The 144,179-nt window shown below is 38.3% G+C and overlaps 1 protein-coding gene and 1 long non-coding RNA gene across 3 annotated transcripts; one reads left to right on the top strand and one right to left on the bottom strand.

Moving 5' to 3' along the window:
• Positions 1 to 28,341: 28,341 nt before the first annotated feature.
• On the bottom strand, positions 28,342 to 85,410 carry BCHE (butyrylcholinesterase). Of its 2 annotated transcripts, none has more exons than XM_087740631.1 (4): positions 85,329 to 85,410; positions 59,460 to 60,981; positions 37,633 to 37,799; positions 28,342 to 30,833 (listed from the first exon to the last, which is right to left on the bottom strand). In XM_087740631.1, exons 2-4 carry the CDS (start codon positions 60,974 to 60,976, stop codon positions 30,706 to 30,708), a joined length of 1,812 nt encoding a protein of 603 aa, XP_087596757.1. In that variant the 5' UTR covers positions 60,977 to 60,981; positions 85,329 to 85,410; the 3' UTR covers positions 28,342 to 30,705. The 2 variants fall into 2 exon arrangements, with proteins under 2 accessions (XP_087596757.1, XP_009473893.1); XM_009475618.2 differs by lacking the exon at positions 85,329 to 85,410 and adding an exon at positions 64,161 to 64,300.
• A 1,216-nt stretch (positions 85,411 to 86,626) lies between these two features.
• On the top strand, positions 86,627 to 115,848 carry LOC148050773 (uncharacterized). The gene is made up of 5 exons (XR_015700495.1): positions 86,627 to 86,923; positions 91,381 to 91,473; positions 99,390 to 99,511; positions 102,128 to 102,201; positions 108,204 to 115,848. It is a non-coding gene; the product is annotated as an uncharacterized LOC148050773 (long non-coding RNA).
• Positions 115,849 to 144,179: the final 28,331 nt, after the last annotated feature.

Below are 144,179 nucleotides of genomic sequence, written 5' to 3'. Positions count from 1 at the left end.
GAGATATTTCATGTATTAAAATTCTCAAAAGGAGGAGTAAATATCTCATTATCTTGCTCCAAAAAAAAAGCCTGAAAACAAACAAAAAATAAACAAAATAACCAGCTGGATCCATAGAGATACCTGAAGGAAGGGAGCAGTAATAGAAAAATGGAGATGCCCAGTGTGATAAATAATATTCTGTATTGTCCATGTTGTTCTCCATGCACACATCACTTAGACTGCATTTTGACTTTGATGTTTTGTTACAGATGTTTGTTTGTTATTATCGCCAGTTTCTCAGTAAATTCCACTGTCTGTACACTTGGTCTTTATGTGATGTTGCTGGCTTAGGTCATTTACTGTCCTCAATTCAGAAAACAGTCACACACAGCGCTGAATGGAAGTATATAGCCCTGAGACAGAAGTCTGGCAGAACTGAAAAGTAGCTTGTTAGGGTTTTTTTCCAAAATAGACGTGTCTGACCTATTGCAGATTACAAAGGGAGCCTTAATGGAAGCTGGTTGCTGTGTTTACTTGAGGAATACTTCTGATAATGTTGTGATTATAAAAATAGATATTTTACTTTAGTTGGCCAGTCCTAATTTAGTTATTTTACTTTCCAGAGCCTTTCCTATGCAGCCAGGCATCCGTAGCAATCAATGTCAAGGCAGGCAGCTATAGCTCTCCTGATGGCCTCCCCTGGCACTAAATGTGCCTCCAGGTCAAAGTGACCTCTGTGCCTCCATCCATGCCTGCAGCCAAGGATGTGCAGGCAGGAGGGGAGAGTCTGGGGTGCTCTGCTGTGCGCCTCATAGCTGTCCCCAGGACAGGGGATGTGCCAGGGCTGCCCCTGCTCCATGCACTGCTGAAAATTGTCTGTATAAGCGGCAGGTTGAACTATAACTTCTTGCTTTTGTGCAAGCTTGGGGCATGCCTGGGCTGAAGCTTGTTTGGAGGAGAGCTGGAAATGATGGGAGGGATGGACAGGGCCAGCTTTGCTGGGTGCTTTGCCCTACATGGAGCTCTGCATCAGCCTGGTTGCATGAGCAAGAGCCAGCATCAGCAGGCCCTCGATAAGTGCTGACACCCAAACACACCCAGAACTGGGGCGAATCAACACCTGAGTCCCCTCCTGCCCCGGGACTAAAACTCAGCTTCTCTCTTACCACCTGCAAATGCTTGTTAAATAGAGATGATCGTTATTGGTGGCAAAATTTATTTGCACGGTCTTCCTATTTGCAAGGTAAAGGTGGCCCTTAAGAGAATGAGACCCCAGGAAATTTGGACCTTTTTTTTTTCTTTGATTTAAAGCTTATGTTATTTTGCATGAGGTCTTAGTGGCATCCCAACATTCTTAATCTACTGACTGCAGGTCCTTTAAAACTGAGGGGCTTAAATCTAGTAATTCAATTTAGTCCAAATTTGAAAGTTTTTGTATGATCTCCTTTTAATTAATTTTTAATTCCTTTATACATTTTTAATTACATTATTAGAGTGCTTGTGTTGAAATTCACCTAGAGTGCTGCACAGAGATAATTAGTTAATGTATAATGAGAAAGCCTTTTGTATTTGGAACAGTTGAGAATTACCGGAATTCAAAATATTCTGGCTTTTTAACTTTAAGATTGTACACTAATACGGTCCAAATGAAAATTTGCATACACAATATTAACCTGGCAAATGTGAATGGGAAAGAACAAAAAGGCAAGCAAACACCCACTTTCCCTGGTAGTCATATAATGCTTGTTATTAGACCTGAACCAGTAATGACACTGTATCTGAATCTTGATTAAAAAATTAATTGCTGGCTAACTATAAAAAAAGAAGGAAAGAATAAAGCAAACAAGAAAAGGGGCTTTTACAGAGATGGAATTAATTGTAACACAATGAATTCACAAATCCAGCAGTGTAGTACATATTCTAACAGCCTGAACAAACTGTCATTTCCCACTCCAACTCCAGAGTACAGGACAATAAACTCTGGTAATGGCAACAATACCAGGCACATTCCTATTTCAAACAGTAAATGCTAATTTGTTCTTTATTTACCTATGCAATTGAAAACGATAATGTTACATTTATGCTGTGGAACTGTAAATGTTAGCTTTACTGGTTTGTCTCTCCGAGTTTTCAGGCGTCTCTTATTGAGCAGTAGAAGACAAGTTTGGCTTCTTCTGCTTCAGCCAAGAAAAATTTGTTGCTTGGAAAAGCTCAGTTCATTTTTAATTCAATGCTATCCTGATGGCCATGCCTCATAACTGCATTTGAGATCATGGTCCTGTTATGCTGGGAATTGTGCAGGCACACTGCAGATACATTGAAGAGCTGGAAGTCAAAATAGGCAAAGTAGAGAAAGAATAGAAGGGGATGTGGGCAAAGGGGTGGTGTAACCTGCTCAGTGGCAGAACTAGAAAATAAAAGCCAGATCCAATCAGTATTAGCTCAGAGCACTGTTCAGGAGAGAGGAGTAAAGTACAAATCATATTATAGAATGGGCTTCAGAGAAAGGCTGGAGATTATCTTGCTGAAAGGTGATATTGTGCCCAGTTAGAAACTTTAATACAACTTTGCTTCCCTGGGAAAGCAATTGATTTCACCGCAGTCCGGAGCACGTGCTGCTCCAAACCTGGGAGGATGAAACTGTGCTCAATTCATGGTTAGTTGTGTATATGATAAATTCAAGAAGGTGTTTCTTTGTCAGAAACTCCCCTGACAGCCTGGTCTCTTAAAATAAAAAGAAAAAAAAAAAGAAAAGAAAAAGAAGATAATTGTATTTGACTGTGTTCTGTACAAAAGTCCTCAAATGCTGCAGGGAGGATAGAATTTCCCTTTGGGAGCAAAACAACAGTACCTGAAATGCAAGATATGAAAATTTTGAAATCCCGTGTAGCTTGTTACTTATTTATACCATAAGACACTTTCACAAAATTAAAAGAAGGTGAAATCCAAACAGGATCAGAAGAGATTTTTGGAAAAGAGGATATGGAAATTTGAACTTTTCACAAAAATATAGAAACCTGACATTTCGTAATGAGAATCTAAACACTGTGGTTTAAGGATGCAGAAACACTGCTTCAGAATTACAGTTCAAGCATTCGTTGGTCCCTGCATCTTCAGTGAGGCTTCAGTGTAGACCTCATTTTTGGTACAGTATTAGTGATGAGGTGTGTATGAGGCAACTCATCAACAGAGTGTCTCAGAATTGAATACAAAGTCCTAATTTTCCACTGAAAAAGCTGCTTTGCTCATAAGTTTGAGACTGCCCATTCCCTTCCTAAATATATTTCCCTTGAACCGGGGTTTCTTGTCTACTGATTTCATTATCTAGCCAGGTAAAACGGTTCTGGTGGAGAACTTAAGCGAAAAATACTCCTTCTCTCTGGTACCATGCACTTGCCAAAGATAAAGATCAAATCTGACAGAGGAGGAAACTCCTCTTCAGAGGATGTGGCTAGCTGTACCCTACACAAGGATCTTGAAACCAAATCCTCCTTTGGACAGTAAGATATCAAGGTGTCCTCAGAGAATGCCTTTATTCAAGATTCAGTATTTGTTTTATGTAACAGTCAAAAAAAGGCCAAAGGTCCACCTTGAGACAAGCAGTACTCCAAGCCACTATGATTAAAGCCCAGCAGTTTATAAATCAAAAGCATATTAGGAAATTATGTGAGTAACATCAAATCTCTTTGTCTTTTGATCACACTGCCCATGGAACTCTTAATCCCATATATTTTTACATCAAGTGAAGATTTCATTCAGCCCATGGCTGCAACATGGAATTCACAGCAAGAAACTTAAAAGGTACCTTCACAGTTCCTCCTGCGTGGGGAGCTTGACTGGTCTTCATTTTCCAGGCTCTCCGCTGGACCGCCTAGCTATGACTCCAACCACTGTGATGGACTTGCACGAGGAAAAGAAAATTAAGCCACTTTTTCGTTCTTCATTTTTCCTTGAGGTAGTTTGCTTCAGCTGTACAGTAAAATGTCTTTTACAAGGACATTACATATTTGCAGAACAGAAAAAACCTCTCCTTTGGGGGAATGAAGGAACACATCTGAGATGGGGGGAAATCTCCAATTCCTGAAGGAGCCTATTAGTTTCTAATAGCCTTGTCTTTCTGAAGGGAGGGAATAGATGGTGCTGCTTCTGTGTCAGCTGAGAAATTTCAGGGACATTTTTCAGTCTGTACATGACAAATGCTGAAAGACAGTAAAACCAAGATGTATTTGTTGTTGATGCAGTGATAATTACTAGTAAATTTGCAAACTGTAATTTTGAATTGCTGACTTGGCCCTGATTCAGAACCTTTTAATGCCTTTACAAGACTTGCTTTTACAGATAGCTGGAAAAGGGGATTGCTTTTCTTTTCTGCATATGTTCTTTTTGAACATGCTGGTTTTAGTTTTTATATTTGTGGTGAACTGAAATTTCAGAAAGTCTCCATCAGACAGGTCATCAATAAGTTATAACGATCTAACATGCTCATGGGTATGCTTGTAAAAACTTCTAACCCAAACAACTCGTGCACATTGCGTGCTTAAAATATTTTAATCCTTTGGTAGTAAGTGAAAATAATTTCTGTAAAAATGTGATTATAGCTGAAGCCTTTAACCAGTCTTTCCTGAAAAGACCTGTGTAAATGAATCTTGTCTATGTATTTCTACATGATCAGTCCACTCCTTTTATTTTGCATGCTGATATTCCATTTAAAATAATTCCATTCCCATCTCCTTAGCTGAATCCATGCTGCTTTCTCAGATCATTCTTCACCTTATTTTGACACTGACCTGCCTGGAGCACTGCTCTTACCTCATATTAGATGTCCCTGCCATGTCCGCATGGATCAGCTACAGAGCATTACAGCTTCCCGAGCCTCGGCTCCTAACTTCAAACAACAGCTCAAACTTCCAACTCAGAAGTTTGTCGTTTTGGGTGCTGGCCAAAAACGATGCTGTCAAGCTGATATAAACCATCTGCTATTGTATTTACTATTTTTTTGGCTCTATATTACTCTCTGGTTTGGAGGCAAGTCCTTCAGCATAGTCCTTGAATACCAGGTCTTTGATGGAAGGGACAATATGGTCATAAGCCATCAATTTAACTGAGCTCAGGAAAAGTGCCATTAAAATAACAAAATATCTCCACAGCCACCCGTGAGATCATGGGCCTGTTACAGACAGAGAAGGCGGCTGCACAGTCTTGGTTACTGGGAAGGGAAATTGTTTGTGTGATGACAACAAAGACACAAGCATGGATTTAGAGCTCTATCTTTTCCTTATTGAAATTTACATCAAAGCTTCCTTAACCAGATAAAAATGTTTCAAATGTTTATCCATTTGGTTGAAAGCTATTTCCTCTGCTGGAGGATTTAATCAGAATGCTAACACTTCCACCAAAGAGAAGATAGGAAAAAGTTTTATCATAGTATTTTGGCATGATTGTTTCTCTTTTCAGGTGGAATCAGAAAGGACAAATACAAGCAAAATGCAATAATGATGCTACTTGCAAGACTAGCTTTCTCAAAGGGGGTCTTTCTCTGCCCAGGTATGCAGGTTTTCAAAAAATGTCTGTGGATAAATGGATTGTCATATCTGACCTGCCTCTAAAAGGGAAAAAAACATTAGTTTGCAACAGCTAATTATTTTTTTTTATATCCAGGATGACTTGATAAAGAGTAGGAGTCAAGCCATGTTGCAATTTCATTCAGTTTGTGAAAATACAGCAAGAAATAATCTCTCCATTGTGTTGCTATGCAGCGGTCGCAGAACAGTGTCAGTGACCCACAGGCATGACCCAAACTCCTCCGTTTTCATAAGCATGAAGTTGGAGTGAAATGGTAGCCTAGGAAATGGAAAACTTATTTTATTCAGGCAAGTCACCTGGCTATCAGTTTTTGCCAGAGTTGACAGAAGGGAAGGGACAGCAGACGCAAGATGATGATTCTGGAAAATCCAAATAATAATAAAAATCCACTAGAAGTAATAGTGGTTTAAGTAATCTACTTCACCAGACTTTAGAGCATGCCACTCTATAATCTCCACAAAAATAAAACATCAGTATTTATCTGTCAACACTGCTTAATATATAGTCAGCAAAATCAGAAATAGGCCTACGTAAAATAAAATCTGGCAAAAGCACAGAGACTGTTTTCCATCCGGCACTTTTCAAAATGTCACTGAATGACATATTATTGTATTTTGCAGCAGAAACCACTGCTGTCCAAGTTCTGAGATTTAAACAGACATATTTATGTGGTATTCCTGGTCTTGCCCATCAGCTAATTAATTTTTCTTTTTTTAAAAGCATGTTACAAAACTTTGGAGAATAATGATGAATTTGTCATGGTGATTTGTCCTGGTTTTGGCTGGGATAGAGTTAATTTTCTCCCTAGTAGCTGGTACAGTGCTGTGTTTTAGATTTAGGATGAGAATAATGTTGATAACACCCTGATGTTTTAGTTGTTGCTAAGTAGTGCTTACACCAGTCAAGGACTTTTCAGCTTCCCGTGCTCTGCCTGGTGCACAAGCAGCTGGGAGGGGGCACAGCCAGGACAGCTGACCCAGGCTGGCCAAAGGGCTATTCCATACCGTATGGTGTTATGCCCAGTATAGAAACTGGGGGGAGTTGGCCAGGGGGCAGTGATTGCTGCTTGGGGGCGGGCTGGGCATCAGTCAGTGGGTGGTGAGCAATTGTATTGTGTATCACTTGCTTTGTATACTCTTTTGTCACCATTATTATTATTACTATTATTATTATTATTATTTCCTCTTCCTCTGCTGTCCTATTAAACTGTCTTTATCTCAACCCACGGGTTTTACTTTTTTTTGCCCGATTCTCTCCCCATCCCACTTGGGAGGGGTGCATGAGCGAGCGGCTGTGTGGTGCTTAGTTGCTGACTGGGGTTAAACCACAACATGATTTTATCCATGGACTCTACTATGCTTTAAGGAATCTTTTGGCTAAATAAAATTTCTGGCCTGTAATAAAAGCGATGAAAGAGAATACAGGCTTTTGAACTCCCAATCCTCTCCATGTCATGAGATTATGCATGAAGCACAGAAATTATTTCAAAACCAAACATCGTCTCTGTGTGTAATAGATGCAAAGACAGAGCCCTTTGGCATCTATAGCACTCATCAGCATCATGGCCAGAGACTGCAAATCCTTCCACAAAATTCTGACAAACCTGATTACTAAAGCACTGTCAAATCTTTCCATGTCATGTGCAACCCAGCAATCGAATACAAGCCTACAAGAAGTTATCTGATAACTCCTATTTCTCAACTTTATTACCAAAGGGTAAACTGCTAAAACAATATCCACCCATTTTTTTTTTAAATATTGCTCTGAGTTTTTAGAATATGCAGTTTATCTATATTTATCTGAAAAGAAATCATAAGTGTGACTGGGGAGAAAAAGGGAAAAGAGCCATTTTAAATATGAGGTTTAAAGAAACTACTCAGCAATCAAAAAACAATCCCTCAGAACTGGCTAAGTATAAAGTTCTGTGTCTCTGCTTTTTCCACCTTAGGTCTCTTCCTTCTTCTATCTTTTCAGCCCCATCTGTGTCTCTTCTTGAATCTGTGGATTTGATTAAGGGCCCATGCTTGAACTAAAGCTTCAACATCATTTAGTATCATTAAATCACGCATGTAATAATGATGAGTCACGGCAGTGTCATGGAACCAAGACCCTTGAAAACAGTGTTAAATGAATGGCAAATATTCTGCTAAGTGTTGTATTTAAATAGGCTTGCTTTGGTATTGCTTATGCCTCAGGACTCATCTTTTAAGACTGAGGCGACTGGTGTTTGAGTAATGTTTTACTAAGACAAATGTCCATGGAAACAATTTTGAAATTATCGGTGTTTAGGAAACCTGTTTGTAGACAAGAAGAGTGATTGTCCAGGGACTAGAAGTATTTGTATACTCAGGCTAATCAGGGAGAAGGATATAGCTGCTAGAGAAAGGCAGAGATAAAGGTAAACAAACTCAAATAACAATTTTATTCAGGATCTTCCTTATAAACTGTCCTAGCTAAATTATTAAAGTTATTATGAGAAATACTGCATTTTTGTATAGTAAAGACACATGATACAGTTGCACTATTTCTAACTGCTAATCATCCATTAATGTTTCTACCGAAGCTGAATCTTTGTCTGTTCCTTGCACGCAGAGCCTCTTTCTCGCTTTGTGAAAGAAGGTAAAGGACAATGCTGAAAATTGCATCTCAGGAAAACATTTTCCATTCTCTAATCATGCTAGTTTTATCCCCAAACAGTGAGCTGTATGCATGAATTGGTAAATCACATTCATTGCTTACCCAAGGCACAATATATTCACCACACTGCGTTCAATAGATCAACATTACAGTGATTGTTTTATTAACATTAATATCATATTATTAATGTACAATATCAGCAGCTTCTTTATGCTAATAATGATTAATTGTGCTTCTATTTTGGAAAACAGCCTACATCCAGTGATGTATTAGAATAACATTTGGTGCCAGCATATCTTCTGCAAAGCTTACAAATAATTTGATATAACAGATAAGTATATGACAAAGTCAATCAGTCTTATTAATCTCTTAGCAGATTTTATGAGACCATTCACTTATAGAAGTCAATCATTATACATTTTTTTGCTGTTTTTCACTGAACAATCTCTCCAATGTCACCACTTAAAATTTGAGCATGCTAAATCAGGAGCTCTCCTAGGTCTACCTCATTAACTCCACTGGAGTTGCACCATGTTTTATTTAATCCAAACATTTCTGAAGTTCTGAATTTCTGTGACGACATCTTGTTTAATGGAAAAAGTGTGCGGAAATTTGTTCTAAAAATAATATGTCAAATATGGAAATACTTTTAATAGAAATTTAATAGTACATAATTAAGCAGGTTTCAGCCCTAGAAGAAACTCAAACACCAGAAATTTAGTTTGGATTCTGTGAGATATGCAGAGAGAGTCAAAATAAGAATTATTAAATGCTCATCATAGAATTGGTCCATGAAATGGTGGGGAAAGGTTTGTAAAAACTCTTCCTATTCTCAGAAGAACACTTCCATATTAATTTTATTTCCAAAATAGGTCACTCTTTGTTATTAAATAACTATTGCTCACTTGATTTCTTTTTTTAGAGGAGAACTACAAGGCTGACATGAAACTTGGGAGGTATTTTTGACTGGAATGTACTTTTAAATGAGACCTACTTCTACTCCTCCTAGTTCTTTTCTACATCTTGTACTAGTTCCTCTTGTTGAACATTCAAATTCAGGATGAGATTATGCCCTAATTTATTTCCTCTTGCTCGGGGTTGGTTGCAGAGCCTTTTTTTTCCCACTCTTTTCACTCTCATCACTTTTTCAAAAGGAGGTGGGATGAAAGGGGTATATTTATGGCAGTGCTTTGTGATTTATTTTCTATTTTTTAAAATGTGTTGCATACTGGACCAGATCCATGGGTGCACACCTACAGAAAAATTCAGGAACAGGAGAAGTGAAACAATGTTGGCATGTGGACAACACTGCATTTTATAGCATCTTGAGGGCAGGGGTTATTTTTTACCTAGTATATTCACAAGCGATATAATAAAGATGAAAGAAATATTCAAAACATTGAGTAGAATGCAATGAAACCTAAAAAAATCACTGAGTTTATATGTGAAAACCTCAAAAAAGACTCAGATGGAGATTATCCAGATTGTGGAAAGAGTAGAGTCAATTCCTCGCTAAGGGACCTGCGTGAGATGCCCATTGGTCCATATGCAGTCCCCACACTGCAGCTGCCCAAATGGCTATGAGCACTGTGACCCACCAGCAGTGTCCCTTCATCACCTTTGCACCCCCACAGATGGAGATGTGCCTGCTCCATCACGGGTGCTTGGAGACAGGCAGCCTCTCATGAAGTTTCCTGATGAGGAGGGAATTTATTACCATGGGCAGCTTCTTCCTTCTTCTGCTTGCCACAGCACGAGAGCATCCACTGTAAAGATGGCAACCATGGTAACTGTAGCTATATAGTTATATAGCTCACATTTCTGACAAATTGGCGGCAAAGTGCTTCCCATATCTCTTTTAAAAGTAGCAATTATGGTATCTCCTGCATTTTATCTTGCAATAAAACACCTGATTTTAGAAGTCTTTAGGAAATATCAATACATAGTAGTTGCCACTTGGTGTTTCTTGGCCCCATAAACCCTGTTATTATTCATTTTGTTTTGCGTAACTGCATGCCAATTAATTTTCTGTTAAACAAACTTATCTATGCAGGAACACACAATCCCCAACTGAGTAATACTTGTTCACTTCCCCTTCTCATTTTCTTCCCCAAATGAGCTGCAGGCATTTTAGATACCCGCTATTACTGTAAACCTCCAAAGCTGTCTGGGAGAGGTGGTCTGTAGATAGGAGGATGCAATCCAAAATTTCACCTAAATGCACTGGGATTGAGGCATGAAGATGAATTCTTGCAAAGCACTCGTGTTTGAAAAGGAAGCTCAACTATATTGCCTTTAATGTACCTAGTTTAATCCTCCAGGTTTTGTATTATTTCCTAGTGTTGTCAGGTCAACTTTAGAAATAGGTGACGTATCAAGATATGAACAAGGACCTGTTTTCTTAGACCTCTACCAGCTAGAGGTGATTGCAGGGAATACATATGGTAGCTCTTCTGTGCTTGGTATAGCCTATACCCGGACCAAAGACTTTATTGTATGCAGTATCTTAGGAAGTATATGGCCCTTGAGACAACTGAACTGGCGTTACTGCCAGAATAAGTTATGTTACAGCTAAATAGCGTTACAACCAAAAGATCATTGTGCCACAGGAAGAGGTGGGAAAAGGTTGAAAGGGAACTTTTCTTTCCCAAAGGCTCTATGTTTCTTCACCTTCCATCCTTACAATGTAAAAATGTTATCTCTATTATCTCAACAATCTTTTTTTAAGACTTCACAGGTTATTTCTGTGTGCATGTACCTTTCGGTGGCTTTTTGCCTCTTTGCTCTCTTTTATGTGTGTGAAAAATGCATAAAAGCTAGGCTATAAAATAAAAGATATTTCATTAATAAAACCTTTTCAGATCTTTACTTTATTAACCACTAGTACCACTAGTCAGGGAAAAAAATAATCCTTCACAGTCAGAATTCCCAAGTGGATTCTCTTAGACAGCAAAAAAGGGTAAAAACCAGCTGCATTAAAAAAATACGGAAAGTACCAATCTACTGCCTTCATTGCCTCATGATTATGTTACTTACATTTATCTGATGAAAACAAATACTTGCTATAAATGTAAAAGAACATGATCTGAAGCAAAAGTACTGGTAGCCTGGCACACAATTGAACCATTTGCATCAAATAGATTGCAGTTATTGCTAACATACCCTGTTTTCCCGTCATATTTTGTATCTTTGTGACTAACCATGCACTAAAGAACTGTACACAAATGCTTCATTTAGGAACTTCTGATTTGTCATGAATGCTCTACAGCCATCAAGTGAATTGCTGAATATTAAAAACTTTTGCTGTTTCATCTAAGTATGAAAAAGAATGGCATATTTTATAGGATCAAATAATCACGTCCTTCTTCCTATATTCCTCTTTTTGGAATCTAAAAGCCAATCTCACACTAAGAAGTACTCATCCAAGTTTCCTACTCTGCATTTATCAGATAAATTTTTATCATCATCATCATTTACATATACATGATGTTTGGCACTAACACACAGGAAGACAAGAAGCCATCTTTCCACTTGTGATCCCTGCAGTAAACTCTATTTTTGGGCAATTCCTGAGCTCACATGAAGCCCTGTTGACGCTGTGTAGCGCAACATTCTCATACACACTTTGCAACTCTCCTGCAAAATCAGTCTTCTCTTCACACCTGCTAGGGAGCTCTTTAAGGGTATAGGGGGAACTCCTGAAAATATTAATACTCATTACGCTGATACCCAGCCCGTCCCCAAGCAGCAATCACTGCCCCCTGGCCAACTCCCCCCAGTTTCTATACTGGGCATGACACCATATGGTATGGAATAGCCCTTTGGCCAGCCTGGGTCAGCTGTCCTGGCTGTGCCCCCCCCAGCTTCTTGTGCACTGGGCAGAGCACGGGAAGCTGAAAAGTCCTGGACTGGTGTAAGCACTGCTCAGCAAGAACCAAAATCAGTGTGTTATCAACATTATTCTCATCCTAAATCTAAAACACAGCACTGTACCAGCTACTAGGGAGAAAATTAACTCTATCCCAGCCGAAACCAGGATATATTCTTAAAAGGAAGGAAGATCCCAAAGGTTTGGTGGTTCCATGAGCCAACGGATATGTTTCATATGAGATGGTTAAAGTGGCAGGGCGACATCATGTCTATAATTAATCAAATATAGGCATGAATGGCCATGGTATTTTGGGGATACGCTTTCTGAAGAAAATGAGCCCCAAGGTGGCTAGGACTCAGACTTGGACTTCAACTGGTGCTCCGTCCTGGGATGTAGGACTTGATTTTAGATGGACTGGGAGTGTTATGATGACGGTTCTCATCATGGTAGTTGGTAATTTCTATTCTGGTCCAGGCTGGAAGTCCGAAGTGAAGAACCATGGGAAAAATGTCATGAGGAAAAGGTTTTGGTGCTCCAAAAGCGAAGATTATGTTTAGGCACAAAAGGATGAAGAGAAATGTTTGTACCAGAACTGATAAATTAGTCTAAATGCTTCACACATCCCTGTTTTATAAACAGCATTTTTATTGCTGCCATTGCTTTTTCTTTTTCCGCCTTTTATAGTCACAGGTGTCTCTAATATATTTTAGACCAAACTGTTCCACCAGCTAGAATACACTGAGAACTTTTCATAAGAACCAGCTTTAAGAAACAGGAAAATGAGTATACTTGCTGTGTTTCTGTTTCTATCACACATTGTCAACCCACAAGCAAAAAGAAGAAATGCTGTTTCTATTTGTGTTGACGAGCAAAGAGAATAAACTCATTCTTTCCTTGATCTAGCTATCCCTTTGCAGACTATGGATATCTTATATGTAATGTAAAAATGTTATAGAAATTGAAATGTGTGAAGGGTAGACAGAAACAAATCTATTGGGATGCATAGAAACAGGAATTCATCAGGGGAATTGGGCTCAGAACGCACACGGATAATTTATGAATGACGAAGATTCTGCCCATCTGGAAAATTTTATGAAAAGTTCAATTTGATGCATTGTCTGAGAGGCAAAGCCCTCCTTGCTTCTGTTATCCTCTCGCTGCAGCTTGGTAAATATTTACCCTCTTAAAACAACCTTGCATATAGCACAAAGTCAAAAAGAGAGGCTCTGGCTCTTGGTCCCAAACTGTTTATGGTCCTGTTGGAGCCGACGGGAGTGATGCAGGGCTGGTGATAACCGTAGACCACAGAACAAATAACTAAATTAAAAATTCTGAAAACAATCCACCTGTTCTGCACATAATGATGCATCTTAGGGGCTAGCAAAATTGTACTTCTGTATCTGTCTTTGATAAACAGCTTTTTATCTCTTCTGCTTTAGCTTATTCAAAAAAGAACATCATATCAAGAGATTTTCTCCTTTTCTCATGTCATAATTTGGCATACTCCCTGACATTAAACAGACCTTTTTTTCACATACGGATAGCACATTTCTGTTCCCAAAGAGACCCAGATAACCGAGGCCACTGCTGGCGAGAGGCTTATCTGTGGTGTTTCTATCAGAAAATGTGCAGTGTAACACAGGTCAAGTAAGCTGGGGCTCGAGTGAGAGAAAGGGAAAATTAACAGAAAAGCCCATCTTACAACATCTTAAGTAAAGCACTTGTTCATCTTGCTGTTCTCTCCAATTCTAATACTCAGGAGGCTCGGTCTGGCCTGAATCTGCTGTATTCACGCTGTGCATAGGGTACTGCTCCCTGCAGGCATGCTAAATAATATTTTTATATCTTCTGCTCCTTTCTTCTGGGTCAGACTGAAGGAGGGGTAGTGTCAGTGGGGATGGTGTGACAGTTCAAACAGGAACCTCAGGATCCCCAGATTTCCTCCTGCATTTTGAGACGTGCCATTCCTGTGTCTCGGTGTCCCTTGTAAAACATACTGGCGTGGAGGGAGGGCACCGAAGGAGTCCCCAGGAGAGACGGAGCAGAGCAGGAACGCTGCAGCTGCTTTCCACCGGCACGTGGAGCAAGCAGAAACCAGTCCAGAAATGAGGGGTGGAGATAACTGATCTCCAGTTGAAAGGACTTTAAGAAAACATGCAACTGCTCAAGTTACTGGGTGGGTAAGTTATCAGCGGGTGACGGAGAGGAGAGCTGCCCCTCAGCTCTGCGCCCGCACAAGGCAAGCACTCTGGAAAATGTGATGGGCTCTTACCTAGCTACAGGCATTATCAACACCAGGGGTCTTTTCTCAGAAAATGTTTCTTCTCCTCTTTGATGTTTCCTATTGCTTAAGTAAGAGGAAGCATGGAATGAGAGTCGGACCTATACAAACTCCAAGGATGTTTTTGCATTTTACGAGCCCGTTTGCTTATCTCCACTTGCTCTGGAGAACACCTTTCAAACGATCTCTACAAAGTCAAAACCTAACATTGTCATCATGCTCATCCTTTAAAATAATGCAGATTTTTTAGCAAACCTCTAAGCAAAATCTAAAGTCTCTCGTAAATTCTGCATACCCAGAGGGCAGTTACAGAGCAAATAATATGGATCACATTGTGAGTGTCCTAGCTAAACTCCTCCTAATACACAACACAGGTCAGCAGAACAATTCTGCAGTGAATTTAATTACCAGAGTTCTCCTTTCTGCATTTGTTACACACAAACACTTCTTTGTACAAATAACATTATTTTCTTTTTTACCTTTGCTTGTGTTATTCCCAGTGACTATCTTTTTCGTGCCATTTTGCCATTTCTTACAGGTTTCTCTGTAGTGTAATTATGCCAGTCTGCTTTCCAAATATACTTTTTTGGTACTGAAATACAAAGGTTGGGACTGCATGAAGAAGGGTAGAATAATTTTCACAGAATTATTTCAGTTACTTCAGAGACTGCACATAATGTTTTTACAACTTCCCATAGATTTTCCTGCTCCCTATACTTGCACATATTTGGTAGTCACTCAGACAGTAAGACATCCTGACTATCACAGTGTAGGAAAAGAAACTGCTGCACCTATATCTATTATGAGCACATAGTGCAGTCTACATAGATATTTTACATGAGGCAAGTGGTTATTGTCAAAGAGACTGGTAATATCTTGCCTGAACATTTTCAGGCTGGCTCTAGGACTGTGTATGCAATGCTAGCTGTGATGGAGTAGGTACAATATTCCTACAGTAGCATAGTTCCCTGCAGACGTCAGTAGGTTTTATCAGGCTCAGAGGGAATGTCTGACTGTTTATTGCACTGTTGAAGTTCTCCTGCTTTGAAGAGCTCAGACCAGATTAGGCTTTTAAAAAGCACTGACTCCTTAATTTTATATTTTAATGCTTTTGGACTAGGAGTCGGTCTGAACTTTTTGCAAATTTTTATCAGAAACAAACAACCATACAAAATATTTCCCAGAGATTGCTGTACAGTCCATAACCTTGCATAATTTCAGGTTTGAAACATGTAAACAACATGATTAGGCAACATGATAATTGCCATGTAAGATAAAACTGCAAAAACTAAGTTTCTAAAATTCCGAGCAGACTTTGAGATTGGGTGGTAATAGTTAAACATATAAACTCCAGCTCTCTTAAGATAAACAGCAGAAATCCACTGAGGCTGGCTGCATTGAGGTGCTGGATGGATATTCAGAGATATCTGCTTTAAAATATTTGTTCATCAGTATGGGAGGCCAGCTTTCTTGCATTAGCTTGAAACTCTCCCTCCAGCAAGGTTATAGAGTGGCATTATAATTTCATAATAAGATGTAGTGAGGCATAGGATGAGCACAGTCTTCCCAATGATATGTATAAGACTCTTCTGAACTGAAGGCACAAGGAGGTGCCTCACATGAAATGATGGGAAATTACACAGCCCAGTTAAAATATTGACTCAGAACTTTATGCAGCAAAGTGCTTCAGCTTAAGTCCATCCTTTTTCAGCAAAGCACTTATTTTTTGGGTAGCTTTAAGCACCAGCATAAGTCAGTTGATTTTAATAGGGCTTTGCTGCATAGACACAGCTTGTTGAAACTAAAACCAGAAAAACAGTTTAGCAAGGGCCATCCAGTTTTCCTGGCAGAGAAAAGACATCAGCTCTTACATTAGCTCCCCTCTCTTGAGACCCTGAAGCAGAGATGAGATTTTGCTCCCTGCCAGCACAGCACCTTTGCTTTCTCTGAACCCTCGGCTTGTTTGCTGGCTGAGGGACAGGTCTGTCACTGTGCCAGGCTGGGGAGGAGATGCTTCTACCAGAGCAGCTTCACTCTGGTACGTGACCCAGGGCAATGGCATTTCTGCTATTCCCTTCCGTTTCCTGCTCGCATCTACCCCAGCATAACTCTTCTCATCACTCCTCAGAGCACGGCAGAGACAGTAATCAGATATCTGACTCCATTTCCTTCCAGGCACCTGCTTGCTTGAAGACTATCAAGGGCAGCAAGCACGGCGATAGGATTAGAAAGATAACAAGCTAAAACCTTACCCTGCCACATCTGCAAGGCTGGTTATGAAGGAACTAGGGGAATTTAAAGTCCAAAAAGTCTGTACCACATATGATCCAGGATTGCAGTAATCCTGTTGACGGCAATTTACTTACACACGCACACACAAAAAAAGAAGAAAAAATCCATATTCTTAAGTCTACTGTTACACAACTATGATTTACCATCTTAGTATTCATCACAGTGTTGAAGTCATTGCAAAGCAGGTAACCTCCATAGCATCACTGGCTAACACACTGGACTTTGCAGTGCCACACGTCACTATCCATGAGAAGGGAAAAAAACAGAGGAGGGGATGTATCATCCCACGATGAGGTTTGGTACCGTGCCACCGCTCCTAGCACAGGCCCTGCAGGAGCAAGCTGAAGCTGCTGAGATCTCTGGTTTATAAGGCCCTTGCGCAGCAGTTAATCTTGTCTTATAGTATATTATTGATATTTCCCTAAAGGAGGGGGATTCACCCTTTCTAATTATAGGAAGCTGCTAGAAAATAAATGAAACCAATTAATAATAAAAGACAGATCTCAGGAGCGTTGAATCCAGATTATCCATCGCAGATGCAAACGGGAGGCAGCTAATGGGAAAAGACTTTGGTCTCTAACTTCTTAGTTGAAATACTATGGCTGAGTTGGTGGTTGTATTATAACACTATTTACAGACACTGTGTGAAATCACAGGCATAATAAATCCAGAGAAAGTGCTAGCGAAATTGAGAGGGAAATTAACACTTCATTGAATTCAGTGTCAACTTGCATTAAATTCAAAGGGACATGAGAGTCATGGGGTTACTGAGCATCTGTAAACATTTCCAAGCATGTTCCAAGTTACAGGTTTATTTTTCAGTTCATAGAAATTGGCCAGGCAAAGGTACATTTATTTCTTATTATAGAAATAGGAGAGCAAAGAAGAATGAGATGAGGGGCTTGATAAGAGAGGAAAGACGTTTAAAAAATTGATCAAATCTTATGATATTTGAGGTGCTACGTAGTTTGGGAACCCCATTGGTTATGGGGAACCCAATCTAATATGACTTATGCCTTTTTTTTTTTTTTTTAGTGGGTCTTGGCAACACATATTCATTCTAGTGTGGCCTCAAAAGGACTCAGCATCCTCACGTTTCAGATCTGATATCCTTCATGTTGAGGCACTGAACTAATGGACATGTTTCACAGAATCACAGAATGGTTGAGGTTGGAAGGAACCTCCGGAGGTCATCTGGTCCAACCTCCCTGTTCAGGCAGGGCCACCTAGAGCCATTTGCCAAGGACCATGTCCAGATGGTTTTTGAATATCTCCACAGAAGGAGACTCCATAACCTCCCTGGGCAACTGGTTCCAGTGCTTGGTCACCCTCACAGTAAAAAAGTGTTTCCTCATGTTCCTGTGTTTCAGTTTTTGCCCGTTGCCTCTTGCCCTGTCACTGGGCACCACTGGGAAGAGCCTGGCTCCATCCTCTTTTCACCCTCCCTTTAGGTGTTTATATACATTAATAAGATCCCACTTCAGCCTTCTCTTCTCTAGGCTAAACAGTCCCAACTCTGTTTGGAGAATGCTTCCCTCCTAGCTGTCTTCATCAAAAGGCAAAATATCAGCTAATCTCAGGGGCAGCAAGAATAAGAAGGTTGAAAAGATAAAAAAAACCCACTGTGATGAGGTTAAAGAACTCTTATTCAAATAAAGCTTCTTGCTCAAATAGCACAGGAAGAAAAGAGAGGAAGAATATCTAAACATTTCAGTGATAAACAATGTTTAAAGTCTGTGCCCCTCCCAGCAGTAACAGGAGAGGCAATCCTGTATGCTACAAAAGCGAAGCCGGCATCTCACTCTTTTCTAAAGCTTCCTGCGGTGAAGGTAATAGTCAACAAAGCATTGCAATTCTTGGGCATGTGTGACATGATATTACTCATACATTCATCTTAGCTATAAAAACATGCTTAATTGTTTCGGAGTTTTGGTGTGTGTGTGTCAAAGCGTCATCTGTACATTGACTTCTGTTGAAAGAGTTATTGACTTCTGTTGAAAGAGTGGGGGCTGGCTCAGCCCCTAAATTAGGGTTCACTTTAAAGCCTACAAACTTCAACTGAAAGGCTTTCATTGACTTCAGTCACCTTTAGATGAGATTTCTAGTGCAAAATATTGAACCTGTTTGCAGCAAAAAATCTTAGAGAATGAAATCAAAAGATGACTGAAAATAAAATCACAATTTTTTCTTGAAATCTAGGTTTTTAATTGCTACTCAGAGCTAAAAGGGCAAACACAAGAGCTGGGGTAAGCTCTACTAGCCTGAAGCTTTAACAGTTATAAACAACTTGGAATAGTAGGAAAGGCAAAATGATATTTGATAAGAAATGGGCTGCAGCTGAATACTGTGTATACAAACACCATGGCTGGCAACCGTTATGGAAAATCACCTTGTCTTTTTTTTTATCGTAAAGCAAAACAATACAGAGGAATCCTGCAGATTTCTTCAAGTTCCATAGTACTGAATAATAGTCCAGGCAACGCAGAGAGGAAAAGCAAGAAATAGAAAGGAAAGGGGAAAAAATACATAAGTAACTGAAAACGACCTGATGCGATTTGCTAGAGGGATACAAAAGGAAAACAGAGAGATTACTTAGTTATTAGTGAGAGATATTAATTAATGACAAAGGAAAATGACCTGAGTGTTTTCCTTACGTGAATTTGGACTGAAATTGGAGATTAAAAAGTATCACAATCAAGTGAACTCTGGATTCTGCTGTAGAAAAAAATGTATACATTCACATTATGTAGCTTGCTGGATTTCAATAATCTAAATATTGACTGGGATAAGCATTAGACACACACAAAAAAAGAGAGGCTATTTGACTAGAGGAAATGGTACTTCTCTTTGAAGACTTTCTTGATTAATGAGTTTCTTCTTTTGCTACTGTACATTTCAGGTTAGTCACAAATCCAGGTCTGAAGTTCAGTAGCTGTTTAATCTAGCTGTTGGCGATGTTGCTTCTCTGGTTGCAATACTTGATGAGACCAAGTACCACCAAAGGAAGCAGCAAAAGTTTTCCTTCATAATGCAGGTGGTAGTGAAGAAAAACTACATTGTCAGCAGTTCTGTACACCTTTCTGATTATGTTTGGCAAATCTGAGATCTACAATCAATCAATGAACAGAGCTTCTCCATATAATATTGAATTATAGTGTGTCTCAGAAGCAGCTAAGATACCTGGCTAGGGGACTATAAAGTGAAGTCAAGCAGATAAGTCCTGATTCCCAAACAATGAATGAGAAGTTCCATAATTCAAACAGAAATACCCTTGGAGCAGTACAAGTATTTATTGCAAACCACAATTCATTTCTTTACATTTTATTTTACAAATTCTCCATTACTTGCTTCAGTTACAGTGAAATGGCCTACTGTATTTCAAGATATTTCTAGTTGATCTTCTACTTCACTTTTCTATGTCAAGAAGTATTCAGACAATTGAACAATCAGATTACTGAAAAGATGTTAAGTGCCTTGTGATGCAAGGAAGTGTGAGCTATTTAAGGACCAATGTGAAAAATAGCAGCTTACACACTATCGGGTAGGTCTAAAAGGGAAAAAAGGAAGAATAAGTCAATATGATTAGACAGGACTGTATTCAATAAGCACACTTTTGTTTTGAAATTTGGAGAGAAGAATGTTATTTCTTAGGAGATTTTCCTTAGGATTGTAGAAGAAGATTCTTCTACTCTGTAACATGTATTTTGCCCTTGCAATCCCCATAGTTTGTAAGAGTAATCTGATTGAAAAGAATTGGATGCACAAAAATGAGAAAGTTTTTTACACTGGAGAAGCTAAAATGAATCTTCTATATTAAAAATCGCAAAGATTATTTATACAAGAAAAGAGGTGTTCAATCATTTTTAAAGCAGAAACGAGGTCAAAAAGAAAAATGTTACATTAATGATAGCTATTTGGCAACTCTGCAGAGGTTTCTCTGGAATGAGAAGTTGTTGCGTTCATTTGAGTGGACACACCACAAAACCATTACTTTAAACAGCTGGTAACTGGCCAAAGGACTAAGTGAGCATTTGCAACTAAGTGCCACATAAAAACTGAATAAAACTTAGAATGGTAGTCTGTGTTTTGCTGCGCTTTATCGATTGAGATTTCCCGAGCCTTCAGTACTGAACTAAATCTGCTCTCTCTGGGGTTAAAAAGGTAGGTAAATATTAATGGATGAATTCTCACACCACCAGTGGGCAAACTGAGACACAGGAGGTTTAAATAAGCATGTCCTTCTTTTGCACAAACTTCAAAGAGACCCAGCTTGCACTCGGTTTCTTTCTTGTGTGAAGCAGGGAGGCAGAACCACTGCCGTCCGTTCTGAGCTTGCATGCTTTTATCTGCAAGGTTTGCAAAATGGATAATTTAAGTGGGGGGAAAAAAAACAAAGCAACTTTGCTGTAAAGCCACGGCAGTGCCCTGAACAAGGTGTATGTGAGTGAGCAGCTTCTGAACTGACCCATGGCGCATCCCAATGGGAACAGTGGGTCTGGGTCAGCCAGGGGTAGGAGGAAGGACTCTGACATGAGCCCGCGCCTCTTTGCGCCCAGACCCCGGGTTGGCCCAATTGCCTCTCCTGCCCAGAGGGAAGCCATCCACCACTGATTCCCAAAGGGCAGCCAGCAGCAGTGGTTTGTATCCTAAACTGATGTGTGTTGAGTGTAAACCCCTTTTTCACGCTGCCCTACTTTTCCTCACAAGCAGTGCTGCCTGTAACATGGCTGTATAGCTGCCTTTAGTGCAGTGTCAGAGAATGCCTGGTAGAATAAGCAACCGGCTTTAATTCTTATAGGATACCTTGATCACAGTAAATGAATGAAATCTGGCTTTCAAACACCAAGGCTGTATTCCAACAGCCAAACCTTTGCTTCCCAGTCTCAGAAATGCCCCCTTCCCATAGCACCATCATTTCTGCACAGTACAAGTTAACAGCCTGAGTTTATCTTGCTAAAATTCTACCACTCTAAAACATATTTAGGTTGCACTGAAGTCTACATCTGTCTTAGAAGGGACTAGGAACTTGGCAATGTAGAAAATTCAGTAATTCATGAGTCATGTGCTCATAAAGTGAGAAAAGCCTTATCTCAGAAAATACGGTTTTTTATATATTATATATCCAAACCATAGCAGAAACTGTGTTTTTAATAGAGTCTTGGGGATGGAAATGCAACAAACTTTTATTAACGTTTGAAAAAGATCTAAGAATTTATGGTAATTGAAGATGGAGTGCCAAAGAATTTACCAGAGATGACTGCCCATTTCCATCAAAATTTAAGTCAATGACAAACTATTAAGACATTTTCATGAGGTCTAAAGGATTGCAAGGAAAGCGTAAAGATACTTTTAATTATAGCATTTTCTATCAATATATATTTACAGAAGTAGATATGCCCTACAGAAAAATGGCAAATATTTGTAGGAAGAAAGGTGAAGAGGGTCAGAAAAAATGCACATTCTACAGAAAATAGGGAATATGGGTACTGTAATTAATAGATCAAATTGTCAAGGAATTGCAGAAAGGATCAGAGGGTAAAAAGATAATTAGCAGATCAAAGGGTAAGAAGCCAAGTGTTGAAATAAAGTGGTAGTGATACAGACAGTTAGAGAGGAATTATTGACCAATAATTGTATTGCTTTAGGCAATGTATGCTTTGCTAGAACCATTATTAACAAGGTTTTTAATGGACTACTCTATTTTTATAAATGTGGAGTTACAAATGTCAAATGCCATGAATTCATGCAGAGCCACAGTGCACTAACAGTAACCTAGTTTTTAGGAGTTTGTAATACCGAAGGGAAATAGACGGAATTCAGGCCGCAGTGGCTGGTTATGTGGTCAGGGAAGCTTCCTTTGACTACAGAAATAACATAGAGTGTGATATTCAGAGATTTGGCATAAGGCTTGTTCTTATATCAACATAAATTGTATAGTTTATTCTGGAGTGGGTGACATCTTGGGCTAAAGCCTCTGCTAATCCTCTCCATTGCTCTGAGTGAGTTTTATTCCCTCCGTTATTCAAAAGGGTTCAAAAGTCTGCCAGCAGAAGACCATCTGTTTTCAGGCTGCAGCACACCTGCCTCACCAGTAACGAGGCTAGATTGAAGGAGTGAAAAGCTAATGGGGATCCAGGGGTTTCCAATTGTCCCCTGGAGTACTGTTTTGCCAAAAGGGTGAGACCTCTACCTAAGTGGAGATTTCAGTCCTGTTCTCAGCAGCCCACTGGGCTATAGGCGTTGGGTCCTGCTACGGCTGACACCATGGGATGTGGTCAGCCAGAGATTAACTAAGTTGAAAAAGCAGGTAAGACCCTGTTTGTACTCTCTACTTACTGACTTCAGCACAAAGCGTTGTAAGAAACCTCGTACCGGTGCTGTCTTACCACTGTTTGAGGTAGCTAAAGCTGTTAATCTGCCATTTTTGTGCCCAAGGGTAGGGAAGAAAATTCAATGAGATTTTCTTTATTGCTTTACTTGCTCCAAAGCAAGGAATGCAAAATGTCAGATTGCATTGCTCAGACCCAATCCAGCTGTTTCTTGGAGTAAGAGTAGAGACCTGTAGGCTGAGGTTTGACTAAGGTCCCTCTTTGCAGTTCTGGACCCACAGGGGATAGTCACAGGCTTGGGAGCTCCTGTAGCGGTTGGTTGTCAATACCCCTCCCTAGAAAGGAGTTCTTGAATATACTGGTCTTAGTATTTTTAAGAATACATACACTATCTGAGTGTGGATAAGGATGGGAACTGCTACAGTGGATCAGGGTTATGGTACAATTAAACAAATCTGTTGAGAGCCTTGATGAGGGGAGCAGAGGACCCTCAGGAGCTGAAGGCATGCTGCCAGTTTTGCTAGGGATTGGCAGGGGATAATTTTGGTTTCTGCTCCCATTTTTCAGAGTCCATTCCTTAGAAAAATAATAGACACATGTAAAGTAAATGAGTTGATGGCATTTTTAGTTAGCATCTAATGGATTTTCCTCTGCAAAGAGAAGTATGTAAATACAGTTTGTCCACAGCTTTACTCTCCCATTTATCTCGTCATTAAGAGAAATCTGTGAGAAAAGTTGTGTGGATTTTTTTTCTTAAATGGTAAACACCTCACAGATTACTAAGTGATAGAGAAGATGGAAAATGTCAGTCAAAGGAGCTCTTGTGCTTCTGCTGAAGGCAATGACGAAACTTTAATTAACTGAAAGTCACCCAATGGTCTAAAACTGGGAGTGCTGAGGTCATTCCCAAAGGGAGATGGCATATAAAAGTCTTATTGAATGGAGGCAACCGTGTGTACATAAGTATATACTTGCAGTTTTGGTTTGTAATAATCATTCCTGGAACCAGAATAATGCTTGCAGTGAGAGCTACAAGATCCAGCTCTTTTAGAGAGCAGAGATGGAGAAGGCTATAACTATCCAAATCACTACAGCACTGAAAGCAAAACATGAAATGGGATGGATGTCGAGATAAAAAAATATGCTGAAAGATAACAAAGCAATATTTTTCTGCAATTCTAACTCCTAATTAAAAAATTAAATATATTTGCTTTAAGTCAGGAAAAATGAGGCACAGTTAATGTTATTTAGTGACTGATGTAACTTCAGCTAGCAGTATCTATAAAATTTGTGGCTCTGTAATTAGTGAGTGGGAAAAGTTTAATATTTCAGAAGTCTCACTTTGGACATGTAATTCCAACTGGTTCTCACAGTCCTAAATAAGGTCCGCGTGAATTACTTTCCAAACAATTCTTCGTAAATGATCAGTCGCATCTCTTGCTGCTTTTTCTGGGTTAATACCCTAATTGTCTCATATGAGATAATAAAATAAGATCAATCTAAAAACTCCATTGAAATGTATCTATTTTGTAAGAAATGGTGCTGCACAGCCTGTAATAGGGAGAGGATGATGAGGTACCCTGAAGTGATTAGACATGCTGCAAGAGTGAATTTAATTTGGAAGATTGAGAGGTGTGGAGATAACTGCTTTCTGCCTACACACTTTTACCACTACTCAGTATAACTGAGGACTTATAAATACTTTATAAATTAAAGAAATTAACCACAGCACTCCCAAACTGCGAGAACCACCTACACCATTTGTACATTGTTCTATTAATAGTGGCTAAAACATTAGCTCCTGCAACCATGGCATATATTAAAATGGAGCAGAATTGAAAAGATCAGAAGCTGGTGTTCTTTTCCAGGCAAATATGTGGATTTGGAGGGACTAGATACTTTTCAGGTTTAAAACAACAATAGTTTCCTGGCTATCTCCAGATCCCTGACCAGAATGACAGTATTTTTAGGTGACATATATGTAATGACCAGATTCAGTAAATCCCAAAAGACAGACCACCACAGCCTTTGTAAGTGTCCTCAAGCCGCTGTGATGCTATCAGGAAGGGAACTTTTTCATCATTCACTTTTGTGTAGCAGACCCTGTGCTGGAATTAAGCTTCATTTTTTTCCTCCTAATTCTCCCCAAACTAACCAAAATCATTATGCGACTAAACCCCCCCCCTCGATCCCCAGCCCAGCACTTCTGCTTGCATCATGCCTGGAAGCCTTATTTAATCTCACCTGCAATCCAATTAAAAGCCTCTCAAAAATTCACACCTGTGCTAATTGTAGATTCACATCACTGCTTTGTAGTCATTAAGTCTATGAGTTAACATTTTTATGAGTGCAACTAATCTAGTTTATCAACAAAATGCTGGAAGGTTTATGTGCTAAAACAAGATAATCAGTATTCATGCTTCAAGATTTCAGCAGGGGTCAGGAAGGAATTATCTTATGAAGCATTTCAAAATGGCTAATTATGTTTGTTCATAAAATTTGATCCTAAAACAATTGAAATCAGAGTAAAAGCTTTTGAACTTTTAACTGTGAATGAGTAATTTGGCTGAGGTGTTAATTTATATCAGAAAGTCCTGTGATCATTTTATTCTTCGGTAAAGACCAAAAAGATACACTTTGAAAATACAAACTCAATAGCATATAAGCCTCTATCTCCATGTTGCTTGCAAAGGCTGGAAGCATACTGTGGAGAGGCAGTTGCTGATGAACCTGTATTTCTATATATGTGTGCATAGATGCTTATTCTCTAAGAGATACATGGTTTTAAAGCAGTGGTGCTCTCAGCTAGCAGAACCAAATCAAGGCTGTTAAATATTAACTGTGTGCACACTGTTGCCAAATACCTCTTGTAGATCCCAAAGGTACAGTATTCAAATAATCTAAAATTTTCTATTTTGCTAGAGATTTAAAAAAAAAAAGCTTCTTCACCCTCGTACAGCAGCAATCACCTAGCAATGGAAAACCCACCTAGAACCTTAGACAGATGAGGACAAATAAAAACAGAGCAATGAGAAATACTTGTAATTCAGCCAGGATTTTTTTTTTTTCCTAATGGATTCTTGTTCGCAATCCACCCGGAGTAAATCAACAGGCATGTGGCATGTACTACAGATGGATCAGCCACGGTAAACATATACAGCTGCACATATCTGTTACACAGGTGCTTGGTTTTAGACTCGCTGGCTAGCCAAGAGCAGTCAGTTTTTGGCAATGCCCGTAGCTCCACAGATTGGAAGAGAAAAGACAGTGAGAAAGTAGTCAGCTGGCACTAGCACTTTCCATAGCAGCCCCTAAGCCTGAGCCAAACCTGCCGGTCTCATTGCTCACCCCATATTCTGAATCACTGTCAAATTCCTAAACTTATTTTGCAATTCAGTGGGAGGTTTTTTTGGCTGGAGTTATTGGAACAGAGACACTGGGATACTTATACCTCTGTGTACAGTATTAAGCCCTTCAGTTGTTGATCATTCTGGGGCAAAAATTGTTGTGAGGGGTTTTTATGGTCTCTCAGCCCCACCTTGGTGTTGGTTTTGGCTTTTTGGTTTTTTGGTTTTTTTTGGGTTTTTTACCCCCCAACTTGGGGGGAAGGAGGGGCAAGAGCCCTTTGTGGACAAGTTGGCATTTGGCAGTGGCAGCGCAGGCTGCTCTTTACTAGCTGGACACGCTGCAGGTGTAACTGAAGTACGGTGACGTTTATTATGTCCCTCTAAATAGCTGCTGCTGATGTTGCGGAACTGGTGCTGAGCCAGTAGAAATACATGAACCATAATCAAGCCTGAGAAGACAATGTTATGATGTTGACAGAGACAAATATATATCGCTCCACTGTTAATGTTACATTCAGATTAATCTATGTGATATCTACATGTGACAATGGGCCAAATCACTTGGTGATGATCTGTTGTGGTAAGAATGTTAGAGGCCTACAGAGGTCATATTAAGCTTATACATAATGAAATATATACATTTTTCTGACCGTTCCATAAGTTTTTCATAATCTAAGATAACTTTCTCTCCAACACTCTACTTAAGGAATATAAGCCTATTTTATTATTATTTTATGTTGCAAAGATACCTTTCCAACTATGAGCTGATAGAGATTTGCCTCTGCTCGTTGCTATTAAGAGGTGCATGAGTTGTTTATTCATGAAGATCTAAATTGGGCACATATATCTGCATGTTTATAGAGCAGTAATCTCTGCTCTATAACTAGCCTGAGCCTCTAGTGACCAAAGAGGGCCAAAAAACCAGGCTTCCACTTAAACAGAAATTTGGCTTTATCAGTACGATAAACCTAGAGTGATGGCCAGGGCTTAGGAGAGCGAGGCCTGAGCACCCATCTGAAAAATCCAAGCTATGACTGTAAAATCTACAATTGGGAGGAAGCCTGGAAACCCTGGGGGGGGGTGGGGTGGGGTGTGTGTCTTAGTTCTGCTAGAGACAACTTACGGGGTCTGAGGGTCCCTGTTCAAAGCCCGAAAGCTTCAACCTTGGTTGGTCCAGCGATGCAGACCGTCCCTAGACCAGGTACCCTGAACATCCCAACTCCTTCAGTTTTTGATACTCCAGCGGGAGCACAGATGGGATTTCACTCAAATAATGCTTAACTTTACTGAAAGCATATCTAACACAAATTCCTTTAGACAAAACATTTAAAATGCAAAAACTGGTGGTTTTAATTAAACAGAGTTTTGCTGGAAAATTTCTGACTTCCTTCCTCTTATGACTGTCTCTAAAATATGTGTAAAACGTCTGTAATTTAATCAGTGTGCTGTTAGCTTATAAACCTAATGACAACTGGTTTAATGCCAACATTTTTGTTGGCACTGCAGTTCATTTTATTATAATCTTTCAGCAGCTCTGGGACTAAATTCAGAATTCTTGCTTTGAATATCAAGAATGGTAAGAAAGAATCAACACATTTTCTTTGGTTTCACAGAGAAACCTTGGTTTCTTGCCTCTTTTGAGCCAAAAGAAAACATTAATTAACAACATTGCATCTTCAGTGAGGTCTGGGTGAGATATCCCTCTAACATGTAGTCATCATTTTAAGCAATGACACAGTATCCTCAAACAATTTCCAGCATAAGTTTGTTTGACCTTTAGTTTGAAACTACCCGCAATGGGGACTGGTCTCTCTTCACTCTTCATTACCTTAGCCACTTACATCCAAGTACTTAAGACTTTCCTATTTTTGCATTAAGTGTGGAATATGAATATATGACTACATGATATATTGATTTCATATGAATGATAAATGGAGATATTATTTCCCAGCATATGAAAAAATACAAAGCTAGCAATTTATTCACACCAAGAAAATCAGTAAAATCACACTTCAGAAAGTGGTTTAACCTTTATTTTATTCTGCTTTTGTGTCCTCTTTCTTCCATCCTTATTCCTTCTTAAGAGCGTCGCAGGCATGGTATGCATAATGTAGAAAGGATATTAGTCTTCAAATAGACCTTATCCAGCCTAGCTCACAGCCCATACAGATAAAGGACACCTTCCCAGCAAAATATTTCATAAACTGCTTTGCAACCTGCCCTTCCCAAAGGTTATTTGTGCTTTTTAATTAGCTCAGATTTTTTTTTTTTTTGCCATTGATTAGGCTGATTAGACAGATAGGTAGTGAAATATAGCTAAGAGGAGGGTATCAAAAGAGGCAAGTGCTCCTTTTAAATATGCTTAGGTGTTACTGGTGCTGTCAAGGCTCACTGTGGCAGATCAGGACCCAATGCGTCTGTGAAGCACACCACATAAATAAAATGGGGTGTGCCAGAACTGGCTTGATGATGGACAGAAAGTTCATCCTTCTGTGTGGTGGTTTTTTTTTTTAGCAGCTCATCAGTGGCATTAGGAATATCCAATAAATACCCAATACACTGTAGGCTGACACAGCTCTCCATGCAACTATTAATAGCAGTAACTATGCCAATGTATGTAATGAGCTAATTACCTGTGGTATAAACATGAAGTGCTGCATAAAGAGGGCTTTTAAATCCCAGATAATCTCAAGTTTTAATCAGCTTGCTTAAAAATGACCAGGTTTTTTGATTGCCTAGGTTTGATTGTAGTCCTTGGAAATACAGTGCTAAAAGGCGGTTTTCCATAGTTTAGTCGGGAAATAATTGTATTCTCTTGGAAATAACTGAAAAGATGATAAGCCATCATCTGTTGCAGAATTTGGCCTTTCTGCAAAAATAAGTCCTTTCAGTGTAGGGATCCTGCGTGGTCAAACTGACTGCTGGAAAGAGAACACTGTTCATTATCTAGATCTCTTCAGTCTACTCAATTCAAGAAGGAATTTTGCAAGAGCTTGCAATCACTAGAACAGAAAATAGATGCACTGAAATGCTATTACATTTACAGAAAGCTTTAGAATAATTTATTTATGAGTTGTTGCTTTTACGTACTCCTTATGTTTATCAGATTTTTGGCATTTATTCTTCCCAGTTGGGCCAGTGAAAATCAGCTAATTAAGGTGTCATTCAGGCATACAACTTCCAACCCCATCCAGAAGCAGAGAAGTAGGAAGAAGAATTATCCAAGGGTTTTTTTAGAAGCTTTTAATAGATTCAGCTGGAGTAGGGTAGAAAGGGATCCAGGAGATGCCTAGTTGCATGGTAACTGGAGCTCACTTGACCATGTCAAAGAGCTGGGTCCTTCCCACCAAGGTCACACTGTCCCTCTGCAGTGATATCCTTTCCAGCCTTTCCCAAGAGGAGCAAGGGCTTTGCGGCCAGGTCCCATTCTACTGCTGAGAGCTGGCTGGCTGAGCAGGGCTTTCATGGCTGGTTTCTGATGAACCTGCTGACATGAAGATTGATGCTCTTCTGCAGGTATAAAAACTTGTCCATCATGTTCCAGTAAACATGGGCTGTCCGTTAACTGGGAGGCAACTTGGTGGACAAAATATATTGTAATTGGAGCTTGTGTCCATAGCAGAGACTTTTACCAGCTGAAGACAGTGGGTGCCTGAGCAAGGAAAGCTGGGAGTTCATTACTTTGAATCTGTAGGTCTTTATTCCTTGAAAAATGAGGCTAGCAGAAGCGTCAGTTTTTCTGGCTTGTTTCACCATTGTACTTGCACACAGAGTGATGATGATTTAGGCCTTCAATACGTAGTTTGAATACTCTCCTACTATGGCTTTGTCCTATAGATTTGGCCGTAAAGAAGCAATGATTCAGGCTTTAATGGCAGTCTTAAAAATTTTTTGGTCTAACAAGCAAATATCATTTGGTGTGTCCAGCAAAGTTCTTATCTCCTTATGTCAATTAAATTATGTCTGAAGCAAGGTTTAAGTGCAGTAGCATTGCAGTTAAAGATCAAAAACGATTGTGTTTTGCATGGCAATGCTGTAAAACACTGCTATTTCTATTTAAAAAAAAAATCCATTTTTCTGTAACAGATTACATTGTTTCTTTGAAGTGTGAATTTAAGCAGCTAGTGTTTATAATATTATGTACATCATTAATCTTCAGACTTTAATCTCTATAGTCCTATTTAACACAAGCTTCAAAAGGTATGGATGCCTTATATTGTTTGAGATATGAGGTAAAATATAAATGAAAGATCTGGGGAATCAAAATTATACCCATAACCTTTTTTAATCTGCATAACATATTTAATGCTAGATGTGTTAGAAAGCTACCTGTATATTTGCCTGATGAACAGTAATACGGACATACTGGAAAGGGTAAACATATTAATTAGAGCCTGCACATTTCTCCTTCTTGCTAGTGTAATCATTAAATTGATTTTTCCAGTCTGACATGTAATTGTTCCAGCGATGGAATCCTGCTTTCCACTCCCGTTCTGCTTCATCAATATTTCCTGTAAAACATGAAATGGGTTACATTAATCTAAATTTGAATCTCTTTATATGCTAATTGAAAAATAATTTTGATTATCAATGTCATTTGCTCCAAATACATTATAGGATGGTCTTTTGCCTCTTAAACCTGGAATGACTGAAAATTCAGTGATTAACACTTTATCTTTACATCAGGAAGGAAGGACTGCAGAGAGATTATTCTGGCACACTGCAGGATAATAAATATACTTATGTATGGGCTTGTTGCTTTTGGATAATACTTCTGTCCATCAAATTTGTCATTTTAAAGCCACTTTTTTTTTTAATCCTCAAAATATTACTTTGGTTCAGTATACTCTACAGTGAAACCTACATTCCCTAAAGACTACGATATGCAAGCTGAGATAGGTGCTTGTAAAGATACAGTGAAATCACAGCTTTGTTCAAGGCAACAACAGTATTGCCGTTAGTTTCAATGGGTTTCAATGGATGGCCAGGATTTCACCCTACTGTGGAATAAATCCGCAAGTTTAATGTGTAAGGGGCACAAGTTTGGAGAAAGATACTGTAAAATGTGCTCTATGTCAACATGAAACCATCTTCTCTTTTTCTTTTTCATTCTAGCCTATAAAGCATTTGCTGACTAATCCTGTGTTCCAAGGCAGTATTTATTGCCAAATTTGTTATAGGCATCAGAGCAGAGGGTGAGGATGAGAAGAGTAATAAAAATATATAATTTTACAAGGTTCCCGGACTATCTTACAGACAGGGATCACTTCCTCCAGTCCCAAAAGGTAATTAATGCTAGGGAGAAATGCAGTGACCTTGCAGGAACAACCCATACGACAACTAAAGGAAAGATAACGTATGTAGGCTGTATCGTGTACTGTGGCTTATTATTTTGGATCCGTTGTAGACTTTTTCTTAAAGTTTAGAAACTATTTATGATCTATGAATGTCTTTATTCATTCTGGACCTAATTATTTCAGTGTCCCATATTGAAATAGCTTGCTTCCAAAAAAATTTGGCAATTGCGTTCATGAGATAACAGTTCCATGGTTTCTTTATGCGCTTTTGACTTTATGTTCTGCTGCTGCAGTAGAGCATAGGCCCTTTCCCTCCATAAATACACCCTTTTCCCCTTTTTTATGATCTGCCAGCACTGCAAGTTTAACTGGTTATGTGAAAATGAAATACTTTTGTGTTTTACACATCAGTAGAGAAAATATTCTGGAAAGAGTTAAGAGATTCAGAGACTTAGTTTGGAGAAGCATCCAGTAATTTGGTTGCTTATCTGCAGTTTAGCTCAACATTTCCAAACCTTTTTGGTCTGGAAATCCAGATGGCAATTTAATGAGACTTTGAAATGAGATTTACCTTACATCTTGGTTTCAGTGAGACCAGAAATAAAACCAAGATACTTTTTCTTGGGGAGGTTCTGTACTTCTGCTTGTAGTCAAAAGGGAAATTGTGAAGAGCAATATAAGAAAAAATATTTAAAAAAATTAACCACACTCTTCTCCCTCAGTTCAAAGATGTAAATAAGTTTGGTTACATCAGAGATCAAAGAAAAGTTCAGATAATTTTTGAATATTTCTGCAGTCCACAATTGTCATTAACTCAAAGAGGATTTGTAAATGCTGATAACAATAAAACCATGTTTTGATTACTAAGCTATGCAGATATGACTCAGAACTATGGGGAGAAGACATGCACATTTTACTTTCCTGACTCTAAGAACTCGCCTTTGCATGTTTCTTAACTTAAAGATGTAGCCAGGGTCTCAGATAAAGCCAAATTTTCCACCTATGTCAAATGGAGTGGTAATTTAGTGTATGAACCAGTACTAGTATTATTTGGAGAAAAATTCCTCAACTGTATTTCATGTCTTATTCTTGATGATGGGTATCCAGTTTTATTTATCCAGGCAAAGCCTCCACTTATGAATTAAAAAAACTCTGTTCCTTCTTTAATTATTCAGGTTTAGATGTGTTTGAAGTCTGCCCAAACTTGAGAAACTGGAATACCTCTACCATACACACATCTTCAATTAAAAGTCACTGTTGTAGAGTATAAATTATGAGGCATTTCAGTGCTTCTTAAAGATCACAGTGAAGAAGTGAGTCAGCTAGAGAGAGCAGACAACGAGAAATTCAGAGTAGCCACCATTATGAATCTAAACGACAAAAGGGGGAAGGAAAACACTGAAATAAAATCTTGGATTCCCATTTGTTTGCTTTTTTCAGTGATAAGATCCAAATTGAAGTCACAAGTCAATGCATCCCATTATCACCAACATCATCAATCTCTTTGAAGCAACCACCCATGACTTAGATGATCTGACAGCTAGAAGGCAAAAAAAAAATAATAAAGCATTCGACTTGACTGATAGTTACAGCTCAGAGCACTGGGTTGCTACAATGCGCTGCAGTACTACGGAAGTCAGCTAATAATACAGTGAGGTTATTCTGCTATATGCAGTCATTTAGGCAATCCCAAACTTTGCAGTAATACCAGTTAGTCTAATGCAAAGCCCAGTGAAGTTTACAAGGAGAAGAGGGGAGGTTTCAAAAGGCAATGAATCATACCTCAGTGCTCAGAAAGGTCCCGGTTTAACAGACCAAAAAAATGAAAGGTGGTTTGTTTTTTTTTTTTTTGATTCTTCAGCAGTGTCAGTGCAGACAACTGGCATTTCTTTTATTTCCACACAGGCATACAGCCCTTACTTTAATGGCATTATAGCAAAGCTCAATTTATCTCCATACCATCATTTCTTGAACTGCTAGATGTGCCAATAAAGTGCTAATCTTAAATGTATTTCTGTGGTATTAAGATTGGGACAAAGGCCATATAGCTGTTACGATATAGTATAATTAATAAGGGATGACAAGTTAAAATTATTTTTTCTGTCCTGAACAGCTCATAAATGCAGGTACCTGCAAACTTCTTGATTCATTAGTATAAACGCTACGACTTTATCTATGCTGTAGATTCTCATGGTGATAGTTTCTAAACAAATGTTCAGAAAGGAGAAAACAAATAGTATCAATACTTCAGTATCTCTGTTCAATGTTCTTTAATCTCACAGTCTGAATATCAGTGCCTTTTTAACCACAACAGTATATTTGTTTTCATATGTATTTTTAAGGACTTTAGATTTTTTAATTTTTTTTAATCTTCTTCCAAAAGTCAACAGAGCTCTCTGGGAGATGAAATATTGTAAGGGCTGTTATCTCTCCTATGACTTGGGATGCAAGGTATACTGCAGTTAGAATGAAATCAGATAGTTAAGGTACATAGCTTATTGCCCGTAAGCGTGCTGAGTACAATCATACTTTGTTGGCAAGTGCAGTAGTATTGGTGAGGTTACTTTTGACTAGTTCACTTTTCTGCATGCATAACGAGTGCAGCATCTATCTCTGTGAAATCTGACAACTACTTCTGATGGTGAATTTTCTAATTGGTCACATTTTTAATATTCTTACTACCCAGAGTACTTAGCTCTATAGAATCCAGATACTATTTGGAGGATCATAGAAAATACAATTATTTTGGTTATTCACTGGTCAAGAGGTTGAACATCTCTCTGTCTCAACATTCACAATCTTTTTAGGGTTGTTTTAAAATATAATGTATTTATATTAGCTACTTTGATGTTTGATTTCCTCTACGGATGATATATGATGCAGTAATATAAAATAGAAAAATGGGTATTATATGTATTAGGCACACTAAAATAGTAATGGAACACAAATGGAAATCTTGGCTGCCTGCAGCTTTCTATAATCAAGAGGAAACAGGCATATATAAATAGTTAGGGCTCTAGATGCATTAAAGATTGTGTTAAGGAGGTAGAGTCTAACATAGATGCTTTTATAATTAACATATGATTGCTCTAAAAGCTACTTAAGAGTCACTGTTTACTGTCCCTCTGGTGTGTTTCTTTTAGAGCAGTCATCAGAAAAAGTTCTGGTGATTGTCCCAGTGCTCGTACCCTCGAATGAAATATTAAATGCTGAATGCTTCCAGCTTGTCTTAGGGTGAGTGGGAACAGAGGGTATTCTCAGTGCCTTTGCAATAGGGTTGAAATCTGCGTAGAAGTTGTCTCTAATTGGAATTGAGAGCCCACATAAGACATGTCTAGGTCCAGTTTGCCTGGCTAGTGATTATTAAGCGAGACACAAAGCTACATATTTTGACTCATGTCTTCAATTATACTTTTATATAATGAAATTGAAGGGGAAGACTTTGAGAAATATTCCCAAATCATACAAACTACTCTAGAGATATAAAGGCCAGTATTTTATAAATGGCTGTTACTGTTGTGTTAAGTGTGTGAGGCTTTTTTTTTTTTCTTGTTAACTTTCTCATTCCATTACTATGACAATTTTTTTGGAACATATCTGACTTGGTTGCTTGAGGAAAATGGAAAAAATCTAACCATAAAGATAGCAGGGACTAAATATTTTCCCCTCTCATATATTTAACTGCCTCAAGGAACCTGTCTTACCCAGCCTGTTGTGAGAACAGGGTTGCCCAGATGCTGAACACATTTGGAGTTGGCCTGACATGCCAAGAAGACCTCAAGGGGGTAGCAAGGCTTGTGCCAGGAGTAGATCAGTAACTAAACAAGTGGTTTGTTACTAAGCACATCCATGTCGAATTCTGACCACTTGGCACAATGAGAAATCCCCTTGCAATTTCTGCAAAATAAGTCAGTTTGATTGTCCTCTTTAGGTTCTAACAGATGTAATTCCACTTTGTCTATCTGAACCCTGCTTGAAATAATGATAACGTAAAATTTCCTTACTTCTTGTTTTCTGTCATCTTATATGATATTAAAGCAACCTTATTTTTCTAAGAATATTTCCATGGAAGAAGTAATAGAAAAGATAGACCCTCAGAAAATGAGGAAATACATGTATTTATGGCATACACTGTCCTTTGGGCATAAAAGGAGATAGGAAATGCAAAATAATATTTCAGTGAAGAGAATTATTACAATATAAAGTATTATAAAACATTTGTAAGCAGAATCTTAAAGGTTTCTTTGTCAGATTTGTATAAGATTGTATAGGGGAGTATAAATATAAAAACATAGTATTTCTGTTATGATATTTCAAGGATTGATAGATGTAGATACATGACAAAGCAGCACTACTTCTTGACAATATTCTTGTCTCATTTCTATATTAGGACCCAGGCACAATGATTCTTTCCTTTTGCTAAGAATATACTGAGGAATTTCTCTAATTAAATTATGTAAATTTATGTTGTAAATTACTGAATATGGCAAAATGATGTATTTATGTCTCCTGGCAAATCCACAGTGTTGCTTCATCATCCTTCACACCACAGGACCATGCAAAGCAGCTCTGCTGTCCTGCCAAGACGTGCTCTCTTCTGCTCCACCACAGAGCATTTGGTTATGCATAGTCCATTTGTAAGATGCACATTATCAAATAGAGGTTCACAGCCAGGTTAAAGAAATATGTAAAATAGTTCAGTTCTCCTGGCTCGGCATAAAGGGCTTGTCAGAATTTGAGAAAACTCCCTCAAATCCACCCATAATTTGGTATATTGTGATTTTAAAATCACAGAGTATGCTTTATAAATTATTCATTTTACCTCCTGATTTTGCTTCTCTTGATTTAATTGAAAAACATCTATTGAATTGAGAGGGGGTAAAAGTTGAGCCATAATACAGTTATAGGCTCAAATGAGGAAGGAATAAATTATTTCAGAAAGAATCATCTGTGCACCATGAAAGTTTTTTAGACTAACATTCAAACTGAAACTTACAGAAAGCTTGTAAATTACTAATTAACATTTAAAAAATGCATCTTATTTTTGAAATGAGACTTCTTTTTTTTCCTCCCAGTCAAAACTCCAGAATGCAGTTCCAGAGCTGAAAAACCACTTTATAAAATCAATTCCTTTCGAAGTCCAGAAGCACAGAGGCTTGGTCTGTTTGGTGGGCTTTGCAAAAACAGTGGCATTGGGCTTCTAAAGAAAATCAGAGTCCTTTGTACTCAACTAAGCTTAAAGTTTCAAACAGCCTGTTATATTTTTCTGGGTATTGAAATCTCATAAACTTGCTGTATACAGTCAGGCACAAATCAGTTCTATTTTGCATAGGCAAATCGTGAAGTTCCTTGGTTGTCATCAATGACTGACACTCTGGAAATAAACCACAAGGTGGTCTCACGTGAGATGTAGAACAGAGTCCCCTTTTGGCAGCAGCAATACACTTAATGTCCTCTGTGGATTAGCTGCATAATAATATAATCCCACAAAAAAATAGATAATATCCCAACATAACACCCCACAAGGTACCTTAGGTATATGAAGTTTATGCAGAACATCTAAAGCCTCCAGAAAACCCAGTGCAAGCTCCCACTTCAGCAATGTCTTTCCTGCTCTCTCCAGTACCGCAGGAACCCAGAGCCAGGCAGTGCTGACCCTCGCAGTGGGTAGCTTGAGAACAAAGATTTGCAGCACTCTAAAATGTCTCACTTTGTGGCTGCATCTGCACTTTGGGGCACAGAATCTCCACACCGCACAAGTCCTGGGCCTTGGCCTGTCCCCAGGTTTTGTCCTAGTGCATAACAGGGTGCTGAGCCCATGGCCAGGAGCATAGGGCACATTATAGGGTACACCCTCACCACAGCATGGACAGTTTTGTCCAACATCTGAACATCTCATGGAAATTCAGTTACAAATAGGAATGTAAAGATGTAAACTGAAGTATTATGTTAATATCAAGCAAATAATCCTTATATAAAAGTTATGCAAAAACATCTACAAAAGCATTTTTACCTGTCATTTCCAGGACTTTGGGAAAAAAAAAATTCCAGAATCGGCACTGCTGAGCACGTAATTTTGTCAGTATCTCGGAAGTGTCAGTATTTAATGTCAAATATTTTTGTTCAGTGCTGGTGAAGACTGGCCATCTTGTTCCATTAATCAGGGTCCCATTTGGCATTCTAAATGAGAAAAGAAACATTTCATTTGGAATGAGAAATTACCTCAGCACATCAATAAAGCATTATTTGTTTGGGTTTTTTTATTTAACAGTTATTTCAGCTTAAGTATGTTAGTTTGGAATTACTGAAGTATACTTTTGTAAGCAGCAGGGGAAAAAAGGAAGGTAAATCTGATTTAACTTCATTTAGAAAAAAATAAAATTATTTATATTCCCCTTTTGGGGTGTTCTGTGTTCACCTGAGGGGAAAAAAGTTAATAAATGACCATATACAAACTACACTTGTTGAATTTGGAGATTCTCACAGAAGCTGCAAATTATTATGGATGACTTAGGAACAAACTAGCCAACCAGTCTGGGAGGTTGAGTGGTTTATATTTTAGTTTGAAATAACAGATTGGATGAAATAGCTCAGATAAAAATGCAAATAAAGGTACAAATAATGTCTAAACTTTGGATGAGAGCTGTATTAGGAGAGAAAACAATTATTCCTCATTAAGAAGGAACAGTTTCTCCTTGAAGTATGCTGAGCCCCATCAGTGGAGTGCCAAACGGGAGCAATCTTAAATCTTTTGGAAACCAGAAAGAGGTACAGAGCACTTGGCCCTTCATAGAACAGGCTCAGCATGTTAAAGGATCGCAGCTGTTAGCATTAAAATAGTTGTGATAAATATTTATAATACAACAGAATTCATAAGGTTCTAAGGACAGACATTCAGTTTTTCCCCCTCCAAAAAGGACAATATGTAGTATCTATATGACTAGAGAAAAAAATAATTGGTTTAAGTGTGTAGAAAAAGAACAAAATACACAGGGAACAAATAAGACAGAATATGATTTTCAGAAAAAGATGACTTGTGACTGTTTAAAGTATAAATCTATGTTAGCTCAGAAGAAGTTAAGAATACAAACTAAACGTCTTATTGCAGTGCAAGCAGGAGGACTCCTTTTCTAGAAGCTGATATCAAGGAATCTGGAATTTAGGGCAGAAGAACAGTATTTGATGATTCTTGGTGGGATACATTAAGGAGGGCTATTAGCTAAATTAATTTGGTTATCTGTACTTTACTTTTCACCAAGATTCTTCCCAGAAGGCAGCGGTCAGAGAGGAGTTCAGGGTGTGTGGAGCCCCCTTGAGTTCTGCTTGCTAAGAGTGGGAACAAGGTACCAGGTGTAGGTGGGAGCAGTCAGAGCACGAGATTCAGGTGCTGAAATAATATTGATATCTCTTAGTTCATTCAGAATGAATCAAGGTTTCAGCCCATGTTTTAGTATTCTGCATTACTCTGGAGTCTTTAGCACTAGGCATTGGCTGCTTATGGAAATGTGATGTTAGAGTAAGAGATTCAGCACATCATTTCCTGCATTGCTCACTTTACTAATTTTTCTTTACTAATTCAGCTCTGATTAACCTATGGCACCCTTTTTAACTGCACATTTATTTGTGGCTCGTGAGAATGATGACTTAAGCAGAGCTGACTTGCACTTCAGTTCAAGATCAGAACGTTAATGGTGCTGTCAGTATTCATTTAACAGCTTTTATGCTATGAAATAAATCATGACATTCCACATTATAATTTACAGGTGTGTGGGGGATTACACAATGGCTACAGATGTATTTTACTAAAAATGATGGAAAGAACTGTCAGATGAACACAGCATTTTGAAATACGTGAACCTGCTGATTATGACATTCTTTCTGCATTTCTAGGAAGCTTACTGTTCAAAGAAATGTCCAGTAATTTCCTTCTTTGCTCCATTGTTGAAAATTTCCCAAGTTAAAAAGTAGCTCCCAGTTACACCAAAACAGAGAGATCACAGGAGTATAATTTTTAACTGCTAAGAACAAGTTATGATTATAACCTCGTTGTTCTATCGCAATTACTGTTCCTTCCTTCTTGCTAATAACTTCCTGATGAGAACTGCAGTGCCCAGAATATGCTGTAAAATTCCCTGTACTTTGCACCAAGCTCAAAGTTTAATAATAATCCTACAGAAAATTAGAAGTATTGTGAGGCTATCCTTACTGAACAGGAAGGAATCCAACATACTGCACAACCTTGTCTCTGTCCATCTATGATATGGATGGACAATCTTTGCTGATAGATTGTAGGAACTTGCTTCTACTGAAACAAAGCTCCAAATTTGCATGGAAACCTTCATCCAGTCGTCTTTATCAATTCCTCAAACCTCTGCTCTTTCATCTTGTGGTACTACTCAATCATCTCTTCTTCAGTACGTTCCAGTTTCGCCCACCTCAGTGCTGTCAGTGGTGCCTGAAGTTGTGTCCCGAAAGGGCTTGGGCCATGCACCTTCAGGACAAACCTCTATCTTGTGCATCTACCTTGTCAAACACTAGTCAGCTTTCTCAGACCTCTGCCCATATCTATAAGATCTAGTCAGAGAAGACCTTCATTTTGTTTGGAGAAAATGTGAGCTTCTTCACTGAATATTTTAGAAAGAAGCTAGCTTCTTTTCTACACACTCTTTAATGTTTGCAGGAGCAAGTCTTAGGGCAATTAAGAAATACAATTACTTGAATTGCTCCCAGAGAAGAAATACAAGAGGAAAAAAAAGCCTAAAACCCCAAACCACCTGTGTTTAAACTTTGGTGTAAACAGAATTTGTTTCATTATTTCAGCTTTTTTTTTTTTTTGCATATGCCCTGAAGTTATAGGCTGGACTCTCTCTACTCTGATAGTGGTACAGCAGCTCATTTATAGTTAATTATTTTAAGATATGTCTTTAAGGCAGCCAAACTTATTTTCTCTTTAACTTGAAAAACAGAGTACCTTTTTGAGCTCAATCTCTAGTAAAGCTGCTCTCACGTTCTACCTTTATACATATGTGCTCTGAGTGAAGTTCACGAGCCTTTTTTAATCTTGTACTCATAGAAGTTTCTTGATATTACTCACTGTTAGTAAGATCAGGTTCTTCCCCCTTTGGATATTGTATGTCCATAACTGTCAATAACATTTAATTCTCAAGACTTGTTTACAGTAAATATGCTAGATCTGACATAGGAGTGAAGAGGGTTTTAGAGGAGCTTATTCACTGATAATTTCTGTATACTTAATGTTCATCTTCAACAACTTTAGAAAGAGAAAGTTAATTTGGTTCAGATGGAAAATGCAACAACCTGAACACAGTTCTGTTAATCATAGTAAACACACATACATTACCATTCTCATTAATATGATCAATATAGCCTGAAATACAATACTAGCTCACTGCATATTTATTAATTGTTACATAGCATTACTTTGGTGGTTTGTCAAACACACAAACACAAAAATTTAATTCATCATTTAACTTTTTTTTGTAAGCATTCATGATATAAAGTACCCATAAAATATTCACTTTATTTTTGTGAGTGAGCTCTGAATAGTTTTCACTCTGCTGCACTATTACCATTTAATAGAGAGATTCTTTTGTAAAGTTGTTATATTTTGATATAGTCCACAAAGAAAAATTTTCTGTAAGTCTCTTGAAAATGGTTTTAGGCATCATTTACCTTCCTAATGAGTGTTGTAAACACTAACTGTACCGCATGCTAGCTTACATCGTCCCAAGCTTTTGCTGTATTCCTACTTAGCTGCTCTGTTTGTAAATGGATCAGGTTAACACATTGTGTGTTTCTCTAGAAGAAAAGAAAAACAAAGCCCACATCATTTTAGCTGTCTAACACAATGAATTATACCAACCCAACCTCACTAAGAGATTCACAGGCTGAAACACAATTTTACCTCCAGTCCCCAGTAGCTCCTTCCTCCAGACAGCCTGCCTGGAAGGCCCCAGACAGACAAATACTTGTTCTGCGTGGCTGATACTGTTCATAGAGATATTGCTCCCTGAGAGGAAGCAAACACTAATTTCACCTGAGCAGTGTGTTATTGCTCTTAATTGTCTATTCAGTAGCAGCTGGCTTCCCTCTGACCTTCTCTGAGAAGAGCTCAGCAAGCTCGCTTGCCTACAGTTCACCCCGTAGAGGATTTCCCATTCCTCCCCATTGTGTGCAGCAGCGGGAAGGTGGCCTCTCTGCGCACAGCCTCCCTCCCTCCTGCTCTCATCAGGGTTGCAGCAACCCCACCAGTCACAGACACTTAGTAAGGCAATTTCTTTCTTGGTGCCTTGTGCAGGTTATCACCAGACTGACATTCTGCTGGCATGTGTCTCGTTAGCTGAAAGGGTTGCCCACTGAGATTAATGAAAAGTTATGATAATGCTGCTGCACCCTCTGCTTCCCCCATGCAGTATGAATTGAAATCAAATGGAGGCCTGTTCCTCCTAGGTGTGACTTTATTGGCTTCACCTGGGTTGTAACTGCTGATGCTCATTTTCAATTTGGCCCCCTTTTCTTTTAAACAGCTGCTTTAAAGGGAGGAGAGAGTAAATGTGAATCGCATTTATCAGCTTTTATGATTCCTTGTAGCTATCAGGCAGTACTGGCAATCAGCTGGTTTTCATGGGATGGAGTTTTACAGTGTGTTACCATGGGCACAAGATAACAGGGAAGGGGAACAGCCTTAGAGCGAACGCAACAGCAACAATAACCTCATCTCTTGTGCATTTTCTACAGTTGCATTACAAAGCCTTTAAGAATTATGGAAATAGTCAGCTCAGCCTCAAATAAGAAGCATACTGTAAATGTTTCACCCCAGGGGTAGCTCTGGGAATGAGGGATGGTTCTGCACATGTCTATACTGCAATCAAAAGGAGCTGCTGAAGCTTGCGCAGTTGTACCCGCAGTGGCTTCAGAGCAGCCACGCAAAGGCTACCAGCAGCACAGCGTGGTTTCCACCCCTGCAAACACTTGTGCACCACCCCAGTACACGTATAAAGCCTGACAGGAGTGAATATAATTAATAATGTCTTTGTGCTTGTAGAAATACATAATGAACTGCTTTTTCTGTAGCGTTGTAAATTTTGGTTGTGTTGTCTCCTATATACATTTCTGCCAGGTGAAAGGGAATAAGGTAGCACAGGGCAGAGAAAACCAAGGTTCAGGCAAAATGAACAAAAGGATGAGAAGACATCAACTGGGCTATGGTATCAACAGTTGATCTTGGTGAGTAAGGGGCTGGAAGCAGATTATGTGGTTTACAACAGAAGCTAAGATGTCAAACTAAAAACTGGTACCACAGGTTAAGCTGTCGCTGCACCTCAAGTAAATGTGCCTGCTTGCTTTAATGATGCTACAGGTAGATTAAGAAGATGATAGGATGGTAAGGACTCCCAGATAACATCATCATGTGGCGGGTCCCCATCAAAGCTCTGGCCTCCAACTCTTTGCTGCTCTGAGGGACAGGCTATGCCAGTCATTTGTGCTTCTTTCTGCAGTATGGCCAAAGCCTGAGTACCTTTTGCTGGTGCCTCAATTAACGAGTGATCCTGTCGAATTCAGAGGAGTCATAACGGGGATATTGTGCTTTGAGGAAACACCACAAGATTTGTATCTTAAAAATTTATCTGAGTTTTACAATTGCTTTATTAGTGGTTGTGTTGTGTAGAACACCTCCATTAATCATGCTGGCACTAAACAACATACCCAGTCAAACTATCCTTATTTATTTAATCCAAATGGATGAACCTTCCCCCTGCCCTTCCCCAGCCTGGAAGAAAACATTTTGTTGTTTTCCCTCTTTTCCGCTTGGACAGAAGGGCACTCCTAATGACCAGGAGAGCTGATGAGGAGCACCTGACACGTTTCTGCTGCCTCAGCCCTCTGGAGCGCCGCTCCCTGCAGAGGGGTGGGAAGTGTTTGCGGCATTAGTCAGGCAAACATATCCAGATGTCTCGCATAATTTCGAAAGGCCACAATGATAAATGATATTTATACCTATGTTCATTTTCTCCTTGCAACATAACAACTGCCAGGTTAATATCAATTTTGGGCAGTGACGTGGTCCCCAGGGGGATGATGGTGTAGTGACAGTGCATGTTTGTGTAAGGCTTTGTTTGGATGGTATGACTGGGAGCTTAACAGATACTTTCCAGCCCAGTCCTATTAAAAACAAGAGCAGATTTTACTGTTAAATACTGGTTGGATCTTCTCAAACCCTCAAACAATTTGGCTTAATGCCGGTTTCTTTATACCAGACTATTAGTTTCAGATGACTCACTGTGAAGTAGACACCAGAGAGGGCCGTGAGGTTGAAGACTCAAAGTCCTTAACCTGAGGAGCAGTCCTAGCTATTGGAATAAAGAAAATGAACCTGTTCTGGAAATTTCCTTAGAAAAGTTAGCAAGGAAAAGGATGAAGAACTATCTGTAATACCTGTAAAAAAATTTGTTAACTGTAAAAACATCCCTAGAAGCTCTAATTACTGTACAAGATTTCCATTCAGAGACTGAGGCCTGTATAAATCTGAAAGGCTCTCACTGCGTGAATACGTAGATTGTATCTGATGCAATATCACCATCAATTGGGTCTACCTATGTATGATTCAGTATAACTAATTTATTCTTAGATATTTTTTTTTTAATTCAGACAATTATCCAGAACACTTTCCCAAGTCAGCTAACCATCTACCACCTACTAAAATGATTTGATGGACTCCCTGGATAAAATCTTTACATTATGCCAAAATATGTTACATTAAATTGTACACTTTGAGGCTTTTTGTTATTAGAAACTGCAAAAGCAAAGACAAGACGACAGTGGCACTTTGCTGTCCATTATCCAAAGTTTATGAATTGGCCCATTTGGAATAACAAGCAAGGGGAAGCGCCACCCCTAAATAAGTGAACTGGAAAGTCGACATGCTATCACTTCAGAAATACATATATTACTTTTGATGTTACCACTGCCATCAGTTGGTGCTCTTTATACATAATACTGCATAACAAGTTACCTTGCCAGTTTTTATTTGAGACAGCTCTTCAGAGTATTCCTTAATATCAGCTAATCACTAACCATCCTATCTATTGAACTGATGGACCCTCTGTACAAATGTGCTGCCACAATTAATATTTTATTCTAAAATATTCTTTTAAGGTCTTTATCCTCTTAGACTAATGGGAAAGACAGCAGCTATCTAATCTATCAGCTGAAAAGGGTGAGTGGTGCCATTTATAATAACCAAGCTCTAAAAGCTACCATACTGAAAGGTGACAACTCAGACAGGGATACTGTCAGCCTGTTCAATGCTGGGTGATTGGAAAGCATCCATGATTATCTGTTTGATACACTAAGCTTCCTTGCAGCCTTGTGGCATCAGCATTCTCAAGGTATCAGGCCTGTGCTCCTGTGGCACTATGAAGAGCTGGGGAACTTAGAAGAAAAAAAAAAAAAAAGGGTCATGTTTAAAAACGTTGTTTTATTTATTAGAATTTAATTATCGTGAGAAAATAGTAACCAGTTTCTGAAAATCTGTAGTAATTAAACATTTCTCATTTCATCTTTCTTAAAAAGAGGCAAAAATCTTTGGTCCTGGTTCTGTGACATTTGAGCCTTACTCAGATTCCCGCTGTACCGAATGAAAGGACTCATATGATTGAGTACTACAAGTCTGAGAGAGGTTGCAGATTTGAATCCTTCAGAACACTTTTCTTAGGCAGCTGTTTATGGGAAGTTCATTATATTTTGTTCTGCTCAGTTCTCACTCACAGATGACACACACGAGTTCATAATCTAGTGACTATAAAGGGCCCCTGAGCCACAGCAAAAGGAAACTGCTTTGCAAGTTTTATCGTAGGTAAATATTATTTCTTCTGCTGATCCTTGAAGAAACCTGTAGAATCTAGCAGGCATACTTTTTAACTGATGGAAATTGGAGAAGGACCTTTGCAGCTCAGCTTTCTTACACCTTCACAGGCTAAATAAAGCTCAGGATATTCCTTCCAGATTCCAGCTTGGTGACAGTAGTTGTGTGTTTAAATGTCTTAAGCTATAAATTATTGTGGTATGCACTATTACAACTGATATCAGTTTCAGGAAATGAAGCAACAAGCTGTCACTTCTTTTTTTTGTCTTATTGGGTTCTGCTCAAAACAGCCTCGTGAAGGACCCATAAAGTTGAAATCATTCTTGCTTGTGCATGTCTTGGTACTTATATGTAGCAGGAATTCACAAATAAGGGATTGACAAGGTAGGTCTTAAGGTACTGGCCATAAATAATACAGTATTTGAGAAATTTAGATCCAGGATGTTCTGCCTTAGCTCTCTGGGCATGCTTGCAATGCATTTAGGAGCTCATTGCCTCAAATCCCTGGCTCCTGGATTGGAGTCTGCTCTGGTATCAGGAGTAATAACAAGCCAGGTCAGCCGAGCCAGAGCTAATGAGCCCTTCAGACCCTGGCTGTGTGTTTCTAACCTCCTGGGCCCACGCTGGCACTTCTGCACATAGATCTCCTCCACTGTCAAAATGTTCCAGCAAAGCTTGGTGCTATTTCAGGAACCCCTGCCCCAAACTCCACTATCTTTATAGCATGTGATGAGATGTGATTATCATACAAGATCTGGAACAGCAGTCCCACTGCTCTGTCTAAGAGTCACTAGCACTAGAAACTTGAAAGCGAGTTAAAATGTCCTTTCCTGAGCAACTGGTAAAGTTAAACATGACCAGACCTTTCCCTAAATTTAACTCTAATTGATAACAAAGATCCACATTGACTTAAATGAGAACAACATTGTCCCAATATGCTCTGGGTCCCTCTGAGTAAGGACTATCAGACAAGCGTCTCCTGTCCTCTCAGCAAGTCTATACTACAGTCCTAAAGCCCTGAAAGTCAGAGATCCCTCTATCTCAGATGGTACACCCCAAATACATGCATGTTCTGCACAGTTTCAAAGATGAGACCATGCTGAATCTCACGGCTTTCTCATCAGAGAGCATTATTTCTGGCCAAAGAAAAGAAAGCAAGCTCTGAAAATGGAAAGAGCCTGTGACGTTGGAGGCTGCCACAGTGAGAAGGGTGATTGGGAAGAGGAAAAGAAAAAAAGCAACCCAAAACCAGCAAATTATCTTCAACTTCAACCTAATGGTATGACTTCAAGAAGACAAAAGATTTGAAGTTAAATTGAGTTCAGAGAAATGGATGAAATTTTGACATTAATGTGGAGATAATTTTAAACCACCAAAAATGTTTTGTCCTGACTTGTTTTAAGAAATACTTACCACTCAGTGTGATGCTCACAATCACACTAAGCTGAATGTGACGAGTGTCTAATGTAACATACCTACAACATATACTTGTAGTCATTTACACACTTAGGTTATGTATTGGGATAAAGCAGTAAAGAATTTTCAGAAGTATTTTATTCCTTCTGCTTAACATGCCTTGCATCTGATGTGTTATTTTGCATGGTGTTTGAAGACCAATCCAGCACTTTTTGAGGTGAATTGACTTGCTAGTTAGGGGCTGATCCAAATCCAAACAAATGGAACAGATTGATTGACTTCAAAAGTTTTGGTTCAGGTCCCAGCTGAAGAAATACCTGTAGCTGTTTACAAAAGAAGCTTCTCTCCTCCTGGATAGAATTCACAATGATGATTTCACACCTTTTCCAGACGCCAGGTTCTGGTGTGAATATTCACAGCTCGTATTACGTCACTTTTGAATAGACATGAGAGAGGCAACACTATGGTTTAGTCCTTCTTTACTCTAAAGGAACATTTTTGCCTTTTTTTTAAAATGTTCCTCTAAAGTATTTTGTAAGATCCTTATGACCTTTCATATGGTATCAATTTTAGTTTTCAAGGACCACTTTTCAAAGCTGTTATTTTTTTACACTCTTGGCTGCAGCAAGAAATCAACTGAAACTATAGTTTTTAGTCTTACTTGTAGAGGTTGAAGAGGGCTATTTGGAAATGGAAGAAGGTGCTGAACCCTATTGAGACCTTGAAGGAGGAAGTAACTTCCATAGAAGGTAAGTAAAAGTATAAGTAGAGAGGAAGGCACATGGCACTTGCCCTTTTACTCATCCTCTTATCTCCTCTACAACTTCACTTCTCTTTATCATGACCTGGAAAAACATAAACTTACATAGTATCTTAACCAGAATTGCTCCCTGGGACAAACCTAAAGAGAGTGTGTAAAGGGAGAGAAAAATGTTTTTATTGCCATGGTACTATTAATACTGTGTTTTAAATTCACAGTGGCTTTGGTAAAATTTATTAGCCCAGCTGGTTGTGAGAAAGAGTAAATACTGTACTCATATGTATATGATTGCTGTTTCTATCTCTTGCTTTCTCTCCCATTAACAGAGTTCATCCCAGATGCTCAGAAATTGTTAGATAAATGGATTCAATGCTTTCCTTATCTCTAGAGACCATATTTTCAATACAGACTGTGTGGTAGATACTATACTAGGATATAATATTTGAGATTTGTTTTCAATTGTAATTGCCCTAATCACGATTTCTTTTCAAGATGGATGCTCCACATAGCCCTGCACCAAATAAAATAATCTAGATTCATTGTGTCCTGATGGATTTTATCATAGTAGTATTTTTCTTGATATTTTCCACTACTGACACTGTTTTATTTCTGTGAATGGTAGGAAGAGCATGAGTCACAAACTTCAACTACCATGTAATCTAGGCCAAATTGAGCAGTCCTATAAATGAAACCACTAGGTAGCTTTCAGTAGCACGTATATGTGTTATTGCTTCATCTGAAACAGAACCACTGATGCTTCATGATGGGAAATGTAAATAAGAGGCTACAGTGTTCATAAAACCCCAAATAAGATATTTTAAATATTATTATTTCCTACATCTGTTATAAATTCCTTGTAGGTTTGACATCTACAAGTGGAGATCACATATCTTTCTATGATAAACACATTCAAATTATGTCCCAGCATTATAACATCCTGTGAATCTGATTTGAACTAAATTCTGGCGCCAAGAGGGAGAAAACATAAACATTTGGACTAAGAGTCATGAAAGGCATGCTCTCAAGAAGAAATAGTATGTAAAGAGGGGAGGATATCTGAGCCTATTCAAAGTTCTTCTCTTTCAAAGCTGAGGGGGCTTTTGTGGAGATTATAGTATGCGGACTACTTCATAGCTGGGAAAAAACATCTGTTTAAACCTCTAAGCATTTCCAGTTATACAGATGATTCACTTGGAGGCTACTCCTTGAGAACACCACGGTGAATAACATTCATGAGAGGCAGATATTTAAAACTTCATTAGTTAAAATAAAAATCATGGTATTTGAACAGCAGCTCCAATAGAAAAAGGATCTCTCTGGTGTAAATTTGAGGCAACGCTCTTTAGAGTTTGTATTGTATGAAATGAGGAAGTTGTCTTATGTTCCCTCAAGGAAAGGTAGAGAACACAGATGGCGGCCAGAGATGTCTGGGAAAGGAGACGATGGCAGCTTTTAATTTTACAGCTGCTGTAGCATATAATTGTGTAACATCACTAACTGTGAGCATGAAATGCCTGATTTCTACTTATGCAGCTTCTAGGTTTGTGGGGACAGAATCTCACCAATCCTGTGACTAAATTGCTAACTACATTTACCCACAACTGACTTCTCTTGCAGCTGATTGAAAAAAAATGAAACATCATATTGAGCTACCTTCAAAAATACGGTGTTAGGTAACCTCTGCTGCTCCTCATTTCCTCTTTTCTCCCCTTTGCCACTTCCCTGAAACAAGCCAATCTCTTACGTTGGGGAGTAAATTAAAATGTGTACTGAAAGGTTTCCATTCTTCATGTGAAATTTCTCAGTAGGACTTCAGATTAGTGTTCCAGAACCACCTGGAAAAATGGGGTTTGCAGACCTTTTAAACTTCAATTTCTGTCTTTTGATGATGAAACAAGAACTAAGCTGCAGAAAAGCAGCATGGAAGAAGAGTGCCCCTAAAAAGAGGATTAACTGTGGGTGAACACTAATGAGAATTTCACAGTGAATTTTGCAAATATGTTTACATGCCTGCAAAAGTTATGATATAGGGAAAGTAATCCCTAATCCCAGATTATCTCTGTAGTGTATTGCTCTTACATGCGAACTTGCCTAGCACATAACTCATTATGAGTTCAAGCATGCATTTCCTTCATTTCACTGTTCACAGATCCTTTCACCCTCCAAAATGGTTAGCAAGTCTCTCAGACATTTTTCTCTTATCTTTCCATCTCTTTTTGTTCTTTCTCTCTTTATGTCTTTTCTTGTTCACCTAGCCTCTTGCATAAGTTAGCATTTTCCTCTCTTATTTTCCCATGTTCCTTACAGGTGTACTTTCTGTCAAACACTAAATGATTTCCATCCAGGCTTCTTAGTCCCACTCCCAGATTTGAGGTAGCAATCATACCATGATTTTATTTCAACCCTTGGAACAGTTGTATCTCTTCATTCCTCTTCTTTCCCCAAAACACATCCATGTAGGCTCTTTGCCAGGTTCTGGGCACAGCAGGGAACCATGTCCAGTACAGGTTCTTCTGCGTATCTCTGTTGCAAGAATAGGAAAAGCTACATCAAAGATATTTCCCCCTCTTCTTTTACAGGATCAGCCAAAGGCAGCATAGCTTTACAAAAACCCGCCTCAAAGAGATTCACTTTGTCATTTCTTTTCTTGTGCCCATGTGTGCATGTTTGTGTGTCTCTGCCTCTGACTGCAGACCCAGGGAGTTCGCCTTGCTAAGTCCAAGGCCTGTGCCTTCTCACTGGTGGTTTTGATCCTGCAGCCTTTGACAATTGTATTAGAGCTTACCCTTTTCTATAAAACATTGCCAGTGTTATATTCAAGGCAAACCTTTGCATTATAGTTTTAAGTTTTAGTTTTATGTCTCATTCAGTTACTTCTACAATATTTGGACATTTCCGTAATAAATGTTCTCATCTCATGTTTCAAAATAATAGTTTGACTCATCTGTTGTAGAGAATAAAATCTGTATGTACGGAATTGCATTTGCTGCACATATGGAAAGTAACAAGACATCTTCTTGTAATTTTGCAATATTTGTAATAATATTAAACCAATCTAAACAATTTGTATCCCAGACCTATTTTCAAAAGATGACTGAATCAAATACTCCTGTTTTCAATTTTGAAATTCAGTGACAGCTTGTCAGCTTGCAAGCCAGAAACAGAGAGATGACTGCCAAATGTGAGTCTCTAGTTACTAATTTTTTCCATGATGCACTATTTCCAAATAGATTGCTAAAAAGATATTTCCATTACTGCTCTTGACTATAACAATATGTAAGGACCCTGGAAAGATGACGAGTCACTTTGAAGAACTCAAAAACCAAAAGTGAAGGTGGGGAAATAGGAGTAAGTTTCCTAAAATTTTACCTTTGTTTTCTTCATGATGATGATTTCCACCATTTTTTTCATGGCTCAGAAATGATTCCCGTGAAAAAGAGTGAGCGTGAGAATGCATGTGCACATTTGGGTCAAAATGAAAGCTTTGCTTTTCCCTAACATGGGAAAGGAAGACTTTCCATATAATGTTTTGTATTTTTAGAAATCTCTCTCATGCTTTGTTTATACTCCTTCGGTTTTTGTCTCACACCCAGAAATCTTTTGTTCTGTATGCTTGACCTGATCCAGTCAAATCACTAGTTAAGATGACAGATTACTTATTCTAGGTAAACGTGAGATACCAGAAGCAGCAGCCTCAGGGAAAGCCTTCTCTTGGTCCTGCTGAGCTACTCTGAGTGTTTGAAGACCCTGTGAGGACCAGCACCAGGTCGCAGCTGAGTGACTCCAACCCAGGCACCTGCCTCTGTCCCTGTGAACGTGGGCTAATCTCAGGAAGAAACACAACCCACAGTTAATTTCTTGCCATGAAATGGCTTGGTAATACGTAAAACTTCCTAGTTTCTGAAGTAGTAGAAAATTAAAAGTGGTTGGAGTTTTTTATTTTGTTTTTTTCCCCAGTATATTAATTCCTTTCCATACATGGAGTATATAGGTCCCCAGTTCAAGCTGCTGTCTGGACTCACTCTATATGAGGCTGTTGTTTTTGTTCTCACTGTTCTGAAACTACTCTCTATAAACATGTTGTGATAAGTTGGTAACAAAAGCACTGAAATTTATTATATGTCTACCAGTGGAACATCAGGGAAAGGCAATAATAACCAGGCAAAGTGCTTCAGAGCTTTAGTGGGACAATCAAAGCCTCACAAATTCCCCTAAAACATAGGAGGAAATATTTCAAAGGCTTCACTTTATAGAAAAAGCTGCAAAGATTTGTTTCAGCAGTTGTAGAACTGGCAGTGAGACAAGTTTTGCCAGTTTCCTTTTATCCGAAACATTTTTCACAAAGCCTTAAAAATATTATCTTTGTATGTTCCACTACATTCTTATTTGAGTTTTCATCTCATCTGATTTGTCTGTCTCCTTGTCACTTTATGTCACTCATGTCTAAAGAATACAGTTACCAAATCTAATGAATAAAGTAACGCAAAAGGCATAACCTAGCAACCACTGATTTGGGATGCCATATATTTCTTCGTGATAAATAAAGCCTCCTTTTACTAGAGTTAACAGAGCATTCTGCTGCTGATGATTGATTGTACCTGTTAGTGTCACTTGCTCACTTTCAAAAGCTTTCTGAAGAATAACAAAATTGCAGCAGAGAAATGAATTTTAAAAGTGTTTAGAAAGAGAAATTTGAATTCTTTCACCATGGATATCACTTAAAGTGTGCTGGAAAGCATTCGGGAGAAGGCAACTGAAAACTAATATTGTTAAAATGAACTTTACCTATACAGAAGCACAGTCATACTGAGCCTAATCCACTCCCTTCCATATGATAACACACTATCATTTTCTGCTGAATACAATTTGGCTACATCTCTTTACTTGTCTAATTTTGATGATGTCTGGCATTTTATGAAATGATTTTAAGGCTTTAATTGATATTTAACTGCCAATATTCTTAAATACAAGAATCAGCTGAGGAGACCCTAGCTCAGGGTAAATGGAGGAATTTTAAATCAATGTGTAAATCAAGAACATCAGTTTTGGAAACTGTTCTTTCCCATATATTGGAAATATTTTACTATACTTGACACCCTAATATTTTATTATACTTGATTTATTCAGACAGCATCAGTAATAACCCTCTTTCTTCCCGTGCTGGTAGAAAGAGATTTTAGAGATTTTTGAGGTTGTGATTACAATGTTGTTCTTTCAAGGCTCAAGTACATGCAAAAAAAAAAAAAAAAAAAAAGGTATTTAATGAAATTATGCTAATAGGACTAGGAACAGCTCGGATACTTGGTCAACCTTACTTGATACCAAAAAGTTCAGTCATTAAAAATTGTAGTGATAATGAAACAGCCGAAGTGTTCAAGTGACAGAGTTACCACACCTGGAAACTTTTGTCTTCCAATCCCAGGAATTTATTGGCAGATTAGTAATAGCTACCTTTCTCTGCACCTTAACGGACAAGAGTATCCACCCCAAGACTGACTTCACACTGCTAAGCCAGGAGGTTCCTACTTTCTCCCTCAATACATCGAATCCAATTTTAAAGTAAAAAGGTCATTGGAAGATACAAGTGTTCAGCTGCCAGCAGACTTCAGATCCCAGGGTGCTGGGGATCCTCCAGGACTGGAGGGCAGAGGCACCACAGCCGTGCCCCAAAGGGCAGGCACTGGCTGCATGTCTCATAGAATAAAAGACTAATTATTGGAGTGATACTTTTCTAAACACCGTGAATCAGAGCACGGTATTTTTCTCCACATGTAGCACATCCTTGCAAGAGTCTAACAGATAATCTGTATCACTGATTACTTAGGTCTGCTCTTGAAATAAATCGTAAGCATATTTCTGAGGGGAAGAGATGCTGCAAGTGTATAACTGGAGGGTAAGTTACCCACGTTGCCAATCTGCTTAGCCTCAGCTCCATGGTGGGTCCTTACCTGTGTCCTGTGGTCTATCTATGAGCATCAGGGTTAGCATTAGCTAGAAATAATCCAAAGGGCTGATTGTAAACATCACTACCAGTAATCTTATAAGACTCCCAGTCTGTCCTTCAAGCTATTCCATGTTAACTGCTTGAACAGTCAGACCCACGAGGTAATTTGCCTTTTTTTTTTCATTCTTCTCAGACTATGTGATATGATGTAACATTATTTATATGGGCAAATACTGCAGACAGTGATGAGCAGCCTGTCCCTCTGTGTAGTAGCAGAGGTAGTTACGGTATCCATAGTTCCCAGGGGTTCCCAGGCTGCCGAATCCCATTCTGGATAATGAATGCAGGGAATCTCATGACTGAAAAGCAGTGACTTCTTGTCAAAGTAGACTATTTCAGCAGGGTCTTCACAGATCTCACAGACCATGTAAATATATGGCAGATTGCTAAAAATGACACTATTCCCTTGGGTACTGAAGAGATATTGGTGGACAATAACTTCAATCTAACTTCAAGCCTCGCAGGCAAAATGTCTCTTCCCATCTCCTACTGAATCATCTACATTACCCATTCCCCCATTCATATTCAAAAATAGAACATTTTTATCCCTCTTAATTTTCCAGCAAAGATGGCCAGTTATCACTGATATTTATTTTTAGCAAGGATGTGAAATAAGAAGTGCCTAGAGACTTGGAAAATTGCATCAGCTACTGATGGGGATGGTGGTCGAGTTGGAAATCCTTGGGCTGGCTGACAGTCTCCTTTTGTTTACTGAGAAATGTAGAAATCAAGAATTTCACATACGCTCTTGGGATCCTTTGAAGGAGTCACTTCTCTTTTTCTCCCTAACATCTTTTCTATTGTTCTTACATGACATTAGGTATTTCTAAGAAACAGAAAATGCTCCTACAGGGCATACCTTTGACTTTTCATATCACCATTTTTATTCCTAGTGCTTTATGTGAGAATGAAAAACAGAGATCACTAAGGTCAAACTATGGGCTTGAAGACCCCTCATGAGAAACAGTTCGGCATGCAGTGAGTTGAGCAGCCTCTCAGTCCCTCCCAAGCAGAAAGAACCAGGGGAAAAGCGATTTCTTTCAGCTTTTGTTGACCCTACCTTATCTCCTTTCCTCTGCAGGCTGCCCTTCCCTCCCTTGCAACTTTTGTGCTTCTACACATTAGAATATTAGGTCAAACGCCCTCACTAAAAATTGTGCTGTACTATATTTCTGATTTTCATCTTTTGCTTGATTTTCTCCTCATCTACTGGAGACATCAATGGTAAAGTAATTTTCCCCTCAAATGTTTGCCCTTTGATCATGCCAGAGTTTACTATAAACATTATGTCAAATGGGGCTTCCCCAGTTCTTTATAAATGCTTACTGTGTGCTCAAAGGTGCCAGGAAAACAAGGAACATCTATTACTTTTGGAATTCTCAATTTTTATTATTTCCCCACTCGTTGTACACTATGAATAATGTGTTACAGAGCCTAAGGGATCTGTGCTCTGGACGAAGAGGAAAATGTCACATAAAGGGTTATTACTGATCTGATCTTTTACTGGTACATAAATTATATGATTATATTGTCTACCCTAATAGTGAAGTTTTTGATACTTGAGGTGGAAGCAGAGGGAGGGATTATTTGCTATTTGCTGTGGAAACCACTTGAAATTTGATCTGTAGGCTAATCTAATTATAGTGCAAATGATAATCAGACTAGATGATGGGACTGTCTTCTATAAACTTAAACCTGCATGTACCTTGTGTTGTCTAATTTTAGCTAGCTACAGCGACAGGGACAGTGTACTCTATTTTGCACAGCAGGTAACAGAGATTTTATATATGTATCTATATTTATATATAGAGAAATATACAATATATTTTATATATGTTTATATTTTAAATAATATATTATGTCTATAAATATATGAATTTATATTTTATATGTAATTATATTTGATGTAATATGTAATACATTATGTATATCTTTATATACTTGTATGTATAATACATACTTTTAATATATATATATGTAATTGAGTAGAAACCTGTAATTTACAGAAAACTGTAAATATTATTCTGCAAAATCTAATATAGACCTGAATTTCTTTTTTCCTACTAAGGAATAGTTCTGTTTAATGGAAAGATCCATTATCTCTGGTATAAGATCCTGATTGCAAACTCCTGTAGGACAGGTTGTAAAGCTGTAAAGTACGTAATAAGGAGCCTTCACTCAGTTTGCTCTCCACTAAGGGCCTAATGACACCAGTTTGAAAGCAATGTTGTTATAGCATGTCTTAGAATCATAGAATCGTTAAGGTTGGAAAAGACCCTTAAGATCATCAAGTCCAGCTGTTAACCTACCACTGCCAAGTCCACCACTAAACCATGTCCCTAAGCACCACGTCTACCCGGCTTTTAAATACCTCCAGGGATGGGGACTCCACCACTTCCCTGGGCAGCCTGTGCCAGGGCCTGACTACCCTTTCGGTGAAGAAGTTTTTCCTACTATCCAACCTCAACTTCCCCTGGCGCATCTTGAGGCCGTTTCCTCTCGTCCTATCGCTTGTTACTAGGGAGAAGAGACCGACCCCCGCCTCGCTACAGCCTCCTTTCAGGTAGTTGTAGAGAGCGATAAGGTCTCCCCTCAGCCTCCTCTTCTCCAAACTAAACAACCCCAGCTCCCTCAGCCGCTCCTCGTAAGACTTGTGATCTAGACCCTTTACCAACTTCCTTGCCCTTCTTTGGACACACTCCAGCACCTCAATGTCCTTCTTGTAGTGAGGGGCCCAAAACTGAACACAGTACTCGAGGTGCGGCCTCACCAGTGCCAAGTGCAGGGGCACTATCACCTCCCTGGAAGGAGGGAGGATCTTCATGATGCAGGAATTGTTACCAGGCTTTACCTGACCTCGTTGTGCAGACTTCATCCTGAGAATCTATCAGATGCATTTTTGGCATTGATAAATCAGCCACACAGCTCAATTCCAAGACATACACCCCTGCTGAATGCTTTTCTCTTTGCTACAGTCGTTCACACTGAGTTCATATGGAGCGGTGTCATGAGGCTCCGAGTACAGAGGGAAGCAGGAAGAGCTCCTAGATTAAATTTTAGATTAAATGTTACAGGAATAAAAGCTGTATTAAGACATTATGCATTCATGAGTATAGCTATCTGTATAGTCATTTTCTAAGTTTTAATATGCTCTTCACTAAAAAGAAGAAAGGTAAAAAAAAATATTACAGGTAAAAAAAAATATTACAGGCCTCAACGTGTAAAGGGGATAGAACTTGTTAATGTAATAAATAATTCTGCATATCAAGGCAAACAATCCGTCACATCTGCTGATAAGCAAATCTGTTAGAAAAAGGGTGCATCTAACAAATAGCTGTTAGTTCACCTTGGAGTGTAACGTGAAGGGACTGCGCAGGGCTTGGGCAGCAGCCGGGCTGGCCGCAGGTTGGTGCCAGCCACCAAGCGCAGCGTGTTTCAGAGCCGAAGCAGAGCCACTGCAGAAGGGGCAACCGCGGGATCGGGGTGGATCACGGAGCCACTGTACGCAGGCAGGCACACAGCAGCTCCTAGTATAACATCCCAGTCAAGGCAAATAGTACTTCCTTGGATGAGTAAACAGGGGAATATCAGGTTGAACTAGTGGGGATGGATGACACCTGTAATTAGGACTCTTTGGAGATGACTGTGTTTACTGCCAACACGGAAAGTTCCAACAGGGTGTTGATGAATCACAGTTTTAGAGAAGACACACAGTTATTATTTAAGGACTATGAAAAAAATGCATTATAGTGAAAGTCTCAAGAGTATAACCTGTTTTATTTAACCAAAAAAAAGGATTAAGGGTTATTTGAATAGACCCTAGAATTATCTCTGTATGGAACACAAATCATAATGTAAAGCTTAGAGACTGTAAAAGAAAATACAGTACCTGGAAAACGTAAAAGTAGAATGGACAAATTCAGGCCAGACACAAAACTTCCTTTTATAACTGTAACCGTTTTAAGTGGAATTAAGCTTTAGAACAACCAACCAACGTTTGCGCCAGATTTTTCGTCACTGGAAATGTTTAAGTCCTACCTGTGTTTTGTGTTATGTACAAGGTTATATGGACTACATGAGCACAGTGGTCTCTGATTTCTAATCTATTAAGAAAAATAATGAGATCATGTTCCAAAGTTGATTTCAGCCTTTACAAATCTATGTATCCTTCTGTCCTGGTTTCAGCTGGGATAGAGTTAATTTTCTTCTTAGTAGCTGGCATAGTGCTGTGGTTTGGATTTAGGATGAGAATAATGTTGATAACACACTGATGTTTTAGTTGTTGCTAAGTAGTGCTTACACCAGTCAAGGACTTTTCAGCTTCCCATGCTCTGCCAGGTGCACAAGCAGCTGGGGGGGGGGCACAGCCAGGACAGCTGACCCAGGCTGGCCAAAGGGCTATTCCATACCGTGTGGTGTCATGCCCAGTATATAAACTGGGGGAAGAAGGAGGAATGGGGGGACATTCGGAGTGATGGTGTTTGTCCTCCCAAGTAACCGTTACGTGTGATGGAGCCCTGCTGTCCTGAGGATGGCTGAACACCTGCCTGCCGATGGGAAGTAGTGATTGAATTCCTTGCTTCGCTTTGCTTGTGTGCGCGGCTTTTGCTTTACCTGTTACACTGTCTTTATCTCAACCCATGAGTTTTCTCACTTTTACTCTTCCGATTCTCTCCCCCATCCCACTGGAGGGGAGTGAGCGAGCGGCTGTGTGGTGCTTAGTTGCTGGCTGGGGTTAAACCACGACACCTTCACTAATCAAAGGAAAAGTCCACCATGGAAGTAAAATTAATGCAAGATTTTAAAATTTAAGTTAATGAAAAATTTTTAAAGTGTGAATTAAGTGTTTGGTTGTATGTTCTCACAGGTACAGATTTTTATATATACAATTTTATCAGGAGAGAGCACAAATGATGCTTCTGAGAAGGCAAGATACCTCCCCATCCCATCAGGCTTGCAGCCTTGAGACTAAACGTACATGACTGTCGTAGTGGCTGTTTTTCTTACTGCACTGAAATGCTTTCATTTCAAACTGAATATTGCATTGAGAGCTCCACAACCCTGCCGAGCAGAGCAAGGGCTGTCTCGCTTCTCTTGGACGCCAGCTAAATAGACTGAATGAGGGGTTGTATTTAATCCATTTCAAACATCCAAATGAAATATGCTTATTTGCTTCTTATCCAGGCAAGGACATATTTCACTTAAAGATGCGTCTAATGGAAATAGCAAGTGATTTGTCATCGGCTTCAGCGAAACCCAGGATTATACTTACAGTACACATGGGAAGATAGGCTTTCTGAAAAGAACATCCTGCAATCCCAATCACTTCATCATGTGAACATAATATACCTCCATATTATACACCTGAATATTCTGAGCAAATTAAATCTTAAAGGAAATTGGGCTTTTTGCTCCTACTTCTACTGTTGGAAGTCTTTTCCAGAATTTGAAGTATTTTGTTTCTAAAACTTGAAACCATTACCTTCCTTTGTAACAACTGCTGCCATGGCAAAAAAATGTTTTGTATTTGCTTTTATGGGTGGATACACACTGTTTTCTTAAGATCATTCAATACAATGAGCTACGCAACAAAAGTTTGTTTTACTAAGGCGGTGTTTTTATCCAAAGTAAAACAGGAATTCTGGATAGCCAAACAATTAACCCTTCCTCATCATCCTCATCAGGCTTCAAATCACCACCAAAACAGTTAAGCTTTTTCCGCCTGTGAAACAACAAGCATCTGACCAATCAAACAAACTTCCACAGTAAACTTACCCAGTTTTCGCAAAAGTTGCCCAGTATCTCAACATGGACCGGCTTAAGATTTCTTCAGCTTTGGTGTAGTTCACTCTTCGTTCTAGGGGCAATCCAAACACAAACTCAATCTCATAACCATGCATTACTCCCATCCACTCTGGCCAAGGGAGCTTCGAGGACCGATGTTCAAAGAAATAAAAGAACACGTTGTGTCCCAGTTGTGCAAATTTTTTGGTGAATTTCATTACTGGACATATTATATTGTAGTCACCAATAACATCATCCATGGCATCACGGTAATATTCTGGCTGTTGCTCATTTTCCCAGTCTGTGTACTGAAAAATGATCGATTCTATTGCAAGTTGGCTTGCTTCTGGGAAGGACAGAGTTACAGCTGCTTCAAATTGTGTTTTATTGATCAAGCCATCGCTATCCTTGCTGAAGCCAGGGACTCCATATGCTAGAAATGCTGATCCTTCATCTTTATTAACACCGACTAAGATCTGTGTTTGTTTGAAAAGGCCATTCTCAATCAACGTTTCTGGCATGTCTGAGAGAAAATCACCATCCACAGTTGGACAAAAATATACTTGTAAAAGAGAGTCATATGTTACAACAAAATTTTCATTCTCCACTATATCCTTTGGGTCCTTGTCTTGGAGGCAGAGAATTAGCTCTGACTCATTGCTGGTGGGACACTGGAGTTGTTTAGCTAAAGCTACAGTTCTGTTTCTGGCTTCAGATGCTGTTATTGCAGCCCAAGGGGCATTTGCAGATCCACTTTGCATGATGGCTCTTGTGAATAAAGGATGGCTTTTAGGAGAAAGGATATGGTAGCTGACAGAAGCTGAGCCAGCGCTCTCTCCAAATATAGTCACACTTTTTGGATTGCCTCCAAATGCTGCTATATTCTCCTGGACCCACTGAAGTGCCAATCGTTGATCAAATAAACCTGCATTTCCAGGAGCTTCCTGGTTTCCTGGCAAAGCCAAAAATCCTAAGGCACCAGTCCTGTAGTTCATGGAAACTACAATGACTCTTTCTACCCTGGCCAGAAACTTGCCATCATAGACTGGTAGGGAAGTCGACCCAGTCTCAAAGCCACCACCATATATCCATACCATGACAGTTGCGTTCTTGGGTTTGGGAGAGGGAATCCATACATTAAGGTATAAGCAGTCTTCACTTAGTTTAGTTTTTGGATTCCACATCTCTGATCCAGGAAATCCCGGGTAAGTTTTATCTATAAGCTGGTAACAAGAGTTTGCATGTTTTGTGGCATCCCAAACATCTGACCACTTCTCACGAGGTTCTGGTTTTTGAAATCTCAGTCTACCAATGGGTGGCTGTCCATAAGGTATTCCAAGGAAGGCTGTCACAGTTCCCCCCAGTACCTGCAGGTTCATCCCTCTGACTCTGCCTTTCTTGGTTGTAATGATGTTATCTTCAGGCATTACCTTCCTGATGAACATATACAGGAGAAGAAGCCACATAAGAAATCTGATATAGAGACTTGTACCATTTGTCCAAATCATGATGTCTGAAACACAGGAAAAAAGAAATTCAGAATTAGTATTGCAAAGTATTAGTAGCAGAGCCAAAACAGTTTATTCAAAAAGGGTGTAGGTCATCCCAAGAGCGTTGAAAATAAGATGGTGCTGCTGCACAAAGCTCAGCAGGCTTCAATCCTAAGTTCTTGTTAATTAGTTGTGTTGTAACGAGTGTGTTTAGTTTTTAGTATTTGGTACAGTGCTTCAGAAAAACTCTGTTGCTAAAACAACTGTAGGACTGAAGAAGCCAGATCAGGGAAAGTAAAGTCGTATAAGCAGACTCTGACTACTTCAGTTAGCAGATGACTTTACCACTTGCATTTCCACTGGCATGATGAACAGGGCATTTTATGATCTGTGACGGAAAATGCCATGCCCGACTAGCCATTATTCTGTTAGAGGTTACTTTGGCACTTTGTATTCTCAAATCAATAAAGAATGATAACAAACATCACTAGGCACAGATTTTTCCACACATGAACACGCATCCCATGAACGCTGAAAAGGAGCTTGAAGCCAAGTTTTAATCCAAGGATTTGCAGGTCCACATAAATTTTAAACTATATGCTTGTGTCACAGTAGATGTCTGGGCTGAAGCAAACCATTGAAATGGCATTGCTATAAAATCAAAGCAGTGGGTGATTTTACTGTCCTACTCGTATGTCTTAAGATCTGAAGGTGTTTTAACAAGTGAAGTACATGAAGTACTCTGAACTGATTGTCAGTTCATCAGCCCCTGGGGGCAGCTGCATATAGAGGTACACCAAGACCTAAATGAAACATTTCTTTCAAGATCTTTGCTCTCTAAAGCAACTTAACCAAGTTTACAGCCATCATAGTCATGACACGTAGTCATACTTCTACTTCTTAGAGTGAATATTAAAATGCTAAAAAGCCAAGGATTTTTTCATATATATAGGTGGTGCCTAATAATTTAAGTAGGGCCTGGTCTTTGCTTCCTGAGAACTTTTCAAAGTGATAATTAATATTATCTTAAAGCTAAGGATATTGACGCTGATTATGTACCACATTTAAGCATACTAATAGTCCTATTTACCCCAACCTTTTCAAATGCTATAAAAACCCCAGTATCTTCTCTTGAAAGTGAAAAGTCAGAAAAAGACTATTTGCATAAACCCATTTCTATGGCTTACATATTTGAAAACGCTCAACAAAGCTTCCTTCTCTTTTTTGCTTGTTGCTCTGTCGTACATAGCGTACTCTGTCCTGCCACTTTAAACAGGCCATTCTTTGTTAATGAGAAGCACTTGTGTCCTTAAAAGGAATGAGGCTAATTTCTGTGGAAAGTACAGCTGTGGCCTAATCTGAGCTCCTCCTGCTTGTTTGCGTATTCTTGGAAATCAACTAAGAAAATACAGGGGCGGGGGAAAGAAGATTTTGCACAGATTTGAGAAATTTGAGATAGCATCAAAGGAGCAGGGAGGAATCTTCAGAGACAATATTTTTAGCATTCATCTAAACAGATAGAAACTAGATAAATTTTAGAAAACATAAACATTTATGCTCTTGTCTTTTTATTAAAAAAAAAAAAGATAAGGCAGCGAATGGGGGCAATAGACTTCAGAGTTGGTCTAACACTCCACCTAGCCTTCAGCTTTACTTATAGAAACCTGCAAATGGTCCCATGTATGCTAAACTTTAGAGATGTGAGTAGTCAGTCTGGATGACACACGTGGTCCAGCAGCTCCCGGGGAGTTTGGGTAAGCAGAGGCTCACTCCCGCAACCCGCAGGACCCGCACAGGAGGCTCACATTATTTAGTAGCATTTAGCTCCTCTCTCTCTGTGCCAGTCATTTTTTTTTTCCCATTCATTCCTGGAAGAAAATCTTTTAAGAGCTGGGTAAGAAAAGGTATGTAAAGATTAGCTTAGGGCTAAACTCTTTCACCCTGTCTCGCAGTCAACCAAGGTAACTGGGGTGGCTGGGAGAAATATTAATAGTAGGGGTCTAGTTGGGTACACGTGCACCCAATGCACAGCACTGTGAGATGGGAAAAGTAATCTCTGTACGTCTGTTGTTTCATGGACACTGTCTTTTTTCACATACTCACTTCTGACATACCACCCAGGACCAAACCATAACAAGAAGCTGGAAATAAAAAGAGATTTCAAACACTGTCATTATGAAGAAGAGAAAATGACACTAAGAAAACCAAGAGATGCTGAAGTTCCTGAAGTTTTTAATATCTAAATAGTAATTAAAATTAATTCCCCTCTGCACTTTCCTGTTAATTAAAGAGGAACGGGATGGGAGGAAAACACTGTAGCATTGCAAAACACAGAGGCATAACTTTTGACCCTAAGAAGTTTTAGACAAGAATTTTACGAACAAAAAAATCTAACAAAAAATTCAGTTCTGTACCTTTTTAATTAGCTCTGCAAAAGAACAGGTGGCATTTTAAAGAAAAAGTTTGAAACAGATCAAGCTTGAAAAACACAGGAGTTTTGTACTACTGAATGAGAGGACTTGTCTACTCTCAGGTTACCCTGCTAATATTAACAAAAGTAGCAAGTGACAGAGGATGATTATTACACCTTCAACATATGGCAAATATTACTTCCAATAAGGTTTTTAATGCTGCATTAGAACAAACTCAACAACGCAAAGCACACTGAGCAAAACAGACATTACTTGATTATTACTATGAGAGTAAAAGGGTCAGAAGATTGCTTTAGCTCATCAACCTTAACCGAGCAGAGATATATCATATAATGTATTTGCATACTTTAAAAAGCTGCTTCTGTAGTAGTTTCCTCCAGCAAAAGTTAAACAGACTATACTTTTGTATTTTTATTCAGCAAGGGAACACAATTTATTTCAATAACTGTTTCCTCTCCTCGCAAATCTTCACCCAGCCAAAAAATCTATACACAAGACTATATAATCACTATTTAAATAGGAAAGATGGTTGAATTAATAAGCGATTTCTAGCTCAGCTTAATTTACTTCGCCCAGGATCCCTTGAATAATACCAAGGTCTGATACACACGCCTGCTTACTCGTTCCATTTGCAGAGCAGAGTGAGTTTTCCCAAGAGAGCAACAAATGGGCAGAGCGTAACATTTTAAAAGATCCCAATCCCCGTGCAAATCAAGCTGAACTGTAAATTATCCTGGCAGACAGAGATGTGTAAATAGAGAATCACTTACCCCACTTCTATTACAAGAACTACAAAGTTTTTAAGAGTCAGGATCTTTGAATACTTCAGGGAAAATGCAGTATGCAGCTGCTGCTTTAAGCCCGTGAATTGGACAGTACTGACATTATAATCAACTGTTTCTGACACAAAGCTCGCGAGAGTTGGCAGCAGCAACTTGATCTGCAGGCAGCCATTCCTTACGATCTGACATCTGCTCAAAGGCTAATGATATCCTCGTAGAAATGCTACAGAGAGAAACCTGTTTTGGAGAAAATCAGGCATGAGCTTCTACAGGAAAGGGAAGATGCAGTGATGTGTTCTTAGCATAGGGCAACAATTTTATAATCTAGAAAGATAAACAGATTTATAAGTATAATAAAATCCTGCCTCTCTTTCCTTCATCTTGCTTAAAGCACCGATCTCATCTGTACTTTTTTTGCTGTTGTACAGCTCAAGATTAGCACCATTTTAAAGTACTTCAAACTTTTCTTTTCACTGTAAGATAAGTAGTTATTTTTGGTTTTAAGCAACAGTGAGAGATAAAAAAAGGAGTGTCCTCTGCACAGACATGTGAACAGCTGGCAAGCATCAGTTGTATTACTTGACTCCTGGCCATCTGTAGGCTACCATAGAAATCTGCGTTGTCCTCTTCTGATGTTAGGGTTAAAAATGGTACCCATATGGGTGTCACATGCTGTTTTCTCTCTCTTCTTAGGCTTCAAATAGGAAATCACCCATGCTGCTTAGTATATCCAATACTTATATACAATGTACCCCAAACTCCTTTTTCTTGAATGTCTTAAGTATTGTTTCCACCAGAATTCAGCGCTGCAGGTGCAAAACCAGTCTAAACTGCAGGTCAGAGTTGTCAGGGTTGCGGCACAGCTGGGAACGTGTCCCAAGGGTCCACAGCGCTTGTCAGCAGTAAAGCTGCACCTGCAGTCCCCCAGCTGGGACTGGGACCCTGTTTGCTGTGTGCTATGGAGATGTTCACTGAGAGGCTATCATCATCTAAATACCAAATGTTTTGACATACAAATGAAGGTAGAATAGAGAAGAGGAGTGGAGAAGATAAATAAATTACATACGCTCCCATTACTAAACGCCTTGTCAAATCCACATCCCTCAGCCACCACATGAAACCACCTTGCTGGTGGGGCTCCTGGCCCCCAGCAGCATCTGCTCACTAGAGCTGCTCTGAAAAAAAAAAAGTTTCCACAATTTAAGGTTTTCTTCTACTGAGAGCCTTTGCTTCCCCCATTAGAGCTGAAGACAATTATTTTCCCTCTGTTTAATAATCAAACTACAGCTCTGTTTCAATTACACAAAAGCAATATTTGGCAATGCATAGAACAGGAATAAAGCAGAAATAAAAAGTTAAGTATGAAGTTTATAGACCTTAACATGGAGACTACCAATGATTTTTAAAAGCTAGCATGTGAAATAGTGTTTTAATAGAGAAAAGCTCAAGAAAGCATGGTCATTTAGTTTCTCCCAGTAATTTCACAGTCTGCCTTTAGGATCAGACGTTTGAGAGGTACATTGCAGGGACATGTCCATTGAAGAGAATATGTCCCAGTCTAAACCTACACCAGGTTATAAAACCCCAGGCTTTTCGCATGGAAGTGTCTGATATAGTTGCTAGTTGGGAATTCAGAATTCTTAGCCAAGATTGTTATCTCAGTAATGCAAATAGAAGCATTTAATAACAAAATAGGATTAATTCAGAATCAACTCTAGTAGCAACTCTTGCTGATCCAAACTTTTCAAGTGCAGTTTCCTGCAGGAAACGCTAAGTTGCGCTCTTTAAATTAAGGCAGTTTTCAATGTTCTCTGACATGTGCATTCACTGACTTTCCTTAATGCCTCTTCAACCCATTTGGAAACGTGGCCAGGTGACACACATTTGCTTTATTTCCATGACATCAGAGGAATGAATCATAAGCCCCAAATCTTGTTAAAGGCCACTTTTAAATAAAGTATTTCTGATGCTTATGACAAACCATTGTATTCTCAACCCTCATCACTGCCTTCAGCAGTAGAGAAACAGCAGGAGACTCAAAACACTAAAAATGCTCTTTCTGGCTTCATTTATTTTCCAGCATTGGCCTTGTTGTCCTACATCTGCTGTCACCACTGCTCCCTTCTCCTCTCCACGCCCTTCTCTGCTCCCCTTTACAGTGCCCAAGGCACCTGAAACAGCCTCCTGCTCTGAGGCAGACACCGTTACTAAATGCAAAATGTGGAGCATTTCTATGGACTCTGACAAGGTGACCCTGGGATAAGTGAATCAACTGTCTCAGGCTGTTTCTTGGGTGGTAGGAAACACTGAGTTCAGCCTTGGGGTTACCTGGATGTCTTCAGGGAAGGGGGGCATTAGGACAGACTTCTTAGACTGTTATACTTCTCGACTATCATACTTCAGTCTAATGTTAGACTATTATGCTGTACTTTTTAAGAAAACTAAGCCCTCTTCCATAATTTTTTCCTTTAATTAAAAAATTAACATATAAATTAAAGTTTCACAAATGTGTGCTGTGAGAGGAAACACTTATTTTAGTTATTACTTAGCTTACTAAAAATACCTGCACGAAAATTAGAGATTAAATACACTTAATGCCTTTAGTAATTCTGTGTAGAGTGGTCATTTTCTCAGTTTTCCTTTGGGAGATTGACAGTAAAGGAGGTACAAACCAGCAGATAGAATGCTGTATATATATCTGTGGGTGTATATATATAAAAGCTGTTATAAGTACATACATACGTATATATAAGTACATATACTGGTACTTCTAAATATCTCTATCCATCTGCCTACCTGTCTATAATACTGGGGCTTTTTGAGGTCATGCTTATTTTTATTTAAGGCAAGGTTCTTAAAAATCACCACCAAAGATAAAATTGTCTTTTAATCATTTAACGTGTATATATGAAATAGATCTCACACTGCCATAGGAATTTTGATAGGAGAGATGCCCAAGTCTCTTAAGAAATGAAAGCAAAGGGCAGCTCTAGGAAAGACTGACATTTAGTAGTCTAAGAAGCTCAGAGAATTTAAACAATATGTATTATAGAAATATCAAATATTTTTTCCATTATTTAGTTAATTATTAAACTGCCCTTCAGGGTATTACCTAAGCATATGCAGATGTTTACACTTATGAACATCCTAAATTATGCATGTTCTGGGTTCTCTTCAGGACTTACCTAATAGAGCTGAGATATCTACGAGAGACAAAACTGTTTGGAAAAAGATGTATTTCAGATATTTCTGGTGGAAAACACGTGCCTCTCTCCCAAGGTGTCCTCTGAGCTTTCAAGGTCTATTTGCACCTGAAGAGTCCCATTCACTAGATTTGATCCTGCCCTTCCAAGACATCTACAGCCTCGGAAAGAGCACCTGGGCTCCTGTAAAGATAACTGGGCTGAAAAGCTTTGCAAACGTCCCTTCAAAGTAAAGGGTATCACGTGTGAAGTGTGTGCATGTGTGAGGAAATGCTTACATGCTAATAGTATGCAAAAGTAAGAAACATTCTTATTTTTTAATTGCTGAGAGGAAAATGGAGAGGTGAATTACAGCTAAACTATATGAAATGTCACTTGTGTGAAAATGTGGGGAGGTTTTGTTTAAACTCCAGCCTTGATAAGCTCCCTCGGGGGGGCTCGGCTGTCACTGATCCCCGGCTGAGTTTTCACGCTGAGCATCTGTGTGACCTTGGCTCGAACTGCTGAAAAAACTGCTATGTTGTGAGAAAAAGCTGTGAGGAAAACAAGTAAACTGAAGCTGTACAAGATACGACAGGTGAAATTGCAGACAGGGGTAAGATTGCTGAGACGGGGACAGTTAGCAGCTCAAGGACTCCGAGGGAAAAACACCAAAGCTGCAAGCTGTGAAATCTTCAGGTAAAAAACACGGAAGATGGGAGCTCAGCAGCAGCAAGGAGCTACTGATGCTCAGCTTTGGGGCTTGCATTCATGTTATTCTACTGTGCATATTAGGAAATAAATCATTGCCTTTACTTTTAAGTTGAGATGCTCGCAGAGCTTCTTTCCATGCCCAATACAGTGATCCTGCAAGGTTACGCCTGTCTCCTCTTTCTGTATTTCTTTTGCAAATCTCATACTTGGTATAGCTGTGTATACCCATGAATGTAAAACAGGGACGCCGTAAATAAACCTGGAAAGAGCTTAAGTGTTGCTACAGGTGATTGTAGCTGGTGGCAAGACCCATCTGAAATTCTTTTATTATTCTGGTTATTCAAAGAAACCTCACTCCAGAGCAGCTTCCAGGACTAGCAGAAGTTCCCAACAATAGATCCGAAGGGTAATTTGATAATATTAGGAAAGGTGTCTTAGATACATACCAAGAAAACGGATACCAACTTATTAAGTATACAGAAGACACTAACACTCATATAAGCCATTAAACATGATTATATTTTCCTCTTATTGGTTCAATTATGATCCGCTGTACCTTTTTCCTTATTACTCTAATTATAGGTTGGTATCATTTCCTCTTTATTAGCACAATTATGGTCTGTACTTTTATAAAATTCTTGGAGAAATCAGAGCCAATGAGAAAATATAGCCAGTTAAAAGATAAAGATATTATTATTGTTGTTGTTATTATTATTTCTTTTGACTGTTCACTTACTCTTAATTCCTTATGGTACTCTTACATAACTCAGTATTTTGTCTCATATAGGGATCAGATTCAATAAAGAAAATTAAAAAAGAATAATGTATACACAATATGTCTTGCATGACGTTATTATAGCCTGGTGTTTAGCTTGTAAGAAAAAAGGCAAAATTGGAGTGTCAGCAAAGAGCTGAAATCTTGTGTGATCATGATAAAACTAATTAAATTATAAGTTAGGTTTCACAGATTTCTGTAGAAGATCAATTAATTGACAATATAACTGTTTTCTATTTCTCTTTCCTTTTTCTTTCCTGAAGATAGTAAAGCTCTAATTGTTTAAAATTATGTAAACATATCTGAATAACCAAGCTTGGTTGCTGGTAGTCACCTACCGACAGCAGTGTGAGGTTCACAACGATAATATGTCCTCTCATGCCCAAACTCTGTGAATAACAAAGAAGTTTGATGGATAAATGAGCTCATTTGAATCTCTAGAATTTGTATCTGGAAGGTGGGAACTCTTCTCAACTCCCAGTTCTCCCAATTCTCACTCTCTATTTTACACCTTACAACTAATATGATCCTCCATCTTTCAGTTTCTGCATCCACTAGAGAGATACACATCTTTAATGAAAAATGCCATAGAGGTGTTCAAAGGTTTAGCTTAAGCCACTCCAGGTTTCAGATTTCTATTTCATCCAGCATGTTGAAAATAGGAATGAAAGAATTGAGCCTTACATCAGGACCTGCTGGGACCTGCGGGTGGGAAGTTACAAAGGAAACAGGTTCAGCGTGCCCCAGTCCACTCCCCAATAACTGGGTCACAGCACCTGCATGTGTCACAGCTATGAATTTTAGTGGAAATAATTAGGTGTTTGTCATGAGATAAATCTTCAGATCCACCGGTGCCCTGTCGTTGCTCTGAAGCAATGTGGGTCTGAAGCCTGTGGGAGAGGAGGTTTGAGAGCTTACTGCAGCCCACATGCAATGAAGGCAGCTGGGCTGCACCTTTCCAATAGCTTTGCTCAAGTAGGAGGAGGGCGGCATCAATGCTGGTCATCATCAGGTCACATGTTTTATTTTTCCTCGTTATGACTGCATCGGGGCAAAATTAAAAAAAATTCTAGAGCCATTTTTCCTTTATTTTCTATAAATCACAGCTGATTTGATCCCTTTGCCTACGTGTTTCATGAAAGAAATATAACTTTGGGAAAAACAGACGACCCTGGAAGAGGTTGTACTTATTTTGTTACCACTGCGGCACAACACATGCAGGCTCACACTGACCTCTGCCATCGGGTCGTGCCCAGAGACCATTACGCTTATGAAAGCTCAGGCACTGCTGAGCAGTGTTGTAGCAAACTTCTCAGGCTGAGTGACTTTTTAACAGAAGACCCCTTTGTTCTGTGGATGTGCAAGTGTTGTGTAATCATGAAAATCTCATTATAAACATCTGTGCAAATTTTTCAGGAAGATGCTGTGATTGGTGAATATTGGGTAATTCATCACAGTGCCATCTGCTTGAAAAACAGAGTTGTCAGAACAGGTGGCTTAGTGGTAAAGTGTAGTAGGCTCCCTCAGGTCTTGCTATATGTCTATTTATTAATTTCATAACATTAACTTAAAGGTGATATGATGTTCAAAGTACGATGCTCAATATGAAGTTCAAGGATACAACTCAAAATACTAAGGGCATTTAAAAATTGTGTCCTTAAAGCATTAATCATGTATAACTATTAGGAAACTATTTTATAAAAGACTTGGAAGAATTCTTCATCAGTATCCTTCATTAGTTTATTAACAGTACATTCTGCTCATGGTTATTCTGCCCTTGCAGATTCCTGAGGGATTAACCCACCCGACAAACTTCTCTTTTCTTCCTCTCACCTTTGTTTGCACCAAGGAGATCATACAAGCCTGGAACAACACCGACTTTTCCCAGTCCGTTTCCCCCATCATGTAGGAGCATTTTAACACCAAAAACAATCCGTAAGCCTATTTCCCTTAGCAGGGGTTGCAGCAGGTTGAAAGAGGAAAGGAAAACTTCAGTGCACTGAAAGAGAACATGGCACCACGGGCAGACCTTGCGGACCTCAGCTGGGGAGAAGCGGTGTTTTTAGCAGTTGCAGGAACTTTATGATTCTCTGCTCATTTTCTCACTTTTGCCTGAAGGCAGGTTCGGTACTAAATGCACAAAGACAGTCTGCAACCTGAAAGACTTCCTATTTAAGTTATCAGACCAAGGATACTGGGAAATTAAAAGACGTGTCCAAGATCATAAGAAAGACTGAATGCATTCAGGCACCCAGAACTTTAAAACACCATCCTTCTTGGTTTGTTTTAAATCCCCCAGTTTTATAGCTGCAGTGTGATAGGTTTTCTCTCAATATATTACTAAAAACCGAAGATGTTTTTGATGGTAATCTTGAATAAAAGCAGCATTTCCATCCAGTTTCCACAGTAAACAGAAGTCAGCCCTTGGGATTCAGAGGCTGCATTTTCTAAAAGTCACCACAGGCAATAATCAAAAGAAGTTACTGCAGAATACTCCTGGGCTCCTGAGCTGGTAGACATACCATGGGGAAGGAAAGCCACTTCAGAGCAGTCTGCCCAGGAGCTGCCACTGCCTCTTGTTGGAGCCACCACCACAGCTGCGGAGCTTTTGTGCACAATAATTAATCATAATAAAGGTTGTAGTGAGGATTTGGTCTGGAAATGGATTCAGAAGGCACAGACGGAATATCATGGCACAAAACCACGTGCCTTCATTTTTGCCAAAGCAGCGACTTGCTTGCATTGAAGAAAACCCACAGGTAGGCAGGCAGGCGCTGCTAAGTGAGTTTTACATGGTTTGCCTTTCATTGCCTATCCTGCAGGAACACAGCTTTAATGAAATGTCAGTCTATTTCCCAGTGCCGCTGGAGGAATAAAGTGCAATGGCTAAGACTTGTGCAGTGAAAACATTCAAGTGATTTTAATTTTCATGTTCATGCAAAAAAACCCCATCACCAGCTGATGAAAACATCGAAGATTTTGAATGTCGCACAATGAAATGCAAGTGCCTGTGGTGTTGCCTTTCTGATTTAGCACACTTGTACTTATATCAAATATGAACTGTCCTCCCCAGCGAAAGGGCATTTACCAGTGTTTAGGATTTAACCATGTGAAAAGTGAACAGCAATTTGCTAACTCTCCTATGCTGCCTTCCCTCTCCTCCTCATTTTATTCCATGCCCCCCCAATTTTTAGTCAGCTATTCTCAGTGTTGCCAAAAAATGTGCAGCGATGTTCTTACGCGCAGAGTATAAAAAATAGTTTTTCTAATAAATGTTAACAGCAGCCATAAAACAGAAAAATAAAATAACACTAAGAAAACCAATCAATAAAAATATGTACAAGAATTAAGTATTGGTGCATGAAATAGGAAAAGGGGTTGAATCAGAGTGCTTTGTAGAGAAACCTGGAAGCTATTTCAAGAGAAGATGGGCAAGGAGTAAAATTTATCAAATGTTGCTGAGATAACGATACCAGAGCAGACAGGAAACAAGATGTTTGACCAAAGGGAATGCAAGTGAATGGATCCAGCTCTTTTCTGTGCTTCCCAAATCATTATTCTTTGGGGCTTAAGTGATCCCAGTGTGTCACCATGCAAATGGTTTTAAGTTAATGCTGAGACAGATGTTTCAGCGATGGGTGTCTGGACAGTTGGAATTCAGTTAGTGCTAAGCACCTAATGCATAGACAATGGAGATTTAGTCTATGGGATCAGTCTAGAGCTTCTCCAAACTAGGGTGAAAAAAAAAAGACAGAAAGAAATAAGAAGCCCTGCAGTGTGTACACCATCAGATCCTCAGAACTGTCTCTTTTGTTGCTCTCACCAAGCTGCCCTACCTGCTATTGCAGCCACGGTGTGTCCGTGGGCACCTCTGTATCCCAATATGCGCACCCAGATGTGTCCAACTCATCTCTGCAAACAAACCCAAAGACCATCTAGTTGGCAAACAGAAAATGGGACCGTGCACAGCCAGTACCTAACAGCCTTCAGAACTGAGCCAGGGCGAATATAAATAAGCATTTATTTAGAATGATCAAATAAATAGTCAATAGGATCAATATATATAAGCAGCTCCAAGCTCTGGTTACGTTGGCTTTGGTGTCTGTTCTGTGGAGCAAGAGCTTTTTACCCCTGAGCAATGTGGGGTTAAGCACAGGAAGACAGCCCCTGCCTTAAGCAGTTGGAGGGATTTTCAAGCTCTTCCTTTGGTATCTCTGGCATTCTGGATATGGGATTGCTATGGGATGAGCTATCAAAGGGCTGTTCAACAGGTGTGTTACTGTCTGTCTAGTATGCTACACTTGAGCCAAAATATGAGCCAGGAGCCCAAAGGTTTATGGGTATTAAGCAGAGATTTTCCAGCTTAGCCATTTCCATTACATACGCAGATTCAACAGCAGAGGCTACAGAAGTGTTTCCTGTGCCTCAATGGATATTTATCTGATAAAGTGTCTGAAAGACAGACATATTGCCTCCTCCTCCTCACCCAAGGATCCTGAGGGGGGAAAACACAATCTGCTAAAGCCAACAACCTCACTTGAATAATGGGTGTGAGATTCTCTAAGCAAAGTAAAACCCCAAGTATCTGCTGGAGATGGCAGTGACACCGCAGTGAATGCCCAGTCCAGTGATGATGACCAGCATTTGACATAGCAAACATCCAAAGAGCAACTTTCATTTACTGATTTGTGGCACTTCAGAAAGTGTTCCCTCTGCCCCATTGCTGGGCTAAAGATCTTTACCAAGATCTCCTTGAACTTATTGTAGGGAAATTTTATCGTGCATTTATACAGAGGAAGCCTTTCTCTCAGAAAGCTGTACTGGGTCTTCACTCCATGACTGGAGTTTCAGTCATGATCAGGACTTTTTACATAATGGGGTGCACAAGGAGATCAGCTATGAGCAGTCTTAGTGAAAAAAAGCTTTCAATTTAAGATAAGTGGCATCTGGTGGAAGCAGAAAGATGGGGGACACACACTGAAAACCACAAAGCAACATTTGTCAGCACATACAGCATATACTCACATGAATGTAAGGCAATAGAAGGTGACAAAGTTGCGTGGAAATGTTTATGGGAAGCTCCTTCCCATGCACTGAAGAACAGAGTTGTTTGAGAGAGGGTCAGCCAGAAATGAAGTCTGGGGTTTTGGCAGGAAGTGGCATCTCAACAGCAGTGAAAATAAGAGGTAGGTTGAGGGCAGGCTGTGAGTACAAGTCGTTCAGACTTGGAGTGCAAGCATCTGCCTGCTAGCTCCCGTTGTCCCCATGGTGCCTCAAAGTTGCATGAAATAAACCTGATCTTGGCTCACATCATCATTAACTCATTTTCTATAAATCCTTGGCATGGCATACAAGAGAGTGTCAGTAAAAATGGAGCTGTTAACGCATGGATTTTTAGCACTATATACAATATGTCTGGCATTACTGTAGTGCTGTTAGCAGGAAGGACTCTGGTGCCATCATGATGCAATATGCCAGTGCCTACCACCGTTATTAGCCTGTCTACCTTTGATAGGAAGCCTTAAGAGGTTATCCATGGGACAGCTGCTATATTACATCATGTCAGTGCACAGGATAGAGCTATTAATGACTTTTAATGTGATACTCCGTATCCTGACAACGCATGCTATTAGGTGGTCCTTAATCACCGGATCACAGATATTGATATTCCAACCCTAATAGCTCTAAAGATGTATGGTGCCAAAGTGTGCTACCCACGTCTGCAACAGTATATAGTAAAACCATTAGGCAGAGAGTCAAAATGTTATTTAGTTTGAAGGAAAATTATGAAATTTCAAACCTGAACATCCATAGGTCCAGTGCATGCTAAAAGGAATCTGAATTTTCATTTTCCAGGTGTCCACCTATTCTTGGGTTAATGACTGAGTGTTAGAACCAGCTTTTCAAAAATACAACAAAAAAAATATTGCTGCTCATTTTCCTGGCAGACTGCTTGCATCACTTTAATTTAGGAAGCAAACCATTTTACAATAATCACAGACATTCAAATGAGCCAAAAATGGTGTTTATTTTGTTGCTTTCCAAATTTAAGCTGACCTAAATAATTTAATACAAAATTTGTAGCAATGAGAACACAATTTGGTGGACACATATGGGAACACATTGAATTTGTACTACAGAATTGTTACTCCTCTGAGTAAAAGATGATTCACCCTCTAAATGTACTGTAAATGCTGATATGGCATTCTCTTTGGTGGCACAAATGGCACTGTGAGAACAGTACAGAGCCTCTCTATGTTCCCTCCATTTGATGTGGAAAAAGGAGAGCTTTCTCTTACTGAAGCATGAAAACTGGGGACATGCTTATTCTCTGAGTGGGTGTTTGATACTCAGTTGTCAAGACTGGCAGATGTCCCCAAACAGTATATTAAGTTGTTGCTGACAAATTCTTTTTGCTAACATGAAAATATGGAATAGTTTTAGCAAACAGTAGGGGAAGAAAAGTGGAGGACTGATCCCGTCAGCAGTGGTGTGTGTCCATGCTGCCCCAGACACTACACAGCAGTTATGGCAGTAGGGGCTGATGGAGATATGTCAGCTCAACCCAGCTGATTTGAGGTTCTCCATCCAGTAATCAACACTGTCACCTACTTCGTGTTCAAAGCAAAAAGCAATGTCTGAACTGATGGGTTATAATTACTGAGTGATGAAAATAAAACCTATTAAGCAGGTAGACCTGACGTCACTGTGCTCACCAATAATTTTTAGCAAGCTGAAAGATATTCTGGAGTTTCTCCAGTGTGAAGCAGGACGTGTGGGCAGCTGGCACAAAAGCATTTCATCTCAGATGTGTTTCTTTTCTGTTCGTAGTTATGAGTAGCTGTGGCAGAACTGAAGATGTTTCCCGTATCTGCTCCAGTGGGATGCAGGGATGCGGGAACTGCATTGCCTCTCTGTGGTTCAGTGGACTATAGGGAAAGGTTGGGCACAACAGGATTTGGTTTCTGACCATTTTGTCCTCTAATTCAACACTCAAGGAAAAGAAAACCATTATTTCTCTTCTTTCTTTTTTTTTTTCGCCCATTCTACACTTTTCCAAAGCTCTTTGTACAGTTTCTCAAAAATATCTTCACTAGTCTTTGCGGTATTTTGTCCTATTTATGTAACAACAGATTTCCTCTATATAAACTAAAGCAGAATAATAAGCATTTTCATAAATTTCAGCACTCTTTACATTTCACATATATTAAAACACAATAAAATAAGTGAAACTTAAGTGTGAGCTTAAGTGTAAGTTTAAATGTATTAATCATACTTCCACATGGACTAAAGTGCTTTTTTGGACCAAGACTGTAAATCATACTTCAGCCATGAACAGGACTAAAGTACAAATATGAAGCAATGAGAAACCTTAGCATTTACTTGTGGTGACAGTCCTGTAGGAATCTTCACTGCATAAAAATAATGCTCCTTTTTGGCTCAAAGCACTTCAGCCTTTCAGTGCCTTGGTAAGCATCTCTTAAGATACCCTTTCCCTCAGGTCCAAACCCACACAGGCTGAAATCAAAGGTTCTTTCTATCAAGTTAAGCAGGACTGAGGAGTCTGTTTTGGACACAGCCTGAAGATGAAAAAGGCTTGCACAGTCTCAGAACCAGCCCCAGCATTGGACTGGCACCACCTTTCTAGTTACAGCTAGTGGCTTTTGTCCCATTCTATACGATCAGTAAATGAACTGAATATGTAGTTTGCAAGACTTTTGTTCAGCAACCACACCAGTGCCAGCTGCATTGCTAGTAATAACATAGCCTGTTCTTCAGAATCAAGTAAAATAGAAAATGTAATTAATTTCATTTGAAAAATCTGTCTGAGCACATTTGACACCCGCTTCATTTCACTGCCACATCAGAAGATACACTCTGACCAACGTCACATACCCTGAAGACACAGAAGAAAGAGAATAAATATTATTATTGGTGTTTGAATATTCAGTCTATGTAAATGTATTATATACTTTGCTTGGCTTTGTCATAATAGAAAAAGCAAGCAAGACAAAATTGTATTTTTTTCTGCACGCATTTTTCTTTTGGCTTTTTTTTTTTCAAATTTTGCATAGTGCATATTGCAAGCTTTTCTTTTTAGTTATACGCCTCCAGCTATTATCTTGGAACAAAAATTCAGACATATCCAGCACAAAACCACATGAAATGGCTTGTCACAACTGTGCCTCGAGGTTTCAGAACCATAGATGTTGGAAAGGAAGAGACGTATTAATTTATCTTTTTGCATGTGCCCTTGCAGTGTAGTTTTTTCTATTTATTCTGAAAACCTCAGGTAAAATGGTATCTTCAAACAAATTAATGAAAAACAGCTTCAGTTCTGTACAGGCAAGGAGTTGGTTTCTGGGGAAGGGAAAGTCCTGTGTTTTCTTGTGCAGCTACCTGATCTGATGCATTAGAAAACCATAAACCACCAGGTTGTGCTGTTGCCCTTAAGCAATATGCATCACCACAGAGCTATGCTACTGTGCTCATCTGATGGCTATTATTCATTTGGGAAGACCCTAAAATCCTAGAAAACCAGAAAGAAAACAAGTCCCTCAGACTCATTTTCCTCTTGATTATACAGCTCAGTATTTTTCATAGGACCTTGGCTGGCTTTGTAAACCACTGGCAGTGTTTGCCGGCAATGAAATTCAGGTACAAAAAATAAATAATCCATCTGCACAGGCTTAGGATGCAAACACTGCAAAGCTGAACTGAGAATTGATGTTACACTCAGTGCAATTTCCAACAAACCATCCATTAATGTTCATCACTGCAGCTTACTTTCCCTACTGCATTCCCCCCCCTGCATAGACTTTCAGTTTTTCAAAACTATATACTATTTCAAAAATCAGGAGTGTACTGTGGAGAGAGCTCAGAGGACGCCTTGAATAAGTAGAGATTGGTGAAGATGCTGGACGCCATGTCTGTTTGCAGTTGGAACCTCAATGCTGCTTGCACTGGGCAAACCTTTTGAATCTCATGAGAGCCTCTGGCATGCTGGACTAGCCCATAATTTTTTCAGAATATTTTTCAGATTACCCTTTTTGACAGTTTATACCCGAGCTTTTTGTTTTCTTGCTAATTTCTAAATAGGTTTAATTCTTTCAGGGTCCCCATTACACAGTTTCTGAGTAAATCACCACTAAAGTGAGCAGATTTTTTTTCTACAGGACTGATCACCTCAGACAGTGGTGTGGCTCAAAATTACTTTTCCACTATGTATGACTAAAGAAATATGTTAACTGCAGAGAAGTAATAACATCTTCCATTAAATAACAGAAATTTTACACAGGAAGAATATATAAGCATGGCCACACTGAGTCTGACCAAAGGTAAATCAACAAATGCCAGGGAAGTTTGCAAAAGTAAAGTAGAAGAGTGGGCTAAACATGTAATGATACATGTAAAACTTTCCAGCCAGCAAAAAAAATGTCTCAGTAAGAGGTGATGTTTTTCTATCTTATTGCCACCAAGAGGTTTTTCTTGCTTGAATTTGTCCAAGTACTTTTTGCAACCTTGTAAACATTTGGCATCCGGAACATCTGGCGACAAGATCCCTTGCATAAGTGCATGAGCCGTGAAAAACTGTTCCTTTCAGTTTGCTTTTGAACCCACCACCTGCTAGTTGTACATGATATAGTATAAAGAAAACTGGGCTAAAATTCAAGGCTGGATCATGATACTTCCCCTCATAAAACTAAATAATTAGATAAGATCAGTTTTAGGGGTTTGTGACACAAGAGACAAGACCATCCCACAACATAACACCAAAAGCCGGACCCCAAATCTTTAAACCTAGACAAAATAACTCAGGGTCACATTTGGAGATGATTTAGTTTAATTTTAACTTCCATGTCACTAAGCATTTGACTGTGTATTCCCTTCTAAATATTCCCAAACCTTTTAGGATAATTCCCCAGCTACCCTTCAACTTTCTTCTTGGTGCTGGAGTAGCTTTTCCATGCTCTGTGCTTTCCTCCTTCATTGGTGTAACACATACTGTCTTCTATCGTCCCTCAAAGTACTCCAAGAAAAACAGCTTTTAGCTCTGTTTAAAAAGAAGAGGGGAAAAGGCTCCTCTTCTTTCATGCACTTCAGTGGGAATACACCGGATCAGGAATTGCTCTAACACAAGAAACACAACGCAGGTTATGCAGCTCCCAGTGGAGAGCTGGTACCGTCCTGGCTTGTGGATCACACTTTAGTTGCAGATGGCATGCTGCAGAGTTGTTTTCTTCCCCAAAATAACCTCCCAAAGAATACAACCAGATTTTTAGCTACTGAAAATCACAGTAGCGCTCTTACAGCCTGCTGCTGTACATCTATTTAGCTGAGATGTGAATCTGTCCCTTCAGAAAGAAGGTAATTATATGTTGGACATCTTCAGATTTCCTACTGTCTAAATTATTGAGAAGCAACTACCTCTATGTCAAGTCCAGTGTTTCAGATGGGGTCATATACGTGAATATAAAACTCCAGGACATGCAGAAAATCATGAAATAGGGAAAAATCCCCCCTCTTTGGACAGGTTAAAAATCTTGCCCCACAAATCTGTTCAATGCCAGCAAAAAAGTTAACAGAGAATAAAAGCAGACCTAAGGAGATCATTCAGTTGCAGTTTTAGGTGGCTTATGACACAATCCATCACCAAAGCCTATTATGGAAATTTGAATTCTACAGGGTAAAAGGTAAATTTCCGCTATGGATTAAAAACTATTCATGAGATAGAGAAAACAAAGCCGGAGGAAAAAAGATCTAATTCTTGACATACAGAAAGGTTAATATGGAGTGCCCCAAGACTTGCTGCTGGGACTGATTTTTGTCACTTTAAATCCCCGGTATAATGCAAAAAGTACTAGCTTACTCAGCAAATATTCTGCACTTCTCTATTGCAATAAATACTTGTGCTCGCTTGCTTTAGATCAGGCTCCTGAGTCTGTATGCCTTAACTTGTAATAGCACCCACAAGACTATCAGGGCACACAAAGAGGAAGCTTAATCTGGATGTGGTTACACTTCAGTAGAAATGTCCCAAGGGGAGAATCTGTGTTACTTGTGATTGCTCATAAATCAGAACAAAGACGATTTTTTCCTTTAAACCATTCAATGAGTCTGAAGCTCTGCAAGGCAGATAAAACATATTTTTCCCTTGTATATTGAAAAAATGTGGGAACCATGCTGCTACTGTGGAAAACATTTCTATTATGTCTGAATGAATGGCATTCGCATCAAAAAGATTCTTTAAATCCCAAGTAAACTCCGTCTTAAAGGTTTAAGTTATACCATGGATGTATGCAGACATTCAGCATGGAAATAAATGGTATACAACTCATTTTCCAGTAAATGTAGTCAACTGGAAAAATGGTAGATGAAGTTTCATGCAGATGAAGATTCATGAATGTACCAATACAGACACTAATGGATTCAGAGATGGTTGTTAAACTCAAAAAAAAAAAAAAGTTCTGAACAACAACTCAGTAAAAATGTCTGCTTATTCTTCAAAAGCAGCCAAAAATGGTTAATGTGTTACAGGCAACTGCTAGCAAAAAGATAAAGTCCAATTAAAAAGTTTGCTGTTATTTCACATCCTCTTGATTTTGAATTCAGTTTCAATCACATCACAGAAAACATGGAAAACATTCAGAAGAAGCACAACAGAAATGTCTTCTAGGCAACAAGAGCTTTGAAAAGTGTAAAAGCACCTTTACACATGATTCTCCTCCTTTTTTGACCAGCAAAACCAGCAAAAGTCTTTCAACTGTGCGGCATCTCAAAAGCTGAAAAGCTGCTGTGGTCACAATGATTAGAGAAATCACACTCAATTATCCTGTGCACATATATCAAGATAAAAATACTAAGTACAACGAATACTCACGATTCAGAACATAAATTGATTAACAGTCGGTTCAGCCAAAAAGTTGTCTTCATGGTGTATTTCATATTTAGGCATCAAGGCAGGAGGAATTGGCAGAAAACAAAGTTGAACATTTAATTTCCATTGTCAATTAACGAAGCAATGATCTCAGAAAATGAGTTGCCTTATGCCAACGGGTATTGATATATGTGACTATGTAATATTTTCATTTGCATTATGAATAATACTGCCTAGTGTAAGCCACCTAAAATATCTCATTCTTCTAAAAATGTGATTGGAAACCTTCCCAGCTTACACAGTGCATTTGCCCTTTTGAGAATAATGCAGAACTGAAGTCAATAATTGTATTTTATTTCAGGTTGTGTGTAGCACATGGAAAGCATTTGCCTTCTATTCACAATGCAAGATTAGCAGTTGTGAAGTCTTGATGGTCCCTGTAGAGGAACTGATGGAAATCAACAGTTGATCTCCACCTAGACAGGAATTCAGAAAGTATCTCTTTATTGGTATTGGTAAGGATATCTACAAAATTAAAAAAATTATGTTCACAATATTTTTAAAATATGTATTTTCCAGTATCTCCTTTTCCTTTCTCTTGTTCTCAAATACAGGGATTAAGGTAAGGAAACTGGTTTGTTTTGTTAGAAATATAGCATCTCAGTTTCCTTAGATTCCTCAGTGTTACTTAGCTGATAAGAACGAAGTTTAATTAAGCTAGAAGGCCTACTAACCATAATAATCCCCAAATCATCTGTTTGCTGGAGCAGGCTGATAGCTTCTGCCCACTTTTTTTCCTCCTGAACAGGTTGTTTAACAAAAATAAATCTTTTTCACAGCAAAATTCCTTAAGACTTCCTGCTCATCAGGTCCAGACCTCTACTGTTGTAAGAAATCATTATATATTATTTCACTCGTTGCTTGATTAAGCATAATCTTGTAGTTTCTTGCCCACTTTACTCCTAATGGAAGAGCATTTAACAATCTCAATCAGTGGTTATTAGAAATCTTACTCTCATGTCCAGAATAAATGTATACAAAACTATTTTTATTATGAGTGTTACAATTTCCTATTACATTTTCCCCTCCTGGGTATTTCTCTCTGGTTAAGTTTATAAGAAGGAAACACCTGCATCAGCTGCATCATCTTTCTAAGCCAAGTCCAACCTGTTTCAGTCTATCAGGCTTTTTGGGGATAGGAAAGAATGTACTTTCCCCTCATCATCCAAGTAAACCTTGTCCACCCTGTCCCTATTTGAAAGCATCACTCTTGACACAGAGGGATCAAAAATATATGCATCAGTATCGGAAAGTACACCAATATCTTACACTTCATGTCTTATTTCTATGCAGCTATTCCAATGAAACTGTCCTAGATTAACCAGAGCTGCCAAATTCTGTTTGTCCCTGAGTGTGTGACCTGGTTTAATTTGACATTACAAAACCAAATAAGCTTGCATGATAGTTTGAGATGAACAGAAATGCAGGAATACCTGAAAGTCCTCTGAGATGTAAATTCTGCTTTCTGACTACTCTGCCACGTTTCCTTGGCTACTCTGAACCGATACAGGGCTCGCTATCTCAGGTCTAGAAGTCATGAACAACAGCAGGGAGCTGTATGCTGGTAACTATGTTATAGTCTTATTTGAAAAAGAAACTGAATCCACAGTGTTTTCAGTATTGCAGAATGATGTACTTATTTGAAAATGGAATCCATACTTTTTCTTCCCCAGCGTATCACCACTCTAAAACTTCATCTTGTTCTTTGAAGTCAGGTTGGTAGAGAGCAGTCCATCAAAAGTGACAGAGCTTTTTAAATACTTTTTGAAAAGCAATTATTCTACACAGAAATGAAGGACTACTGGACTGTCCAGAGTCATTCCTTCTGCGTTCCTCGTTTGGTTTACAGGAACCCCAGTGCCTGTTCTTCCCTCTGGGCTCATCGACCCAGCCCTGTTTTGGGTGAGAGAAATGAGGGAAGACCATTTCTTGAATCAGAGAAACTCTAGGAACATGGATAAAGAAGCAAAAGAAATAAAAGCAGGGCAGGTGGTGCAAAGTAGGGCTGGGATGACCTGGAATGAGCCCAGAGTATCAAGACCTAATTTGTCCATTATTTGTAAGTGAGGTGGTAATTCAGCACCGTCACTAGATGGTCTACTAACGCAGCCTCTTTGCATGGCACTGAGACAGGAGGAACTAGGTACCCAGACTCTCTTTTTTTCTGATTTCTTTCTCACTGCAGCTTTGCACCAGTATTTCCCTCTGCTAGCTAAGAAGTAACCTGCTTTGGCTCGAGGTGGGAGGCAACCGCATTCCCTGTCCACAACACGCACCCATGTGAACAAATACACACACCTCTCAGTAGAAACATCTTTGGATAATTTTTCTCTTCAGAAAGCTGCTTTGTGTAATTCCATATTGACTGAAAGGATTTTCAGGGGAAAATACAACCAAATTAAAATCAGCCACTTTAAAAACATGGAACGAATATCCTGCCCGAGAAAAATGGGTGTAGAAAGGGAAGAAAAGCTTTTCTAAAGGTTTTACAACTGGAAAAGGCTGGGAAGCTTATTTTTTTCAGAATTCTTAGAAATGCAATGATTTACTGCTATTGCTCACTAAAACAAGTATGCTAGTTATGGTAGAAGTGCAGAGATTGAAAAGATGAGGAGCCCAGGGAGCCTGGGGCAGTCTGACAGACCAGTCTGACTTCTCCAGGGTCCAAAGACCTGAACACAAATGCTGACTGTCCGGAAGCAAATGTATAAAATGAGATTAATCCCAGGAGGAAGAATGCAAAGATTTAGCTAAGCACTACTGCAGGATCACACGTGTTAATCAGCTTAGTTACCTACAGCACTGACCTCACCACTATATCAGCTAAAGATGAACTTCAACGGTGCCACAGCCTGTCTCTTGTTGCTGTAGATGGTCTTGGGGCCAGATGGGAGAGAAAAGGGAGGGGAGAAGGGAAGAAGCTGAGCACAGCTCGTGTGTCATGGGGAAACCAAAGAAGAAGGAATAGCCACTCCTCAGTGCTCGGCTTCAAGCAGCGAGCTGTCAGGCACGTTACATTAATAACTGTAATTTGTAACTGCAAAAGCTCCAGGATATCAGCAGTGCCTTGATGAGCTGTGACCAAGGATTAGCTGCAAACAGCCTCCTCACCCAGGAGGAGCTTCCCCAGCCCAGGAAGCGCACAGCCTCCCCAGCGGAACAGCGCTTTGGAAAGGCACCGTCAAGTGATGGTAAACTTCAGCGTCTGAGTTTTGCTAATCTCATGGCATGACTGCAGTGCAAAGAAAACCACATCTGAAGTATCAACCTTATTGCCAACAGCTATGTGCCAGTGGAGTAGCAGGAAATCAGCTGAGAAGTGTTTGCTCTATTTCTTCTGTTTATAACATGCTTTGCACAAAAGACATCTGACAGCGTTATCAGCTAGAGAGAAATAGCTGCAAACTGCGGTGTAAGTTTAAGTTCATTTATTATGGCTGGATTTTTGATGATTGGAAAATTCCCAGTGGGATCTAGGAGATTCATGCAACTGACACTTAAAACATTTTAATTCCACCTTGATGTCCTGCTAGCACTTTAAAGAGAAAAGTGTACATGCAGTTTCATTCCACACTGCTGCATAATTTTATCTCATTCAGTTTATTCAACCTAATGCTAATTCTCACTCCAATATTACCATACAATTTTAAGGCTGACATTTATTTCTTTGACCATGATAGATTTAGATGACGTCTTTTCCACCTCTGCAGCACTAATTCCCACACCAGTCCCCTTTGCACAAGGGTGATCCCACGTAAGCTGGGTACAAATCATCTCCTTGCATTTGCCTTTCCATGTATCTGTACATATTGTAGAGTCACTCGGTGCCTCCCGGAGTGACACAGAGGTGTCTATATGCCCTCTTTGTGGTTGTCCAAGATGAGATTATTTAGTAGTAAATATAATAGTAAAGTAATGCAATACATTTAACTGCCTATTTATTCTCCTAGAGCACATTTTGCATTTTCAACAATAAAGAGTATAGAAAGGACCAACAACATGCCTTTTTTAGCCATCAGCAATTAGTTAATTCTCTTTTGGGGTTCCCACAGAGGAGGACCCCCAGTTTCCTGCTTAACATCTTTTGTCCATCCTCTGTGTGCAGCTCAAAGCATAGGGCAAGATAGGTCTAGCAGCCTCTTCCAGGCTTTGGGTGCAATTCAGTTCATTTTCCCAGAACAGCGCTTTGGGATTTGCATGGCTGACTGCAGTGCTGAACACCCTGCAGCCATTTTGGTCCGGCGCCAGCAGCAATCTCTGCAGGACCAGCAGCCACACAGGGGACAGAGCAGAGTTCAGGACAAAGGACACCAAAGAACCCGGAGCCCCCCGCCGCTGAGCCGGTGGGTCCAGCTGGTGCTGCTCTCATCGTTTGCCCGTTAAAATGTCAGACCGATGATGTTGGCAGCAACTTAACTCGGAAATGGGGGGGGAAAGGCGCATGTATTTGTTTATTTACTCTAACCTCCCTGTCTGATCAAATCGACGCTTCCACCTCTCCCGCTTTTAACACTCTTTTACCTGAAAAGGAAGCAGAAAAGACCAACCTCAAAAGCTGATTTTCCCGTCTTGCTGCTTCTTTCTTTGAACAAAAGAGCTTTCTCAGGCCAAGAACTGACTACCAAGTAGTCAAACTACTTATATCCGCAATTGCTGGTTTACCTGCTGTCAGATAAGCATCAGGTTAAGGAGCCAGGAACATCACATGACTCAAAAGATATGCTACTTTTTAAATATAAATAATGTACTGAAGTAATGACACTTTGGCAAACAACTGAAGGAAACGCACACATTTCTGCTCAGCTTTGTTTACACATCTGTGCATTTCCCACTTTGCTGAGACCTTTGCCTATTATAGTGTATTTTTATAGTTGCTGATAGGACTGGAGTTTTTCGTTTGCTTTGAAATTCTTTCCAAGATCCAAAACAAGTACCTGTAGACTTCATTTTTTTTCTTTAACTTTTTGCAGTTTTAATTCACAGGGCCGATTTGTCATTTGAGTGGAATGTGCTAGATTCCACATTGCTTTTATTAGAACGAAAGAAGCATTAAAATCTGGTGTCACGTTGGGGTAGCCATCCAGCTCATTTACTCGATTTTCATATCTGCTCTTACTTGGCTGTATGATTGTGGGATGTCAGTTCAGTGCTCAGGACTGAGAAAGGGCTCTGCGTTCTGATCAGCCAGCTGCTGTGGCACTGGACTACTTTCTTTTCCACTTCCAGTTTTCTGATGAGAAAGAAAACACTTGGTTTTGGTTCTCTTGGGTTTTTTTAAACTAGTATTTTCTGTGAGTATTTTAATGGAATAAAACCCCCAAATTTTACTCCAGAAATAAAATGTTTGAAAAATAATTCAAGTTGAAGAGCCTCTACTCTTCAGTTCTCAGCAAATCTGCAACCTTGTCACTTGATTGTATCCTCAGTATTTGCCACCTGCATCATAAACTCTTAAGTCTGAGCCATTTATGTCCTGAGTTTTGGCCATCTAAAACAACACAAGGAAGTTAAGCTGGAGATAACATTTGTCCTACTCCAACTGCTCACACAATCATTCCCAGGTTAAAGAGCAGGTTGCTATTATGCTCTTGAATCATGAAGTGAAACATTAAACATCTTAAAAAGGTTCAAATGTGACCATATCCTAAGCTGCAGAGAAAGACTGCAGCCACTTTTTCTTCAGTGACAAACTACAAATGGGTGCTTGTAGCAGAAGAACGCACAGCCATACCAGAACCATGTTTAGCTAATTAGGCTAATGCTAATGATTAACTGGTAACACCAGAACTCATGGTGGTAACAGGTGATATGGGTGATACAGAGTATGAGCCTTTTGAAGGAGAGGGTTGCTGGGACCTAGGTGGGTTTTCCAGGTGCCACTAACTGGTTTTCCAGGTTTAGACCTGTGCTGCCAGGTCTTCATTGGCACCTGTTGTTCTGGGACCCTTCATGCAGCATAGTTAAAGCAGACAGGGCTTTCTCTGTCATTGCAAGCTTGTGCCTTGCTGTAGCAAGCAGACCTGCATCCTAAACACAGTGTTTTTCTGCTTGGATTCTGCCTATGCCCACCCATGATATTTTCTGCTCAAGAATGATCCTGTTCAATACCAGCATATCCAATGAGGATTTTTTTTATTTACAGGTATGTATATTTAAGATGTAAAAATACAGATGTGTGTTTAGCTTTCAGTGATCCTGTGCTGAAAAGAGCTAAGGGACACCAAAGGACTCTTGCATGAGCAGAGTCCTGGGTGAAGCTGATGAGTGCAGCAGGCATGTTATTGCCAAGCAAAGAGATGAGCATGCTTTCAGAGGAAAGCTGGTCCAGGGTAAATGGTTTTTAGGATGACAAACTCATTAGGAAACCAGATTGGAGTTTCTGAGTTGGGGTTTCTGTTTATTTCTACAGTATTTGAAAAAAACATGGCTTGGTTTATGTAATTTGTAAATAAATATTATTGTACCTAAGAAATACTTCACTTATGCCAACAGTGTATTATTTTATAGAAGCAGACTGGTGGAGTTACTTATTTTGATTATTACTCTGTGAAAAACATTCACTGAAACCTATGGATATTAGACTTATTCTATGAACATTTAGGTATCTCTGGCTTTCAGTATTGTAATTTGGAAATATAATCTACACACACTTCACAAGACTCTACTGGCACTTTTGACCCTTGACCTGTTTATATAGTAATTATTAACTAGCTTAATTCTGAGAACTGTGTTCACGTTATGTTTTTACACAAGATATTTTGGCATGATAAAACAATGCCTATTACAAGTCAAGGTTGTTTTTGTGTAACCAAAACAACCACATTAATTCTAAATTCAGTGTAAACAAGAAGCAGAATAAATGTTTTCCAAGTAGAAGAACAAACCTGGCAAGGAATAAAACATGTTCATGTTTTTAAATGCATAATACAAGTGTGCAGAAATACAGAATCTCAGTTTTGAAGAATGTCAGAACATTTTACAGTCTATGGTTTATGTATTTTTTTTCCTTTCATTTTAAGTTAATTCTTTATTTTAACCAGCCTTAATCTGTTTAACTTCAGATATTTATAATTTGTGCATATATCCAAGCCTGAATTTTATTTGAGTCTGAATTGGGACTGATTCTGAATGTCTTTTCAGACAAGTGCAAATTGGAGCAGTCCCTGACTGAATTTACCTGAGGATAAACTACAAGCACAGAAACCCCCCACTACTAACTTAATTTGACTCACATAATATCAAGACTCCATCGATGCCAAGGATACTATCATAGTTTGTGTAAGGATCAGAAGATTTATTGGTTTTAATAACTTACTATTAGAGGATTTTTCACATCTGTGCTTCCTTGACTTCAAGTCAAGAAAGTAATCTCCTAACTGTACTTGGATAAACCAAATACATTCAGTTTCATAACTTTCTCTCTTTAAAATAGGTTTTCCAGACATCCTACCATCCTTTTTCTGAACACTTCCAATTTTCATTATCAGTTTGGAAATTAGGCTGCAGAATTAAACAGATCGTTCCAATAATTGTCTCGCCAATGCTGCATGGATGTGTACCACCACTTCCCTGCTTTTTCTTCTTTCTGTCCTGCTCATGCCTTCAGGTGTTGTGTCCTTGCTCTTTCTTGCATCATTGTACTAATACTTTATATTCAGCTTGTTATCTATGATCCTTGTTTCTGCAGTGCAGGATATGTCAATTTTCTAAGCACAGATATATGACATTGCAGATGTACAAAATATGGTTTTTTATATTAAAATATGTGATTTACACTTAGACATGGCAAGCCTTCACCCAGTATTTCTTTAACCTGCAGTTCATTTCACATTATTATCAAATCAAGACAGACTCCTGTCAGAAATGGCCAGAAACTATTTTTCAATGTGTTTTACCATAGACTGTAGTAGCGTGTAAAGCCTAAAAATACTCGTTTAATGTTGCCTAAGTCTACTGCTGATCATTAAAAATGGTACTAGTGTGAAGTCCTATACTTTAACACATACTGAAATATGACATGGTATAGATCCTCCGCTAGTGTAAATAGTCATGCTGAAACTGAAATGAATGAACTTGGGATCATTGGGATCATTTATACCAAGTAAGATCTGGTATTTCCAAAGTCTGCAAATGTTTATCTGTATTTTAAACTGCCTCTTTCACACTGGAAGAAAAAACTTCCTTATTTGTGATCTAAAATTTGTCTTTGCTTCCTACATTTGGTAGAGAGCTGGGAACTAAAATATAGAGGGTGGAAAAATGGCAGAAATTGCTGAATAAAAATAGCTACGTCCCCTACCATGAACTGTGTTATGGAATAAAAGTCAGCTTTTTACATTTTTCTCTTTGCTTAATATTTTGAGTTGAACTCTTTGCTATGTGAATGAGTGGGCCTGTGCAAACAAACAAATTTACTAATGGTCTTTAGTGTTATCAATAATTTTAGAAACTAAAAACCTAAGAAAAGAATCTGACCAGAGAAGAAAAACCTCAGAAAAGAAGTCTTACATCACCTATAGACAGTATTTCTAGCAGAAGACAGAGCAACCTAAGACAAATCATGGTAAAAAAATGCCTCTGCTAAACAAATCTTTGAGTTACTGCTACAAATATCCCCATTTCCTAACACAGTAAAGCCTTGTTTGCCTCTAAGTAGAGCCAAACAGTTTAAAGATATTGACATGAATACTAGATTTGAGAAAAGATGGAAACCTTAATCAGAGAGAGGTGAAGGTAGAGAGAAGATTATATGATCAAAAGATATGAAGAGTGTTTATTCATTATTAAGAATAATTTATCCTGTGCTATTTCTGCATCTCCTGATGTAGGCTTTAAAACATATGGAACTTGCACAGGAAAAGGCTGGAAGAAGATACTAGTCTTCTTAAGACAGATGTATTTCATAGCGTTGTGGGGAATAGAAAAGATTACTCTCTGCATTTCCATAGCTGGCATTCAGTCTGATTTTTAAAAATCCCAAACCATATGCCTTCCATCTCTTCTCTTATTCAACAGTTTAATATGCTGCATTTCCTGATATTTACATCAAATATCTTTCATCCCTTATAATATATTACCCTTACCTGTTAAAATTGTACTTCCGTATAACAAAAAGAATAATTATTTTCCTTTCTATAAGCTTATGTCCTCAGACACTTGAAAACTGTTATTGCGTTTCTGCTTATTCATTATTCGGCCAAATTATAACTGCTTAATTATCTTCATTTTTCTTCCCACTTCAGTTCTCACAAAAAACCTAAGGTGTTTATTCTGTCTCTTCTCTGATTTCCTTCCAACTTAATATTTTTCTGGGAGAGCATTTGTTATAGTTGCATGCAATGGCCATGACAAGGTTGCAGAAAATCATTGCTTTGTGCCTGCTGTCCATGTCCAAAATCCTCTGAAGTCCACGGCTGAGCTTCCATTGGATGCAAAGGGCACTGGATCCTAAATTTGTATTTTATTTTTTATCGTTCTTGTCACATCCTCCAACTCTCTTATCTGTTACTAGTGTTCCGTTTCCTACATTGATTATTCTAATGGTTTGTCTTCTGATTAGCTATATGTTTTATGTTGATTTTTTTGTTTGCAGTAAAATATTTTTTACTCCATAGATGATTCTTTTTTGGCCGTGCTTCATCTATGTTTCTTATCAGTCCCTTTTTATTTCACTGTCTTTATTGGCATTTCAAATCTTCTAGAATGAGTATAATCTGTGCATTTCATTAAGATCTTATTTATGCCTTTTTTTTGTTTTTCTAAATCATTAATGAAGATATAAAATAAACCCAGACTAACAATCACTATGTGTTACCCCACTGGACATTTCTAACCATCTTGTTGCATGGCTGTTTATCATAATTTTTTTCATTTGTCCTTTAGCCAATATTCAATCTACAAACAATTGTCTCTAGCCAAGCTGACTTGAATTAATTTTTCAATTAAGATTTCATGAGACAGTGTCAAATGCTTCACTAAGATCCAAATATCTGTCAACTCCTACACTGACTTTTTTCCTTTTTTTTTTTTCCCCCCTCCCCCCCCCCCCCCCCCCCCCCCATTTCTCTGTTTACAGCTCATTCTTTCAAGTGCTTCACACAAGGACATCAACAGCTGCTCCATGTGTGGAGCACTTTACAATTGTGTTTGCCAACAGGTATATTTGAATTGCCTATTTGTCTAAGGACCATTTGGCTTAGGGTTTGCAGACCGTGGAAGAGACATCTCTCTGCTTGGCTCTTTGCAGGGTGACTCTGGTGTAAGCTGACGGAGTTACAGGGTTCTTCTAACTAAATCCACACTCAGACTCATAAATCCCTCCGTTATTGTAGTTTACACAGCTTGAAAATATCTTCTGTCCATTCCTCGTCATCATACAAAAAGCAGCAGATGAATTTGTAATTGTATTCACTGATTTTTTTATGTCAATGAGGGAAATTTCTTTCCACCTACAGCCATCGTCTGGCATCCGTGGTGTGTCCAAGCCAGCAAATGCAGGCTTCTAAAACCTGGGGTACTGTTCCCCAAAGGGTTTAAGGACTTGAATTTTGCCAATCTCATTCCTGTACGTTAATCTTCTGTTTTTTCTATTCCTTTCAGAGGCACTAATCATACAAAGCTGCTTATTGTTAATTTAAAAAGTCTTCTCCTGGACATTTTAGACCTACTCTGTGTTTCTCTCACTCAGGGGAGGTAAGGAAAAAATGGTAACCCAACATATTTACATATTATTTAACGTTTAGTTAATTCCTTTCATTCACTGAAAACAGTCATGAAAGTTATTGTTCTTGGCTATATGAACTCAGTGTATCCTGGATCCTCACTCATTACAAAGGAAGTTTTATGTGACGAAAGAGACGGTAGCTTTCTGTGAAGCAGAATGTATTGTTCTTGTCTGAGTCAACAGTAGAAGTAAATCTCCAGCCACTAGGATGGATTTCAAATTAATTCATGGTGACTAATTATAAGGTGTTTCTTCCTTGATGCTTGAAGAATATTACCAGAAAAATGTTTTATAACCCATTCAAACTTCTGCCAATGTAAGGGAACTAATAAGCAAGTTTTTGGAGGACTAAAATGCTGCCTTCTTCCATGAGAAAAATACAGAAGGACCTTCAATGCCCGCTTTTGCGGTAGCCAGAGACTTAGATTAATTGCTGAAGGATTATGTGTTTCTTTTTAAAAATCACATCTGAATCTATGAAAGATTTAAAGAGGCCTTTGAATAATGAAGAAAACTATTGAAATTAAAGAAACACAATGGCTTTTATTTTATTGCAAACATATTTTAAGACTTGACAACAGTCGCAGTGTTCCCCTAATTTTTGCTATAAAAGGGAAGTAAAACAACAGTTTATTGTAGCAATACTTCATACTGCCCTACTTCTGTAAATTGTCTTTAAGCTCTAGGGTAAGGATGGAACATTCATGTTTTTAAATTGGATACAAAAGCAGTTTCTATGCTGTGGCTTCTCTAGCATAAATTGCTACACAGAGACTACCAGATATATCTAAACATACTGATGCTCAGCAAATTATGAACACTTTTTTGCGTTGCTTTACCTGCCATGCTTACAGTTTGTGCTCCTTTTAAATGCTTTCTAATGTTTGGAAGGTATAATGCAGACCTTGAAAATATTTCCTGCTTGTAGGGGGTTGCATAATTCTCCTTGAAACAGAACCAAAACTATCTGAGCTGTCCTAAAGTTTTAAAATGTTTTAGCATAAGTAATTTATAATATAAATTGGCTGACCAGTGTGAACCTGGATCTTACACTGCAATTTTTTTTGAGGACATAATGTTCTACCCACAATAATGGAGAGAAAATAGTACTTATTAAACTTTCATTTGAGAGCGGCAGTGGGTCATGCACTGTGTCACGGAGGTGATGCACTCTCCAGACCCCACAGAGGAGGGACTAAAGGGTGGCCTTGCCTCATACGGTGTTGGACAGGTAATAACAGGCTGATATATTTGGCGTGCCGGCTAGGCAGTGTAATGGCACCACTGTCACCCAGTGGGAGCAGTGTCACTGTCTGGAAAAAAGGTCCTGGGACTGCTCGGAAAGCAGCTGAACATTTTGCAGGTGGTAGGAGGCTGCTCATATCTGTTCAGTATTCCAGATGGCATCTGTAATAATTATATTTAGTGAGACGGCTAGGAAAGGAGCTGTGCCATTAAGAAGCCCTTGCAAAAGCCATTTGAACTGACTGCTGTATTTCGCAGACAAGTACATAATGCGATACTGAGCAATTAGACCTTGAATTAGCAATTAGATATTGAATTGAGTATATCTCTGATGTAGATACCAACTGTCTCTGGAAACTCCTTCCTTGCTTGTACCTTCATTACACTTCCTTTGTTGTTCATTACAGAATAGACTTTCACATTCTCTGTAGGAAGGAAAATACATTTTAATGCTATTAAGTGTTAATGATCAGCTTGTAAGGTCCTATTACTTTTTTATTTATTTATTTTAAGATATTCAGTGCATGAGAGCAAAATGAGCTGCACAACTTCTACAGCAGTGTCGTTGAGAAGTTTGGATGAAATTAGCAGGAGGCTATTTGCAAGAACAGAAATGTAGCTTTTGCATTCACAAAGGGTAGGAAGGCCAGTTGTTAACTGCAAGATTAGTAATGCAATCATCTGATATTTTAAATAATATGAGAGATCTGAAACATGAAAACAAATTAAACCTTGCTATGGATGAGAAAACATTACCTGAGAATATGTATGTATTTAGAGCTTAGCTACAGCAACAGATGCTGCGTCTGAAAAAAGGTATTTACAAAGATGTACAAAGCTGCATCTGCATCTTACCTCCAAATTGCTATAAAACTCACAATAATTACAAATTAACTTTTAAGAGAAGAAATGCGTACACACACAAATAAACAATGTGAAACAATTTTTTCTTGTTTCTGAAATTAACAAATATACTGAGGTTTAATTGGCAATGGTTTATAAGGAGCATAATTTTGAAAGTAATATAGTGTGTTCTTATTTGGTTTTAGTGCTTGGGTACTAGATTTCTTTTTTAATTTCAAACTGATGTTATGAAACCTTGAATTTGTTATAATAGGAAAAATGGCAGTTTTATTTATTGCTGTTTTCTTGCCTTAGAAAAAAAAATGACAAACGTGTCTATCATCCTGTTCAGTTCAGAAGACACAGCAAAATCAGTCTGCAGGGTGCAGCGGAAACTCATTATACTTTTTGAGGTAGCAAACATAGTTTTCATATCTCCGGTCTAGTACCTAGTTTAAAAGTAAACGTTAAATTTACAGCAAAATGTTCAGATTACTGTCTGGATTTTAAGCAACTGCACTTGTTGAGTTCTTTGAAGTCAACTGCAATTTCAGCCCAGTGGGTGGAATTAGATATGTACATTATTCATAGTATTATGTATCATTTTGCTTGCTTTCCAAGGCATCTCCAGCCATTCTTCTTGAATATTAACTTTTGTTTTTGTCAGCTCCAACATTTGCCATTTTCCTAACTGGCCTATAAGATGGAAATGAGAAGGCAATCAAGGTTGATGCTAAATGCAATCAGCCGTCTTCTAAGCAGGACCTGATTTTTTTTTTAACCTACATTTTTAAAATCATATTTTGCTCTGCATAGAAAACTTGGCTGTCCCTGATATTAATACTGTTCAAAAAATTGTTTGCAACAAGACTGAAAGTCTTCAGATATAAGCATACAGTCGTGATATACTGTTAATAATTCGTTTGTCTCTTGGAGTCTCTTTTGTAAAAGACAGAGGAAGAACACTTTTTCTGAACTAGACCTAGAATGCATTGAACGTCAAGGCTGGGCCTGAAAAGGAGGTGGTTGTGGCAGGTGCAGCTTTTATCATCCTCACAAAAGATAAGGGCATACAGGAGCGAAAGGGTGAGGAGATGAGATACCTACAAGTTGGGCTCTAAATATACCACCCTTTAAAAAAAATCCCATTTCTTAAACTGAAGAAAGAAATAAGTCTTATCAAGTGATTTTTCTCCATATTTAAATATCTTATGATGTTCTCTATAAAATAACTTTCCAAAGACTCCAAAGAAGTCTGACAAAACTATATTTCTGTAAGTCCTAAAACTCCTTACAGAGTCCATTCATTTCTAATGCTATCAAAAATACATGAATTATGGGCAGCACCATCAGTACATTAATCTTATTTATGTTAAGAAAATTTGGGCCAAAATAGTATATAAATGGTGTCCTGCAGCAGGTTTTGGTTTTTGGTTGGTTTTTTTTGTTTTTTTTTTTTTGTTTTTGTGGTTTTTTTGGGGTTTTTTTTGTGTTTACATTATTAGAATGATTTCTGCTTGATATTGGATGCACTGCAGAAAAACATGTTCACACAGAACAAACTGCATACTCCATTCGTCTAGAAGATGATAACAACAGGGTAGAAGATATTGTTAGTTTGACCCTTTGTTGGGAATTTTACTAGACAGATGTCCATATCTTTGTGACATTCAGGTATCAAATATATGCTGTTATCTAATCTTGGCTGCTTTTGGGGGATAAAATGGCCAGAATGCAGAGAAATAAGGCTTCATTTGCAGAAAAAAACCTGACTAGGTGATGCTATATCATCACACACTTATCACGAGACAGGCATTTTTCACAAAGCTTGTTGTGAAGAAAAAGAAGATTTATACTTACAAATTTTATTCAGATGCAGATTCCATGAGAGATTAAATGAATATAACAAATGTGGGAATTTCTGTTCATAAAATGATTCATATCTATTTGTCCCTAATGGAACAGGAATTCCCAGAGATTCAGATGATATATTAAAGCTCATTCTTGAGCTACCAAAAGTTAGTTTCCCAGTTCTGGATAACATCTAGATTGTAAAGTGTCCCATGAAACCATGGCAAAATCGGAATTGTCCCTGTCCCTGGACTTCAACTGGAGACAAAGTATCTTCTGATCTCTCTGCAGAATGAGAACTAAATACTGAAGCAAATTTGGCCTCCATAGTTCACAGGAAGATGAATTCTGCATTTTCATGATAGCAGAAGGCACACAGGTGATGCTCAGACTATACCTGGCCATCGATCAGCTGGGAGTGCAGAGACATGGTGAATCTCTGTGAAGTTCTGCTTCCTTCATGTATTGTAGGCAGCTATAAAATTCCTATGCTGTTTTATTTGATGCTTTCTAAATAACATCTAAGAAGCAGTTAGCCCATACAGGTAATTTTATGTTTTACTTTAAATATGCATCATTTTATCTTTCTGTTGTGACATTGATTTATATAGTATGCCAAAAACAGAAAATCTGTATCAAAAGAACAGCAACATTGCACACAAAAGCACTCAGTTCAAGCATTGCTTAACTTGTAAGGCTACCTGTGGGGCTTTAAATTGCCTCACATGTTTTTTTTGCTCTTTGACATTACCTTTCATTACAATATAATACACTATTTTTTTCCACTGTATCCTGCCACCTTCAATTGATACAATTCTCACTACTCTTTAACAAATATAGTCATTAAATATTGCATATAATCCTTGCTTTTTAGCATATGAATTGCTATTATTTATTGCATATTCTTCAAAATGAGGTGGTTATTCCTAAGTAGATGGAGGGAAAATGTCATCATATGAGCTAATTCTAGGTGTTGCCCTTGAAGTGTCATGGCCCATCCTTTGAAGGAAAGCTCCATTCACTTGTAGCATGCCTGTTTGAGCATCTGCAATGCAAGTTAATGTGTTTTCCCTTCAGCAAAAGAGGAACATTTTTGAGAGGTTTTTTTGTCAACATAAAATACATGCTCTTTCACACACACACAGAGAATAGTTTCCTAACTTGGGACATTTGCATGTCTCTGTAGTGGTACATGCAGAGCTGCCCAAACACAGCCAGCTTGGGGTGGCTGGACATATGAGGAACTACAAATTGGGTGTTTCTGCCTCTCAGTCTGCAAGCAATATAACCTGATGAGCAGTTGCAGGGCCTCTACTAGGTGAGGCTCTGTGCACAATACGGACATGGAAAGAGGGAGTCCAATCTCTCCTTTACAAGTTAAAGAAGCACCCGGGATATGGAAAAAAGTTTAATCCCTCCCTTTATCTTGTTTATAACCAGATCCCTGCTTCCCCATTTAATACTCAAGCTACCAGCCTATAACTTGCAGGAGGAGGGGAAAAAAGAACAAAGTACTGTATGACTTGACAGGAGGCTGGAAAGAGGGAAGGATGTGTGCTTTGCTGACAATTTCACATTAGGAAACCTAAGTGGAAAGCTGTTATCTTGTCTGTGAACCTGCCGTGAAGGGTGACATGAATTGGCAGACAGATCGCAGCTATTTGCTAAACAAATAAGAATGCTAAAACTCAGGAATAAGTTGCCCGTTTCTAGTTTTTGTAGAGGTGCATGTTGCAAGGGCTAAATATCTTGTACTTCTCCACACCAGTTTTCTTTAATTAGCCCTTTCTGTAACTTTGTGACGGTTTGGTTTACCTTGTATCTCTACAGATATTTTCTCTATGTTTTTTTTTTTTAAGTCTTTGAAGTTTTGGTAATTATACCTCTGCAAGGTAGTGTTGCTGCCTCCCTTCCCCCTCTCTCCATTCAATCTTTATCTCTACCACCCCTCCCTCCTTTCATCAACTGCAAATTTCCACTTCTCCTCTCCATTTACTCTTGCTCTTCCCAGCTTTCGCCACTCTTTGTTCCTGTTCACCATCTTTATTCTCGATCCATCCCAGGTTCACTATTTCTATATCTCCCTTTGACTCCCATCAGGAATTTCCCACACTTTTAGGGTGAGCAGGAGGACCAGGGAGAGCCTCTTGTTTTGTTTTGTGCCTCTTGCCACAGTGGGCCTGCCAACAAGAAATTACTATTGCAGGAAAAATCCTGATCAAGTGCTGCAGTAGAGTGCTCATTTTGATCACGAGAAGTGTAATTAGTAAATAGGAGGTGAGAGAGGGGACTGCATCGAGAGTGGAAATGAACTGTCAGATGCATTAGCATCTTGTCTAGATTTCTAACAAGTGTCTGTGCGCACACTGGGATTTTTAGAGGCTTGTTATGGAGCCAAATTTGGATTTGGGAGATTTTTATTTTTTTTTTTTTTGAGAGTTTCCCTACGTTAAAAAGAACCATATTACATTAAACAATCCCATGTTAGCTTCCCATGCCTGGAAATACTAACTTAAAGGTCCTAAAATTAGCAATTAGCACCATTCCTGACTAATCTTGCATTAATGCAATATAACTAATTTTGTTCCCTGTGCTGTAGTGCTACATGGCTTCTGGTCAGGAACATAGTTCAGCTGAAACTGGCTCTAAGAAGTACTGAATCATGCGATGCGGGTATCTTTTTATCTATATATTTATATCTGCATCCATATCCACATTTACAACTCATTCCAATGCATAGAAGTGGTGTTTCTTTATAAAATGGCACCAAATACAGTTTTGCCTTTAACTCACAAATGTTTGATGTATTTTAGAAACCAGATGCTCCCCCTGACCCTCAAGTTTCAGCTTGATGTAGAAAATACCCCTTAATGATTTGTTTTGCAATGTTAAAACCAGATGAAAGAAAGTTCTTCCAGTAAAAGATTCTGAGCAACCACAACCGCGCATGACCCATCAAAGAAAATCATAAAGTGCATTTGAACTCTGTGCTACTGTCCGGTGTTTTATTATTACATGTTGTCTTAGTACAGGAAAAATATCTTAGTGTTGCAATTAATAAAAGTCCTTATATAAAAGTAACTAGGTGTCAGCTTCATTTCCAGTTAAGGCTGTCTGTTGATTAAAAACTACTTTACAATGACATTAAGCTGCTAAGAACAAGTCAAAAAAAGCATAAGCCCAAGACACGCACTGTCAGTCCCCATAGATTTAAATTTAATTAAATGAGAAAACTGCAGGACTTCTTTTGTTCACGCTGAAGATTCCCAGAGCTATCCCACAAACGGTATTCAGTTATTGCAAGTCATGAGCCCAGCTTGGAATATTGTTTTATCATTAATGCTGCCAGTCATTCCCCATTAGGTCTAGTATCTAAAATGCTATGCTGCCGCAATGAAAATAAAAGGCCTTGGCCTCGTACTAAATGTGTCCTGAGGATGCAGCCTATGTAATCACACCAGTTTATCCATTTATTAACACAGTAAGCCAGTTGTTTCAGATGTGAAATTCAACACTGAAGTGGTGCTATTTTGAGAGGTGTTGACCACCTGCTCCTGGATGCAATTGAGCCTTTCATTTCATAACACCGAAAGTGTGGTGTTATCTCCCTCTCAAACCAGACCTCCATGGCATGCCCTGGACCCATGGCCCTGTGAAGCAGTGCCCTCTGTCTCAGCCTGCTCTTCCCCCTCTGCGAGTGTCTGCGTTCCCCAGGCAACGTGGAAAAACGCTACACGTACTCCCAGTAAATCTGATATTTTTCCCACAAAGTATGAGAAAGAATCGGACATTGCTTCTTAACCCCCGCAAATAATTTGCTGTCCTTTGAAGTATGGAATTATTCGTCTGACATTTTATCTTGTATATCTACCAGCACCATCAAGTCAAATATAACATCTTTGAGCCTTGTCTTCATTTCTTTTAATTTTAGCTTTCATGTTTGTAGGTTTTCTTTTCTCAAAGATAAATTAGGAGATAAATGAGCCTGCAGACAAAGCTGAGAATATACTATATGATAGCAGTAATGTATGAAGATGAGCAAGCAAATGTCATCAACATCATTGCCAGGTATGTTCTTGTTAATATTTTTTCAGAAAACTGGCTTATAGTGTTGGGGAGAGAAATAAAAAGAGGCCAAGGAGATGAGAAAAAATAGGGGACTCAGAGCTGTACAAACATACCTCCCCAGTGCCTCTTACTTGCTCCAAAAAAGGACATTGTTGCCTTCGTAATTGCTGAATTTTTTACATCAGCCTGGTCTGTGTGTAAGGAGCTGTCCTTTCAAGCAAACACTATGACTTTTTGAGATTAAAAGCCAAACCATGTGTTCATGAATTTTAATGTAAACAAAATCAGCTTTTTTCCAGTTTTTAAGATCTCTTTTTACTTTGTTGTGTGGGGTGCGGGGCAAAGGAGCAAAACAGCCAACGGGTAAGCTGCAGCATGCTGGTACATATGTTTTCATCTCCAGCTGAATCTTATCCTCCATGCTCTAAACAGATCACATTTACAACACAGGGACCTGAGAGACTGAGACCAAATAAGTACCTGGAGCACAGCTTTTCCAAAACACCGCTAATAGAAAAAGCATATGAAACGAGATTAGCCCTTCTGCCTCTTCACAGGTTTCTCTGAATTTGCTGAAGTATGTGCTTCTACTGCAACAATAATAATTAATAATATTAATTTTCAAAGCATTTTGCACTTATTCTTCTTAATTCCAGTGACATAGCTAAACGTTTCTGTCTCTGTTTTGTTACTTGGGCCGAAGCACAGAGAAGGCAGAGCTTGCTCCTTGCTCTGCAGCAATGTATTGACAGACCTTCGGCTAAAGCGTGGTAGCTCCAGCTCCATACCAATTAGCCTCAGCAAATATTAAGGCCAAGGTGACCTGTCAGAGGAGTTCAAAAAGGAGTCTTGCAAAGTAGCACCTGCAGAAGGTAACAACCATATTTTCTGACATTTTTTCTATCCTGTGGATTCCTCAGTCGCAGAAGTGAACTTGTTCCTAGCACAGTTATTTCGAAGGAGAGCTGATTTTGCAGGGTGCCTCCCATCCCGAGTTTTTTACTTTTGAAGCTCTCCTGCTAACTAATGATGCTGATGCACCAAAAATGCCATCTGCCATTTCTGAACTGACACCTGCCCTGCGCATAATTTTGAGCATCTCGTATGGTAATGCCAAAGAGACATTCAGGCTTTTAATCTTCACCATCCATCTCTCTCTCAATCCTCCTCAAACATAACTTCTTTTCTAGTTAGATATTCCTGTACATACATCTCTATATAGCTACAGCAACATCCAGAGATACACTCTGGGAATTAAAAATGCAGACTCTATGAATATTTTTGGGAAGGAGCATAACTCCTATTACTTCACAACTTCAATTTGAAATCTGCAAGACAAGAAGTGCCTTCAATTTATTTTATCACTGTAATTTAAGGGTACATATATTTTCTTTATTTAAAACCAAAAGTCTGGGTGAATAACTACACTTTAAGGTATATTTGCTCTAAAATAAAAGGAATTGTGCGACTGATTTTGATGCCTGCATTGTAATGGTACTGAAACTCCTAAACTGTAATAAGCATTATACTTTCTTGTAGTATATTGAAATAATGTTACTGTTATGAAAAATTGTGTTCATGTCACCAAAGAGTGACTGAATTAATGTTTGATCCCTTTGAGCTGAAAATGCTCGTTCCAGCCTGAAGTTCTCCAACAAATGACAGTACTGTGACAACAGCTTTAAGTCCTTTTTGCAATCTTCTGTCTACATCTCTTCAGATTTTATTATTTTCGTCCAAATTCCACTTGACACAACCCACCAACTGAAATATGCCTAACTCCAGAAGAACGCTGCCTTGGCTCAGCTTCCCACTGAAATGAAGTTTTTGTTTACAGCAGCACGTTACCTTGTACAGCACTTGCTTACTCTGCTGTGTCTATATTGTATGTGCTGGAAAAGCCACTTGACCGATTTGTAACAAGTTCTGCTGAATGCCTCTCTGTCAAGGATCAGCTTATACCGCACAGCACTGCAGGACAAATTCAGGCTCTTAGCAAAGCAAAATGCAGCAGCACCATTTGATTACTCTTCTGCAAAATGACCACTCGAGAGCACAAAACTCTCTCCAATGCCATGACTCAGTACCAGCCAACTGGACTATTTCTTACTGTTTCTTTTTCAATCACCACTTGAAATTTCTGTGCTGTTTCTTAACAGCTAGAAGCTAAGATTATCCACACACATTCCTAGCTTCTGTCCATCACCTTCCTTTTAATACAGTAATATATATTTTTGTTACCATACCTAATACAGACAAAAATTATTCTTGTTTCTCTATTATTCACTCTTCTTGTCCAAGCTTAGCCAAGTTTGCTCATATGGAAATGCCAGGCACACATAGAAGGAGGAGGCTGTGGACTCTAAAATGTTCAGGACGTATGGGGACACCAGGGGTGAGGATGCACAGGAGCCCTGGTGCATCTGGGATGCAACTCCTGCATCCTATAGCCCTCATTGAGGAATGATTTGTATTCTGTGGCTGCTCAGGCGTGAAATTTCAGCATGGGAGGAACCCCGTTTGGGGATATTGCATTTAGAACTTGCTAGATATTTAAAGTTTCAGACCTGAGATATCAAAGTGACTTTTTTTTTTTTTTTTTTTTGTTCTAAACAGGCTTAGAAGAGTGAATTTCAATTCCCATCCCTCTCCCCTTCCATGGAGGGGATTATTTTAGTTCTATGAAGCTGGTAAGTTTAAAGTTGGCAGGGGGGCAGGTGTTATCTGTTGTATTGCATTTTTATATTCTGTGCATCAAAAATGTTATACAGAATATAAATAAGTCTAATGATAAAAAGACATTGTAAAACAAACAAATACACAGCACCTGCTTTTAAATTACTTTTGCTCCTCATTCCTGACACAAATAATGGTCAAAATGCAAAGCTCTTGCATAAATCGTTTCCATTTCAACGAAACAGTGGTTGCCAATGGGAAAATATTTACATCTTTGCTTGTTCTATCAGCTTCTAGATTGCACATATCGTGTCAAAACAACAACTAAGCAAAAATCTTTTGGGAAGGTACAAAATGATAAAGATTTTCTTGGCCAAGAGAGAAAACTGGAAGGATGAGTTACTTGAACTCTAACATCTCTCAGTTAGTGTGGCAGCATGGCAACAGTGTAGTGCTGAATTGACAAAAATTACTTCCATTCAGTTCAGCAATCCGAACTATTTTGGTTCCAATTAAGCAAAAGAGAAAATGTAGAAAATTGGACAAAAAACAATGATAAAAAATACTGATGAGCTCAACTAAAAAGGCCAGGATGAAAAGGTTCAACTGCACAAGGACAGAATAGAAAGTTGAACCTATATTTGGAAATGACAAGAACTATGGAAAAAAATAAGAGGTGGTTATACTTATTTTGGTGTTAACTGTTCAATCTTAACTTAAAATGTTTTGATTGCAAAGTCTAGGAAAGAATACGAGCGAGAGGTTCCATTTTACTTCTCATTTATTTAGTTCCTTTATAGGAAAATAACCCCCAAAACAACAAAAAAAACCCACACCCTGGCCTTTGAGCTCTCATTTTCTCTATTGAGAAACTATATAATCATTTTATAAGACAGAGCAACTGTTCTTTTATGCCTTCATTATATCAGCTGATTCACTGTGCCAAGAGAGCGATGGAACCACAAGTTGAAATGCAGTGTAAATTAGGAAATTGGTCTGTATTACAAATCCCTTTGAGTATCTTGCTGTAGCAGTCTGGCAACAGCCACCCAAGATACTCTGTCATGTTAGAATAGCCTAATCCTCTTCACTATTGAATGTCTTTTCTGTTTGCTCTTCACTTCATTGATGCAGTTATTACCCAACAGAAAGTGGCATGAGGCCTCCAGGAAGAGATGATGTGACTCAGGATGTGGTCTCAGTGCTCCTTCAGCCTCAATAGCCCTTTTGAAGGAAGAAGGGAAACAAAAATGAAGGAAAATCTAGCTGGATCTATCAATCAATCTATCTATAGCACATCTTAAAACCCCCATATTTTGTTAGGAATTAGCTAGTGGTATTTCAAGAGGATCCTCATCCAGCTGCCATTAGTATTACATTCCTGTTATCTACTATGGAAATTGGATTTAATGCCAATAGGCTGCTTGAAAATAAGTGTAAGAAACTAAAAGACTGCCATTGGAAATGCTGATCCCTCTCTGCACCTGCTTTTTTCCCATGTGGTTTTGCATTCATCTTTTTTTTTCGTACTGACATTTTGGGAATATGGGTTAGTGTTCAGCTACAGTATGTTGTGTCCCAGTGTGTGCAATGAATAAAATCCAGGCACAAAAATAAGATTTTTGAGCAGATGCATATACTATCATAACAACAATATCTAGCTCCTTTCTGGCACTGTTTACCCACCGAACAAAGTGTTCTTTATGGAGAAGACTCTAATTGTTCTCAATTTTACTGTAAGGCCTTGACCAAATCTTGATCTTAATCTTACACTTTTGTGGATTAGAGACCTTCCTGACTACCAAACTCAGACCAGCTTTACTGAAAAGTGTCTACTACATACATAAATTCAAATGATGTTAAGGGCATTTCTTTATTAAGTTTACTAGAGTCCAATGAGAAAAGTTTTCAATAGGACTAGTTAGGAAATAGTTTGTTCTGTTTTCAATTAACATCTCAAAACATTAACTTTTCAGTTAAAAAAAGCTGGGTTTTATACCAAAACATTCCAACCGATTGTCTTAATCGCTTGCATTGATTGGTAATTTTGTGTTCCCCTTGCAAATGTTTCACATCCTTGGAGCTTCAAACCAGAACAGGGAGCCTGGTCTTCTGAAGCACATAGTTAAAGTAGCACAGAAGTGAAAGTTTATTCTTGTTTGATTCTCAAGCATCTATGTTTCTATTTTTATTTCAGTTTGATTTTCCACACTTTTTTATTGTATGTTGTTAATTTTGTTTCATGTCTTTCATTTCTGCAGCATTTCTGGCTGATAAGATGCAAGACATTTGATGCATCTAGCTTGCAAATATTTATTGGCACTTGCATTGGAAAAGAAAGTCTGAACTGGTTTCTGTGGCAGGAGTAGCATTTTTATTAGTTTATTTAATCTGCCAAAGAAGTAGGTTCACTCTGCTGCCATTCTGCCACCCTTATTCCCTGACTACATTTCAACAGAGGTGAGGTACGACAAGAGGTCTAAGGGGATCAATAACCGCGCACCTACAGACTTTCATCTGTAGATCGTTGTTCAAAAGCTGGCTTTTGACCAAAACCGTGACAGTTTGACAGCTGTTTGGTCATTTATACAAACTGAATTGGTGGCCTCCATCCAGTTGCTTGTGCAAGTAGGCATCTGCATCCAAATATTTAGATTAAATTAGTACCTTTATCTGGAAATCTTGGCAGAGCTGTCAGGATTGAATGTCATGGAGATTTGCCTCAGGTACCATGCCAGTGCCCTGCTAGTACTTACCCAGGTCTTGCTGGGCTTCACTGATAACTTTCCAAGTATTTTTAAGTCTTTCGGGGATGCATGTCTTCCAAAAATCCTTCCCTCTGTCTTTTACAGAGAAAAGTACGATAGCGATCACAGCCCTCACACTGGACCAGGGACCAAAATATCAGCATCTTGCTGTACAACTCATTTAGCTTTTTTGTGCTTTAATCCCCTAGCTCTGAAATTCAGAAGAGAGAGCAGCACTGAGGATAACATCAGTATCCCACTACACTGACACTATATGCGGTGTTTCTCATTTCAGTACCTTTTGCACCTCAAAAATCCCCTCTGATTTCACAGGCTGGTGTATTGGAGACCATTTCACCTGACAGCATCGCAGGGCATGCCTCAAAAGCAGTGACCCCACAAATGTCTCTGGCCCTTTCTCTTAGTTCTCAAACTATGACATTATTTTCCATACCATGTGCAAGAATCCACACCAAATTTTATTTAATTAAACATTTATAGCATGCTAATTTAATGGTGCTGTTGTAGCAACGCTCTTGGCAATGATCCAGTTCCCTCATTGGAATAAACTGCGCAGCCTTCGGCTTCATAGTTTATTCACTTGGGGACTGTGTTACTGCCTCATAAAACAGTGCGATAGTACTATTATCACTTAATTATACAGCAAGCTTTTTCAGACTTCGGTGTCTGCCTTCCTACATCAGCCACAGCATATTTCTCTGAACCCCAGAATGTGCAGGAAATATAAATTGGTCTGTTTGAACATGCATAAATATATCTCAGAAAGCTGTTTTGTCAGTACTTGAAGAATTATCAATATATTATACTCAAATGTGATAAATTACTACTTTAGAACAAACCAACAAATATATTCCTAATAGAATTAATTCTAACAGGTAATTCCGAGTCGTCACCTCTAATTCTTTACATAAGAAGTCCCAGCAACAGAAATGGGCTACTTATCTGGGTAATGAGTATCCACTGAGAAAAAAAAAAAAAAAAGAGAGAGAGAAAGAAATGCTGAAACTCAAACTGCATAATCATTATCACTAATTATTGGTATCTGCAATAGGTATTTTTGGAGCTAATTTCAATAATACAAATATCTAAATGTCACACATAGCCACAATTTATTCCAGGAGATCAAGGTTCCTAGTATTTTTTCTATTTGATGACTAATGGCTTTTTCTTCTGTGTTGAGGCACTTGTTAAAGTGAGGAAATATTGCTAAAAAAAGAAGGAAATACAAAAGCTAAATCAAAATAATATTAACATTTCCTAAATCCTGGTTATTTTAGGTAAATATAAGCCACAATTTCATATAAATTAAACAAGTGTAAAGCATAGGATTACTTATTTTACACCTTATTTCTATAGTAGTTGCTATTTATTAAATAGAATCACTTATGCTCCTTTTTTTAATCTTCACGCTGATTTAATTAATACCCAGAATGAAATTTCAGTTAGGTTTATATTAAAATGAAAGGCTATTTTCAAAGGCTATTAAAATGTAAGGATATTAAGTAATCCATATCTGTCTCCAGATTGATAAAATTGTAAGAAATGCTGAATGCTTAATTTCCCTTGAAACAGGTTTGGAAATGGGAACATTTGACTTATGTGACTAAACAAAGATTCACACACTTACATTTAAAAGTTTTAGATGATGTGACTTTTCCAACTGTCTCAGTTTAATGACCTCATTCAACCCATCAGTTCTTTCAGGTCGCTCCTTTTTTGCTCACTATTTACCATTTAGATCAATCAGCCCCAGATAGTCATCTCCCATCTCCCAGTGTAACACAAGCAGGTGCCTACAGCCAGCTCAAAGGCTCTCCTCCCTATAAAAGTTTTTCTTAGAAATAGTATATACAGGGTGACGTTGGAACAACTCTTTAATGCAACGCCTTGTTCTTTTTGGAGGTTTGCTAAACATCAGCGTCTGAAATATGAAAGAGGACAAGTATGTGAGAAATGGAAATATTGCACTGATTCTGTAATTTAAGGCTTTGCAATTCTTCCTGTTGATATTAATATGTTTATATTAAAGTAAATATCTAATTGTAAAACTGAGTGGTTTAGATTCTATCATTTTTCATATGAAAAGGAGCAAGATTGAACTTCATTGACTTTACTAAAATTGTTAAGTTATATGCCTATACTTTATAGGCTTTTTCTTTCATAACTACTTATTCAAAACCCAAAAACATAAACCAAATTTTAATTAGTTATGTGGAAGGGGAGAATAAAATTTTATATACTCCTTGGTATATCTAAAATTACTTTAGTTTATGGTCAGTATCTTTTATAATTATTAAAACAGTAAATTAAAGTGATTTAAGCATAACATACCATTAGAATTTCTATAGCATGACACTAATAGTTCTCAATAATAGGTAGTTCATAAATACCTGTGATAAGTTTGAATGATTTTACTTAGTTGTTTTCGCAGACAATTGAGCACATGGGAGTAAAGATCCATTTTGTATTTCATTTTAATTGGCTCTTATAAGATACTTGCATATGTGACAGTGAGGCAAAATGGGACATCTACTCCAGATATGACCATTGACTGGCAAAGAAATATTTATTTGAACATATGACCCTTTATTTTTTTATTTGATGGTAAAGTGTTTATTTGTATATCCCACATGAAAACCATGACAAAACCTTTACCTATTTAAACATTATAATTATGAATGACACTGAGTTAAAAGTAATCTTGAAGAAAACAGACGAAAAGTATTTCATAGATTTGTGTTACCCAGAATACATAGAAAGTTCTTGGTGCAAATTAATTCATACTTCTGTTTCTCTCAACTGCCTACCAAATAATTGCATTGTTTATATTGTATTAACTTCTCTAACGATGTGCACACCAGTTAAAAGTAATATCTAGAACATAAAATAACGCTGTTTATGTGTCATTAGGTGTCTACTTAGCATTTAAATACTGTCTTCAAGTGGATTTTAAAAAATTTAACACTGAATTCTTTTGAACATTAGAAATGCAGGTCTTTTCTTGGCTATTAGGAGAGAGATTAAGTGGTGGTCTCACACCAAAGATGAAAATGAAGTTCTCTTGCCCCTACTGGTAGGAAAGGGATGTGAAGATTGCATGATTTGTATCTCTGTGAGTAGAAATTCACTCCTGAGACAGGGTGAGAACTGGGCTTTGGTAAATCTTGAACAATTAGTACCCTATAAATCATAATCTTTCTCTTCCATCAATTTGTCATTCAGATTCCAGTTTTCTTATTCATTCACAGCTAAGAAATAAAGAGAAAATACTGGGACTCTCCACTGGAATCTGTGACTTATCCAGGAATAACTGTAAAGCAAAGCCCCCGTCTGTTTCCATCACAGCCGATGGCGGAGTTCCTGTCCCCACACCAGAACTGGATGGATGCTGTCAGGCTCCTGACGACTGTGCCTCCAGCCCCTGAAAAAGTCATTGAAAGGAAATGCCCAAAGTAAATCCACAGTTCTGGATGTCTCAGAGTATATCTCCTTTCCTAATTTGTTTTACTTCTGCTTATCTTTGTATGACCATGTAATATAACCATGCTTTTTATATAGATGCTAGTAACAAGTGGTTATTTTCTGTAGAATGCAATATTTATGACCCCTGCTGCATGAGGCAGGGTAGAGGAGTACAGGCAGCTGTGCCAGCAGGGATGGCAAAAGAAGGGACTATAAAATGCTTCCCATACAGTAAATTTTGGCATAGGGAGAAGCTGCAGGGCACTAACAAAGGAGCACGGTGCACAGCATGTCACACATGCAGCACCATGAGACACCAAAATCTCTCAGCCCTCCTCTGATAACTAGGGAAAAGATCCAGCCTCGTCTGTGCCCTGCTGTGAAATCTAGGGCAAGAGGCTTTGAAGGTAACTGCTGATACTGTAGCCAGCTGCTTTTTCACAACAGAAAATGTAAAAATAAAAATAAAAATGCTGAACTACAAACTTCAGTAAAGGAGTAAAGTTCAGCTGCTGCATATTCATAGCCCATCTCTAAGTAAGCCTTCTTCCATTGACACATAGCCTTCCTGCATACCAAATACTAATGCATATTTATATATTCATAACGCATACCCAATATTTCAGCATTCACGATTATTTACTACACACAGGTATGCAGTCAAAATTCAGGTGGCATCTAATTTCCCATAGTGTAAATTCGTCTCCAGACCATATTAGTGTACTCTGTGCACTTGCGGAATCATAAGGTATTTCACCGCTGAGGATTTTATCTTCCATTATTCCTCAGCCTCCATATTGCGGTTCGTTCAGCATTATGCAATACACAGCCAAATTTATCTCCAGGTACATATTATCTAAGCTTATATGCCTATAAGCATAATAGCCTATCATAATGCTAATTCTGGTATTAGGATATAGGCAGGAAACATAGCTCAAAAGATACAAGGAGGCTTGTGTTGGGTTTTGTTTTTGTTTTAAACCAGCAAACAGTACTGGTTCTTTGAGTCTTTCTGAAGAACCTAGAAGGTGAGTTACTGGGCCTCAGACAAGCCAATGCCGATAGCATACTTGGCAGGAATTATGAAATATCTTCTAAATTAATCTTTCTATGAAAACAGCCATTTAGTTGGAAGTGAAACAGCCCACTGTTCACTACCCAGATATTTTTTTTTTTCTTTTACCTTTTCCAGCACTAAATATAGAAACATGAATGCATGATTTTTTATACTTTATTTAAAGAAATCAAGGAGTATAAAAATAACTGAGAATGACTAAACGTTATTCTCTTGTGCACTCCTGACAATTGAGTTCTCGTCACACATCACTCACAGTACTAGTCTAATTTTAAAAATCAAAGCTGTAGAGATAAGCATTGTTCTGTTCTTTGAATGTTAACCTGCAAGTCTGAATCCATATCTAACAAACTACCATAAACAAATAGGGCTTTTTTTCAGCAGTAGGATGAATATGTCATGCTTCCTAGATTGAATTAATATCTTAGGCAAATTCTAATTTGATTATTTGTTCTCACAATGGAAAAATTTTAAAGCATTTGTTGCCATCTACAACTGAAAGATCTTGTCTTCCTTCTGTATCTGAGAATTTATTTAAAAGGAGAAATTCAGACTGGAAAACAAGATATCCAGTGACAAAGAAGTAAACCAAACCATGTCAAGTTACAAATAAGACTGGCAATGACATTGGTGTACTGGAGAAAGGCACTTGTTTCCTTTTAGAGTGGCATACACATTTCTGATGAGAAAATCCAGCAATTACTTTTAGACAAAAAGTCACAAAGGGAAAAAGGAAAATGCTCAATAAGAAAATGTGTAGATAAACATGGAGATGGAGGAACCTAATCTCAACAGAATAATTTCTGGAAGAAATACATGCTGTTAAGGCTGAATACTTCATATACTTCTTACCACTGAAGAGAATACATTCAAAAGATGTGTGGAAGATACATATGTACCTAGATACATTTGAACATATCTTCCTTTAAGATTAAAATGAAAATACAGATACATTCCATTGTACTTGCTGAAGTTTTGTGACAAATACGAGACTGAAAAAAATATAATGCTAAATTAGTTTTACAGTTTGAATATATAATCTTCTCGTCTTATCCACTGATAGTCTAAAAACTCCTTGCTATTAATCCTATCCAGACAAGAGATAAGACCTTATCCTGTAAGCAGTTATAAGATGCTTGTATTATTTATTTCACAGTTATATATCAGATTTAATCTTCAATTCCTTGAGATAAAAACCGTTTGTTTATTATAAGCATTGGTAAAGCCGTTGCTGTAGAGATTCAAAGGGCTGCATGCCTTCCCTTTCATCTGCAATTGGAATACTTATTTGCCTTATGTTTTAGCTGGGAAATAAACACTTAAAGCCATCTGCAAGGAATAAAATATATGCTTAATAACATGCTACTATTAAGTACTACTTTTTAAGCTCTTACCGCATAGGAATTAGTTATCATTTTGGTGGTATCTTATTTCCATAGCTCACCAAGGTACTTTATTCATGAGTTGGCGTTACTTTGTCAGGTAGCAAATGACAGTATATTTTAATAATAAATGTCATAATATTTAAATCATGATTGTAGCACCTGCATCACCTAAAAGGTGTATTACAAAAGTGTTACAATGCAAGCCAGCAAAATAGTTTATCTCCCAAAAACAGTGTTTAAAAGTAAACTTCACTGAAGAAAAACAGTTTACGATCTAAGGCCATCTCCAAAGTATTCACATTATGGTCCATTTATATAAAGACCTCACTCATGCACTTAGCTCAAACATCATCCAACTTTTTTCCTACCCACATTTCTGTAATTCTAAAGTTTTCTCTGTCCAGTGTCAGGTATTACAGCTGCTATTTTTGTTCTTTAGCAAAGACTGTTCAAAATGAAGACAGTTGAGTGAAAGATATCTACAAAAGCAAATATAAGCCAGCCCACTGCTATAAATGTGTACTGAAGAAAATGGAGCTCCTTTCATTTGCACCATGTAAAGACTTAGCATTTTGTATTCTGGCAAGACATCAAAAAATGTCTTTCCTGTGAATCATCTACAACCTGCAAGAGAAATGTCTCAGAAACGTGTGCCTTCTTCCAAATATTCATGTCTCCCTCTTATTTAAATAAAACTTCCAATAAAAGAAAAGTTATATCTTGGGGAGTAATGCATATTCAAAGTAAATATATCTCTGGAAATTGCTTTAGAAAAGCAAAACTAGCCAAACAGCCACTCTATAATTTGTTGCAAGAGTTAACCTTTTATTTAGGATTATGGACTTAGACCTGCTGCCATTACTCACATGAATAACTTCTCCTTAAGTGACTAGTACAACTGCATTTCAAGGGGTTTTCACTAAGTAAAAGCAGTTGGGCTGAAACCTAACTGTAACAAACATGTTCTTTTAAATTAAAAAGTGTTTGTGTAGGGGAAGAATGGCCAATAAATTCCAGTTAAAGTCAATTCTGTTAAAACCTTGAATGTCTGCGATAGTAAAGACTTCAGTGAAAATGAATGGTACCAAGTACTTCACAGGAGGGTTCACGTGCTAGGTGTATTGCCAGATAACCAGACAATCCATACCAAGATTTGTTTGAGGCAAAATGTGTTTTTTCTAATCTTTCCAGAAGCCCTTTCCAAAATGGGTAAGAGACTTGAATTCAGGCTGGTTTGCCAGGCATCCAAGCAAATTATCCTGAGCTCGATTATGCAGATTTTCCTGGACTCCAAGCAAATATTTATTCTTGCAAAAAAGTTGTATATTATATCAGGTTTCAGCCTTGGCTACAGATTTCATAGGAGTTTGGAAATGCAAAGGACAGCAGAACATTATTTGCATGCCATCACCTAACAGTTCAATTTCAGAACTTGTCCAATTTGCTGATGGTTTCAGATGGAGAGTTATTTTTCTCTTCAAGAAAACTTGTTATAAAGGACTTTTACCCTATAGAATCTTTTAATTTATTTTGATAATCCTCGGGTTAGATTAGTGCATGGTGTGTGACCTAGGATGAGGCGGCTCAGTCCTTTGCTAGAAGTTTGCTAACCCTACAGTATACAGAAAATACCCTATGGCACGAGAGTGGTCTGAAAGGGAAATACTCCTCCTCTTTGTGGGTGATGACACTCAAAACCTCGGGTTTTTGTGCTGGGAAATCAGCGGTTTTCTCCTTTGCAAACACAGCACTGCAACCCTTGTTTCTGTGGTTTTGTTTTCTGCAATTTCTTTCCCCTCTGCAGATGGTTGAGGTTGCAGATGGACACGGGAGAATCAGGCTGAGCAGGACAGCTGTTGCTTCGCATCGCACTTACTATGATCCTGAGCGTTTGTCATTTTTATGTCAATGCCTCTTCAGTTTGTTTGGTTTGGGGTTTTTGAACACTTTGTTCATTGGAAAAACAAGGAGGAAGGGAGGGCTGGCCAGCTGGCAAATAGGGCTGAGCTCAAGAGAGGGAGGAAAGAATCAGTGCAATCACATCTCTACTGACTTTTAATACAGGGTTGGAGATTTTGTGGTTATGTACTTAAGTAGTTAGCAATAAATCCAAGTAGGGTGATGTATGTAATGCAAAATTTAAGATAGCATTTTACATTTGTACTCCTCCTTTTCATCTTTTGAACTGTTTACCTATTCTCCAAGTACAGACTGAAGCAATCACTGAAACAATTACAGAGAACATGAAATCCATAAAATCCAGGCAATATCCATATTTTGTGGAGGATGGAGGGCACATATTTTTACAGAGGAGGCTTTGGTGTTACGAAGTTGTACAGCTGTAGCATGGTTTGGTTTTGAAAACCCTACATAACTAATATCTCTATGGGGAATTTTAAACTGAAATTCCTAAGTGCTAAAGAATAATTTAATGCCAATAGAGTGTACTTGATGAAAATAACTACGTTTCAAAACTTGTTAAAATTGTTACACTTCATCTTGATTTTTCAGTTCCTCCGACAAGACAATGTTTGTTTGATATTGATAAGCTGGAATTGATTCTGGGCTTGTGCAAAACAAGTGAAAGTCAATGGGAAGACTTTGGTCTGTGGTGTAGGGGAAATCAAAGTATGACATCACACAAAATTCATGATCTGATTTTGAGAAGTTTAGAGAGTACATAACTAACACAAATAAACCATCTGCTTCAATTAGTAAAGAATAAGTGAAAATAGCAAGCATATTTTCTGCTGCATTCTTTCAAGGCTCATTTAGACTAGTAGCCCATTTATTAACCATCATGAGTAGCTGTGCTATCTCTTTTCTGTATGAAATTTAGATTTGCTAGTGTTGTCCCTGATCCATGTCAGTAGAGAAGTTTTTAGGGCTGAAAATTATTCTTTTAAGGCTGAATTTCCCTTGTGTTTACTCTTGTGAAAAAAAGTAAAGCAATTTTACTCTGGACTATGTTACATCAGCTTCCTGCCTAGGCTTGCTACTTTCTTGGAGTCCCCAAAAACATGAGCCCTGATTTTTAAAGGCAGATTCTCATTTGCATTTACAATTAACTACAGGCACAAATATTCAGCTAGCTACCTGCCTGCCTTTAATGATCAGGCACAGTAAATAGATAGCTAAACCCTGTTTTTCTCTGCTCACATTTGACAGTGGCTAAAAATTAGTTCACTGCAATAATAAACCCATAGGTACAGATCAGAATCATGTTCTGCCTCCTTTTCATGGTCAATAACAGTTTTTTTGTTGGTTTTTTTTGCAGTCAGCACCACTGATCTCATTGGGACTGGCTGCTAAAGAGAGTGCTAATACTGATAGGGGAGTAACATTCAAGAAGGCAACCTGTTGTGAATAATAACCTAAGCACCCATTTAACTTTAAGCACTTCTTTATGGTCCTAGAAGTTAATAGCTTTATGCATTTGGTCAAAGTTAAGCATATGCTTAATGCCTCCTTGAATTAGAAATTAGATCTTTGAACTTCAGTTTTGCTTACACTGTGTGTTATTTTGTTGGTAGGTTCATTTTAGGAAAATAGGAAAATAACAGTCATTCAAAATGATATCTTTTTGCAATTAAATGTTACCCATACAGTATATTCCGCACATCAGCAATTAACATTTTTCTTCTTAATGTATATTTGACTGTATAACAGCCATTAAATGGAACTAACCATACAATTGTTTCAATTAGATTTTCTAGTTCTCTAATCCAAGCAAAAGCACTCAAAGTTAAGAGAAAAAAATAACATCTTATTACTGACTGTAGTTTTCTATTAATTATATAAATGTTTATTGTTCAGGCTGAGTTTTTGCTTCATGCAACCTGACAACTCATCATAATTTCCTGATTTGACTTAAACTTGCTGAGTCCTATGTAGCATGCATGTGGCACCAGATTTTACACCCGTATAAACCACAACCTATTAGGAGAACTGTGGAAAAGCACTGTTTACCTGATATACAGCTTGTATTTATCATTTGAACACCCTTATCTGCATTGTACTTATTGGGAATTAAGGAGATCAATGCCCTTTTCAATAATAGAAGGCCATTCCATTTGCTCATAGTCTTATTCAGAGCTGGTTATGCCAGTCTTCAATATACACATAATTCTAAAAATCTTTTCTATATATGCGATGGGTTTTTAGAGCCCAAATCCCACCATAAAGCCAGGTTTAAATATTAAAATAAAAAAATAATCAAATAAACCAGAAAATCATATGTTGCTAGACAGAAAACACAAGATATCTGAAATTATACAGGGTCAGCTGCATTAGAAGGCTTCAATTCATTGAAACTTTCACTTGGGGATTGTTGTACACCTATTTTCTGGTGCCACTGGATGCGCTGATGAATTAGGACTGTTTTTTGGTGGCAGGATCCTGTTTAGAGATCTGACATTAGTGGATCTCTACAACACTGCCAGCACAGGAATGTGGAAAATGGCATGCAGAAACTGTCAGTTGTCATAGGTAACAAGACACAGATGATTCATCCTCATTAATTTCAGTTAATTAAAACAATTAATTAATTAAGCCTCGTAACCCTTCTGTTGGTTTCATTGGAAGTTAGATCAAGCACAGAACACTTCAGTATTAGTGATGCTCTTAAGACTGTATGAAATGTAGCTGTGGAAGTAGCAGATCCTCTTCATAATACAGAGCACTGTAACATGGAGACAACACTGAGGTCAGTTTCTGCTTTAAAACTTGGAAAATCAGAATTATGTCCACAAAAGCAAAATTTATCTCCACAATAGTCTTGCAAGTCAAACCTAGATATTAGCAGGAAGCCAGACTTCAATTATCCTTACTACAACCTTTCCAAGTTTCTTTTCTTCTTCTGTCCCTATAATAACACTTGTGTTATCTCATATTAATATTAGATATGTATTGTTATTCTAATAGCTAATTATAGGACTCATAATGCTAATGATGGCAATTTAGTTTGTAATCCCATCTGTTCACTTTACCAGAGTTGTTTATTTTCTTTCCTGCTTTCAAAATACTCTTGATTTGTAATTAATCATGCATTTTGACTTTTTAAAGTAGAGACTTGCAAGTTTTTTTGAAAATAAAATATCAGAAGGAATAAACAGGAACTGGCATCGTACTGCAAAGAGAAAATATTTCTATGCTTTCAGTGACCAAATAATTGAAAAAAAAAAATTGTGGCTATAAATGAATGATGGAACAGCTGAGTAACTTCTGTCATAAAGAATAAGTTGATTCTTTGCTGTTATAAAGTATTGCTGGGAAAGCCTGAACAAATGTTTCTGCTTTTTACACACTGAATCCTAAAGAAGTCTTTGCGTATGGTGTATGCTGCATTTTCATTTCAGCAAAACTGGCATTCGTACTTATTCACACTTCCTGATGACTTGGCCCATTCCTTTGGAGAATGGACCTGTTGAAACATTGCACAGAGAGTTATCTAGCAAAGGCAAAATGTGGTGTATTGAAGATCCTAAAGTGCTGCAATGTGCTCATATAAGCGCTCATATATTTTCTTGTCTATATTGTTTATATTGTTCTCCATAATTCTGTACTCTATGACTGTCATTCATGATAGACCAGGAAGTGTTTGCTCATGTGAATTTATTTCTTAGTCTTGTGGGACTGCTGGGTAAGAGACTCTGAAGACAACATTGGTATAAAAATAATTGTGCTCATTTTAAAGGACAATGAGAGCCTAACATTCTCACACTCTTTTCGCTTCCTGTTCACGGGCTGTATGTTGAGGTGGAGAATAACAGAGTGAAGCACTTTTCAGAAAACTGAAGGTGCACAAGAGTACAAAAGGAGAAAGGAGGTTGAGAAGCTTCCCTAAATCCCATCTGAGTGAACTGAAGGTTTTGCTCATTTTAGTGTGAATTTGCAACCACAGTCCACAGACCTTCCTAAAGAAAATTCAGCGTTTGGTTCAGCATTATGTGATACTCATGTGTAAACACTTTCATCTGCCATTAGTCTTGAAATAAACTTTTGAATAACTGTAATCTTCATTTGTATGATATTGTCCTGAATATGGTAGTTGTTCTAATAGTTAAAATGTCAGATTTTTACATACATAAGTAGTCCAGCCAAGAAAAAATATTGTTGGTTCACTATATTGATACTTCTTCCTTCTTCAGGTAATAAGAATTATACTTCCTTAGGAATGGAAGAAGAAAAAGAGAAGCTAAAAATAGGATAAATTGTAATCTTGGTGTAAGTTATTCATGACACACCTCCACAGGAGTCAGATTCCCAGCCCTTATAACTAACAGTCTCCTTTGAACTTAAAGATTGATACAAAGTCTGTTGTTAATGTCTTTAAAACTTTCTCCCTTTCTCTAGGGATCTTTAAATTCAAAAATATCTATTTTGGTCATATATTTCTTGGGCTTAATTTGACTATCCAGACAGCAAAGGTGGCTAAAACAGCTAGCTCTCTGATGGAGAAAGTTTCCGTTGATCCTCCAGAATAATTAGGTTGTTCTGTCTTGGATGTGTTTTGGTATCTTAAATGAGTATTGAAATAAATTGAAGGTAATGAAAACATTCATTCTCTAATTGCTTTATACATTTAACTTAGATATTATTTCTAAAGCTATAATATAGTCTAGCAATCTTTTTCTGAAACTCTTTTTGCTCTTTAGCATCTGTTTTTCCCAGTTCTCAATAAGTGACAATTTAAGCACTCTCAAGCTTAATCCTGTTTTCATTGAAGAAAAGGTAATGGGATTTTTGCATTTGTTTAGGTTTTTGTGTTGTGGTTTTTTTTTTTTTTCTGTCTATACTCTTCTGCTTTGCTAAAGTTTCTACAGTTTTTTAGAAAATGCTTTTTGTTACAGTCTCTGCTTTCTAAGGTGTGCAGCTATTACTGTAAAGACCAAGAATTCCATCCAAATGGTTAATAAAACCTCAATCTATATTTTTGTTCTGTTGAATTTTAAATGTATCAGTGTTTATCTGATTAATTGCAATACATCATCTGCAATAGAGGACAGGAGAGAGGGTTGTGGGGTTTTTTTTCCTAGCTGCTACATGGAGCAGCAACTGTGTTATGTTATCCTGAGTTTGAGTTTTGTGTGCTTGTTTTTATAGTTGCTTTCTTGACAGCAGAATGTGCACTGCTGATCATGATGCAAGAAAGTAATTACTTAAGACAAGAAAAAATGGATTCTTCTCAGTCTTTTTTTTTTTTTTCATTAAAAACCCAAGATATATGCCCTTCCTTCAGCCAGTGCTATGATCAGAAATGTTTTCTTGTGTCTGAGAATTGGATTGAGACCTTTGTTTACATTCCTGTGTTTCAACACAGGATCAAAGCAATAGGTTTGCTATTTGCTACAGGTCTTTTATCCATGGTGCAATGTGAAACATCAAACAAATCTCATTTGTTTTCAGCTAACACATGCATAAAGAGACCAAGCCATTGTAATTACATGCACGTAACGCAAGCTGAATTGATTTGGAGTTTTGTCTGCACAGGTAAAGCATATTCATACTTCCAATATTCACAGTTAATGCCCAATCCTGTATACTGATGAGAGTTGGCTGTGAGACAATAAACACCTTTAGGACAGATATTTTTATTTTATAAACATCTTTCGGCACCAAATACCCAGCCCAAGTGGCTGCACTAAGAGTGGTGAAGGAAGCATGTTTTATTTATTTAGCTGTCTTTGCTACAAATAACTTTCCACAAGCCTTGTCTATGGTTTGGTTCTGCCCCTCCAACTGTCTGTGTTGCTAATCAGGATTTCCAAATGCTAAGTGTTAACGCATAAAGCTTAGAGTTGAGAAATTCTGACTGTCATCACCAAGGGATTAAACAGAGATTTATTCAGGTAACTTAGAACAAATATTACTCCATGAGGTTTAAAACAAGTCATGCATCTAAATTATTGAACTTTCCCTGCATAACAAAACATCCTGCTTGTATACTGCCATATGTACTGCCCTTTTGGCCAAAGGACTTCGTTATATTGTATCCTCATTTTTTTAATCTTTTAAAAAACATGCATGGAAATGGTGATACTGCTAAATGAAAAGTGTTATTTTAGCCAATTACCTAAAACACGAGTAATCACAGGGAGACCCCTCTTTCCGAGGTGCCTTCATAGCAGTCAGCCCTTGAAAAGGGTTTTGTGTCTCCTGGGCCATGCAAGCACTGTACAGCTACTGGGAACTAATCTCCACATCAGCCTTGGCTATACCCTCTGTTCGGTGATGGACTAGCAGATGGGAAGTATGAGCAAGGGGAAAAAATATTTGTTCACTAATAAATTTGAGGTTTCCACAAGTACCACTCACCGGGTGTGAGCATGTGACAACAGTCCCAGTGTATGTGACAGTAAATGACTGAGCGAGCATCAGAAACATCTGGACATATTCAGCAAAACCAGTGACTTTTGGCTTCCAAGAAAACAGGGAAAAAAAAAAGTATAAGCACCATACTGCTGACAGATAAGCTGTCCATATTGCATCTCATCCAATCTGTCCTTGCCTGGGTGACTTTCCTAATTTTGAAGCCTCAGTGCAAGAGGTCAGCGAACGCTTTAATTGCATGTAAGAGGTGATCAGCTTTTGGCACAATTTATAACTAAGGTAACCAGTTCAGAAATACATGGCTCATTTAATTTTAAAAAGAGGGTCTAGTTTAATTATTTATGCTGTATAAATAATGAGATTCCAACAGTCTGAGAAGTCACTGAAACATTATGATATTAAATCTTTGCAAAGAGACAGGAGATGAAGAGACTCTTTTGTGTGAGTTATAAAGTCTGAGGATTAGCAAAATGTGGATTAGTAAGGGTCTGCTGCATTCAATACAGAATTTAGGGTGAATTATTTACTGTTAGTATTACTTGCTTTCAGCTTATTAAAATTAACTCTACAAGCTGGTAAATAATAGAAATTGTGTTTGATGAAAGAAATGCTAATTTTTTTTTTCTAAGAATGTTACTTGAAGTTGTTTAACAAATTCCATTTCCTATTATCTATTAATAAAAAGTAGGAAACATGCAATAGCTGAAATAGCTCATGCAATGTTCAAGCCTTGAAACATTTGAAGCAGATGGATTGTATTTTGGGTTTCATCATTAAATTTTTTTATATCACTAGTCAGAGTTGTTTGAAATAAAACTCATGCGAGACAAAGGGTGTGGGAGAGAAGAAATACTTTTTGTCCTGGGCTCCTGAGCTGAGAACTCAGCACTTGGTTGACTGTATTCACTCCACTAAAATAAACCAAAAAGTGCCCTCCTAAAATAATGTGCCGTCTATTAAATTGAAAATTAGGCTGGAGTCTGACAGCCAGGGGAAGAGCGCATATCTATACCCAGTGATGATCGGAGAAAGTCCAGGAAAGTACAGTGAGGATTGTGAGATCCATTGTGTTATGTTAGGAAAAGCACTACCAAGGTCCTTCACAATTACCAAGGAGCTATAAACCTGTATGTGATATGACACAGTAAGGGGAAAAATGGGGGTGAAATAGGAACTGACTGCTTTGTCTTACAGGAGGCACGCAAATCTGGCACCAGAGACAACCAGTTGACTATTATTGTTGTACCTAAATCTTGGACTCTTTCAGCAGAATTACTGCGTCAACATTTGTTCATATTTCATAGCTCCTGTTCCAAGTTTCGTTGCCTTGATCCTTTATTGCTTCCATTTAATTACAGGGTAATCACCTCTGAAGTTTATGTTCCTGCCAGTTGTTTTGCTTCTGTAGGAATATCCATCAGCAGCACAGAAATCCAGACACTCCACACGTCAGCTTACAACTATTTTTCATTTTGACATGGTTTATAGCAAATGTCATTACGGGATTGCATTTAAGCTGCTGGTGACAGCATGTCATTGTTCAATTAAGTTTTTAGACATCTCTTCTAATTGCATACTTCAGCACTTCATATTCCTATGATTGCTGCTGTTTCTCACCTTCCCCAGTTGTTTAAAAGGCACTAAAATCTCTCTCCTTACCTCAAAATGTGAAGATTGTGTTGACTTTATTTTGTAAATGTGACATTAGAATTGCACTCACAAAATCTGTAGGTTGACAAGCCTGCACAATGCAAACCTCTATCGTGAATCTGAGGGACAGGGTAATTCACCTGTTGCTGGAAAATTGCAGCAGTGTCCTGACATTTCCCCACAAAATGCTGTTTTGGGGAAATTCCTGTATGGATAAGGGCACATTTCAAACATTGTTATAATGATGTCCTTGACTGCTCTGCTAAAGTACTTATAGACCACCTCAATTTCAAGGTTGGTTTTTTTTTTCCCCTCAAATAGATGTCAATTGTTAAACATTGATAAATGGATAGATAAGCGAAATAGATGCAGAATCCAAAATATGTTTGAATTCTCTTGCTGAATAGAGGTAGCTAGCTGTTTTTTAACATAACTATAAAAGTATTTTTTTTTTTTACTAGGAAAAAGAGTGGTTTGTTTTTGTGTGTGTATGTGTGGTTTTGCAGTTGGATTTTTTCTTTAAGAAAAAGCTCAGATTTCTACAGAGTCTCGCTTGGAATGCACCAGAACAAAACATTTCAGAGTCCTAGAGAAGGAAATCTTTTATTGCTGAACCTTCATGGAATGACTGTCTTTGAATTACAGTGATTGTGAATCAGCTGGGAAACTAAGTAAACCCTTTTAATCACATAAAGTTAGTTTCTGGGTGTCCTTGAAGGGTCCTTGACTTTGAAATGTATCTTCTAGACTGGTTAGACAGGACTCGGGGGCTATTTTGGAGAGAATGATGAAAATGCTGGTCTTCTCTTTTAAGTTTTTGCTAGATGTATGTAAGCAGTTAGACTCTTCCTTAGAACTGCAACAGATTGTGCTTCCTTGAATAAGAGAAATAAAAGTAGCTCTATATAAGAAATGTAAACCCATTATAACTAGGAATGTACATTTTTCACAGCCACCGTGGAAAATGTTTTTCAAACAAATAGAAAACATCTAGATTTTTTTTTTCCCATAAGCCAGAACTCCATTTAATAGCTAAGTCAGCATGTATATGTAGGATGCAACACTGAGGAATATGTTTTGTATCTTGAATCTCTGTTTAGGCCAACTTGGTCTGTAGGCAGAAGCATCATGAATTCCCTTTTTAAAGTTGATCTGTAATACTCAGCAGTTTGATTTTTCTTATGCTTTCACACATGAGATAGACTTTGTAATGTCTTCCCAGTCCTTGCAGTAGCACTTTGCAACGTTGGGCTATTTTTCCATGCAGTGTGAAAATACTTTTTCATGACACACTATTTATTTTACGGGGAAAAAACCCACCTGTTCAGCACCTCAGTGAGAAATATGAATTAATGCTTCAGAGGAACAAGTTTAGATAATGTGCATCTTCAAGGCATTCTACTGTCATGAGATTTCTTGAGGCAGCAACATAAATGAAGAGGTGCAGCGAAGCTGATATCAAACAGCTCAGCCCTCACATTTACCTGATGAAGCCAAACAAAAACTTCATAGAGGCATTCTGAGGTGGTTAATGGCACTGTCGCACTGTAGTCCTCACCAGCGTGTTCAAACCGAATCATCGCTTAGCATACAAAACACAGGCCAAAGAGTTAAAGAAATGCTTTGTTACCTGGTATGATCTTTGATTGCATGACACAGTAGCAAATGTCTCTCAAAAAATAATTTTGCATGTGAAATACTAAAAAACTTAATGGCAAAAATCTGCTTCCAACAATATTGGAACCTGATTTAAATGCATGTGTAAAATAACATCTTTTTAGAAGGTAACATTTTAAATGAAGTATTTAATTACCTTTTTGGAGATTTGGAAGTATTTCTAGTACTAATGGAGGAGATAAGAACATATGATAAATCTGTGCACATTAGTATAGAATATATCTAGATATTTACTCTCGTCCTTTCTCATATTTTCCTTTTACCATTCTCTTTCTGTTCTTCCAGTCGCCATCTCCTCCTAATTGTATCCATATCCTTTGCTTGTACTAGATAAATTTTATTTCTTTTAAAAGTATCATCTATTTGAATATTATGAAGTCCATATGTTCTTCCTTTTTTTGATGCTTTGTTAACCTGAGTTATGTCATCTAGTACAAATCATTATATCTTCAGAGCTTTTGTTGTCTCTGAGCTCACATACACCAAGATAAGATTTGAGATCCTTTCTTCTGTTTTTCCTTTTACTGGTTGCTTCTTTTACTGTGGTCTTTGGGTTAGCAAAAGAAATCTTCCTGTGCGGTGGAAAGAGTCTGACTCATGCTACTGCATCTTAATAGATAATAATATTGCCTGTGGTGAGGATTTTCAAGATAGTTAAATTATACACCCATCTCCCATCAACTTTCATTGGATCCTTCATGATCTTTGAAGAAAATTGTGTGTGCATTAATTTTTATTTTCTTGCATTTAGAGTGTATATTACTCTTATAATACCCGTCTCAGACACCAATGGAAGAAGTGATAAGCAAATGTTTATTTAAAGAAAGGTGAGTGTACAAGGGAGCAACAGGCCAGAGAACAACCATATTTCCTCTTGAGAGAGAACATAGGAATGAAAAAGATTAAAAACAGCAGCAGCAGAAACTCTCATAACAGCAGAAATTATTACAGGAAGAAATCTAGAAACAGAATAGATGTTCACCTTAACACAAACTCTGTGAAAAAATCTAACAAAAGCCAATATTTCTACAAAACTCTACAAGAAGCTGAAAACATTTTGGGGGAAGGGAATTTAAAGGTATGCTGTCTCAAGAGCAGCACTTGTAAGTTGTTAATTTGTTTGGCGATGTTAAAGGTTTTTCATTACTTGAATTCTCTAAGTCAATGTCATGAAAGAACAGGTGTAGCTCAACAAGGTGACAGACATGGTGGTGGAACTGGTGAAAACTTTTGGCTGTGCTATTTAGAGGTCAGACTGGAAAGTCATAACGGACCCTATAGTTGCAAAATAATTTTATTCAATCACTATAGTGTTAAATGTATGTTTAAGAAAAATAGCTTTATTTAAAAAAAAAAAAAAAAGAGAGAGAGAGATTTATACCTGCTTTGGCCAGACCTACACAACTGCTCCAAGCAGATTAAACAAATCCAAACAAATGTGAGAAACCCTCTGCACTGTCCTCATGCTTATCGTGTTCCTCAGGGCAAGACAGAAGAAGAAATAAATAAGGTGACAGCTTAGGGGGAAGTGTCTCTGGAAAAGATGTCATTGTCACTGGGAGAATAAATAAGGAAGGATGACATGTAGGAGAAGAATTAGCAAAACAGCTCCTGACGTTTGTTAGGAAGAAAAGAGCTCCCAGCAGCTGGAGAAAATGCAATACTTCAGCGCATGTAGGAACACCACAAAAACTGAAGATCTAATAATGCCCCTTGGCAAAGAAGGTGGGGATTTAAAAAAAAAGTTCTAATTGCATTAAAAAATAAATAAATTTCAAATTTCACCCAGTTACATTGTGCAATTTATTGTTACTTAAAACTGTGTCTTAGGATAAAAAGAAGGAAAACTTCCAGTTGTAAACTAGAACAAGCTGAATATAGCTTAAGGACATTGTATTTGACAAATTGCAAAATCTGCTTTGCAATACAACTTTGTTTCAAAACTCTACAGCCTTTTGCTAGATGTAAAATGCTGTTTCTGTGAATCTGTCTCCCTGAATTCATTTTTGCTTCTGAGGGCTGCAGAGTAATGGAGAATAAGAAGTTCAGGGGTGTGATCAGTTTCCCTGCTGCTCTTGAATCTGAGATTTTTGTTTCTGCTCATGCCCAGAGCAGTTGCAGCAGACGTGTTTCTAGATTATACTGGCCAGTCAGAGCATGAAAAAAAAATCCTATGCAGGAGCGCAGGCAGGAGAAAATGATGGTCCTTGACTGAAGCAAAATAAGTCTGGAGTGTGTCAGATTCAGGTGTGAGTTCTAGCAAGTCACTGGTCTAAATATTCATGGAAAAATGAGTATTTGATTACTTTTAAATGGAGTCCTTAATCTCTATAGACCTCTTATGTTCTTTTTCTTACAGAAAGGGGTTTAGGAAGTATAAAATTACATATTCTTTGAAGTACTTAAAACTGTTTAGAGAAAACGTTTATGCTTAGGTGTAAAAGAAAAAAGTTTAGAAGTATGTACTGGTCTAATTTAAAGCAAAATAAGAGAACTTTAGAGACTGCAACTCATTTCATTCATGAAGGATTCGTTGAGATTTATATCAGACCTCACAAAAGCTGGAACTAGTGTTCCAGCTTTCCAGCAATCAGAGAGCGGTAGTGACTTTTCAGTCTGGGATTTGCTTTAACCGCCTAAAGTCTCACAAAGGAAATTAAGTGCAGTCGACCAGATAGTGTGTTGCATTGGTCACCACTTCTGCATTTGTATTTCAGTTGGATTTACCTCCTGACCAGCTCCAATTTGCAAATATAAATGTTTATGACTACAAAATTCCACAGACAAGTTACATTTGTGTGCACCGATGGCAGAGTTGGAAATTCACGCCTCCAATTCATTTATGCAAGTACTTGTTTCTGCATATGGTTAGACATGAAATGCCATTACCAAAAGCCTTGCAAATATGCATTTTGTGAATAATTATTGGAACACCAGGATAAACATTTGGCCCTTACTTTACCAAAATCTGCCACAATAACAGGCGTTACTTCCTTCTGGTTACAGACCTATTGATATTTCCAGAATTCAAGGGACAATTCGCTTATGTTTTATCCCATCTTGTGCTTCCCAGGAAGCCAGTATTAGTGTTACCTAGAGACTATTGCTTTCCTTTTTTCATAAATTACTGTTTGGGCTGGATTTTAGGGGAGGGAAGAAAAGCTTCTAAATTTTAGCATTTCTTTTTCAGGTCTATATTTTCCAGCTACTCAACATAAACTCATGGGTTAAGGACATATTTTTCTGTGAAAAGAAGAATGTCAGATACATTGGAAAGTGGGATAGATGGGAAAGTGACATTTGGAAGCAGAAAATTCCAGTAATGAGTTAAGGTCAAGCCCCATGTCCCATCAGGGCCACAGTGGGGAGAAGGGAACCATTGCGGCACAGCATGAGCAGTCCTGGCAGCAGGCCGCTCCCATCTGCCCCATTTCCCAGACAAGAACATGAAAACCAAATGGAACTTGTAAATATTTGTTTCCAAAATCAGTTAGTTAATGACACAGAGTATGAAAAGCTCATGAAATTATAATTTGATGGAATATTATTTTGAGATCTCCAGAAAGCACAGACATAAGTAGTCAGTTCAAATGCAATCCAGTATACATGAACTTTACTTCTCAAGAGAAAAAAAAAAAAACACACACACAGATGTGGGGGAAAAATTGTATACATTAGACAAGATTGCTAGTTTATGGGAAATAGCACATACAGTAAAAACCTTTGCTTTTTTGATGATATTACCAGAGCACCAGTGTCTAAGTAGACTCCAATACATTATGCTTTACACTTATAAAACTTATTAGACTTGTCCTGTGATCTTTGTTCATGCAAAGCTCTCTTCTGAATTTATGGCAGTTTTTCAATCATTACTCAGCCTGTATGGAATCATATATTTCTATGAATTAAACTGAGAAGCCATTTTCTAATTAGCATTACAATTGTTAATGAAATGAAAGATTACATGAGCTGCAGTGAACAGAGAGATGTAATACTATCAGGCATTTGAGTCAGACGTATTTAAAATATACACTTCCTATTTTCTGAAATTCCCACTTCCAGTAGTCTCCAGAGTTTAGCAAGATCATAAAACTGGAGCAGCATTTCATGGAGTTCCTTTTAGTTAATATCACAGTATTAAATAAGATCTTTCCTGCAAGGGAAAGAAAATGATTGTTCTCTCTCCTAAGCTGACTGTGTAAAATGTTCTTCAATAAAATCCCAGAAATTAATATTCAGTGATTTACAGTAAATCTCCTGAGCACAGGAGGTTTGCTCTAGATGGGAAAAGCAAACACTTATGGGGTACATTATTATGATGGCTTATGCTAATTAAATTGAAGCAGAAATGCTTAATTTATGCTTTACCATCAAGTGCAAAGGGGAAAATTCTTTCTTGTTTCAAGCTTTATCTTGTTAAGAAGATTTACCTCCTTATTTCCTATAATAAAGAGCTATTTTTGAGACTACACTGAGAAAGCAGAGGCTTGCAGAGCTTTTCTGCTAGTTGCCATGACACTTTGGATCTCAACCTGCAGTTCAATACAGTAGCTGCAATTAGGTTAATTAGAACATTATCTCAAAGTACACAGCTATTGTACAAAATAAGAAATATTCTCACTGAATATGCTGCTTGGTCACCAATAAATGATTTTTTAAAAATTACATTTTCTAATTATAATGAATAATTTATTTCTCCTGGGGATGCTTGACATTTAAATATTGTAACTCAAAAAACAAATACGGGATCCATCTCATATCATCTTAGGACATTTGAAATTTTTCTGACCTTTTAGTTATTTTCTTTTATAAAATAACGAGAGAAAAAGAATCCCTATAATAAAGGATTATACTAGTTTAGCTCATTAGTTATTTCCAAATTCAAAGGTCTTAATGAAAAAATCATACATATATATATTAATGTTAATCTTGTTAAAGGAATTTTTTTTGTTATAGTATTTTATTATAGTATTCTCTACTTCTGTCTGCAAAAGGTGACTAAGCTTTTTTTTTTTTTTTTTTTTTTAAACTATTGCAGCATCTAGAAGCTCTTCTCTAGGGAAAGGAATCAATTGTGCTGGGTGCTGTACAAACCAACTAAACAAAACTTTCAGTTTACACAAAAAATAACAAGCAGGTGTAGACAGACAAAGGAAATAAGGAATGAAAATGATGAGTTGTCTTCATATTGGTTTTATAGTAATTATGAAAAGGAAAGCTTTAAGGAGAAAAATGCAATATTTTTATGCACTTTCTGAAAACTCAGCTCAAGCATAGAAGGAAATAGTAAGGTACAAAGAGCGTGTGGATGAAATGCAGCTCCACAGAAATCAACAGGACTTTTGTCACTGATGTCAAGAGAGGCAGATCCAATTTTTGAGTGCCCTATGTAAATTGTTAACTTTAAACTGTTAACCTTCTGAGATAAATGTTCAGCTACCTAAAACTATTTGTACCTGAGTGACACAACTGGCACTCAGACCGTGTGCATTACAAAATGGGTACCTCTGTGTTACATGATGTGACCAGCCAAGATTTCAGACTGCCCTAGAAAACAGCCCAGACCCTGGGTGTATTCTGTAGTCTCCAAACCATATTCGAGTGCGCTGCCCATTTCCTGGAGAAGCTGTGCACACTGTATAAACCTGCCGTGGGCAATGACTTAGCAGCATACATCTCATGAATGTCATAGCTGTCGTTGTGAAATATCAAATGCCAAGATTTTCATAATTTATTTCCACATATTTGACAGGCAGGGACTTTTTGAGGACAGAACTCTAAATTTAAACATTTGTTTCTGCCTTTTTGTGTCTCAAATTTGTTCCCATTCCCCACCCCATTTATCAATCATTTTCACTAATCATTACTGCCTATATTTATCTTCCATAATCACTAACCCTCTTTTCTCCACATCTTGAAGAAAAGAAAGTTGCTGTCAGACATTATGCAAACTATGAATTTCTCTGAGGTGAAAAGATGGAATACCAACCCCATAGAAAACAATTGCAAAACTCCCTTAACTTCAAGAAAATCATGTTTTCACTGGTAAGAAATGCTATCGGCCAGATGCTCAGCTAAGCAAATGAGCATAACTCACCTAAGAGTGAGTTATGCTGCTCTTAGCTTCTAGGATGTTTGCCCAAAATCCAGGAGCCCAGGTCATACTTTAGGGGACTTCTTGAAATTGTTTTGATTTGATATTTACACCAGTTCAAACCTCTGTCCTGGTTTCAGCTGGGATAGAGTTAATTTTCTTCCTAGTACCTGATACAGTGCTGTGTTTTGGATTTAGGATGAGAATAATGTTGACAGCAACAACTAAAACATCAGGGTGTTAAGTAGTGCTTACACCAGTCAAGGATGTTTCAGCTTCCCACGCCCTGCCAGGTGCACAAGCAGCTGGGGGGGGGCACAGCCAGGACAGCTGACCCAGACTGGCCAAAGGGCTATGCCGTACCGTATGGCGTCATGCCCAGTATAGAAACTGAGGGGAGCTGGCTGGGGGGGCAGTGACCAGTGCTCGGGCATGGGCTGGACATTGGTCGGCGGGTGGCGAGCAATTGCATTGTGTATCACTTGCTTTGTATATTATTATTATTACTATTTTACTTTATTTCAATTATTAAACTCTTTGCATCTCAACCCGTGAGTTTTCTCACTTTTACTCATCCAATTCTCTCCCCCATCCCACTGGGAAGGAGTGAGTGAGCAGCTGTGTGGTGCTTAGTTGCCATCTAGGGTTAAACCACGACACCTCTCAAGTCCGTTCTTTCTTTTTTGCTATTCCTTCACTGATCTGCAAAGGATGATGATTATTATAACCTAATGCTTTGGTTCTGTGAGGCAATTAGAAGTCTGCTGACCTGGCACTTTAGGTATATCTGACACAAGTTAGAAACAAACCCAAAAATAAATAAAAATGCACATAAATTTCAGCTAACACAAAATTCTCATCTCATATAGACCAAGTGCACCACTAAATTCCAACTCGAGCCCAAATAAATTATTTTGCATTGTGAACCTTGAAGACTAACAGAGCAAAGTATTTCAGACCAGAAAATGAAACATTTTTACCAAAATGAGGTCTTTTGGTTTCTTCTTCTTTTAAAGAGGAAGGAGAGAAAAAAATTGAATTGTTTTAGATTTGTCTAGTATGCCTGCATTTAAAAGAGGTCTTTGGTGGTCTTGTATTTCATGGCTATGCCATGCAAATCCTCCTAGAACTAAATCTGATGTAAGTGGCCCAATTTAATTCCTAACTTTTCAGCGCCTGTTTCTTCATTCTGCCTTTTCCATTGTTCTACCAGTTCAATAGTGTCCGTTCCATGTATTTACAGGATATGTATACAAGTGTACCCTACATAGTAATGCAACACATGGTATTATTATTTGATTGAATCACAGCAGAAAAATTAAAGTTAATATCTCCTTCCCATACTTAACCAAACAACATAACCATACCCTTTGTAATCAGTTCAGAGAGGCTGGAAATCTGCCGTGGTCGACGCTTTCCATCTCAATCTGCAGCTCTTTGTCCTCTCAGTTCTTTTCAGCTCCTCACCCTGAAAGCCAAAACAATAACAGTCACCTAAAGTTTGAACTCAAAGTAGCATTTGATCTTGCAGCTGAAACTCTTTAAAACAAACAAACAAGTAAAAATCTTAAATTGTGCTTGTCAAAGCAGTGAAACTCACATATGAGACAAGGATATAATGATAACGTGTTGATGTGGGTAGATTCACAAATATCAGAGAAAGTAAAATGTTAATTTTCCAATGTTAGTTTGTTTCTCTTCTGTTTTCATTAAGTTTCAGTAAAATATATCTCCTCTTCTTCCAGGCAGCTACAGCTACTGCTGCCAACCTAGTTTCACATTACTGTGATGGTAACAGATTACATGGATATCTCTCTCAGCTCCCTATTTCTGCTCATACCTATTCTAAAAGCTATTCTACCAGAAGCAAGAAAGTACATGCTCACCTTATCTACCACCTTTTCTCCCTCTTCTCTCACCCTGCCACACTGTTTGTGCCCTTTCTTACCTTTTTGCTTCTGTCTAGCTAAGACCCTGCTCACTGCACCCAAAGAATCTGACAAACTGCAATCCCTCAAAGCATGGCAGTAATATCTTCTGCCACCTGTGATCTGGAAACCATCAGATATTATCTTGTCTGTTTATACTGCAAATTCTTCAATAGAGAGATTATCCATTTGTACGGTGCCTGGTGCAAATGGAAACCTGTTCCCAGCTGGCCTTTCGGCAAGACTGAAAAAAGGAAAATCCGCTTGTGTGTGCTTGAGAGTTGGTGACATCCTTGTGAGATATAAATCATCTTCTGATTCATTGCTTTCAACCTTCAAATGATTTGTCATGCAATGTCTGTTCATAATCTCACAGGTCATACTCTAACAGGAGTTCTCTCTGCAGGTCTTTTGCTAATAATAATCCAGCACGCTCATTCCTCTGCAGAGCCGCCTCCTCCCCCAGATACCCTTTCCACATTCTGCTGCACTTCTTGGACTTAAATAGGAGAAAAGGATGCAATGCTTCTCAGGACAAGACAGACACAGAGGAACAGGAACAGAGAAAGAGAAGACAGGCCCTCAAAACTCATCATCCCTGCATCATCATCAGTAGCAACAAAAGCAGCAGATAGCTGGGTACTGGAAGGTAGAAATCTGGCAATGCATCTCGCCTGTGTGATACAGCAGCCCAGTCCTTGGTCTTACAGCATGTTAGGTGCCCACGCGTCAGGTTATCAAATTACAGTTGTTTATGGCAAATTTCAAAGTCATTTATAACAAATATATCATTAAGAAAAAGGAACATTTAACCCCACCAAAGAGATAATGAGTTTTTTCCCAGAATATCAAAAGCAGTTTTCATTTTCTTATGTGAAACAATACTTTCTCTGTGTTTTACAATCATTACTTGACATCGTTTTCAAAATTGAGGTTTCTATCCATCAACTCTCCAAGATGCTGTGTTTCTTACAAAACTGCGTAGAGGAAGTTACAGCTTCCTCACAGCTGTAATCTTCTACAATGTTGTTGAACAAGTAGATGTCAGTGTCCTTGGGCAGATGTGTATGATCCCAGGTAACTGAGTCCATCTATTTGTATTTAAAATCTGACAATGGTGTATCACATTTACTTACATCTTTTTATATACAGTAAACCAATATACATGCCATATATTCTTACTTACTTATAAGAGCAGTTCATATTTTTCTTGAGTAGTCTGTCTAATTCACTGATGCAATGCAGCAATTGTTGATTTTTTCCTAAATTTAGTAGCAGCAAATGTTACTTCATTAGTGGATCCGCCTAGGGTTTTCTTCACAATAAATTCTGCATGAAGGCTGCAGCCAGGATACACACAGTACAGTATTTTTATTTATACTAGGGTTCCACCCAGGGGCAGTAAAAAGCACCAGGCCCTTCAAGCATACAAGGATTGCCTGGCCTTTATTCCCCCTTTGCTTTGTTAGGCTTATTCACCCCCAGTCCAAGTACACTTAGAGATTAAAGTGAAGTGTAGTTGTCAGAGGGGGGCATGAGAACGGTTAAAACTGGAATTAGAGAGGGAGAAATACAAGTGAGGAAGCAAATTCTCAACATCAGTTCATTGCTTCATGACCTATCGCTTGTTCCTTGTGAATTTTATGTGGGAACTGATTTATAGGGCAAATCAATCACTCTAGCAGAAAGAAACCTGTCCATAAAACTGTGTGAAAGCATCTGTCTGTGACAGCATACGTGCAGCATGAATAAAGATTGAGTACAAAGTTCTTTGCTTTAGAGGCTTGCCAAAGGTTGATATAAAAAAACCCCACCCACCCAAAACACAAACAAAAGAAACCTTAAAACATTTGCCAAAAACATTAAAAAAGAAATAAATATCTAGTCATTATAAGTCACCTCTGCCCTACGAGTACAGTTTGCTACATACTTAACATGTAAATACTGCAGAAAGGGAAACTGGGTGGAAACACATACTCGTGTACAAGTAGATATTGTAAGAGGTATTTTGCTCCTTTTCAGTAGTACAGAAATACCTACAGGGCACAGTTAGGGGAAAAACCTTAACTATGCTCCACATTGCGGCACAGGTTACAACAGCAAAGCCTTACTTCAAGAAGTAGACCCTTGAATTGAAAGAAATGTATCCCAGTAGCACTTGCTAGTGGACAAGCTGAGCCCTTTGCAGTGGGTGTACACGTACCTTGCTTGCCCCGCTAGCCATAGGGTCGGATCCAGAGGCTAGCGCAGACCTACAGCCCAATGACCTTGTTCTTGTTGGAAGAGTTCTTCAAGCATCAGTGACCCTCATAACTGTGATGCCTCCTTTAACACAGATTGCCATGTCCAGGTGAAAAATCCAGATCTGATTTGGTCCTCTGAAACAGATGAACCTAAACTAAAACAGAAAAGACATTATCAAATCCTAAAAACTGATATACTGGTTTTTTTTTCACCTAGGACTATTTTTTGCGTTGAAAATGGGGAAGTGCCAGAGACTGCGTTATTCCTATATAAAGTCCAACTGCTTTATTATCACAGACTTTAAGAGACTCATGCATGATGATGAGAAATAGCTGGAGATGGACAGATGTGCACCTACAACTCAGACGTGCACTCAAGTATTGGTGTCATCAGGTACTGAAGCAGAGACAGTAAATCAGTGAACTAAAATACTTTGCTCTAGTAAGAGAGAAGTATGGATTTCATTATCCAAGGCCTTCTCAGGGTAAAAGTCTCAATGGCTGCAATGAGCTCAGTGGGAAAAGATAGTATCTGAGAGCAAAGGAAACCTCTGATGATTTTAAGTACTTTAATTTTTATCCCATAAACAATTCAGATGGGATGAGCTATGTAATAGCATTTTTATGATAATTATGTCTATTTGTTTGGTCTTTTACCAGATTGTAAAGCTACTGAGGTTGCTGGAGAGCCAAGTTTTTTCTTGAACCATTTTAACTGTTCTTATTTGATTGCTGGAGTTTAGTGATGATAAGATTTATAAGCAGCCAAGAAAAGCTATTTTTAAAAAGCTTGCCTTCTGAATATAAACAGTCCCTCCCGCTTGAAATATTTTCAGTGACAAAATTTTTCCTTTATTAAAAAGGAGAAAACAACACAGAAGAAGCTACCTAGAAAATATGGTAACAAAAATATTTTCTTTTTTCCCATAATGCTACAGGGAAAAGGAGAAGGCAAGCAGAAAGAAAAGCATTTTAGTAATGAGGTCTGGCACCAGTTCAAACATAAATGTTGCTTCATGCATTGGGACTGCAGGATCAGGTCACAGGAATGAAATCAAGAATAGCTTCATTCCACCCTAAAACTCAGCGCTGGAAATAATTATTAATTTGATTTAATCTCTTGCATGGGATTGCTGTTGTAAAACCATGGGATGGGGTGGGTGGAGAAGGGATGTATAGATACATATACCTATAAGTGCTTCCACCACAGAACTCTGAACTCAAGTTTAAAACCTCTGAACTCCACACAGAGCACAGAACTCTGAGCTCAAGTTTAAAACCCCATCTCCAATATAACATGGTACAGCAAGGGCTTGTTCAGAGGAAGTTAAGCTCCGAGACACCTTCTAGAGCAACTTCAGTTTTACCATTTAACAGCCTGAGGAATTGAAATATGACAGAAAAATACCAATTTACTTACAGGCTTATTGCCCAAAGTTTTGAACACACAATTAGTTTTAGATGGGCAGATTTTTCTAATTATAAACAGTTGTGTGTTTATGAATCTTAGCAGCTTTCTGTAACATGCTGAGTCCAACGACAGCATTTGCCACCTGCATTGCAATTCACAGAAATTTAATTATAATACCGTGCACATATCCTTGCAGTTTCAGCATCAGTTACTCTACTATCACATTAATATTATTTATTGTACCTGCTTAACCTTTGGATTTTTAATAGGTTTTCAAAGTGGTTTTACATACAGTGCTTTGTATACTACACAGCAGTATGAAATTTAGGCAGAAATTTACATAATTCTCCAAGGTGTAAACTTATCTTCCATTCGAAGCCATTAAGTATCGTCTATCTGTATATCACTGTCTTTTTTCAAAGTCTCAATCACATTTATATGCAATTCAGTTTTCAGGAAGCAGAATTTCGTATAGTACATTAGAAGTTATTTGTTTCCACCCATTAAAAAATTCATTTACATTTTTAATACCACGGATTTTCCAGAAATGAATGCATTTTAAATATAACTGTTGTATATGACCAGTCATTTCTTAACTGATCTCAAAATTGTCCCAACATCTGGTCTGCATTGTCAGAATCGCCATGCTGCTGCCCCAGAGAGGGCAGGTACGATGCGAAGGTGGACGTGATACAGATTTTAGGAGGAGGTGCAACAGTTTGGATCCATTATCTCCATAGTGGAGATACAGCAAAACCTGCTTCTCAGGATGCTTTTTTTCCCCTAACTTCCCCTTTCTATACTTGTATAGTACTTGTCTGACCTATGTGTCTGATGTGGGGGTTCATAGCGCTGAGCAGTTTTGACACAGCTCTGGATCAAAGCACAGGAAATTTGTCTTCTGCTTAAGCACAAACCCTGTGATGAAAGGTAGTCCCACGCAAAATGTTCACCTGAAAAACTGCTCTTGATTTTTTTTCCCTCTACTGCCATCATAAAAAACCTCAAGCATCAGTCAATAAAAAAAAAAGCATTTTTTTTTCTGGTTCTTTTTAATAAAAGCAGCAGCTACTGAGAACTAGAGAAAAAACAGTGTTTACACCCACTGTGATTCAAAAAGAAAAATATTCAACTTCGGAGGATTAATTGTCCTTGGAAAACAAAAAGGAAAAGTTTTAGTAGTAGAAAGTAAAAACAGCCACTGTACAAAACAGAATGAAATTATTATTGACATTACCATTTAAGATAATCTGGTTAGGGGCAGCATGGCTAAACTATCCTTGCTGACCCTGCTTCTCATTGTGGTGCCACCAAGGCAAATTCCTGGACAATCCATACACCATGAAAGACCTCCAACGCCCTTCGCCTGGTGTTTTGGAAGGCTTTAAGCCATCAGGATCAAAAGAAATTTGTTCTGTGTTCACAACCTGCAGGAGAGAGAAGCATCTGTGTAAGAGATCTTCATCTAGGTCCTATGGTGAAGTTGACATACAAAGGCACTGGACGCTCCTCCACAGTCTAATTTGAAAGTCCACAATGCCTCCCAAAGCCCTATACCTAAAGAAAAAGTCATATCTGCTGCTCCTTCTTTAACATATCTGCTTCTAAACTAGTTGTTTTCCAACTGAGTTTCTCAACCACTTTTAGAAAGAATTTAAGAAAACTTAGGAAGTACATAAAAAGTACAAAAATTAAATATCTCATGATTTTCCCAATACTTTAACTAATTTCAAAAACATAAGTTCTGCTGCATAGAATCTATACACTGCCACTGATACATTTTTATTTATTTGTTTACTTTTTTCAGAATTTAGCTGAAGCAACATATACTGAACATCTACGAGAAAGATGTAGGATATGGTATAAAGGTATACATCTGGGCACAGACTTTAGGACTTCTAAAGTAACTATGCCTATAGGAATTTCGTCAGGCTAGAAATAATTACAGACAAAAAACCAAGATCAAGATCTACTACTATGAAACTCATTTCACTCTTCAGGCAAATGAGTAGCATTTCCAAAGAGATGCTTGTATCCTTTCATTGACCAAAGAAGCTGCACATATAAAAAGCTCAATGTCTGCTTTCGGTTAAAAAGTGTGCGTGCGGGGGGGGAAGTAGAAATGAGTTTAAGCAGAAAAGAAGGGAAAGACATAAGCAACCAAGATGTGCTCCAACCTGCAGCACTTCTGCCTGTCATCCTCAGACAAAACCAAGCAAAGCTCTTGATATTTCTTGCATTGAGGTGACACCAAAAATAGCTCATGTAAACATCACATCACACACATGAGAAAAGCAAACAAGCACATCAAATCTGAGTCTCCTTGAGATATAAAGATGTTTCATTCTATAAAGCAGCCACTGTATCTCCTTTGGCCTGGCACTCACCGGCTTTGAGACAGTTGGAACAAGATTTTATTTCTGTCAAAGCAATCGCAGAAGGGGTCATCAGTGCTGAAAGGGGTGAAAAGATAAAGCTGCTTGAATATGCTGACACTCACGTAGGAAGGAAGGAGACTTGCACAGCTGGGACTCAACCCCAGCACAGTCACAAAGTCCACGTCCCCAACGGGGTCTACAACATGTGCCACCACTGCAAGGCTAGAATCTGACCCCTGTGACTGCCCCATGGGAATAAGCATCTGCAAAGCCCTGCATATATTTATGAATGTCTCCTAGCCTCCTCCAAACTGTAACAATTTGCAATATTTTTTAGATGTTTTTCATGCATGAGAACAAGAACTACAGTGCTCCAGTAATGGCTGAACTCAATGCATTTACCCTTAATGCCGTTTTGACAGGAGAGGGCCAATGAACACAACATATGCTGACAAAGGAATTGCTAATGATGAGTAGAAGAGGAAACGACATTTAGTTCTGCAAGATTCTTCACTTTAAAACTGCCAATACTGACACATATTTCATATCTTTAATGTTCAACCTTGTTTGTCATTATAAAGCAAATATTTTTCAAGTCCCTGTACTCTCTGAAGTTTCCCTGGGCTTACAGCAGAAATTTCTCTCCTGCCTTAGACACTGATGTGTCAGAGGGAGACTGCAGGAACTCAGAGCAGAAAATTTCAGGTCAGCCCTAGGTGGAAACGGAAAAAGGTCTGAAGAGTTTTAATCTCACCTGAGTCAAAGGACTGGCTCAAGTCACCAGGTCCATTGCCATCACATGGTGTGATCAAAGGGAGGGACGTGGAGGTTTCAAGACACTTCCCAGGGTAGTTCAGCGTTAGTCCCTTTGGGAGATCAACCAAAAAAATGACAGAAGGAGCAGACTATGCACTAATTTCTGTTTAGGCATTTCTATCTGGCCACAGATCCACGAATATCACGATGTGTCTTCCTCTAACACCTCTCTGCAGTTCTCCAAAAGCTCAATTCCTCAATAAATCACCTCATATAACACTACCATAAAACGACTCCCATATTACCAGGTGGTCAGTTATGATTCTAAAAATATCAAACAACATTTATTTTAATGTATGCTCATGGCTGAGATTTTCAGGAATGAAACAAGGCAGAATTTTAAAGCTGAATCAAAAATTTGGAAGCTTTCCTCCCACTCATTTTGTTTTCAAAAATATCCAATTGATTTTCAAACACATGTTTTATTGACTTCCAGTATGCTCCTAAATTACTCTGGCAATTTCTGCTCTGGGCATTGAAACAGCTTAAGACACCTTTGAAAAATCATAGTTGTAATGCTGAATACATATTGTTTCTATTTACATAAAAGTGTTTTGCCATTTTCAGATCTTCCTCACTTCTTTTCTTACAGTGAAGGCAGGGGATGGGAGCCAGAGTGTACCAATGAATTTAAGAAGTGAACAAATGAACAAAGAGAGAAAAGATGTAGAAAAGTAAATATTTTAAAGTATCTGTGTGTCAAAAAGTTTTCAAAAAACGTAGATTTAAGCTACCTTGAAAGCAAAAACATTTAAGTCTATACTTACACAAAGGAGAATTTGAAGCTAAATGAATTACCAGAATAAGATGGCTCTGATTGTGTTTGCCAATATTTCCTACTTTATTCCGATTAGCCCTAACTTTATAGTTTGACTTTCTTTGCACTAGTCATTCTGCGACGATGTCAGCGTTGAGTCCATAAGCATTTTGAGAATTAATTAAAATGTCATGAAATAGTTCTTTCATTAGCATATATATGGTCATAAAAATAATTATAATTACTTCTTAGAGGTGGAGGAGAGTTAAGTTTGATTGATGGAATTAATGAAAACATAGAGAGTTCCAAAATACTAAATAGCAGAAACTTGGAGTATTAACTATCTGCTATGCAAAGTTTAATAATTACAGTAAGAGCTAAAAAGATTAGTATTCAAAAAGAATAATGTACCTTAGAGCCTAAAATACCCGTTGCAAATTATGAATGTATTTTCAACTGTTTATATCATTCTCAGAAGAAAAATATCATTTTGATTAACTTCCAAAGTCTGCTAGATTAATAGGTATTTGCAGTCTTACAGAGAGCACAATCAATCCCTCTAATCTTGTTATCAGATGCTAAACAGCTGGGTGACCTGATTTAAGTGTTATGATTTTAAGGAAGTAATAATGTATAATAGTTTCCAAATGTCTGCTAAGAATTTGCAAGCTGTATAATACACCAGAAGATATGCAAATAAATGACACTAAAAGAAACATTATAATTAGCATTGGAATGCATATAAACTGCTTGTGCAGCCATAAGCAACCTAATCTTATTTCAGTTGTGTTTCTTTTCATTTATTCTGTCTTTTAAAGACTTGCAACACAGTAATGATATTCTTAGAAGCCCAGGCGAACCCACTCTGCAAATGGGTAAATTGTTAAGCTGAATAAAAACTTTTCATTCAGTAGTTGAGACCCTCTGAAGCAAACTGACCACAATTTGCAAGAACAATAAAAGGAGATTACCATGTGTAGTAGTACATTCACAATATTTATTGTTCTTCTCCAGACACTCACTTAATGTAGAAAACAAAACTCAAAAACAGGGCTGAGTGACATTGAACTCCCTCTGGAAGGTCCAGGCTGTGAGCAGCCCCCTTGGCGATGTGGTCAAAGCAAAACTCAGCTCATGCTTCAGCAGTCACCTGGTACCATTTGCACGTCCCTTTGGCCTGGCTGCTCTCCTGCCCCTTGCTGCTCAGTGCCTGGAAGGCATTTGCTGGTTTTCTACATGATTCTGCAACCTGCTGCTCCTACCTAAGGTTCTGTAGCTCAAATGCAGACCAAGATGCTAACCGCTTGCTCTGTTATGATGGCCATCCAAGTGAATGGACACAAGGCTCTGGTTCTTCTGCCTACCAAGGATTACAATGGGCAGCCCTGCTACAGCTCACCTCTCTTAAACATTGATTTTTAAAATAAAGGCAGGACATGAAAGCTTGTTGGTGACAGCATAGCAGAAGACTGACAGAAAGCATGAGCCAAACCCAGGAGAAGAATCAATCCAGCCAAAGCCCAAAGTCAGGCAGATTTATGTCCTGATGAACATTTTAAAAGTTCCTGATGCCTTTTAAAAGATAGGATCATTAAAGACACAGGCGGGAACCTCAGATGAAGTACAGCAGGGAAAAAGGACGCAGAGCAAGAAGAGGAATCATTTTTAGAGCATACAACTAACACAGGAAAAACTACAGTCTACCAAATAGGAGTTTCTAATTCCTGCCAGTGAATTTTTTGTTCCTAGCTTTACTTGTAAAGAAAAGCCATACTATCCCCTGCCCTCACTTTGCTTTCCATCATGGATGATCGCAGACTGAGGCTGACTGGACCTGCCCCAGGGGCTTGTTTAGCCTCCTTGGAGTTATTCTATAGAAAGACCAAGACTTAATAATTTATCATGCAGAAACAATTGGTTTTTAAACATTTCATTCCTTTGTCGTTCACACATAGCACTACAATGAGATGGCAGTAGCTGAAAAGTTTGTCCATGCCACTACCTAGGACAGAGTGGATGAAATAATTTTGCTCTGTCTTGAGTTTGTCCCTGCAGGGAATGCTCTGTCTCACATTAGCAGGACAAGGAGGACTGAGCTCTATTACAAGATATCTTCTGCACCTACTGATGTTTTTCTCCCAGCAGGTGGGTCCAAGCTTCCTAAAGAGTGCTATTAAAAAAATACATATATATGTATCCCTACCCTGATAGGCAGAGTCTCCCTGTTACCTAGAACACATTGTTTCATGGCAGTCTTTCCACAACAAAAAATGACCTGCAAGCTCTGCCAGCTACAACCAAGGAGAGGCTGACAAGAAGCACAGAAGAGATGTTTTAACTGGTATTAGCTGTTCTACCCATGTCTACGTACCACATTATTGTATGATATTTCCAGATGGCAGGTTGCTGATTTTTTTTTTTTAAAGCAACTGCCAAGTCTGTGAAGAATTATTTTGCAGAAGCATTAACTGCATTTAAAGGTCTCATCCTTTTTTATAAGATATTTCTAATATCACATCCCCCCGCTAATCACACAAACAGTTTAGGCTAAAAAAAGCCCTACTTGGTAGGAAGAAGCAGGAGGGAGTGGGCACACACAGCTGTGCATGCTGCTGCTGGGGAGTTTGTTTTCTATTCTTGTATGGATATAGATGCTCTGACAATTGCCGTGCCAGATTCTCACAAATGCCATGTTTTGCAAACTGCCAAATTAAGGAGTGAAGATCTTATTTTTTAAGCATTATGTTTTAAAGTTTCTTTTTTTTTCCCCCTAAGGGAGCATATGGTAGAAGGTGACACGTTTAAAATGGTCTTACTGATGGCTGGTACCCAGGAAAGGATTACTCCATCAAGAAGAGTACTTGCTACGTGGTGTAGCCACCTGGCATTGTTGATCAACAGGTAAAAGCTTCCGTCAAACAGTGGAAATAACTGTAGTCTCTCATTGCAAGGGGGTATAATTTGCCCTTTCCATTTTACTTTAAAAGACACTACTACCATGGCCTCTCATCCACCCCCTGAGTGCCTTCCTTGAGCCATGGTCCTCGTACTGGCAGTTGTAGGGATGAAATTTTACTTTCTCCCTCTCAGATTTGGTTTATAATCCTCTGCATATAAACCACACTTGCTTCAGTAGGACTGATTTATCTTCAGCACTGCAACAGAATAAAAGAATAAAATTAACCTGGAACAGAGCACTGTTATTTCTAAATTAAACAGCAGCAAAAAGACAATCATGGGGTCTTAAGACCCATTCTAGGGTTCATTTTGACTTGAGCATTACTTGATTAAATAAGGAGTCTGTAATCTAAGGGAGTGCTTACTCATTCAAAGAAATATTTGCAACTGAGTTGCAAAGGATGATCAAAGAATTCCTCCTCATACAGAAGATGTCTTTGCAGCACATTACCATCCCTAACCCAGACCTTCACATCTGTCTCGTGCCTTGCATGAGGGCAGGACTGCTCTTCAGCGTGGGAAATCTGGGGCTGGCTGACAGCTTCTGTTTCCTGCAAGGCTACCCTGCCCTTACAGAAAGCTTGTATTAATTTATTTCTCTGTCTTTCTGCATTTATATGACCAATGTTTTAAACCTAAGAGTTTCTACCCTTCAAACAATTGTACTCCCATTGTGAGTTGAGCATAGGTCTTTCATCAATTATTCACTGTTCTGAAGACACAAGAACTATCTCAGGACAAATTTGTGTTTCTTCTAACTCCTCAGAAGTAGATATTAGAAAACACTTGCACCTCAGAGAACATATGGGAGACACGTTCACTTTAGGGGAAGGAAAAAAAAAACCCACCACCTCTAGCATGCTCTCATTGCATATTTGAATGAAGACCTCCAGTTCAACCGTATTCCAGACTTATAAATAGGGAAGTTTAAAGACACTGACATTTATCAAGTAGAACTGTCAGAATTATTTTATATTAACTTCACCATCATTTTTTATTCTTAGTCATATTTAACCCCTCTCCATAGAGGGTTCCTACCTCCAAAATGAAGAAAACAAATGTAGGGATAGCAATGAGTTGTCACATGATTTTGTTTTCAAATTAAATATTCCTGTCATGGTAAGTTACTTGAATTTGGCACAGAAAATAATGTATTCATTAAATAACATGCCGTGAGTTGCATTTTTCAAAATCTCTCAACCCTCCTACGACAATTTTTCCTAACAACACGACTGATAAACCTTTCACTATGTCAAAAGAATTAGGCTAACTTTAAGCTCTTCTGATAATCCTAACCAATGCTGCAATCCCACTGTTTATCTTTGAAAGTATTTGCTGTGAAATAAGAACAGTAAGGCTCAAAAAAACTTGAGCAGAACTATGTTTCTTAATTTAAAAAATTAGTTTTTGACTCTCTTTGCTTGTCTCTATCCTAGGAAAAAGAAAACAAACCCAGAAACAATAAAAACCTAGAAATGGTCTTTATAAGAATAGCTTATCCTATTGAGGAGATTTCTACATGCACCTTTTTACAGAAAATAAATCATTAAAAACTGATACTAACCAAGAAAAAGTAAAGGTCTAAGGAGATTATAAATAAAGGATATTGTTGGCTTTGTTTTTAGAAAGAGATAATTAATTTCTTTAAAGTGTTTTTATTCTTACCCATATTTTTACTCAAATTTAGTGTAATCTAAGTTATTTTCCACCTAGTTCTGTTAAAGAGGGCAAAATATATCTCCTGCCAGAAATATTCAGGTGCTTGCATCTTTCAGAGCCTTTGTGAATAGTGAACCACTTTCAAGTCTAACCTACTTGTCCTTTTTTTTCTTTTTCCTAGAAATATTCTATAGTCCCTTATGAATGTTGCAAAAGATTCACAAATTCTAACTGCTGCATAAAGCAGCAAAAATTAACATCTCCAAGAATGTCTTTGAGATATGCAGAGATTTCCCCCTCCCGCCCCAGTAGGCTAGACTTTGATGGGACAGGCTTTAAAAGGAATTTTTAAACCTCTCAAAACCTATAGGAAAAAAATAATGCAAATTATTAATTTCCTGTGACGAGTTATGTGTTCTCACATGGATTAAAACATGTTGGAATAGACTGGAAAATACTGCTTTACTCCCCATTACATTTACTGCTTACTCCCCATTAAGATTATACTCTGCATCCCTGAAGTACCATGTTTCCCAAATGTCAGAGTGTAGGAATTCCCTGGATACTCCATCTTTTTCTTTTTTCTTTTCCCCCGTCCCTGAAACAACCAAGCAAACGAGCCCCTAAATAAAACATACAGTACCTCAGTGGGTGGAAATCCAGACTACGTTTGAAACACACATAGTAGTTTTACTGCTGCTAGGAGGTAGCAGCTGCTTCTTCTGATGTCCTGAGGATCAGGGCTGTCCTCCATTCACACCTTCTAATGCAGTTGAATTAAAAAAGCTTGTAATAGGTAATTAAAAAATAGCCCGCAATACATTTCAAGTCTCGAAGGAGAACACAACAAAATTATATCCCTGTTACAGAATTTGATTGGGTGAGTTATGAAAGCCACAGAAGAGGAAACCAGTCCCACTGAATTCTGCAGAGGTTTAGCATGTGCATCTCTCATGATTGCATCTGGCCAGTCACAAGAATAAAAATGATCCTTCGAATGAAAGGAAGAAGTCTGCTAGCAAAATCTGGTCATAAAATCTACTTTGGTTACAAAAACACAAAGAATATTCCTGTCCAAAGATCTAGTGAAAACAGAGTGAAAAAAACATTCATAGCTTCAGAGTACGTGACATTTAATTAATAGAGGCTGCTGTTCACAGATGTACAGAAAACTGCATTGTCTTGGCTGCAGTACACAAGGTTATTATGTTATCAAAGATTCATGTCTTAAAAGTGTATTACTCACTTTCAACTAAAAGAAGTCTAAACTATTTCATGATACAATCCATGTACGACAGGTGAGTTAGTAGTGTTACTACAGAAAATAACACGCTTTTTTGGCTCTAACAAGCACAGCATTTCCTGCTCATGACCACTCAGAACATGACAAATCATTAGCT

Source organism: Nipponia nippon, unplaced genomic scaffold, assembly GCF_047370975.1.
Source record: "Nipponia nippon isolate SJK-2023a ecotype South Korea unplaced genomic scaffold, ASM4737097v1 scaffold_7, whole genome shotgun sequence".
Lineage (NCBI taxonomy): Eukaryota > Metazoa > Chordata > Aves > Pelecaniformes > Threskiornithidae > Nipponia > Nipponia nippon.
Note: the sequence above shows the minus strand (reverse complement) of the source record. Positions and strands in the feature narration are given on the sequence as shown.

Bases quoted from the DNA above. Each gene is read 5' to 3' on its own strand.
- BCHE (XM_087740631.1), bottom strand. From the start codon at position 60,976: ATGATTTGGACAAATGGTACAAGTCTCTATATCAGATTTCTTATGTGG. The intron at 37,800-59,459 runs GTAAGTTTACTG...TTTCTCATTTAG, and splicing joins GCAACTTTTGCGAAAACTGG to AATGCCAAATGGGACCCTGA. The intron at 30,834-37,632 runs GTAAAAATGCTT...CATGTTTTACAG, and splicing joins CAAAGTCCTGGAAATGACAG to GAAATATTGATGAAGCAGAA.